The sequence below is a fragment of the Kogia breviceps genome, chromosome 4, assembly GCF_026419965.1.
Source record: "Kogia breviceps isolate mKogBre1 chromosome 4, mKogBre1 haplotype 1, whole genome shotgun sequence".
NCBI classification, from domain to species: Eukaryota; Metazoa; Chordata; class Mammalia; order Artiodactyla; family Physeteridae; genus Kogia; species Kogia breviceps.
In genome coordinates this window covers 43898733-44042911 of record NC_081313.1, presented here as the reverse complement: position 1 = coordinate 44042911, position 144179 = coordinate 43898733, and the positions used below count along the sequence as shown (strand labels likewise).

At 40.1% G+C, this 144179-nt stretch overlaps 1 protein-coding gene across 4 annotated transcripts; it reads right to left on the bottom strand.

Annotated features, from left to right (window-relative positions):
• Window positions 1-68193: 68193 nt before the first annotated feature.
• On the bottom strand, window positions 68194-140049 carry GPBP1 (GC-rich promoter binding protein 1). 4 transcript variants are annotated; one of them, XM_059061132.2, is made up of 13 exons: window positions 139685-140049; window positions 137495-138449; window positions 106980-107099; window positions 94812-94935; window positions 94452-94675; window positions 92629-92695; window positions 91507-91566; window positions 83342-83526; window positions 82586-82726; window positions 81090-81257; window positions 80426-80613; window positions 76386-76488; window positions 68194-69169 (listed from the first exon to the last, which is right to left on the bottom strand). In XM_059061132.2, the coding sequence occupies exons 3-13, from the start codon at window positions 107040-107042 to the stop codon at window positions 69011-69013; spliced, it is 1482 nt and encodes a 493-aa protein (XP_058917115.1). In that variant the 5' UTR covers window positions 107043-107099; window positions 137495-138449; window positions 139685-140049; the 3' UTR covers window positions 68194-69010. The 4 variants fall into 4 exon arrangements, with proteins under 4 accessions (XP_058917115.1, XP_066887097.1, XP_058917117.1 ...); XM_067030996.1 differs by having other exon boundaries at window positions 137495-137580; window positions 139685-140001; XM_059061134.2 differs by lacking the exon at window positions 91507-91566.
• Window positions 140050-144179: the final 4130 nt, after the last annotated feature.

Sequence of the window (144179 nt, the reverse complement as noted above, 5' to 3'; positions counted from 1 at the left end):
ATCCAAACTGCTGGACACCCAGAAGAGGTCAGGGAATTAGATCATTATTGTCAGATCTTTGCATTTATCTCCTGATATCCAGGGCTGAGGAACTGAACCAGAGTAATCCCAATTTCTCACTTTCAAGTGTTGTAAAGGATGACATCTCCCATGGAGATTAAAAGAAGTATCTAAACCTGTAACCATCAGAGTTCTGTGGGGAAGCAGATGGCACACTTGAAATAAGATACTCTAAGGAAGATTTACTTACAAAACTGTGGGTATGGGGCTTCCCTGGTGGCGCAGTGGTTGAGAGTCCGCCTGCCGATGCAGGGGACGCGGGTTCGTGCCCCGGTCCGGGAAGATCCCACATGCCGCGGAGCCTGTGCATCCGGGGCCTGCGCTTTGCAGCGGGGGAGGCCACAGCGGTGAGAGGCCTGCGTACTGCCAAAAAAAAAAAAAAAAAAAGCTGTGGGTATATGAGGAACCACAGGGACAATATAGTAACCTGAGGCTTATTAATAGCCATAGTGTTACCAACCAGGCCTAAAGAGAGGAGAAAAAGAAGTTACCAAAGAGAATGTGTAGAGGCCATGTCTTGGGAAGAGCTGTGACTCATGGATGGATACAGCGATCCTGGCAACCTAGCAGCAGGGAACCAGGGGAATGAATGCTGGACCTCATTCATCCCCCTCCTCTGATCTGCTGGGACTCCTCGTTGAACAGGCACAACTGGAAGCCAGAAGACAGGGAAACCCTTTGCGTGATCCACACAGATCAACTTTTCAGAGCAGAGCCAGGTGGGGGGAAGAAAAGGAGAGAATGGGGGAAGGGGAGAGAGGAGGTGGTAGGAACCAGGTGACAAAAGGAGGATGTCTGGCACAGCACCTGAACTATGTTTAGAATAAATGTACCTTAATAGTATCTCCATCCATTTCTGACTCTGTTTTTCATCTTCATGCATATGACTCATTAACAGACCTCTAGATTTTACTCATTGATTTTTCTTTTCAATTTTGAGGACAGAGATCTAAAGTCATCTTCACAAATACAATCCACACTCAAGCCATTTATCCATTAACACATAGCCACTGGAAAGACCATATCTGAAAAGGGTATTACCTTTTAAATACATACATACAAAGATCATGTTTATTTTTATTTTGGGGGAAAAGGTATGTTTAAGTGCCTTCAACTCTTCTTGAATAAAGTGCTGTGAATTCATAGCCTACATCTGAGGAGCTGCCTTGTTGGAAATTCCCTCCATTTTGCCCAGCAGGGCCATGAGACACTGTGGTCTTGGCCATTGGGAACTTGATGAAAAATAGTGACAATGCCATGGGTCACATGTTCCTACTTCATTAAACTTGTATTTGATTGCACCCTGACTTCTTCCTGGAATCACATTTTAAGTCCTACTCTCAGTTATTCCTCTAAGACATGGAAATAAAATGCCCAGCTACTTCAGCTAAGGAGAACTGTCCACCCAGGCAGCAATCTCCTCTCCATTCTACTCCAGGCTACTTAGGGAGATTTGGATCCCTCTAGAGGTTCCATACCTCAACAACCTTCAAAGTCAAAACCTTTACAGTATGTTGGACCAGGGGCTGGGAGGGGGAAAATTGAGGAACACATCCTCTGCCAGACTGGGGATGAATGCTATGCCTTTATTTTTTCTCTGTAAATTTGCCAGAGAGGTAGGACTGGGGTCAGTAAATGAACTGGAGATCCGGAAATGGCACTCTAGGAAATACTGTACTTCACTGAGTTAAGGACGTCAGCAATTTGTAGGACACACCATTATCTTATGAACCACTAAGAAAGACAAAGCACCACCAATCAGTGACACCAACTCCTTGCTTTGTTAAAATTTCTTTGATTTATTCTAAGGGATTTGGGGACGCCTCCTGCCCTTAGCTGCATCACTTGTCCTGTTTAGGCAATTCTTTTGCACACATCTCGGTAACACGCATAACACAGTTCCAGCTGCTATGGGATCTTTCTTTCTTACGCCCCATAAAACCCTTTAAAAATATGGAATTGTATCCATTCTGCCAAGATGAATATTTGCTTCAACAACATAAAAATTATGCCTCGCTGCTCTATTTCGTGCCTTTGTGTACACAATTACTTCATTCCAGAGCTGAATCATAAGGTAAACGTTCTGAAAACATTTTAAACAGCACTAAGTAGTACCAACAATGAACATAACTCACTTAAAATGAGGACTCTGGGACCAGCAATGACCACGTTCACACATCCACAGGAAACAACAACCACTACCTCACTGGTAGCAAGAGTAAAAACCACCACTTGCAAATCATCCTAATTTTGGAGATGCTGAAACATATGTGGGAGAGGTGGGGCACATCTTAGAATCACTGAAATATGATATATATTTAAATATAACTACATTTTATTGGCTAGTACTCTATGATAAGGGTACATTTTGTAAACATTTGATCTTAAAGGGTACATGGGTACGGTCCCAGCAGAAAATAGATGGCATAGGCAAAAAGGGGTGATTAAAGAGAATTTCATAAAGATACTATTTATCAAGGTGTGAGTAGGTTAAGGAAAACCAGCAAGCATCTCTGGCTAGCAGAACCAGGAGACTACTACAAACTTTGGGCCTACACATGTAAGAGGAAAGAGGGAACCCAGAACCCAGAGAAACCCACCGTGTAGAAGGGGGCCTTTCCAACAGGGGCTAAGGCCTTTGGTAGAGGAAGGCAGTTTCTTCTAGGCAGCAGGACAGGCAAGGAGAAGAGGGCATAACCATCCGGACTCCTCTGCCTGTCTGCCCTCCAACCTCCTGCCTTTGCCCATGCCACGCTGGTGGTGGGAATGTGGCCCATAGAGCCAGCTCCCCAGGACAGAGCAGAGTGGACCATGGAGTGGGGCGTGAAAGAGAATACCCAACACTGAGGGTCCTCCAGAAAGCCGAAAAGCTTTAGCTTAAAGTTAGTGATTTTGTGGTTGCCTCACGACACTTTTATGACCAAGGTAGACATTTCATAGCTCCTAGATGAAAATTATTACAAACAGGAAAGACCAGAATTTTGAACTTGATTGCCCAGTTGTCTGAGTGTCAGATCAGATCCAAATTTGTGTTCTGAAAAAAAATCTTAACTCTACCTCTGGCTATTCCATCTATATATGATTGAGATAGGTAGCTGGGCAGGTGGACAGACAGATACAGACAAACAGAGGCTAACATCACCTTGTCCCCCCAGGCAGCTCCAAGTGGCTTGGATGAAAACAGCCATGGTCAGAATGAGATGAGTTTAGTGGCTCCAAAAGCCAGCTTTTTAAAAAATTAGAGTACAGTATAGCTGATTTACAATGTTGTGCTAGCCTCTGGAGTACAGCAAAGTGATTCAGTTACATATTTTTTTTTTCAGATTCTTTTCCAGCATAGCTTATTACAAGATACTGAATCTAATTCCCTATGCTATACAGTGGGTCCTTGCTTGTTATCTATTTTATATATAGTCGTGTGTATCTGTTAATCCCAAACTCATAGTTTATCCCTACTCCCCCACTTTCCCCTTTAGTAACCATAAGTTTTTTTCTTTCTATGTCTGCGAGTCTGTTTCTGCTTTTAAATAAGTTCATTTGTATCATTTTTTTAGATTCCACATATAAGTGATATCATATGGTATTTGTCTTTCTCTGTCTGACTTACTTCACTTAGTATGATCACCTCTAGGTCCATCCATGGTGCTGCAAATGGCATTATTTCATTCTCTTTTATGGCTGAGTAATATTCCATTTATCATGTATACCACATCTTCTTTATCCGTTCATCTGTCCATGGACACTTAGGTTGCTTCCATGTCTTGGCTATTGCAAATGGTGCTGCTATGAACATTGGGGTGCATGTATCCAAAAGCCAGCTTTGCATGTACAGTAGTAATGATGACAATATGCTTCACCTTTCTATGTACTGGACACTGAGGTAAGTGCTTTATAATCAGATCTCATTTACTCCTCTCACGGCCCTCTGAAGTCAGTATTATCGGTATTCCCATTTGGCAGAGGTTAAAAAATAACTGACAGAAACTTCTTTTAAAAATAAACTGTATTATATCACTTCCCTTCCTAAAATGCCTTCTTCTGCACTTAGACTCCAAAATCCCCTACACGGCTGGGTGTGATGAGACCTCCACCTGGCACCCAGCTCCAGGCCAGACTCAGACATCCTGTTTCACACACTCCAACCACGCTGGGCCTCCTTCCTTCACCTCCTCTTGTGCTCCAAGCTCTCTCAGGCCTTTGTGATGCTGTTCTTGCTGCCCAGAATCAGAATGTCCTCCCACTGTTGTAGGGCAAGAGCCTTTTCACCTTTTCTCAGCTCAGCTGTCACCTCCTTACAGACCATCCCACTCTCACCTACACCCACCTAAAGAAGATTCATCCACCAATGTACCCCTTTCTCTCCCTCTCCTGGGCCGTTGTTTATTTTTGCCTCATAGCTTTACATGACGTGTGTGTGTGTGTGTGTGTGCGCACACACACCTCCCTCCAGGGCATGAGTCCCCTGGCTGCAGGAACCATATCTGACTCTCTCAGCCCCTGTGTTTCCTTTCCTTTTTAATCTTTATTATAATTGCTCTTCTTTTGTTTTCTCTTTACCTGTCCTTAGACTGTCTTCCCCACTAGAATCAAAGTGCCTGTGTTCAGCACTCTATCCTCAGCACCCAAAACTCTACTTGGCAAGAAATAGATAGTGGAATTTGTTTAAGGACTTGGGGTCCTGAACAGGCAGGACTTGCACCCAGATAGTCTTTTGTCCAGAGCCCTGCCTCTTCTCCCCCCTTCCCTCTCCCCAGCCAGGACTGCCTCTAAGACGATCCTCCCCTCCCTGTGAGGAGCAGATCGCAAATGTTGTGTGCAGTCCGCCCCTGTGGATGGAGAACAGAGCGGACATTCACACTTGTATCTCTGCTGTCCCCACCCAGGTTGGCTGAACTGACGGAAAAGGAGCATGCCGCTGGGCCACAAAAGGAAAACTCTGCACCTTATCTCCAGTCCCAGCCGTTCTAGGCCGTGTGGAAACTAGTTCTGGTTCTCCACGAGGCAGGAGAAGCCACTGCTGTTGGCATTCGGAAGACAGGGACAAAGACAGCATCACGACCCCGAGATGTCAGGCTCTGGACTTGGACCAGCTTTCCCCTCCTCCCCACATTATTCACCTCTCAGTTGAATCACAAAAAGAAACAGGGTGTACAAAGCCACAAACAGCATCATCTCCTTCTCCCAGGGGGGATATATCACCACTCCTTTTTTATAATCTCCTGAAACTTTTATTTCCTTCCTCTGGTGCTGCTTTCTGCTTCTCCCAGCTTAACTCCTCTGCTTTCTTTCTGCCAGAGAATTTATTCCACGTGAGCACGCGTGCACGTGTCTTTTAAAGCACAATGCTGGCTGCATTCCCAGCAAAGGAGGAAGCAGTCTTTGTGGCCCAACTAATTCAATAAGCTTCAATTATTCGTGGAATATTTATTAGGTGGGAAGGAAGCAATAGTTGCACCGTTTGTTATTAATCCACAATCTACCAGAGGAGTAAATTAACTTCCTGTCACCACAGAAGTCACCGTACCCTCAAATGCAGGAGTGGCTAATGACCAAAGACTGGAAAGTGTTTTACAAAGGGGCCATGAAACGCATCACTTATGCTGCGTGGTACAAACAGAAAATAGGATTGGGGGCCGGGGGAGATGCCAAGCAGAGAAGTAGCAGAGGGTATACAGTCCTCTGCTCTCCTTATCCCAAGAACTTCAACCAGACATATATTAAACCCGAGCCCCAGGGTCAACTGTTTTATATTCTTTTATGAGATACTCAGAGGTGCAGCCAGGAGAAAAGACACAGGAGAGGCTCAGGAAAATAAAATGTGTTACACTCACAGGCCCTAGAGAGAGAAGGCATGCTATGAGGACCACACAGAAAAACACCAGCACGGTCAGGAGGCAGAAGACAGGAGGGAGGGAGCACTTAGGCCATGGCTGTTATTGGGGTGTCCTTGGGAAAGGCAAGGCAAGGCAGGGGGAAACAGCTTAGGATCAGCTGTTTGAAAATTTTCTGCAGGTTTTGGGCTATAGGGGTGGGCCCTAGTTGCCTGGTACCTGGCGCTGGGATGATTAAGACAGAGGAATATTGCCTCCTGGGGTGTTCGGGCCAGAGAGAAGAGGTATGGCTCTGGATATCAAAGGCATACTCGCAGCTGAGCCCTTGCTATCTCTAAGAATTGGCAGTCTCTCCCCCACCAGAAAGGTTTTCTAAGATGTCAAAAATCATAATATACAGAAAATTTTTAAATATATTCACTACATCAGCCTTCCAATAGAGTAGAGCCCAGTACCATCAAGCTCCAAACATCTGCAAGGACACAGGGCAGGGAATATCTCTGCAGGCATAACCAGGATGCTCTCATGTCAAGGAAGTGGCCCTTTTAGAAATGGAAGCTGTGGAACTCAGGGACCAGAATCAGCCTGTTTCTCAATCCAGCTAACACGGACGGGCTGAGCCAGGTGAAAAAAAAAAAAAAAAAAAATGAGCCTCTAGGCCCATGGGACTTTTCTCTCCCTAGAAGCTAAATGGGTTCATTTCCCAGTAAACAGAGCCTGGAGATATTGAGTCCACTGTAGAAGAAACCAGGGAGGGTTGCTTCATTCATGAGCTCTCAAATCTCAGGAGAGCACAGCAGCCAAACAGTTTGGGATTCATGGTCTATGGGATTTGACAGGGGTGTTCTAAACTGTAAGCTTCATCAAGCACACAGATACAGTGAGCAGACTGGTAGTTGCCAGAGGCAGGGGGTGGGGGGAGGGCCACTTGGGTGGAGGGGGCCAAAAGGAGGTACAAACTTCCGGTAATAAAATAAATAGGTAATGGGGGTGTAAGGTACAGCATGGTGACTAGAGTTAACAATGGAGTAGTGCATGCTTGAAAGTTGCGAAGAGAGTGGATCTTAAAAGTTCTCATCACAAGAAAAAAGATTCTGTAACTATATATGGTGACAGATATTAACTAGACTGATTGTGGTGATCATGTCACAACATATACAAATATCAAAGCACTGTGTTGTACACCTGCAACTAATATAATATTGTGTCATTATATCTCAATAAAAAATAAATAAAATGTAGGTTTTATTCCTTTTCGGGTACGGTAGACCAACAGATCAGGAGATCATTGCCATTGAAAAGATAGCTTGGTATATACTCAGACACCAAAAGGACAGGCATGTCTGGCCCTGGGGGGGCCACACGGGAAGCACCAGGGTCAGTCAGGAGGTAGATGGAGGTGGGGAAATGTAGGCAAGAGCTTTTATTGCTGTTTCTACCAGAAGGAATGAGAGGCAGGGTAAGCAGGCTTCAGGCTGCCTAGTTAACGAGTTCAGTAGGTTGTGTGGTATAAGGGTTGTCCTCACTCAGGTACCTGGCCCTGAGGCAATTAGGGCAGGCAGACAGTGGCATGGGATATAAAAGCTCCATAACGGAGGTAGCTGGGGGTGCGGGCTCTGGATTGGCTGGTTCGCATGTGAAAGGCACCCTAGCAGGCTTGTCATTTACTATCTCTGGGAACTGGCCAACCCTGAGAGAGGCAGTCCCTCCAGTGTCAGCAAAGCCCCAGGTATCAAAGCATCACAAATACAGAAAATTAGTTTCAGGTGTACAGCAAAGTGATTCCGTTATACATACACGTTTCAACTATACTCCAATATAAAATAAAAAGGTACTTTGTGACCACCTAGAGGGGTGGGATAGGGAGGGTGGGAGGGAGAGTGACACAAGAGGGAAGAGATATGGGAACATATGTATATGTATAACTGATTCACTTTGTTGTAAAGGAGAAACTAACACACTATTGTAAAGCAGTTATACTCCAATAAAGATGTTAAAATAAATAAATAAATAAAATAAAATAAAAAGGTAAAACAATCAAATAAATAAAGTCAGATAATAAGAAAAAAATATAGAAAATTAAAAGATATAATGAGTCCCCAGGCTGATTGCAGCAACCTATTCCACGTGAATGGAGGACTGAGTCCAAGGACAGGGCTGCACTCTAGGGCTCTTGGAAAAGGTGACGGGGAAATCTACCTAGAACTTGAACTAAGCCTTTATAAGTAGAAATGATCAGGAGATAAAAGTGATAAAGAGATGCTGGGATAGGAAGGAGGCAATGGAGGGAGGAAGAACACCTCCCAGGCAGTGAAAATGGTATGAAGGTGAAGAAGCAAACAGACCCGCTAGTAGCCTGTGATCTCAAAAGCCATTCCTGGCTCGACTCTCCCAGACTACTAGGAAGTCGGCCCCCTGTTCTGGCAGCGACCCTTCCCTCTAATAAATTCTATCTTCTTTACATTCTGCCTTATGTCTGGAAATTCTTTTCCTACCCGCATTAGGACCACGACATTTGGTGGCCCGTACGGGGATCTCTTTCCCCACCTCGTCTCCTCATTCCTTGGGACCCTCTGTGAACAGGCAAGCTGCCGTGAGAGCAGCAGAGGACTCTGGCCAGGGCCACAGCCTGGTGTGTTCCGAAGTCTCCACGACTCACTTCACCCCAGCAACTGCCGCCCAGAACGGGTGAGGATCCTTCTGTCTTCCTTCTGACTGAGGACTGGGCCGATTGGTATCGTGTGGGCACAGGTCAGGTATTTATAAACATGATTAGGGCGCCTGCCGCTTGAAGACTCGCGTGAAAGGATAAGGGGGTCACGGAACGGACCAGGCTGTTAGAGCGTCTGCCCCGTCAAGACAACTTCCGTGCAACGCGAGGCACATCGTAGACGAAGCAGCACAAAGCCTCGGCCACCGCCTCCTCGGTAGGGATATAGAAGGCGGAATCCTCAGTCCTCTTTTCTGTCGCTTCTGCTTCTTTCTCCTCGTCTCGGACTGACTCCAAAGGACCTCGCCGCCTCTAGATGGCCCCCGAGAGCTCCTTCCCATCCCTGAGAATCTTCTAACTGCGAGTCAATTCCCAGCTGGCTTCCGGGGTGTTCCCTCTCTGGTCACTGGTGCCCTGGCCGCGCGTGTTCTCGCTGCTCTGGCCACCGCTCTGGCCACCTCTCTGGACGCAACTGCTGAGACGGTCGGCATTTTTGTGCCTCAGTCGCACGGAGACATCACTGAGGCCAAGAGGGACGCCTTTTTGCCCCTCAGTGATTCTCAGTACCCCCGTTCTACGGCACTGGGGCTAAGAAAGGGTTCAGGTACGTCTATCCCCTTAGACTCACCTCTTGGCTGTGTTCGCAGGAATTGGAAGGAATTTGACCTGGGCAATCTCAAAAAGAAGAGGCTCATTTTCTTTTGTAACACGGCTTGACCCCGATACAAACTGGGGGACCAAGAACAATGGCCTCTTAACGGGATACTAAATTACAACACAATCCTCCAACCTGATCTCTATTGTCGGAAACTAGAAAAGGATTCTGAGGTTCTGTACGTCCAGGCCTTCGTGGCTCTCAGTCGGAATCCAAACCTCGGGGACTCCTGCCGCAGGTGTCTCTCCACTGCTGCTTTAATGCCTCGTCCTCCCCCCGCCCCCGCTTCAGCTTCACTACCTCGTCCCTCCCCATCTGCCCCTCCACCAGGTATCTTGGATGATGCTTCTTGTCCCCGGTCTCCCCAGCCCTCTGCTCCCCAATCCCCACCTGCGTACCCAGAAGCAGACCTTCCTCCCCTCCCCACACTTGGTCACGACCAGCCCAACACTCTGCATCGGGTCCCAATGTGCTTCCCCTACGAGAGGCTGCTAACTAGGTACTATTAGGGTTCGTGGCCCCTTCCCCATGTCTGATCTCTCTCATATATTCAAGGGAAACTGGGCTCCTTCCGCCAGGACCCCTCCACGTTCATCAGGGAATTCCAGGCCCTAACTATAGCCTTTGACTCACCTAGGCAAGATATTCACGTGGTCCTAACTACCCCCTGCACTCACAAGGAAAAGGCCGGGATCTGGGCCTTGGCTCCGGCCCGGACAGATGAGGCACACGCCCGAAATCCTAATGAGAACCAAGCAGGGGCAGAGGCAGTCCCACAGGCAGACCCAAGATAGAGATACAGGCAGCAGGAGGGCTCACTGGGAGAAATTACATGATGACCTGTCTACTAGAAGGTATGAAAAAGGCAATCATCAAACCTGTCCATTATAATAAACTCAGAGAAGTCACACAGGAACCCTCTGAGAATCTGGCCCTTTTTCAGACCTGATTAGCAGAGGCTATGAGGAAATACCTAGACCCTGAGACCCCTGAAGGTCAGGCTATACTTTCGGTTCACTTTATAAGCCAGGCATCCTCAGACATAAGACAGAAATTACAGAAACTAGAGCAAGGGCCACAGACCCCATTTTCTGTCCTACTTGACACAGCCTTCAGGGTTCTTAACAATAGGGGGGAGGCTTCTAGGAACAGACGAGAACTAAGAGAGGAGGAAAAATTAAAACGACACGCTCAGTATATGGCTCTTGCCGTTACTCAGTCCCTCCCACAACAGGGACCCACGGGAGCCCCTCTCCCGCTTCAGAAACCACCGCTGACCTGCTACCAGTGAGGTCAGCAGGGGCACGCTCTCAGGAATGGCCGCACCCCACCGCCCGATCCTCCGTGCCCTTACTGTCACCAAAAAGGCGACGAAGAGGAATTTTCCCCCTGCCCTCAAGCGGGGAGGCCAACGCCACAACCACCCAACACTCGAGGTATTTCAGGTCCCGGCCCCTGGGCCAAAGTCAAGGCCAATTGCCCCTGGCGGTGGAGCAAGAACCAGATTGCATTCTAGATCTGGGGCTCCTGGATGCGGATGACTGAAGGTGCCCAGGGCTTAACCTACAGGCCCCTGTGTTCCCCAGAAGACGGGAGGAGCCCCGGGTAACCCTGCATGTGGCAGGGGCTACTATAACCTTTCTGACTGACACTGGGGCTGCTTATTCAGCCCTGACCTCCTTCTCTGGTCCCACTCGCCATTCCTCGCTCCTCCTAACCAGGATGGGAACAGGCTCCGCAGGACTCTCAAATTCTATTTTCACTGCCCGACAGCTCTCTCTTGAACTCACACAACAGATTGCCTACCTAGCAGCTCAAATTAACCTGCTACAAGAACAAATAAATTCTCTAGCGGGAGTGTTTTTACAAAATAGAAGAGCTCTGGACCTCCTCACAGCTAATCAAGGAGGGACTTGTGTAATGTTAAAGGAGGATTGCTGTTTTTTTGTCAACCAGTTGGGCAAGGTCCAGACCAACCTTCAGGCCATGTATTTTTAACCTCCTGGTTAAGTTTGTCTCTTCCAGAATACAACAAATAAAGCTCCAAATGGTGATGAGACAAGAATACCAGCCAGACAACACTCGTACAACCCTTGAACAAGCCGCCATCACTTTCCATGGGGCCCACACTCCTCCCTCCTTCCCAGGCAATGGGAACCCAGGGCCCCATGACGCCCCCGCTCAGCAGGAAGCAGCCAGAGAGAGTTCGCCGCCCACCCCGTCTCCTCACAAAAGGGGTTCCCGAATGCCTGGGAGGGAATTAAGCAGTTAGGTAGATATGAGCAGGGGATGTTCAATAGGGCCCAGGAACTGGCCCTATAAATAGAGGTGGGAATGTGGTGCTCCAAGGACAGTGGTGCTTCAAGGACAAAGGATTACCCTGCCTGAAACAGTTTCAGTGTTACACCCCCTAACGGACTCTTAATCACCCTCCCCACCGTGTTGCAATGCTTACATATTCCTGAGCCCACCTGGGCAACGCCCACCTGGGCAACAGGACCCGTCCCAAATAAGGGAAGGCATCTGCCCTGTCCCACTCCCACCCTATGGAAGGAAGGTATATGTGCCTTGACAAATCAGTAAATGAAATTTTCACCTCGGACCATCCTTTGTTTTCTGGCTATAAAAACCGATCAATAGCACACGTTCGTGCTTGACTCTCCCAGACTGCTAGGAAGTCGGCCTGCTGTTCTGGCAGCAACCCCTCCCTCTAATAAATTCTATCTTCTTTACATTAAAAAAAAAAAAAAGCCATTCCTTTTCTCTGACTCTTGTTTAAATTAAGTATTGAATATATGCAAAAGAATATTAAAACATATGTCTGGGGTCAATGGGAATAGCCCCACTACCTCACAGGGCAGTAGCAAGTATTACATGAAGCAATACTTAGTCAATGGCTAGCACAGTGCCTGCATATAGAAGGTGCCAGGAGAGGTCAGCTTCTTCCCATACCCCCTCCTTCCTCTCCTCTGATTCTCCCTAAGCCCTGCCTCCACATCTGCCTTTACCCAGCCAATCCTCTGGGTAATCGGCCAGCACCATTCTCAGTGATGCAAAATTCCCCTCTGTTATGTTTCCCCCAAAACTCCTATGTTGAAGCCTAACTCCCAGTGTGATGGCATTTGGGATGGGGCTTCTGGGGAGTATTTAGGTTTAGATGAGGTCATGAGAGTGGCATGTCCTCTTGTAAGATGAGGACAACACAAGATCTCCCTCTCTCTCAACCACGTAAGGACACAGCCATAAAGCAGAGGTAGAAGACAGCGGTCTGCAAGACTGGAAGAGAGCTCTCGCCAGAACCTGACCATGGCTGGCACCCTATCTCAGGCACTTGGCCTTCACAACCGTGAGAAATAAAAGTCTGTTGTTTAAGCCACCAGCATATGGTATTTTGTTGTGGCATCCCTAGCTGATAAAGACACCCTAAACCTCCTGGAAGAATAAAACTCTTAGTTCCAATACAGGAAAGGAAGATGAATGTGCCTTTGATGAAATACTCCTGGGCCATAAAGATTACTAAAATGTCTCTCCTTTAATGAATTAAATTAGACAATTTAAAACCAAAAATCCTAGAATGCCTGGATCTCATAGGCCTATGATCTGAGAGATTAAGACCTTCACTGGCACAGACTGCTGGGGAACCTGGTGCCAATGTTCCTCAAAACATAGCTCCTAGACCACCTTTATCAGAAATTACCCAGAGTGTCTGTTATAAAAATCAGATGTCTTGTGTTAAAAAAAATAAAATAAAATACCTAGGAATAAACTTAACCAAGGGGGTAAAAGGCTTATATACTGAGAACTATAAAATATTGATCAAGGAAATTGAAGATGATTCAGAGAAAGGGAAAGCTATCCCATGCTCTTGGATTGGAAGAATTAATATTGTTAAAATGACCATACTACTCAAAGCAATCTACAGATTCAAAGTGACCCCCTATCAGGGCTTCCCTGGTGGCGCAGTGGTTGAGAGTCCGCCTGCCGATGCAGGGGACGCGGGTTCGTGCCCCGGTCCGGGAAGATCCCACATGCCGCGCAGCGGCTGGGCCCGTGAGCCATGGCCAGTGAGCCTGCGCGTCCGGAGCCTGTGCTCCGCAACGGGAGAGGCCACAACAGTGAGAGGCCCGCATACCACCAAAAAAAAAAAGTGACCCCTATCAAATCACCCATGACATTTTTCACAGAGCTAGAACAAATGATCCTAAAATTTATATGGAACCACGAAAGACCCAAAGTTGCCAAAGCAATCCTGAGGAAAAAGAACAAAGCTTGTATAATATATTATATTATATATATCACTTATATGTGGAATCTAAAAAAAAAAAAAAAAATGCAAATCGACTTATTTCCAAAACAGAAACTGACTCACAGACAGGAAATCAATTTACAGTTAGCAAAGGGGAAAGGGGGGTGGTGGAGGGATAAATTGGGAGTATGGGATTAACAGACACACACTACTATATATTAAACAGATAACAAAGATTTACTGTATAGCACAAGGAACTATATTCAATATCTTATAATAACCTATAATGGAAAAGAATCTGAAAAAGAATATATATATATATATATATATATATATCTGAGGCACTTTGCTGTACACCTGAAACTAACACAATATTATAAATCGACTATACTTCAATTTTTTTAAAATCAGATATCTTCAGGTGGCTAAAAAGCACATGAAAAGATGCTCAGCATAATTATGAGAGAAATGCAAATCAAAACTATATCAATACAATGAGGTATCACCTCACACTGGTCAGAATGGCCATCATCAGAAAATCTACAAACAATAAATGCTGGAGAGGGTGTGGAGAAAAGGGAACCCTCTTGCACTGTTGGTGGGAATGTAAATTGATACAGCCACTACGGAGAACAGTATGGAGGTTCCTTAAAAAAATAAAAATAAAAATAAACCTAAAAATAGAGCTACCATATGATCCTGCAATCCCACTCCTGGGCATATATCTGGAGAAAACCATACTTCGAAAAGATGCATGCACCCCAATGTTCATTGCAGCACTATTTACAGTAGCCAGGACATGGAAGCAACCTAAATGTCCACCGACAAAGGAATGGATAAAGATGTGGTACATATATACAATGGAATAATAGCCATTAAAAAAACGAAATAATGCTATTTGCAGCAACGTGGATGGACCTAGAGATTGTCATACTAAGTAAAGTAAGTCAGACAGAGAAAGACAAATATCATATGATATTGCTTGTATATGGAATCTAAAAAAAGGGTATAAGTGAACTTATCTACAAACAGAAATAGAGTTACAGATGTAGAAAACAAACATGGTTACCAGGGGGTTATGGGAGGAGGGATAAATGGCGAGACTGAGATTTACATATACACACTACTATATATTAAAATAGATAACTAATAAGGACCTACTGTATAGCACAGGGAACTCTACTCAATACTCTGTAATGGCCTATGTGGGAAAAGAATCTAAAAAAGAGTGGATATATGAATACAACTGATTCACTTTGCTGTACAGCAGAAACTAACATAACATTGTAAATCAACTATACTCCATAAAAATTCTTTTAAAAATCAGATGTCTGCCACCTGTTACATAGAAAGCAGTAGTTGGGATCCTAGAAGTCTGTATTTTAACAGCTCCCCAGGGCAGTCTTATGAACAGTAGTATACGTGAACCCCTGACAGACACACTCTGACCACCACCAGCCCGTCTCTACCTGAATACCCTACTACAGACTGGGACGCAGAAGGCCATCGAAAATCTTCTCTAAATCCTTGCACTGAAAATGTGGTCCATGCTCCAGCAGCATCACACCACGTGGGAGCTTGTTAGAAATGCAGAATCTCAGGCCCCAGCCAGACCTATAGCCACAGAGTGCATTTGTCCATTAGAGTTCGGAAACCATGTTCTGCTCCAGTGAACCCAGGCTGACCCCAAGCCTTGTGAATGCCTTCAGGATCTGTCTAGGAATTCCTACTGTCAAGATTTCAAAATCAAATTAAGGTGCTCAGAAAAACACAGAGAAGAACCTAGCAGAGTGTAGAGTAGACAGTTAGAGAGGAAAATAATGTTTTCATGAGCTGGGTGACAAGCCTTACCATTAAAGATCCCACCTCTCCATTTTACCCCTATGGCAGAGACTACAAGTTGTCCCCTACTAACCATTCTCCTCTGCTTTCTTTTAACAACACCCCTGGTGTTTAGCTGGTATTTAACTGCCCGAGATAGAAACCACATTACTCAGCCACCCTAAAGCTGATGGCATGTGCACGGAAGTTCTGGTCAATGAGATGTAAGCAAAAGCATCTTTTGCAACTTCTGGGAAGTGTCCTTATAGGAATGGGGCATGCCATTCTTCATCCTTTCTTTGCTTCTGGCTAGAATGTAGACATGATGGCTGGAGCTCAAGCAGCCATCTTGGAGCATGAGGTAGAAGCTACATGATGAGAATCATGGTTCCTAACATCATGAACTGGATATCTACTTCTGGACTTCTTAAATTTCTATTTTGTTTGTGCCATCTTAATTGGGGTATTCTTTCACTCTCAGTTGAACCAATTCCTAACTGATTTGTACCCACTTTATACTATAATATGGTTCAGGCAACATGAGCTGAGTGACCCCTGTGTCCTCAGAAAGGCAGAGTCTCTTGACTATAAGAAAAAAAAAATCCCATTATTCAGGAGGATCTAGTACCATTCTGGGCTTGGCTGTGTCTCTTAGCAGGTAGCAAATGGAGTGGGGAAGGGGGAGTAGGGAGCAGAGCATCAGGGTTCTACCCCTTTCTTCTACAAGGTCTATGCTTAACCTTTCTGTTGCCATAGATATCTCCAGAAAGAACATTAACCCTCCTGAAGCTCTTACCAATATTTCTTTCTGTTGCAGCTGGTAATTCTAACCTATACTTCTCCTACTGCAATTCAGACAAGTCCCTCTTCACCTTTAATGGAAAAAGAAGTACAGGGACTGCCTGCTACAAACAACATTTCAATATAAATTCCTCTCTACATTCATTAGACAAACGCTTATTTGAGGGCATACTATGTGCAAGTCACTGTGGTAGGTTTGGGACAGAATAAAATCTTCCTGAAAGCTGTTTTTGGATAGTGTATTTGTCTCTGAAAGCCAAACTCCTCACTCCAGGAAATAGGCCAATTAATTATCTCAAAGCCAAGTTTGGGCCTTGACCTTAAAAAAATTATTCAGGGATTAGACCCTTCTGAAAATCAAGAAAAAAAATGCCTTCTTTTGATACATAATTACCTTCTTTATGCTTCCTCTCAAACTCTTAAATGACTTTTCATGACACTCATATAAATTGCCCTTCTTTCATTGATACAGGATAAGTTCTCCAAAGGGATCTAATCTTTCTCTCTCTCTCTCTCTCTCTCTCTCTCTCTCTCTCTCTCTCTCTCACACACACACACACACACACGCACACACACACACACACACACACTCACATACACACATCCTAAGGATACACGAAGAACTGAGTGCAAATCCTGGCACGTTGTAAGCATTCAATAAATTTTCCCCAAATGTGACTTCTTCAGTTTTATGCTTTACGTTCTATATTCTATCTCTTGCATCATACCATGTAATAAATATTTATATTTCTATAAATCATGACTATTTTTTTACTTCTGTGTTTCTAATATTACTGGAAATTACCAATTACACACACTGGTCTTCAGGAGATTCATCCAGAAGGCACCATAATTCAAAGTACAAAGAAATCACATATAATGTCCATATGTCATTGAAATGTGTTTCTGCGGTTACATTTGAATGTGGAAATGTCTCTTCTGAAACCGTTGTAAGAAATCTCTTCAACTAAGTCGAACCGTGAAGCCATGAAGATCTGCACCAGAAGCAACTGGAAGGCTGGCTGGCTTCCTCAGGGTTGTGGTTTGGGTTGAAAAGAAATCAGACAAACACCATGTTAATGAGGTGTAACACTGGGATGCTCGTGCCAACCAGGAGGCAACCTCCTTCCCAGACACAAGCCAATGGAACTGCCTTCTTCAGAGTTTGCCTCCCTAAGTCCCTGGCAGCTAACGAAATATTTTACTTCGAAAGGGCTTTTCCAGAGCAAAAGATGAAGCTGCTGTAGAGCATTCACATGATGATAGGAAAGAGCATTAACTACGTGGGACAGCCTGCATTCAGGGAAGGAGGCCAAAATCACCCCTACCCCCAGCCCAGGGCCAAGCCCAACTCTTCTTTTCTTGGAGTGGCTGAGCTGGGGTAGACCAACTTCTGTACTGTAAACTTGACCCACTCACCCTACTTTCCAGCCTGGGGCAGACAGGCACATAAGCCAGTAGTATAGGACGTCTCCATTTAAAGCCTGAAGGTAGAATTTCAGTGCAGGTCCCTGTATCTAAAAGGAAGCAACCGGGGTTCATTTCTAAAGGCTGCCCTTTGTATAAACAATTTAGCCACACTTAAGGGCATGTTCACTTGGAAGGAAATTTTCTTACTCGTTTCTTTTTTACAATTCTGAAGTTATACACATAAAAAGAAACAGGGCTTTTTCCATTCATCTGGTTTCATGTACTATTTTTTCTTATCCCTTTCTCTCAACATCCTGTTGGGCTTATGCTGCTAAGAAAGCCTCTCACATATTTGGGGTTTGGGGGGGAGCAGGACACGGGGAAGGGAGGATGTAGGAAAGCTCTTGATGAATTTGAACAGGAAATGTCTTTAACAAATGAAGTCTCTCTTCCCCTCCTAATTCTGAAATGCCTCTGGCTTGAAAATCCCCCATATGCTCCTTATTTATGTATACCACGCAAATTCTAAACAAAGAGTTCCATTCTTGGTCCCCCCTACATACCCTCGAGCTGTGAGGAAATTTGCCACCAGAGAGATATAGGGGGAGCTGGAGCAGAGCAAAACCAAGGGTCACTGCACAAAACATTCTGGGCAAAATCCAGATCTAAGGTTGTATGTACAAATGTGCAGCTGATTAACCCTGCAGTGATGAATGTGTTTTCTTCCAGAAAGCCCAAACCTTCAAGTAGGTGCCTAGATTCATTTTCTAGGGCTACTGTAACAAAGTACCACAGACTGCATGGCTTCAACAACCGAAATGTCTTGCTTCACAGTTCTGGAGGCTGGAAGTCCAAGATCAAGGTGTTGGCAGGGCTGCTTCCTCCTAAAGCTGGGAGGGAAGATCTGTTCTACGCCTCTTGCCTAGTTCCTGATGGTTTACTGTAATCTTTGGTATTTCTTGGCTTGTAGATGCATCACCCTGATCTCTGCTTTCATGTTCACATGATGAATACTCCCTGTGCGCATGTCTATCACCAAATTTCCCCTTTAGATAAGGACATCAAGTCATATTGAATTAGGACCCACCCTAATGACCTGATCTTAATGAATTACACCTGCAAAGACCTTCTTTCCAAGTAAGAGCACATTCACAGGTACTGGGGGTTAGGACTCCAACATAAGAATTGGAGGAGGGGACCGCAATTCAATCCTTAGTGTTGCCCAGTGTAAAGCACCTGACCACAAGGCTGAAAACGCTGCCCAGGGAGCAGCCAATGGGATGATTAGGTGTCAGCCTTTCAAAAAAAAAAACACTGTGTGGGCTTCCCTGGTGGCGCAGTGGTTGAGAGTCCGCCTGCCGATGCAGGGGACACGGGTTCATGCCCCGGTCCGGGAGGATCCCACATGCCGCGGAGCGGCTGGGCCCGTGAGCCATGGCCGCTGAGCCTGCGCGTCCGGAGCCTGTGCTCCGCAATGGGAGAGGCCACAACAGTGAGAGGCCCGCGTACCGCAAAAAAAAAAAAAAAAAAAAACCCACTTAATTGAAGAGTCTAATTCACTACCAATTTCTGGCCAGGGTTATATCATAAGGTTCTTACCTGTTGCCTTTCCTTAAAAAAAAAAAAAAAAAAAAAAAAAAAAAACACTGTGGCCTCCCTGGGCTGTGAAGAGCAGGTTTCTGAGCCGCGATCCTCCGGAAAAAGCTACGTGCTGAAAGGTTCTCTTGAAGAATAAGAAAGCGGACAACTCAAGACGAGCAGCTCTCCCCACGCACTCTGGCTCTCAGAGTGCCGGTCCCATCTCCCCGCAAGCAGGTGGGCAAAAACTAGGCTACATCTGAGAGAGCTGCAGGTCTGCTGGGTGCTAGGCTTCCCCTGTTCAGAACCAGCCTTTCTGGGCTTCCCTGGTGGCGCAGTGGTTAAGAATCCGCCTGACAACACAGGGGACACGGGTTCAAGCCCCGGTCCGGGAAGAACCCACATGCCGTGGAGCAACTAAGCCCATGCGCCCCAACTGTTGAGCCCGCTCTCTAGAGCCCACGAGCCACAACTACTGAGCCCACGTTGCCACAACTACTGAAGCCCGTGCACTTAGAGCCCGTGCTCCATAACAAGAGAAGCCACTGCAATGAGAAGCCTGCGCACCACAACGAAGAGTAGCCCCCGCTCGCCACAACCTGAGAAAGCCCACGCGCAGCAACAAAGACCCAACGCAGCCAAAATAAATAAATAAATAAATTCATTTAAAAAAAAAAAAAAAAAAAGAACCAGCCTTTCCCATTGTTTCTCAGAGATGCAAGGCAGGAGGGAAGGTAGAGATGGGGACTCATCACCAGCCTTTGTTGCCTGTCTGCATTGCACTCTGATACCTCCCTCCCAATCACTCCTTCCTGCTTCCTTCTCCTCCACTCCCTTCAACCCTGAATACCAAGAATGCTGACCATAGGAAATGCAAAGGACAGCAGTGAAGTGAGAAAGTAACAATGTTGCAGACAGCACCATGTTTGATGTCCCCGAGTTTTTTTTCCTTCTCTGTTTTGATTGAACTTCCTCAGGACTCAAAGGAGTAGGCAAGCTATTTGTGGAGAATCCTTTTCCAAGTCATTTGTTTGTTTCCTTCGAAGCATCTGTGCCTCCCTCTGTTACACAGTGCAAGAGGAGGGCTCTAGAGAAAGAAGGTGCAGGAGAGCCAGGGACAGGATGGAGAGGCCGGCCTCCTCTCCCGTAGCCATGCCCAGGCCGGCTGAGCCCAAGCAGTCCCTGACCCGCCTTCACACCTAAGGAGAAAGCACTAAAACGGAGACGGGAGCTCTGGGGCACCAACACAGCTGGTCAACTGGTGGGCTTAGCTGTAGGGTAATCAGGCCAAACCTCACTGTTTCATTGAGGGACCCCCAAATGCCAGTTTCCCCAGAGAGGATACCTCCCCTTCTCCTGGGGGATGTAAGCCTAGGATGGAGGGTTCCAAGGGTCCAGAGGAGGAAGAGGGTAAAGCCCTCGCTGTCCCGGAGGTTGTGACAGGAGAAGTGGGCATTAAAACACTCCACAGAGGCGGCAAATGCCCCTTCTCATGACTCCCCTTTCTCCACTGGATAGGTCAGTTGTCTGGTCTCTCCCATCACAGCTGACCACGAAGACAGCCACATGTCCTGCAACTTAGGCCAGCTCCTGATTCTGCCCCTCCTATAGATCTTGACCACACATTGACCCAGGCCCTGTCACCTCCTGCCTGAATTGCTGTAAATGCCTCTGTATCAAAGGTACTGCAGGTTTTGTCCTCTGACATCCCAGCTCCCTGCTCCACAAAACTTCCATTTCACCCAATTTTCAGTCAGTCCAACATCATACACACCCAGTGGATGGAAAGGCAGACAGTCAGTCTCACCTGATGAAGACCATCTGATACTTTTTCCCAGGACCTCTGGTAGCCTCAGCATGGGCAGGCCTGAGAGGGTAGAACCCTTTACCATCAATTAAAATCAGCCCTGAGGAAGCTGGGGGCTATTTAGTCAACACATATTAACTTTTAATATGTATTAAAAGGGAGTATATATGCTCCCTGTAATATGTTAGCTCCACATTCCAAAATCTGTTAAGTTACAGTCTAATCCATGCATTTAGAGCTTCCGATTTGTCAAACTGAAACTGAGCAGGACCCTGCGGGGAGCTTCCTAGAACAAACCCCCATGTCCCTCCCCTCTTGTTTGTAGAAAAGCTTTAGCCTCCTAGGCCTTCCCAGAGTTCCAAAGAGCAAATACGATCAGAGAAGTGAGAAAATGCAGAAACAAGGGAAAACCATCCAGCAATACAAAATAATAATAGTATAGCCATAAAACAAAGTCAGGGACCTTTAGTTCCTCATCAAGGGCTATAGATAGTATCCTGAGCCGTATCCTTGAGTTGTTTCACAGGTACTAAAACCCCCGACAGGTGGAAGAAGTTAACTGCATTGCTGACCACAAGCACGTAGACCCCAGACCAGCTGAAACCAGAAGGCTGATGACGTGGACTCCCAATTACCTCACCACCAATCAATTAGAAGAATGATCAGGCACCCTAAAACCCTCTCCCTCACACTGTCTTTAAAAACCTTTCCCTGAAAGCCATCAGGGAGTTCGGGTCTTTTGAGCATTACCACCTTTATGCCTTGCTTGGCCTTGCAGTAAACACTGCACCTTCCTTTACCATAACCCAGTGTCAGTAGATTGGCTTTACTGCACATAGGCCAGTGGACCCAAGTTTGGTTTGGTAACAAAACGTCATTTTATTTCTTTAGCAAATATGGTAAATAAATTTATTTAGCTAGCAAGTAACAGAGCCAGGATTCGAACCTGCTCCATCTAATAAATAGAGACCAGGGTCTTAACCACCGCATGGAGGACCAACTGTAACTTTTATGTCAAACGGAGCAAAAGGCAGGAGGAAATAATTGAAAAGGTGTAGCCGAAATGGGGCCCTGCGGACATGAACTCACTTGTGTTTCCCTGTGAAGCTTTTACTGCACTTCAACACAGCCTTTCTCTAGCTCAGTCAGGCTGGCCAGAGATTGCACAAAATGCGGCCCATTTTAGCACTGCAGTATAGCTACAACTATCAAAAGCAGTGCCTTTGCTCCTAAGTACCATAGCACTGGACCCCTGAGGGATGCTAGGCTACATTGTATATCCTCTCGCCACTGACAGCTCCTCCCTTGCTCTTCTCTAGAGGGGAATTCCTATGTGGCAAACAGAAAAAGCCTGGTACAATTTCTATTAAACGGTGTTTCTCCACCTAGAAGGAGAAAAATAATATCCAAATCGTCCATATTTCATTTTCAACTCAGTCAGTGACTCGTGGATTCCCCACCGTAGCAGAGCCCTCCAGAGGCCATTTCCATTCCCGCCGCCCTCAGAGAGGGAGAGCCTTTAGACTTGCTTCTTTCGCTCGTAAGTTGGCTCTTCCCTGTCAGGGAGGGAGTCTGTCATTGATAAGTTCATCCTTCGCTGGAAAAAGGCCCTGCAAAATGCTCCTCAGCATCTGGCAAATCCAGATTATAGCATCTGTCCGATGTGCCCACACATTTGTTGCTTCTCAACAATGGAAGAACCCCAGTGATTACGGCTGCTGACTAAAACTTAACAACCTAGTTTATTCCAGCAGGTTCCTGGTAAACAGCACTGCAGCTGAAAAGGCTTATCCTGTTTATGTTAGCGTGAAATAGCCTGGGTGAGGGCTCCCAGAGCAGGGCAGAGGCTGAGCTCCCTGAATGTCAGCTGTTTGAAGGCTTTGTGTTTAGACAAATGGTGTTTAGGTAAGAAAGCCGCTGTTGATGTGATCTTCTCTATCCACTTCGAGCATCTGACGTAGATGGACACTGTTCTGTTTCAGTACGTGTCAGACCTTCTCCAAGAGGAGAACCATCAGTGTGTGTAATGATTGAAAGCTCTCTGTTGACTAAACCTACATACACAGTTTGACCTTCCTGAGTTTCCGCCTCTGTGTCAGGCTTTCCCAACATGGGCACTATTAACCTTCGGACCGGATCATTCTCTGTTGTGGCAGCTGTCTGTGCATCATAGAACGTTTGGCAGCAACCCTGGCCTCTACCTGCCATATGCCAGCTGCACCCCTCTCCCGAGTCATGACATCCAAAAATGCCTACAGATGATGCCAAATGTGCCCTGGAGGAGGGCAGAATCACACCCAGCCTGAGTTCAGACCACCACTCAAAGTTAAAAAGAAAGTTTTTCCTTATGAAGGTCAGCAAGGGAAGAGACCATTTGGAGACCATTCAGGAATTCTCAGAGCATCCTCAGCCTGGTCCCCTCCTTCACCATCATCCATGCCCACGAGGAATTCTAACTGGTCCTGCTTATTGGAACTTGGAAACACAAATACTTAAAAGACTTTAAGAAATGTTACCAGAAAAATAGGAATCATCCCGCGAGTATTGAGTGCCCTCTATATGCCCAGCTAATGTGGTCTGCTCTCTAGAATCTTTAAAAAACGTCTGTCCCATCAGCAGCAAAAAGGAAGGAAATTCTGACACATGTCACAACATGGGTGACCCTTGAAAACACTATGCTAAGTGAAGTAAGCCAGACACAAAAGGACAAATACTGTATGCTTCCACTCATATGACTATCTAGTGTAGTCAAATTCAGAGACAGAAAATAGAATGGGAGCTACCAGGGGCTAAGGGCAAGGGAAGTGGGGAGTTGTTGTTTAATGGATACAGAGTTTCAGTTTCGCAAGATGGAAAGATTTCTGAAGATTGGTTGCACAATGATGTGAAGGCACTTAACTCTACTGAACTGTACATTTAGAAATGGTTAAAATGGAAAATCTTATGTGGTTTTTACCACAATAAATAAATAACAATAATAATGAAGTAAAATAGCAATAAATGGGGGTGGGGAGAAACATTTGTCACTAACTGTCCTTATCTTCTAAGAGGGCCAGAACAGATGCACCAGAATCCCGTAGATACTCAGGCGCGGCATCCTTCACACACTTCTAAGCCCCAGTCTGAATCCTGATAATCACATGAAGTCAGCCAACATCCTAACATACAGTTGATGAAAACTTCTATTCATCAATTGTAACTTGCTTCTCCAATAAATCTTTTTAAGAGTAGTCAAATGCAGAGACAGAAAATAGATATGTACATTTAAAATACATACATTTAAAACCATGTCCTTTCCCTCTTTGGGCCAAATTTCTGCAGGAAGTTCTAATGAAGCTTGTAACACCTGAAAGCCTGAGGGTTAAGGGAATGGGAATTGATACTTTTCCAAATTGCTAATCGGGCCGCAAAGAAGCTGTGATTGAAGAAAGTGTGGAGCTGTATTGAGAAACCCCCCTGCCCGTGGCAAGGCAGATTCCACACAGGAACAGAGCAGCAAGGGCACCTTGGGTTGAGAGGGATGGGGCCAGGGAAAGAGGGAGAGAGGTCACTGACTGGACTGGGCGCCACGAGAATCTGGCCCTTCCCAAAAGTTGCCCCAATGGCCAGGAAAGGGCTCCCAAATCTCAAAATTTGTGTGACCAATGGCCACCTGCAGCTTCTCATTCTCAGATAAGTAGAAACAAACATGGTAAACAACACAAGATTCAGATACTCTTTTGTGGTGTTCAAAACAACTGCCTACATTTTACACTAATTTCCTTTTGTAGGAACGTTCCATGGGAGCAGATGCTTTCATACAGCTATGATTTCATACTGCTTACAGGGCCTTGAATATTTCAAACCTGCCTTCCTTGCCAACTTGGGTTCTTTGACCAGTACCACTTTTATGAGGGTTATTTTGTTTGTTCCCTTTTAACTTACAGTGGTGTTTCTGAACTATGGTCCAAATAAACAAACAATAAATAAAATGTGTATAGATAAATAGGTAGATAGATAGACATAGAGATAGAGAAAGGCAATATTTTTCTTTTAGATATAGAAAAATTAGAAAATGCTAAATACATGTGTATATATAGCTTTATCTTAGTTGTCTAAGATGAAGAATTTTTTTGCATTTTAATGCTTCTGAAATCAGCCTGTACTTAGTAATTGACACATGGCACTTAATTTTTTTCCTGAAAAGCTATTATTAAATCAGTGGTGTGGCCACAGGAGTCTCAAAGCAATGAAATACTGTATCATGTAACCATATGAGAGGTCACATGACCTGACCTCCAGGCAGCTAGGATTCTAGGCACCAGGCATTCATGAAAATTGTGAGCCCACAGGGCACTTCTTGGTGATCCTGGGCAGGGCAAATCATATCTCTAAGGCAGGTTGTCCCACCAACACTTGTCTCTTAAATTATGGCTGGTCTGGAATATTGATTTGATCTTAAAATACCAACAGATGTTTTTCATTTTATTGGATACTGAACAAGTATACCTTACACACTCATTTGCCATGGTGCTTTTTCTGAAAGAAATATATTTTGCATAAAATGTAGAGATTTGTGGCTATCAAACTGTGTCTAAATCAAACATGTAAAAGTTTGGAATTCTCCAAAGTAAAAATGAAAATTTTCTGTCTTTGATTTGTAAGAAACTGAGAGATAGGTTGTCCAAGACAAAACAATTCATGAATTTTAAAGTAGTCTAGTTCATATTGACCTGAATATTATAAAACATACAAATGAAGTTCATCTTCCTTTTGCTACAACATTCCTAATGCAAATGGAATTTCCAAATTAGACTGTAATTTTTAAATATTTAAGAATGGACTCTATACTGCTTTTGATATGAGAATCTGACTCATCAATATCATTATAAAATTTAGCAGACGTGGAAAAATGGTCATAAACACTGCTCTTGTGCAGACTTAAAATTCCAATGCATTTGTTTACAAAGATAGAACAAACAATCCTAAAATATGTGTGGAACCACAAAAGTCCAAATACCCAAAGCAATCTTGGGAAAGAAAAACAAAGCAAGAGGCATCATGATTTCTGATTTCAAACTATATTACAAAGCTATAGTAATCAAAACAGTATGGTATTGGCACAAAAACAGACGCACAGATCAATGAAACAGGATAGAGAGAACAGAAATAAACCCATGCACATATGGTCAATAAATTTACAATAAAGAACCCAAGAATACACAATGGGGAAAGGACAGTCTCTTCAACAAATGGTGTTGAGAAAACTGGACAGCCACATGCAGATGGATAAAACTGGACCACTGCCTTACACCATATACAAAAATTAACTCAAAATGGATTAAAGACTTGCATGTAAGACCTAAAGCCAAAAACTCCTAGAAAAGAACATAGACATAAGCTCCTTGACATGAATGTTGGCAATGGTCTTTGGATTTGACAAAAGCAAAAATAAACAAGTGGTACGATATCAAACTAAAAAGCTTCTGCACAGCAAAGGAAACCATCAACAAAATGAACAGGCAACCTATTGAATGGGAGAAAATACTTGCAAATAATATATTTGATAAATATACAAAGAACTCATAAACTCAATAGCAAAAATTCAAGCAATCCAATTTAAAAAATGGACAAAAGATATGAATAGATATTTTTCTGAAGACGACATACAGATAGACAACAAGTACATGAAAATATGCTCAGTATCACTAATTATCAGGGAAATGCAAATCAAAACCACAATGAGATATCACCTCATACCTATTAGAATGGCTATCATTAAAAACACAAGAAATAACAAGTGTTGGCAAGAAAACGGAACCCTTGTGCACTGTTGGTGGGAATGTAAATTGGTGCAGCTACCATGGAAAACAGTATGGAGGTTTCTCAAAAAATTAAAAATATAACTAATATCATCCAGCAATTCCACCTCTGGGCATTTATCTGAAAACACTAATTCAAAAAGATCTATGCATCCCCATGTTCATAGCAGCATGATTCACAATAATCAAGACATGGAAATAACCTAAATGTCCATCGATGGATAAACAGATAAAGAAGATATTTTATATATATGTATGTATGTATATATATATATATATATATATGAATATTATTCCATCATAAAAAAGAATGAAATCCTGACATTTGTGACAACATGGATGGACCTTGAAGGCATTATGCTAAGTTAAATAAGTCAGGTAGAAAAAGACAAATATCATATGATCTCTAATATGTGGAACCTTAAAAAAAAATGGAGCTCATGGAAATAGAGAACAGATTGGTGGTTGCCTGAGGTGAGAAGTTGGGGGTGAACAAAATGGGTGAAGGATGTCAAAAGGTACAAGTTGCCAGTTATAAAATGAATAAATCATGAAGATGTAATATACAGCATGTTGACTATAGTTAATAATACTGTATTACACATTTGAAAGTAGCTAGGAGAGTGGATCTTGAAAATTCACATCACAAGAAAAAAAATTATAACTATGTATGGCAATGGATGTTAACTGGACTTTTGTGGTGATCATTTTGCAAATATACAAATATTGAATCATTACATTGTACACCTGAAATTAATATAATGTTATGTTGGGACTTCCCTGGTGGTCCAGTGGTAAAGAATCTGCCTTCCAATGCAGGGTTTTATCCCTGGTTGGGGACCTAAGATTCCACGTGCTGCAGGGCAACTAAGCCCACACACCACAACTACTGAGCTCGTGTGCCTCAACTAGAGAGTCTGCGTGCTGCAACTACAGAGCCCACATGCCCTGGAGCCCGCATGCCACAACTAGAGGGAAGCCTGAGCACTGCAACGAAAGATCCCACGTGCCACAACTAAGACCCAAGGCAGCTAAGCAAATAAATAAAATAAATAAATAAAATATTTTAAAATTCTTAAAATATATATAATGTCAATTATACTTCAAAAAAATACTTCTTTCAGTAAAAAGTGCAAAATAAAATTTTGCTTAATCTTAATATAGTTTATTTTTTATTCTTAAAATTTTCATTTATCTAATTTTGTCCCATTATAAAAATTTTTAACTAAAATTTGATTATTTCTTGCAGGAATTTATTCATATTGATTCCATATTTGCTGTCTACTATAATTCACATGCAAATTTTATTTAATAAGTTCTTTTGGTGCTTTTACAGTTCACTATAATTTGAAAAGTATCCTTTAGTCAAATGAGTTCAGAAACCCCACCCACCTCAATATGAACTGTACAGTCTCTTGTTGATAGAACAGGCAGCCTCAGTATTTACAGTTATTTGTTAACATCAGGCATTGTAAAGGGTCATCCTGGTGGCAAGATGTTGGGAGTACCCACATCTATCTGAGGACTTTCCTGTTGAAAGCAACTAGTAGCTATGTGACACCAGATACCAAGAATCCTAAAAATGGAAGGTAAGTTGAAACCCTAACAAAAACTTTTTTTAATGGAGGAGGAAGATCATATTATCATCTTGCTTTTCAATATTTCATGACAGGTCAGTGGTTTACAATAGGATATGAAGTGTTCTGAAGATGTTGGGTGGTAGGTTGGAGAGTACACTTGAGAAAAGTGTACTTTTGGAAAAGTGTTTGGAAAAGTGTTATAATTTGGAAAGGAGATTCTCTCGTATAAACTTTGGTCAAATTTGAATCATTTGACCTGGTCCTATTCCCAGAAGGCCAGTAGCTCTTGTGAACCCCATAGATCATCCTATGAGATTTTGAGCTGTACAAATCACCCTCGTCAGTATTTTTAGAGGGGTATACATGGGCATGTGTGTACATGATGCTCACATATAAGGGAAGTCGTTGTAGTAGAGTAGCATCAACTAATGATTTCTGACATCCACTTTATAAGGAAGGGGAGCCAGATGGGGAAACTGAAACTCCATGAGTCTAAGAAAGATGGTTACCGAACGGTGATCACCAAATCCCAGAAGGTCCACAGAGGCCATCTGGATAGGGTGAGGGGGATCAGAGGAAAGGATGAGGGGGCAGCATTCCTAGAAGGAAGCCACCCCCACTTCCACCAGATCAGCACCATGCCCCCATGCTTTACATACAGGCCTCCACCTAAAATTTCACTTTGAGGAAACGTTTCAGCTTCTAGAATTTGAAAACCACTAGACTAACTCTAGGTTCCTTTCCCACTTAAAGATCCTGAGATCCCATTAGAGCTGGTTCATTATTCATTTGATGATTGAGCTGGCTAATCCCCCCCAAATTGGGGTCCCAGATATAATCCAGGCACAGCACTAGGAAATAAAAGCCAATAAGACACAGCCTCTGTTCTCAAGAAATTTATGTTCCAACGGGATCCAACAACGTATAAACCAAAAAAAATTTCTGTCCAGTACTCTAGCAAAAGGACTTATAAGTTGAAGGAAGCAAAAGGAAGGAAGTCTTTCCCTGCGAGGAGGAAAAGGAGGAGATTCAGGAAAGGTCTTCAGGTGGGGCTAGGTTGTTATAAACAACAAGAAGGAATTCTAGCTAGCTCAAGCAGAAATGGGATGTAGTGCATCTTGGAGCTAGGAAGAGTTTGAGAGTAGCTCACCAGATGGAGATCAGAACTGCAGGAAGCGAGGCCTGGAGATGAGACCCAGAGCCTCAGAAACATGGCTTCCAGGGTTCACTCACTGAAAAGCAGGCCCTCTGTACTACAGAAAAAATATACAGTCATCCCTCTGTTACCCACAGGGGATTGGTTCCAGGACTCCCGCGGGTATCAAAATGCTCAGATGCTCAAGTCCCTGACAGTCAGCCCTCCCTCTGTCTCTGTGGATGCAGAACCTCAGATACAGAGGGTCTACTGTATATGGGTGCCTGCAGTCCCAGCTTAGCGGCCAGAGGGGAGAAAGCACCATCCCCCTCTGCTTAGTGCTTCTCTATCAATTACAAGGAAGGATCCTTCTTGCCTCTAAGTTATGTGCCACTGTGCTGGGGGATGCAGTACAATGACTGGCCATGTCAGGGTCATGAGTACCTTGCCCATCCCCCCACCCATGATCAAAGGGGTTAAAACCAAGACAAAGGGAGATGGGAAAGCCTCTGAGCAGAACAGTCAGCACTGCAGGAGGTTTAAAACAATCCAGGCAAAGGAATCCACCTGTGTGAAGGATGGCTGTCCCACCCTCCTACCAGCCCTCTTTCTATCACACCTATTATACCATCCAGGTCACCTAGAGCCATTTCTGTGAGTGACGCTTCCAAAGGAGGGAACCGCAGGCCCAGACATCATTAGCCATTAGTTTTCTAAGGCTACCATAACAAAGTACCACACACTGGGTGGCTTTATTATTTTTTTAAGGTTGTTTTTATTTTTATTTTTTATATTTTTATTTATTTATTTTTTGGCTGGGTTGGGCCTTCGTTGCTGTGTACGGGCTTTCTCTAGTGGTGAGCAGGGGCTACTCTTTGTTGCAGTGCGTGGGCCTCTCGTTGTGGTGGCTTCTCTTGTTGCAGAGCACGGGCTCTAGGAATGTGGGCTCAGTAGTTGTGGCTCGCGGGCCCTAGAGCGCAGACTCAGTAGTTGTGGCTCACGGGCTCTAGAGTGCAGGCTCAGTAGTTGTGGCGCACGGGCTTAGTTGCTCCGCGGCATGTGGGATCTTCCCGGACCAGGGCTGAACCCGTGTCCCCTGCATTGGCAGGTGGATTCTTAACCGCTGAGTCACCAGGGAAACCCTGGGTGACTTTAAACAACAGAAATTTGTGGTCTCACAGTTCTGGAGGCTAGAAGTCCAAGGTGTTAGAAGGGCCACACTCCCTCTGAAACCTCTGGGGGAATCCTAGCTTCTGGTGGTTTGCCAGCAATCTTTGGCACTCCTTGGCTTGTAGACACATCACTCCAACCCTCTGTCTTCACAGGGCATCCTCCCTGTGTGTCTGTGTCTTCACATGGCTGTTTTCTTGTAAGGACACCAGTCATATTGGATTAGGAGCCCAGCCTACTCCAGTATGACCTCATCTGAACTAATTCCACCTGCAAGGACCCTATAATCAGATATGGTCATATTCTGAGTTATTGGGGGTCAAGACTTCAACATATCTTTTGCAGTGGGACACAATTCAAACCATAACCCCCATCTACCTAACCAGACACCAGACTTTAGGGCAAAAACTCTGAAAGGAAAACCTTAAGCCTCTCCTATTTTGGGTGCACCCAAAAACATCTCTTGCCATAAGGTCAAAGACAGTAGACTCAGGTATAATCTAACCAGGGAAACAGAGTTCAGTCCTTACAAGAGTGAAAAATGTTAAAAATACATAATGCAAAAAGCTCATATTAACATGAAACTCCAAGTTAGAATTCATGGTCTGTGCCTGCAAAGTCCACAGATTTGACTGCCCCATAAAATCAGTATTCTGCGATTTTCCTCATTATATAAGACCATACAGTAATTTATGGAAATATAAAATTGGAAACTCAGTCCTTAAACCATATGTTTTAATAAGTAGCAGCTAATCAGCCATCGTGTTTGCATGTCTGCTATTTTGGGACTGTTTCATCCTCTCCCAGGGACTATAAATGTCCTTATTTGCAGCAAACTGCACCCAAAGTAGTAGCAAAATATAAGCCACAGCTCTGCAATTATGCTACTGTGAGAATGTGCTCTCAACAGGTGAGAAAGTGAACCCAGGCAAGGATTAGGAAAGAAACCTAGAAATGAAGTTAGCACCTGGGAGAGACTAGATAAAGAACTGCAGCCTCTGAGTAGACATCACTTAGCTCTAATGCAAAGAATTTAGCTTTGTCTAAATATTGAGCTACATGATGAGATCAGCTGTCTCCTAGCCTGGGACAACCCTTGTTACAACCTTGGCTGAAAGGTCAGCTTTACTTACTTCTTACTAAGAGAGAGAAAGCATGGGAAGGGTGAGGAAAGTGGAGGAGGGCAAGGTGCTTCTCCTTGTTTGTAAGAGATCTGAGTGAATCAACTGACCTTTTATTTTTCTGAAATGAGGAACAGTGAACTATCAAGTGACTTTTGCTGCCCTGAAAAATGATAAATGCTTATTAAGCAAAGAAGGTCTAGTCACTCAAAGTAGTATAATTTGGAAGCTTTCACCCTGTGCACTCACAGGGGTCATAGCACCCTAAATTCCACCAGTTAGTATTTGGGGGAAAGAGCTGCACCTTTTCCTGGGGTCCTGCTTTAAAATGCAAAAGTTCAGGACTTCCCTGGTGGTGCAGTGGTTAAGAATACACCTGCCAATGCAGGGGACATGGCTTCAAGCCCTGGTCTGGGAAGATCCCACATGCTGCAGAGCAACTAAGCCCGCGAGCCACAACTTTTGAGCCCTTGTGCCACAACTACTGAAACCCGCATGCCTAGAGCCCGTGCTCCACAACAAAGAGAAACCACCGCAATGAGAAGCCCACGTACCGCAATGAAGAGTAGCCCCTGCTCGCCACAACTAGAGAAAGCCCGCGCGCAGCAATGAAGACGCAACGCAGCCAAAAATAAATAAATGTATTTTTTTTTTAATGCAAAAGTTCAGGCTTCAAGACACAACTCAAGCACAATCTCCCTGAAGTAACTATTTGGAATTCCACTCCAAGCCCCCACCCCTCAACCCACTGCCTAAGTTGGGCTAAACAGCCGCTTCTTGTTCCCACAGCCACTGGTAAGAGAGGGTGACACACATCCTCTTTACACTTTTCCACTGTGACTTTTTACTGTCCCCTTTCACTGTCACAATTTGGATGAAGAAATACACAGTCAACTTACTCATTCTTGTTCCCTGCCTGCCCTGCCACAGTGCCCTGGCATCTCCCATTAGAATGAAAAGAAAGAGTGTGTTGCATTTCCTTCTTTACTGCCAGTGGCTAGAGATACCTGGCACTTTAAGAAATGCCAAAACACAACAACAACAACAACAACAACAACTCTGAATTTATTCAGTCTGTCAGTATTATATACACAGGCTCCATATGGGTCATAGCACTGAGCTAGTTGGGGAGACTAAGGAGGATAAGTTATAGTCTCCACCTTCAAGAGATGTATTGATATAATCTAGTTAAAGAATGAAGTAAGGCTTCCCTGGTGGCGCAGTGGTTAAGAATCCACCTGCCAACGCAAGGGACAAGGGTTCAAGCCGTGGTCCGGGAAGATCCCACATGCCACGGGACAACCAAGCCTGTGCACCACAAATACTGAGCCTGAGCTCTAGAGCCTTCGAGCCACAGATATTGATGCCCGCGTGCCTAGAGCCCGTGCTCTGCAACAAGAGAAGCCACCGCAATGAGAAGCCCGTGCACAGCAACGAAGACCCAATGCAACCATAAATAAATAAATAATTTTTTTTTAAAAAAAGAATGAAGTAAACTAGGGATTCTCAGCGGGTGGCCCCCAAACCAGCAGCATCTGATGGAACCTCTGAGATATGCAAATTCTCGGGCTCCAGCCCAGACCCACTAAACAAAAAATCTGGGGGGAGGAGGGCTGGGGTGTGTCATAACAGGCTCTCCTTGTTAGTACCTCTGATGGCTCAGAGGATAGTTGGGCAAAAGGTAGAATCTAGACCCTGCCAACAGGTGGCTCCACTGAACTGTCCAGTGCTTGGTGTTGGTATCTCTCCTGCAAGCTGCAATCTAGAAATAAGTGCAAACTGCAAATAAACCTGCTCGCATCTGCAGTGGAACTACAAGTCATTTGGGTGCCCACAGAGTCTCAAGTCCTGCAATTAAATCAACAGGATCCTGGGTTGCACCTCCAGGCACCTAGCAGAAGCAGAAGAAAACTGGAGAAAGATATCATTCTAGGCCTCAAATTGTTTTTACAAATAATGTTTTCAAATACAGTGTCCAGCAATACAATCAAATATAACCAGGCCTCAAGAATGCAGGACCAAGAGACAACTAATGAGAACATACCATACAGCTCAGGGAACTCTACTCAATGCTCTGCGGTGATCTAAATGGGAAGGAAATCCAAAAAAAGTGGAGATATATGTATATGTATAGCTGTTTCATTTTGCTGTACACTAGAAACTAACACAGCATTGTAAAGCAACTATACTCCAATAACAATTCATTTTTTTAAAGTCAGGACAGGGCTTCCCTGGTGGCGCAGTGGTTGAGAATCTGCCTGCCGATGCAGGGGACACGGGTTCGTGCCCCGGTCCGGGAGGATCCCACGTGCCGCGGAGTGGCTGGGCCCGTGAGCCATGGCCACTGAGCCTGCGCGTCCGGAGCCTGTGCTCCGCAACGGGAGAGGCCACAACAGTGAGAGGCCCGCGTACCGAAAAAAATAAAATAAATAAATAAAATAAAATAATTTAAAATTCAGGACAATATGAACAACCAGAACAAAATGACAACAGAAATGAACACACAGGTAGTCCAGATGATGAAATTGCCAGACACAGACTCTAAACTTACTATGATTAACGTGCTCAAAGAGAGAAACACATAACTAAACAGTTTCAGCAAGGTATTGGAAAAGAGAAAAAATGACATTGCATATTTAAAAAGGAAACAAGTTGAAATTCAGGAACTTAAAAATACAATAACCAAAATTAAAAACAATATACTGGTTTACCAGTACATTTACCAGTATATAATTACCAGTATATTTACCAGTATATATACCAGCAGATTAGAGAAAGCTGAATAAAGAATGAGTGGACTGGAAGATAGGTCAGAAGAGAACAGAATTAAACAAAAATAGTAAAAGGAATGGTATACAGAAAGGAGTGGAGAAAAGACAAAAACTCACAATGAGAAGATCAAGCCTATGTTTAGTTGGGGAGACCCAGAAAAAGGGGAGAGAGAAAGGGCCAGAAGCAATAGGCTGTCCTATTCTGTCAGGTGAAGTGAATCTCTCTCATGGGCTCTTGGAACTGACCCTATAATCAACCACTAAGTGACAGACACTGTGCCCCGGAAGGGGATGGGGTGGGATAGAGAGGAACCAATCGCATTTATCCATTTCAAATAAATACTTTTTCAACCAATACAATTTAAATATTTCAATTATTGAAATAATTCCCTCATGCTTAAATAACAAATTCAACACCAGTGGTTGGTTATCACATTATCCAAAAAGGAAACACTCTAGTTTGGAAGAAAAGTTCTGAAGGGGTTGATGTGAACGTGGGTTAGCAGCTGAATGAGTACATCTAAGGCTGTGCCTGAGGGACAAGACAGAAGAGGGGCCACCAGCGCAGTCTGACACCCAGGACTCAGGGCTGGACCCCAGTCAGGGTCTCTGCGTAGAAGCTGAAGATACTGCTTTCAGGAAAGGCACAGCAGGCTGCTCTGTACACGTGGATGGCGGATAGCTCAGAGTTGGCGATGCAGCAGGCCCCAGCTCATCAAGGAACACAACTTGGCATTTCCTCAGGCAGGACTTCAAAGAACGGGGCAGTCAGTCAGCAACTCGGAAACAGCAAACAAAGAGCTCAGGGTACAGCCCTCTGCAGCAGGGGCAGAGGCCATGGTGAAGCAAGTGCCCTCCTGCATTTGCAGGGGACACACAACCCTGGAAATTGTGAATTAGTACCATTCACGTGGCTCCTTTATAACTCGAGAGCAGGTGAGGCGGGCAATGCACAGGTGAGGTCCTTAGGAATCACCACGGAAAAAGATCCCCAAGAATTAGCTTGCTGTGGTTTATCTACTCTGGTGTATTTACTCTGTTAGGTGTACAGAGAGCCAAAGATGGATTCTTCATCTGATCAACTTTCCTTCCAAGGACTGAATAGAACATTTCAATACAGAAATACTGTACGGCCTTTATTTTGTGCTCACGTCAGAACACTTCCTGTGAAAAGGCAACTGGTAAACAAAACAGAAGCCAGTGGAGAAAAAGGACTCACAATGTAAACAGAAATTTCTCACCCAGATTTTTGGTTGTATTTTAGGGAAAATCTAATGCAAACATGAGGCCAAGTTCTAATGGAACACAGTAAGATGGTCATGTTAGAGTGTTCCGGTTATAGATTTCAGCTTCAGGCTGATGACTTGATAAGAATGACTCAGTTGTTTAAAACACCTCACTAATATGTTCCACCTTCAGAACATGTCAAAACCTCAAATGTCGGGCTTCCCTGGTGGTGCAGTGGTTGAGAGTCCGCCTGCCTATGCAGGGGACATGAGTTCGTGCCCCGGTCTGGGAAGATCCCACATGCCGCGGAGCGGCTGGGCCCGTGAGCCATGGCCGCTGAGCCTGCGCGTCCGGAGCCTGTGCTCCACAACGGGAGAGGCCACAACAGTGAGAGGCCCGCGTACCACACAGACACACACACACACACACACACAAAATGATTTGCTGAAAACTTCTGGGGAGGTTGGGGTTTTGGGGGGGCATGAGCCACCTGTCTCCTTGCATGGCCCTGAAATAAACCTTTAAAAAAAAAAAAAAAAAGAAACAAAACCTCAAATGTCACCAGAAATAAGATGATCTATGTTCATTAAAAGAAACAGTGTTCTTAGTCTAAGGGAAAATTTGGGATCACTAGGGAAAATGTACACGGATTAAATGAGTGCTTGCTGTTTTTCAGTTTTGACAAAACAGTTTATTTTAGATCTAAACATCCCCCTGCTGTACTGTGAGCCTAAAAATCGATGTATATTTTAACTGGAAAGAGAAACTAACCAGAAATAAAGAAGATAAACACATTGGCTCAGCAGATTCTCCGTTTCCAAGCAAAACTCCAGGCAAACTGTAAAAAAAAGGCAGAAAAAGCAAAGGCCTGAAATGTTGCGGTTCCAGTGCACCTAAATGAGTATGTGTGAGAAAAGGAATGTCTTGCTGTCTAGTAAGGACAACACGAGGCATGTGGTTCTGCCCTTATTCCCAGCTCGGCTCCCTTCCCAGGGACACTAACAGCCTCCAACATAAGGAGATGGTTGCCAGCTGGGACTGATCACACCGGGCTCATACTTTATTAGTAAGAGCGATGTTCCAGTCTGAGAACCCACTGCATCTTCACAGCAACTCCATGAGGTACCACCGTCTTACCTGAATTCTATCTACAGGTGAGGACACCAAAGCACAGAGTGGGCTCTCTGTCACGGTCACTCGGTGGTCAGCCCGGGGTGGCAGGCTGCCAGCCAAGTCCTCCAACAGTGCTTCCCAAAGCGTGGTCCACACACCTGTCCCAGGTAGAGGACTGTTTGTTATGGTTCCATTTCAGATAGCAACTGAACATAAGGCTTCTGAAAAGTTGATAGAAATGTGCCACAGAGTAATATTATTATTGTTAAAATCAAATCATTTTTTAAAGGGGGCTTGTACTGGGGGTTTTTAAAATAAATTTATTTATTTATTCTTTTATTTATTTTTGGCTGTGTTGGGTCCTCATTGCTGTGCACGGGCTTTCTCTAGTTGCGGCGAGCGGGGGCTACTCTTCGTTGAGGTGCGTGGGCTTCTCACTGTGGTGGCTTCTCCTGTTGCAGAGCACAGGCTCTAGGCTTGCAGGCTCAGTAGTTGTGGCACGCAGGCTTAGTTGCTCCTCAGCATGTGGGATCTTCCCGGACCAAGGCTCGAACCCGTGTCCCCTGCATTGGCAGGCGGATTCTTAACCACTGCGCCACAAGGGAAGCCCAGTACTGGGTTTTTAATATCACTTTTCACAAAGGTAAAAATTCCTTGTTACACAGGTATCAGTCTGTGATGGATTGGGAAAGATAAATATCATATGATATCATTTATATGTGGAACCTGAAAAAAGGCTACAGATGAACTTATCTACAAAACAGAAATAGAGTTACAGATGTAGAAAATGAACTTATGGTTACTGGGGGGTAAGGGGGAGAGATAAATTGGAAGATTGGGATTGACACATACACACTATATATAAAATACATAACTAATAAGAACCTACTGTATAGCACAGGGAACTCCACTCAATACTCTGTAATGCCCTATGTGGGAAAAGAATCTAAAAAAGAGTGGATGTATGTATATGTATAACAGATTCACTTTGCTGTGCAACTAAAACTGACACAACATTGTAAATCAATTTTACCCTGAAAAAAAATTTTTTTAAATAAAGATGAATATCTATTTGCTTTAAAAAAAAAAAAAAAAAAAAGCAGGTTCTTTACCACATAGAGTGTGAGGAAGACTGGTCCCAAAGCTCAGAGACCCTTCAAGTTCAGTGCTGATGAGCAGGACCCTGGCTTCCCTTCTGTCTCCAGCAGGGATCGCTGTTAGTGGCAGAGCTCATGTCCTGTGAAGGGGCCACCTGCCCGCTGAGAATGACCACAGAGAAGACATGGTAGCCAGAGATGTTGGGGGTGCATGGGTGCAAGGCTGGCCATCTCCTAAGTTCTCTTTGGTGATCCCAGAACTCTCCTGCTGCAGTAGGTATGTAATTTTAGGAAGAAATAATGTTTCAGTGTCCTGCAGAGATCCGTAAAAATGTTAGTGCTATAAGTGACCCTAAACAAGGTCGTCTAATGCCTCTCCTTTCCCTTGGGGAATGAAACTATGAGGGGACAGGGCAGCATGTTCCTCAGGAACAATAGCAGTCGCTGTGGCACCTGCAAGCCCATTTCCTTGGTTCCTCTGATTCCAAAATGCCTCTCCCAATAAATATGATGTTTGTGTCCCCTCCTCCTTGTAAAACAGGACACAAATGCACCAACCTCTCTCCTCAGTCTAGAAAGAAAGAAAGGAGCGTGGAAAAGGACCCTCAACATCTAAAGTAAGAAAGGATTAACTGGAAGCCCCAGATGGATAGATGAAAGCCCCTCTGCCCCACAGGAGAGGGATGGAGGACAGTGCAGGACACACTGGGGTCAGTGTCCCTCAGATTCACAGGTTGGTTTTCTTGGAAAGCCTATCCCAAATAAACCAAGATGGAGCTTTTGTATCTCCAAAGCCATAAAACCTAACATTTACAGAGAAAGTAAACAACTGAAATGGGGAAGGCTTCAGCTGAGGTACTTTGGACCACAGGGTACACATTTTGGAAGATGAGACACATGCGTGTGAAGGGAGCTTTGGAGAGGAGGCAGCTGAGGCCAAGCATATAACGACGTGGGTTGTTATTGTTCATGGAAAGTGAAAGAGAAATCCCAGAGAGGTCATTCACCATGGACAAACTAAAATCCAAACTAGTCTGTTGCTACCTTTAAGAGATGCAGCCTGGGGCTTCCCTGGTGGCGCAGTAGTTGAGAGTCCACCTGCCGACGCAGGGGACACGGGTTCGTGCTCCGGTCCGGGAAGATCCCACGTGCCGCGGAGCGGCTGGGCCTGTGAGCCATGGCCGTTGCGCCTGCGCGTCCGGAGCCTGTGCTCCGCAACGCGAGAGGCCGCGATAGTGAGAAGCCCGCGTACCGCAAAAAAAAAAAAGAAAGAAAGAAAGAAAAAGAGATGCAGCCTGAAAGGAAAAATCCCAACCCAACTGCTCAGTAGAATTCGCGATAGCAATAATGGCAATGTTAACATTAAGGTTTTATGGGGTTTTCTAATTTACAAAGTCACATTATCTCATTTGATCCTAATCTTCATCCCGAGCCATAACCAGGAGTGTTTTTATAATCCCCTTTGGAAAGTAATAATGAGCAAAGATGAAGAAACTCAAGACACCTTGCCAAGATCACACTGAAGAGTCAGTGGCAGAGTAGCTTCTGGCACTAGAACTTCAGATTCTCTCTCCAGAGCTCTTCATGCATCAGCTACTTGATTCAATGTCACTCATTTCTCGGTTCATGTGTCCTAGGGGGTTTCATTTTGTCAGCTACTTACCAGGTCAGTGAGACTTAGAAAGTAAAATAATGATATTAATATAACCTAACCAAGTGTCTATTACTATACGAATCGGAACAGTGGTTTGTGTGTGGGTGGGTGTGTTTGGCATAGTCAGTATAATCTTCCTAGCCGTTTTCTAACTGGATCTGAATTGCAAATGGACTCATAAAGACCTTTACGTCAACACATTTTTACTAAGTTTTTGATGAATAAACGAATGAGTGAATGAATGAATGAATGTCAGTTAGAAGGTATACTTGCTATGTTCTAGCCTGGATGTTCACATCCCGGGGAGCTGACCAGAATCACCTGTAATGGGTTGAGTTCCCCTTCTCCCTCACCCCCACCACCTAAATACACATGCCAGGGGCCCAGCCCCAAAGCCTATCATTCTGTGGGAGAGGACAAGGGCCTGGGGAATCTACATGCTTCAAGTCAGATTCAGAGGTATGATTCCGATCAAGAGCCACTATCTAAGCCAACGCCTTCATTTTACACGAGGAAATAGAGGTTACATGACCTGTCAACATCACACAGCTCATGGGGGTGCAACACCATAGCCCACCCCTCCAGTTTATGCTGGAACCACCATTAGAAGCACTTACGAGAAAACATCACATGGTACCAAGGCCTCTGTGAGTCGCAGATGAAGACCTCCACTCTCTTGCCAAAAACAACTACATCTGGCCACTTGAACAATCAGAATACAGCACACCCCTTTTTTTCCTCCAGTTTGGATGAACTATGGAAAGTTCTAGTTAAGAAGATATCTTGGGTAATAATTCCCAGACTTAGCAGAGGAAACAGACTTAGGTGATTCAGAACAAAGTATCTAGCCAAAGGCAATTTAGCCTTTGACTAAACAGCACAGTGCAGCGCCTCCTGCTTGCCCCTGTGAACACACAGTGGACCTGGTCTCCTGGAGTCCTGTCACCTGTGAGGAGGTCTTAGCAGACACTGTATTAACTGAGACACCCACGGGTAGAGAGCAGCTCCTCATCCCTCAAGATGCAGAAAATGTACTAGTCAAGCTGATTCTTTCCAGAAGAGGTGATGTGCCCTTGAGGATCAACTCTAGGAGTTTGGGGGAAAGGAACCAGGAGTTTCCTGAAAGGAAACAATTGAGTGTAGTGTGTGAATGTGCTTCATGGGAAGATATGCGGATATTGGGATGATGTGGTGGGAAATGTTGAAAAGATTGAAACTCTCAGTCAGATGAGAGCAGCTCTGACATCAGGGCTGTCCTTTATAGAAGACAGTTAACAAACACATCACATTTTTCAAGAAAACAATTTTTGTGGGTTTTTTTGGCCCTACTGAATTTGTGCAGCCCGTCCTCTGAACGGTGATTTGCTGCCCCCTAGTGTTCATTTTCTTTTATTAAAAGTTTCACAAATCATTAGTCTTTTTTTCCTTTCCCCCTCAATCTCTCCAAAGAAAATCATCCCTTGACTGTCAGTGCAATAGCCAAATTAAATGATGACAAAGTTAACTTAAAGACAAGAGCCTTCTTATCACACACATGACAGTTGCTCAGCACAGAAACATGCTGTCTGCCTCTCCTCCTCTAGCCACTCACCAACCTGAGCCATCACAGATGGGAAGGAATCCAAGGACCCACACGACAAAGCCAGAGCTACAAAGTCACCAGCATGTCACTCTGACTGGATCTCTTTAAGGAGAGTGTAATTCTCTCCCTGAGGGAAGGCATCAGCCACCCCAGTGGTTCCCAAACCAAGCTGGGCATCTCAGGAACAGTGTTTAAAATACCGAGTCCTGCAAGGAATTAATCTCCAAAATATACAAACAGCTCATGCAGCTCTAGGTCAAAAAAATCAACCCAATCAAACAGTGGACAGATCTAAATAGACATTTCTCCAAAGAAGACGTACAGATGGCCAAAAAGCACATGAAAAGATGCTCAACATCACTAATTATCAGAGAAATGCAAATCAAAACTGCAATGAGGTGTCACCTCACACTGGTCAGAATGGCCATCATCAAAAAATCTACAAACAATAAATGCTGGAGAGGGTGTGGAGAAAAGGGAACCCGCTTGCACTGTTGGTGGGAATGTAAATTGATACAGCCACTACGGAGAACAGTATGGAGGTTCCTTAAAAAACTAAAAATAGAGTTACCATATGATCCAGCAATACCGCTCCTGGGCATATGTCCAGAGAAAACACAATTCAAAAAGATACATTCACCCCAATGTTCACTGCAGCACTATTGACAATAGCCAAGGCATGGAAGAAGTCTAAATGTCCAACGACAGATGAATGGATAAAGAAGATGTGGTACATACATACAAAGGAACATTGCTCAGCCATAAAAAAGAACGAAATAATGCCATTTGCAGCGTCATGGATGGACCTAGAGATTATCATATTAAATGAAGTAAGTCAGACAGAGAAAGACAAATTATCATATGATATCACTCATATGTGGAATCTAATTTTTAAAAATGATACAAATGAACTTATTTACAAAACAGAAACAGACTTTACAGATAACGAAAACAAACTTATGGTTACCAAAGGGGAAATGTTGTGGGGGGGGGATAAATCAGGAGCTTGGGATTAACATACACACACTACTGTATATAAGATAGATAACCAACAAGAACCTACCGTATAGCACAGGGAACTCTACTCAATATTCTGTAATAACCTATATGAGAAAAGACTCTGAAAGAGAATGAATATATGTATATGTATAACTGAATCACTTTGCCGTATACCTGAAACTAACACAACATTGTATATCAATATACTCCAATAAAATTTTTAAAAATAAAAGGAAAATAAAATAAAATACCGAGTCCTGGGGCTTGGCCACAGATCTTCTGAGTAAGTAGGGCTGGGACAGCTGTATTTTTTAAAACTCCCAACTATCAATAACTCCACTACACTTTCTGGTTCGAGAAACACTGAACCGCTACATGAGCAAGAACTGATGTCTACAGAACAGGCCTAAGAGAGAGGATATAAAAATCTAAGTCAACTTTTGATGGCAGAGAAGGGTAAGGAGGCCTACTGGAGTTTGGGACTTTGTCTGGAGCCAAGAAGGGGCCACAGAGGGTAACACTTGGATTTGGGAGATGGCACCAGGTGAAAGGAATGCCCTTCTGGGAGGGGTGGAGGGCTCTGAAGAAAGATGACTCATGCTGTTTGTCTGCCCCAAGCTGGTCCAGGCCCCAAGGCGCACACCCCTCACAGTTTGCTGTTCTGTCTTCTCCTCCACAGCTTGGCATCATCAAGTCCTGTCAGTTCTTCCGCATCAATCTCTCTGAAATGTGACTCTGCTGTGTCTACAGTTGCCACTTTAATTCCGGTATCAAGGCAGGAGCTAAGGTCAAAAGAGGAGCTTATTCTAAAGCTTTTCCCTTACAAAGCCATTTACTTAAAGACATTCTGCTGGTTCTGAGTATTTCAAAAGATACTTTCTACAGAGTTACACTGGACTCCTCTTTCAATAAACCTTCACAAAGTGATGACATTAAGGACACCTGGTTTACTATGGCCAACCGAGCATCCATATTACTTCCTCAACCCTTCTGCAACTTTGCGAAACTAATAGGAAAGGCATATGAGAGGTATAAACCGGCAGGGGCAGTTACAGGGGAGGACATGACAGCCGATGTCCTCCTGGAGGGAAGAAAGTAAAGAAACACAAGAAAACTTCCAAGAACTGAAAAGATCACCTCACTGACCAGCAGAATTAAGTGAAAGAGATTCACACAAAGTAATATCTCAGAAAATTCCACGGGCCTAAAGAGAAATAAAGCTTCTGGAAAGAATTAAAGCAGGTTGCATCCCGAGGGTCATAAATCAGAATGCCATCAAACTTCTCAGTTACAACGAGAGAGACTGGAAGGCAGTGGAGAAATTCTGCAAGAAAAAGATGACCAACCTTGAAATACATATCCCACCAAAGTATATATCAAGAATTAAAACATGTTCAGACTTGTAAGGAACTCAAAAGAGTAACCACGCACGCTCTCGTGAGAAGTTCCCGGAAGATGTGCTCCAGCAAATGAGGGAATAAACCAAGAAAAGGAAAACGTGTGGTAGAAGAGAAACTGAGGCCTATTAACAATTTTTAGTGTTGATTTTTTTTTTTGGAGGGGATCTATACTTTTTAAATCTGTACTTTGTTACTGTATTATTAAAAAGATACATATTTTTCCCCAAGGCAAAAGAAATAAGAGTTGAAAATGATGGCCTCTGGGGAGTAGGATGGGAGAGAATGAAGGGGTAGAAAGGGTAGGGATATTTTATATCATTTTGTGTTTTTATATACAAAAAGGTTTTTATATTAATTTTTGGTATTATATTTTAAACAGTGTACATGTTATTCTACATGTAAATTTAAATTAATTTTTTAAAATGAAAACTATGGCATTGTTTCTTGAACACCAAGTTTAAACACTGTATATTCTGCACCTTTAGGCGGGCAAAGGTGATTCTGAGCCTCTCTTCCTGTAGCCAGGGTGTTTCTAAATCATGGAAAGCTCTTTGGGCCCCTCTGCTGGTAAGAGATACACTTGTAAAAGTATTAAAGTCTTAGCTAAGAACCTCAGGTAAGCTAACAAATTCATTAACTGAGTGGTTTAATTTCCATTAAAAAATCCCATTAAGCTTTCTGAGTATGTTCCACATTCACTGGTGATGTCATAGAAGGAAAAGTTTCATACTTTTCTGTGAATTTCAAAAATCTTATTTCCCCTCAGCCAATATTTTCACATACTCGAATAAAATCTTGTTTTTTGATATTCAGAGATGCTTTCCTCTTGTGCTAGAACAGTAAAGAGAACAGCAAAATGTAAACTTGTGAATTTTTCAACCTTGTCAGGTAAGTTCCAGATGCCAAGTAGACAGAAACAAGCTGTCTGAAGACTTGTTAGTCTTTGCTTTTTGAGGCAACTTTCTCCATCTCCTGCCTCAGGTGGTATGGCTCCCTGGAGAGAGCCCAGACAGGTGAAAATCCACCTAGTCTCACCCACATACCCGTAGGACATAGAGAGTTAAAGAATACGTTTACAGAATACCTTTACCTCTTTATTTCTGAGTACCTAAGTAATACATGCTTGCTTTAAAATTTAGACAATATTTTTTTCAATTGGCAAGATTCTTTTAAAGGAAATTCCAGATCTATTTTAAAACTTGTTTTTTTAATTTTATACCCTATGGATCCATCAATTTCACTATCTGGTGACTCTCCTATAGAAACAGGAACACATGTACAAGGCCACAAGAGTGGCCACTGTGACACTGTAATAGCTAAAAAATGAGAACAATCTAACTGCCCATCAGCAGGAGAATAGCTAAACAGATGGTTGATTATTTATGCTATGGCATCTTATTCAGCAATTTAGAAGAATAAGATAGTTTACATGTACTAACATGGATATATTTTTTTAAACACTGTGGAATTAAAAAGTGTATTGTAGCACACCGCGATGAAGAGTAGCCCCCACTCACCGCAACTAGAGAAAGCCCTCGCACAGAAACGAAGACCCAACACACTCAAAAATAAATAAATAAATAAATTTAAAAAGTGTATTGTAGAAAGATCCACACAGCATGGTATCATGTATTTTTAATACTATAAATTCTCTCCATGTACATATATAACCATGTAAATACACAGAAAATATCAAGAAGGCCACTTACGAAACACATAACAAGGGAATGGGAAGGGACGAGGGCCAGGATTCAAAAGGGGCAACTTACAAAATATGGGTTCATTAATTACTTGAGTAATTAAAAAGTAATGTAAAGATAATCATCTCTCCATCCTCATCCAATCCCACCTCCCCAGAAACCTGAAGAGTCCTTCCATAACTTTCTCTATTTTCATGAAACGATATCCAAATATACATGCACATACAATGTTTTCTTTTTTTAATTTTCTAAAATAGGATCAGACTATATATAATATTCGACAGTGTTCTTTTTTCACTTAGTAATATTTCAAAGACACCTTTTCATGTAATATATAGATATATTTCATTCTTTCTTAATAGTTTCATTATAATCCATAGTATGAATGCATCATAATTTATTCAAAATTCCCTTATTTAGGAACATTTCAGTTTTTTCTAGTGATTTCTTGCTACCATATTACCTGAGTATATGACATATACACATGTATCATTTAAATATAATATGGCAGCAAAAATACAGATGTATATATAGAAATATAAACTCATATGAAATAGAAAAAGAAAGAACCAGAACTATTTATCTCTGCACCCTGGCACTCACGCACCCACCAGCAATACACAAGGGTTCCCATTTCCCCCACACATGCTCACCAGTTTAGATGTTATCAATCTACTACCAAATACAAGATTTGGAAGAGCATCTAAGCAAGATCATCTACTACAACCTCCTTGCTTTACAAGTGCAGAAGCTAAGACCTAAAGACATTAAATTATTTACCCAAATCACACAGCACCTAAATAAATGAACTGGAAACTAGATCCCAAGTCACTTGCCTGGCATCCACACCCCCTTCACCTAGTAACAGCTCCCTGATCTGGCAGAGGGTGGTGCGCAGAATATTACCCACCCTGCCGCCACCAAAGATATTCATGTTCTAATACCGAAAACCGTGAATGTGTTACCTCACATGGCAAAGGGACTTTTCTGGTGTGATTAAGTTAAGGATTTTGAGATGGGGAGATGATCCTGGATTTATCTGGGCTGGAGTGATACGATTGCTGGCTTTAAAGATAGAAAAGGGCCATGAGCCAAGGAATGCATGTGGCCTCTAGAAGCTGGAAAAGGCAAGAAATGGATTCTCCCCTACAACCTCTGGAAGGAATGCAGCCCTGCTGATACCCTGATTTTAGCTCAGTGAAACCCATTTCATAATTCTGACCTCCAGAACTGTAAGATAATAAATGGTGTTGTTTTAAGCCACTTGGTTTAGGCTAATTTGTTACAGCAGCAGAAGTAACTAGTATGGGGAAAACACCAGCTTCCTACTCTGTAGTTTGGATGGGGAATACAGAAAAATCAGCCAAGGGTATATGCCCAGGCTTGGGTAGTCAGCATATGCCATGCCCCAGGCCTATGTGACTCATGGATCGGCAGGTCAACAATATTGGCCTATGAAAGTCAGACCCAAAATTTGTACTGGAATTGTTTGCTAAACAGAATTTCTATTTTTCACTGGACTTTACCTGAAAGCATAGAAGTTTGGCATTTCCCAGGGCTACCATGAGGGGAAAGCCAGCCTGAGAACAGAATAACACAGAGATGGACAGAGCTAAGAGATGCATATAAACAGCTCCCTCCTCAATGCTGTTTACACACTTGATCAATCTGAGTCTGAAGACAATTTCAGTCTGTTTTTCATCATTAGTAGCCTAAAACAAATTCTGCCTAATTCACCAAATTCCCAGTCATATGCTTTTGTCATTATGGTTCTTTCTGAAGATAATTTTAAGTTATTTTTTAAGGCAACTGAAATACTAGAAAACTATACAAAACCATAGAGCTAACTAAAAGCACAAGATTAATAATTACCTGATAAAGCATTAGCCAAGATCCCAGTCTAGTGGGTTCCTTTCCTTAAGTACAATAAGGAGCATCACGTTGCAGTTAAAAGCAGAATGAATTTAAGTTTGACATGGAAAAAAAAAAAGACCTTATGGCCTTCATAGGTTGTAAGATATAAACATATTCTAAGGGACTTCCCTGGTGGTGCAGTGGTTGAGAGTCCCGCCTGCCAATGCAGGGGACACAGGTTTGATCCCTGGTTCGGGAAGATCCCACATGCCACGGAGCAACTAAGCCCGTGCGCCACAACTACTGAGCCTGTGCTCTACAGCCCGTGAGCCACAACTACTGAAGCCCACACGCCTAGAGTCCATGCTCTGCAACAAGAGAAGCCCCCACTCGCCGCAACTAGAGAGAGCCCGTGTGCAGCAACAAAGACCTAATGCAGCCAAAAATAAAATAATAAATTAAATAAATATTTTTTAGAAGAGTATATTACTAATATTAAAAAATGTATATTCTAAAATTACAGTGTTTTCCAGAAATCTTTGGGAATATGCAAGCCACTTGGGGACAAATACCAGGAGGAACAGTAAGTACCTCTGGCCCTTTGCTCTGACCCTTGGAAAGCAAGTGCATGTTCTGTTGGTTGCAGATATAAGCCTAGTTGCCTAGAGCAGGGGTAGCCACTTGGTTTTGTAAATAACGTTTTACTGGAAAATATACACATTCGCTTGTTTACATATTGTCTATGGCTGCATCCCCACTACAAAAGTAGAGTTGAGTAGCTGCCCACAAAGCCAAAAACATTTACATTTCTCTGGACCTTCAGAGAAAACATTTGCCAAACTTTGAACTAGAGAGTTGCCTTATTCTGGGTCAGGCTGGGGAATAATGGCTCCATGAGAAGCATGGTTAAAGGTATGAAAGCAACCTAAGTGTCCATCAAAAGATGAATGAATAAAGAAGCTGTGGTATGTATATACAATGGAATACTACTCAGCCAGAAAAAAGAATGGAATTTTGCTCTTTGCAACAGCATGGATGGACATGGAGGGTATTATGCTAAGTAAAGTAAGTCAGAGAAAGACAAATACTGTCTGTTATTACTTATATGTGGAACCTAAATTATAAAACAAATTAATGAATATAACAAAATAGAAAAAAGAAGAAGGATTAAACCAGTCTACCAGGAGTGTTAGACTTCACATCAAACCAAACACTCCCTAATGCAGTAATGCCTGTTATGTGCAGGCACTGGGCTAGGTGCTGGGAGTATAAAGATGAAGAGCATCCAGGCCCTGACCTCTAGGAGCTTTCTGTTTCTGGGGAAACAGATACATAAACAAACAGAGCACAGCACATATGGGATTTGTGCATTTAAAAAAAGGTGCATTTAAGCAAAACAATAAGCAGAGAATGCTTGGCACAGTACCTAATACATAGTAAGCAATTAATAGATGTAGCTCTTAACTTTTAACAATTTTTATTATAATTCCCCAAATGCTTTGAGAGCCACCTAACCCTAGCGGAGGTCAGAGGTATTTCAAAAGATTAGGCACTGAAGCAATGGAGCAAGAAGGAACAGCATGACTCCAGGTATGCGGGATTAGGCTGTGAATGTGAAAAATATCTATTTTGTCAGAGTGCAGTGAGTAATTTCAAAGTCTTGGGCTTAGCAATTGCAGAAGGAAAGAATCTCTTAAAGCATCTGAGACTCAGTCGTGAAAGTTTCCTCGTGTTGCTAACATACAAAGAGCAAAAGGAAGAAGAGAAAGACAGGTTCAAGGAAGAGTTTATTTTAGGATAAAGAAGCACTAAAAGGCTTGTAGACACAGCAGAGGGAAAAGAAGTGGGGGAAAAGGAGACCAAAAGCCCAGGCCTTGGGAAGTAGGTGTCTTCCTTGGAGAAAGCAGAGAAGAAGGGTGTTGCTTCGAAAACTAGCCCTGTACCCTGAGGGTAAGGAGAGGCGGAAGGAAGAGGCAGGCCCCTCATTCCAGATGGGCAGGTGGCAGGTTTAATAAGCAGGGAACTTACATGTTAGGCTTGCCTTGAGCGCCACAAGATGGAGCAGACCTCCGCACAGGCCACCAGAACCTTAAAATGTATATAAAGGCTTTAATGGGGTTCAGTCACGTATACGAACCATCCAGATGGTCTCAGCCACCCGTTGTACTCTCAAGGCTGCGTCCTTGGGGCAGCTCCTAGTGCGGCGGAAGGAAATCGGATGCATATTCCAAGGACAGGGAGAAGGGAGGGGCCTCCAGCTGCCCCGGTCCAGCGCAAGGGTCAACCAGAAGTCACGTCCTCTTCTTGACCTCCTCCAACACTCCACCCCTCAGACAGACTCTTACAACGTTACACCCGCCCTCTTCCATAACAATCAATCCTTCAGCAGGGGGTCCATCAGCATGGAGGCAGCTCCTCAGGCAGCTGGGCCGGCAGTTCTCAGGCTACACTGAGGCAGATCCCACAGCAGCAATAGAGGCACATGCAAGAGATGACACAGATCAAGATAAAGATTTTCGGGCTTCCCTGGTGGCGCAGTGGTTGAGAGTCTGCCTGCCGATGCAGGGGACACGGGTTCGTGCCCTGGTCCGGGAAGATCCCACATGCCGCAGAGTGGCTAGGCCCGTGAGCCATGGCCGCTGGGCCTGAGCGTCCGGAGCCTGTGCTCCGCAACGGGAGAGGCCACAACAGTGAGAGGCCCGCGAACCGCAAAAAAAAAAAAAAAAAAAAAAAAAAAAGATAACGATTTTCAAATAAGTAATTTTTTCCACCAAGAGCTCCATGATCTGAACCACTGATCACTTAGTCCACAGGGCTGGGGGTCAGATCACCCAGGGCACTCACCTGTGTCCTCATGTGATTGAATAAAGATGATACATTAGCAGACTCATCAGGTATGAACACATAACATTTCATGTGGATAATGGCACAGGTGTCTCCTTGTGAGGCCGTCATAGTGTCCAAGGCCATTCTATTTTGAAGGACAGCTTTTCTCATTAGAGATATTTCAGTGTTCAGTAAAAACAGGCTTTGATAACTATAATTTAAGACTTGCTGCGAGAGTTTAGTAAGAGCTTCTGTGTGTGCTTTCATGTCCTCCAGGCCAATGGAGCAGCCAAATGATGGAACCAGTGGAAAACAGAACACCACCTGGTCTTAACGAGAGGGAGGCTGGTGGTGTTAGGGATCTATCTGATCTGGTTGTATGGTTCATACGTGCTGGCCGGAGGAAGAGGCAGTGTCTGACATGAGATATGCTGGGGGTGGGCAGAGTTAGGGTTCAAAGCAAAGCTTTCCCAACTCTAGTGTTAATTACCTTACCATTTCCCGTAATGTTCTTCAAGTGGTTAGCAATCATCTCTGGCCTTTGACACTTAACTCAAAACGTGGTCCTCTCTCTTCAGCCACTTGCCAGCATTTGACATCATCGTCCACCTCCCTCCCCAGCTCCAGTATACCCTTCTAGTCTTCTTGCCTTCCTGCCCTGCCTGTTCACTCGCTTCACGTCCCCTGCACCTGGCCTTCCTCTGCTGGGCTACACCTCTGCACATGCTCCTCTCCCAGCTCAGTCCTGTCGACACAGATCCTTGTTAATTTCTTGCTGATTTTAAACGAAATACTGACTTAAAGAAAATATATAACTTACATGTCATTATGACAAGAAAAATGACAACAACCTGGTTTATAAGTGTCACCATTTTAAAGATTAAGATAAGCCACTGGGACTTCCCTGGCGGTCCAGTGGTTAAGGCTCCACATTTCCACTGCAGAGGGCACAGGTTCAATCCCTGGTCAGGGAACTAAGATTCTGCATGCCAAGCAGTGCACCAAAGGAAAAAAAAATTAGCCACTGAACAAGAAAAATCGAAATGCCTAAAACCTAACAGTTCTCTGTGTGAAATGTGTGAAACACATTTGATAGAGGTTTTCTCCAATTAACAATTCTAAATATGTGTAAGTTATGAAAGTAAAAGAAACTCTTCTAAACTATCAATAATAAAAGATAAATTTCAGTTAATGACATTAGGGGGAAGAGTGGATTCTCTTTCTATTCCACTTTAAAAAATAAGAAAATGGTGTCATGTGAAAAAGACATCAGAGAAAATGCAGCCAAAAACTGTACTGGAAAAAAGTATTATAGAAGTATGTCTGTGAACTAATTTTATTTTTTAACGTTTTTATTGGAGTATAATTGCTTTACAATGGTGTGTTAGTTTCTGCTTTATAATGAAGTGAATCAGTTATACATATACATATATCCCCATATCTCTTCCCTCTTGCATCTCCCTCCCTCCCACCCTCCCTATCCCACCCTTCTAGCTGGTCACAAAGCACCAAACTGATCTCCCTGTGCTATGTGACTGCTTCCCACTAGCTACTTTACATTTGGTAGTGTATGTATGTCCATATATATACTACCACTCTCTCACTTTGTTCCAGCTTACCCTTCTCCATCCCCGTGTCCTCAAGTCCATTTTCTACTAGGTCTGCATCTTTATTCCCATCGTGCCCCTAGGTTCTTCATGACCTTTTTTTTTTTTTAGATTCCATATATATGTGTTAGCATATGGTATTTGTTTTTCTCTTTCTAACTTACTTCACTCTGTATGACAGACTCTAACTCCACCTCACTACAAATAACTCAATTTCATTCCTTTTTATGGCTGAGTAATATTCCATTGTATATATGTGCCACATCTTCTTTATTCATTCATCTGTCGATGGACACTTAGGTTGCTTCCATGTCCTGGCTATTGTAAATAGGGCTGCAATGAACATTGTGGTACATGACTCTTTTTGAATTATGGTTTTCTCAGGGTATATGCCCAGTAGTGGGATTGCTGGGTCATATGGTAGTTCTATTTTTAGTTTTTTAAGGAACCTCCATACTGTTCTCCATAGTGGCTGTATCAATTTACATTCCCACCAACAGTGCAAGAGTGTTCCCTTTTCTCCACACCCTCTCCAGCATTTATTGTTTGTAGATTTTTTGATGATGGCCATTCTGACTTGTGTGAGGTGATACCTCATTGTAGTTTTGTTGCATTTCTCTAATGATTAGTGATGTTGAGCATTCTTTCATGTGTTTTTTGGCAATCGGTATATCTTCTTTGGAGAAATGTCTATTTAGGTCTTCTGCCCATTTTTGGATTGGGTTGTTTGTTTTTTTGATATTGAGCTGCATGAACTGCCTGTAAGTTTTGGAGATTAATCCTTTGTCAGTTGCTTCATCTGCAAATATTTTCTCCCATTCTGAGGGTTGTCTTTTCGTCTTGTTTATGGTTTCCTTTGCTGTGCAAAAGCTTTTAAGTTTCATTAGGTCCCATTTGTTTATTTTTGCTTTTATTTCCATTTCTCAAGGAGGTGGGTCAAAAAGGATCTTGCTGTGATCTATGTCATAGAGTGTTCTGCCTATGTTTTCCTCTAAGAGTTCTATAGTGTCTGGCCTTACATTTAGGTCTTTAATCCATTTTGAGTTTATTTTTGTGTATGGTGTTAGGGAGTGTTCTAATTTCATTCTTTTACATGTAGCTGTCCAGTTTTCCCAGCACCACTTATTGAAGAGGCTGTCTCTTCTCCATTGTATATTCTTGCCTCCTTTGTCAAAGATGAGGTGACCATATGTGCATGGGTTTATCTCTGGGCTTTCTATCCTGTTCCATTGATCTATATTTCTGTTTTTGTGCCAGTACCATACTGTCTTGATTACTGTAGCTTTGTAGTATAGTCTGAAGTACAGGAGCCTGATTCCTCCAGCTCCGTTTTTCTTTCTCAAGATTGCTTTGGCTATTCGGGGTCTTTTGTGTTTCCATACAAATTGTGAAATTTTTTGTTCTAGTTCTATGAAAAATGCCAGTGGCAGTTTGATAGGGATTGCATTGAATCTATAGATTACTTTGGGTAGTATGGTCATTTTGTGAACTAATTTTTAAATGCTATTTTTCTGGATTTTGTGAGTTTGTAGCAATTGTCATCTTTGTAAAATTTATAATTTGTTGTGACTTGTTCTCATTTTAAATAAAGTCTCTCCTGTAATTTTTTATTTTTCTTAATGGAAGTCCCACAAATTGCATAAGTTTTAGATTCCACAAAACCTGAATCACCCCAACTAAGCTGGGATGGTATATTAGTTTTGTACAGGCAAATTACCACACACTTAGAGGCTTAAACAATACAAATTTATTACCTTACAATTGTGTAGATCAGAAGTCCGACATGGGTCTCACTGGGCGAAAATCAGTAGTGGGGTTGTATTCTTTCTGGAGGCTCTAGGGGAGAATCTGCTTCCTTGCCTTTTCCAGCTTCTGAATGCTGTCCACCGTTCTTGGCTTGTGAGCCCTTCCTCCATCTTCAAAGCCAGTAATGATGGTCAAGTCCTTCTCACATCCCATCACTCTGACCTTCAGTATTCACAGTGCCCTGACTTACTCTCCTGCCTCCCTCTTCCACTTTTAAGGACCTCTGTGACTCCATTGGGCCCACCTGGATAATCCAAGATAGTCTCGCTATTTTAAGGTCAGTTGATTAACAATTGTAATTTCATCCGCAGTCTTAATTCTCCGTTGCTATGTAAGGTAACAAATTCACAGGTTCCTGGTCTCAGGACGTGGGCATCTTTGGGAGTTATTCTTCTGCCTTCCACAGAGGGTGTAAGCCTGGACCACTGTGCACCGGGCTTCTCCACACCCATACCCACACCCAAAGGCTGAAGCTATCAACAGAAGGGAGAATAAGGGTAAACCTCAGGAGATAGGCAAGGTGTGTACTGAAGAGAGGGAGAAGGAGAGGAGACAGGGAGAGAAAGAGAGAGAGGGAACACTCACAAGCCCTAGTAACACCGAGCTCCTGACTCCACCCCCTGTTCTTCCTTGCCCTTCTGCTTGAGCAAGCTAGAGTTCAGTTTCTGTCACTTGCCACCAGCAGAATCCTGATTAATAGTTCAGTCATTTATTTATTGAGAGTCTACTATATGGCAAGCACTGCAAAACGCTTCACATGTACTTGGGCTTTGGTAATCCTCACAACCACCCTGCAAAATATTAGTTCTTTTGCATTTTAAAAATGAATAAGCTAAGGCTCTATGAGCTGAAGTTCCTTGCCCCAGGTCACACACCAAGGCTCAAACCTCAGTCTGTCCAAAGATTTAAACAGACTTTATAGATAGAATTTGGAGCTCCTCTTCTGTGGGTCTTTTCCTTCTGGAATTCCCCCCTAACTTTCTGTCCTGTGGTTATTCAGCCAGAAAAACTACAGGTTTTCTATTGGGGTTTTAGCTGTTCCTAATTAGGGCCTGACTGAAGACAGAAACCATGAAAACAGGAAACTCAGACAGTACCATTCATTTCTCCAGAGTCAAACCCCTCCAGATTTTGCTGGCTGGTCTCTCTCCAGTGCCCCTCTTCTGCCTTCCAAATCTGTATGACTAGACATTGCCATTTGAACATCTCAAATCCAGCATCCAAGGCTGAATTCTTATTCCCAAGGTACAATGTTCCTTCTGTATTTCTTATCTTAATGGCTGACACAATCATCTAAGCCAAACACAAGGCAGGTATCTTTGACTTCTTCACTCCCTTACCTACCAAATCCTATTGGCTCTCACTCCTTAACATTTCAATTTCATTCCCATCGAATTGCCTGGGCTCACTTCTTTTCCATTCTTTGCCAGTATTATTGTAACATCCCAAACTCACTCCCTATTCTTCAGTTTACTCCCTTCTTGTCTTTTCTTTACACTGTGGCCAAAGTGATCTTTCTGAAACATATGTATCTGCTTATATGACTCCTCTGCTTAAAACCCTTTAGCAGTTCATTGCCTTCAGGAAAACATGCCAGACATTTAGTTGGATTGTCAAGATCTCTGCCTGCCACTTTAGCCTTTAGATATTCCTCCATACACAGTCCTCCGATACTGTCCACACACTAACCCCTCTGTTGAAACACCCTTTCCTCCACCATCCAGCTAACACCTAATTATTCCTCAAAAAAGGATCAGAATTTTACCTCTGCAGAGAATTTTCTGACATGCCTTTATGAAGAGCTTCATGAAGGATGAGACTCCCTTTTCAATATCTGTGTTCCCAGAGCCTAGGACAATGGCTGATATGTATTTGATTCTCCATAAATATTTGTTGAACAAAAAATGAAACAAGGGCTTCCCTGGTGGCGCAGTGGTTGAGAATCCGCCTGCGGATGCAGGGGACACGGGTTCGTGCCCCGGTCCGGGAAGAACCCACATGCCGCGGAGCGGCTGGGCCCGTGAGCCATGGCCGCTGAGCCTGCGCGTCCGGAGCCTGTGCTCCGCAAAGGGAGAGGCCACAGCAGTGAGAAGCCCGCGTACCACCAAAAAAAAAAAAAAAAAAAAAGAAACAAAATGTTTAAATAATAAAAGGTAGTCATATTGTAAATATACTTTGTGGATGCACTTTTCCCTATCTAGATAAAGAATTTTAGTTCTTCCAACCTTTCAACACTTCGGTGAACTTCCACCAAAAAAAAAAAAATCTCCAGCTTCATCATACTGCATTCAACCTGAAGTGAACATCCCTAAAGCAAGTGTATTACTCTTGATTCCTTCCACTACACTGACCATCAGTGTGATTGAGTGACCTGAAAGTTTTTTTAATAATTTGGGTAGCAAAAGGAACTCAATACACCTAAGGCATGTCATCAGAATTGCCAAATTTCTTAATAATAAATGGGAAGAGCACCCACATTTTCCATTTACATAAGAGTTCCCTGTGAATGTGGTCACCCTCGCTCTTCTGGTTAGAAGTATGCTAGTGAGAAACTATTCAGTAATGAATATTATCATTTCAACCTGTATCAACATGAAATGGCACGTAGGAATAGAATACAGGCAAAGAATTTGTTTGACATTAGCAAGATAATTTGTAGTGGAAGAAAAGTCTTATTAATACAGAGAAGCAGCAACCCAAACACAAATTGGGCTCAAGATTAAAAAATAATGCATGCAGTATTTTTCCTAAGCTGCTTTGTAGTATTATGCCACTTGAGGGCACCAAAGGTTTTAAAATATTTTCACGTTTTCTGATGAAATAAAAAGTTCTCAAATTTTTTTAATGAACATTCATTGAATTTGCTGTTAATATATTTTATGGACAAGGAGCCGTAATAACGAGACAAAGATAAACAAAACATGATCACTAGCCTTGGTGAGCGAACTCAAGGTCTGGTGGAAGTGGCCTTAGCACTACAATGGAGAATGTAATTTTTTGAATTAATTATTGGCATTAGGTATAAGCATATCTAATCTATCCTTCACAGTGGTTCTCTAAGTAGGGTCCAGACTCCTGAGACTCATCTGAGTCCCTTTCGGGGTTTAGGGAGGTCAGAATTACTTTCATTATAATACTAAGATGTTTTTGCTTTTGTAATTTTCATTTTCTGGTGCATGTACAGTGGAGTTTTCCAGAAGCTAAGTGGCATGTGATAATGTTATTGTTCTGCTAACTAATGGAATGTGTGTTCGTATATTGTAATTTTTTTTTTTTTTTAGAAATCTCTAAGGTGTAGTTGGTTTAGGGTATGAATTCATGCATTTTCTGAGATTAACTAAGTTTGTTCTCTATTCTCCTACTGGGCTCTTGCTATCTTCGGTTATACTTGCTATGATCTCTGCAAACTCATTATCAAATAAATCATGGTTTTGAAGCCCACAAGTTTTTCTTGTACCTCTATGGAAACATTAAGTATACCTTGTATTTTTATATTCTTTAATATTGAATATAAAATTCAATTTTTTTTTTTTTTTTTTTTTTTTTTTTTTTTTTTTTTTTTTTTTTGCTGTATGCGGGCCTCTCACTGCTGTGGCCTCTCCCGTTGCGGAGCACAGGCTCCGGACGCACAGGCTCAGCGGCCATGGCTCACGGGCTTAGGTGCTCCGCGGCATGTGGGATCTTCCCGGACCAGGGCACGAACCCGTGACCCCTGCATCGGCAGGCGGATTCTCAACCACTGCGCCACCAGGGAAGCCCAAAAAATTCAATATTTTTAAATTCTTGAAACTTTTAGATTTTTTTACCTAAAATATTATTTCATAACAATATTTTTATATGAAAATTAACTAACTATATGTTATGTTTCTTATGTTTAAGAATAGATGGCTTAAAATAGGGAGATTGAAAGACTGGTTTTTTTCAGTGCACAGTTGTGCCAGGGAGGCTCAAGAGGGAGGGGATATGCGGATTTATGCATGCATAAGGTTGATTCACTTTGTTGTACAACAGAAATTAACACAGTATTGTGAAGCAATTATACTCCAATAAAGATCTATTCAAAAAAGAAAAGATGTTGAAAGACCTGAAAACGACACCCAAGTGTTTTCTATCTCATTGAAGGGAGGAATCTACTCCAAAGAAACTGGGCAGGGATTTCCCTGGTGGCACAGTGGTTAAGAATCCGCCTCCCAATGCAGGGGACACAGGTTCAAGACCTGGGCCGGGAAGATCCCACATGCTGCAGAGCAACTAAGCCCATGTGCCAGAACTACTGAGCCTGTGCTCTAGAGCCTGCGAGCCACAACTACTGAAGCCCGTGCGCCCTAGAGCCTGTGCTCTGCAACAAGAGAAGCCACCACAATGAGAAGCCCACGCACCACAATGAAAAGTAGCCCCCGTTCACTGCAACTAGAGAAAGCCCATGTGCAGCAACAAAGACCCAACGCGGCCAAAAATAAATAAATAAGAAAGTATGAGGCAAATAAATTATACAGAACATCTAAGGGAGAAGCAGTTGAAGTTATTTATGACCTTGTAATAAGTCACAATGAAAAATGACACTTTAAAAAGCATGAGTTAACAAATTTCATCTATGTAAGAGCATACAATCTAAGTCAAAAGGGCCATTTCAGTTATCTAGGTCAAGATTTTCCCAAATACAAAAAGTCCTTCATAATATCTATCAAAATTGGTTACCCAGCTCCTGCTTGACTACTGACACTGTTCACACCCTCTCAAGCAAACCACTTTGTAAGAACTCTAATCGCAAAATTTTTCATTCAGTGAGCTGAAATCTCCATCGTTCCTCCAATATTCTTCACTTGCCCCTTAAGGTAGCCTGACACAGTGGAAAGCACACTAAATTAGGACATTAGAAGACCCCATTCATAATTTCCACTGTACCCACATGCTAGCAGGGTGACTTCGGGCAAATTACTAACCTCCTAGGATTTCAGCTTGTAAAAATAAAAAGTACTAATCCTTTCAACTACACTCCAGTCACTGGTGCAAGGATCAGTGAAGAATATATTTCAAACTACGTGGTAAACATATAAATTTTTATTCATGTGACACATTTATTTAGAAAAATTCCTTGTTAGATTTCTCTCTACTATGCTGCACAATAACAAAAGCTAGTATTTCTGATTGTCGACTACATGCCAAGCTCTCAAAATGGGCTTTACATGTTTGGGGGTTTATTAGTCTTCCCCAAAATTTTATGAGACAGCTCCAAATAGTATCCCACTTTATACCTAGGGAAACTGAGGCACACACGTTAGGTAATTTAGCCAACATCACACAAAAACCACCTAATTAGGAGCTTCCCTGGTGGCGCAGTGGTTGAGAGTCCACCTGCCGATGCAGGGGACACGGGTTCATGCCCCGGTCCGGGAGGATCCCACATGCCGCGGGGCGGCTGGGCCCATGAGCCATGGCCTCTGAGCCTGCGTGTCCGGAGCCTGTGCTCCGCAACAGGAGAGGCCACAACAGTGAGAGGGCCGCATACTGGAAAAAAAAAAAAAAAAAAAAAAAAAAACCAACCACCTAACTAATCCCTCTTTTTCTAATAGTCCTGCAAATACTTAAAGCCAGCTTCAGCTTTCCTACTTGCCTTATCTTTGGGGGACCCTCGCACACACATTTACCTTTTGCTCAGAATAGCCTGGAGTCAAAGCAATTGATAGATGGACCTTCTGAGACCCAAGAATGCCTGTGCTAATTAGATTCAACAAGACGAATACCCACGAAGAGCCACCCAGCCTGCATTGAGAGATATGCTAGAAAAATCTAACCTCTCTTCATAATTATCACCAAGTCAAAAAGAACAGCTTGAAACTTTGCCAAAGTGAGCAACTGCAATTTCAGCAAAATTCCTGTCTACCAAATCAATAGCTAAAACTCAACGCAAACAACCAGTATTACTCTAGAAATTTTTCATTACATCTTATAAAACAAAGAAATGTGATTTTTATTTTTTATCAGACACACTGGAACTGGAGCATCCAAATGACTATTGTTCCAGATTAGTCACACTGGTCGGCTCTGTACTTCATAAGACTCAGGAGAGTGCTGGGCACATAGAAGCTGCTAAATGTGTGAATAATTTTGGTGATGCTGCCATTACTTAGGGGGCATTTTTGGAATTCTTTTGGTTATGTCCTCCAAAGTCAAGACATGTATTTATTTTGGGGCTTCCCTGGTGGTGCAGTGGTTAAGAATCTGCCTGCCAATGCAGGGGACACGGGTTCGAGCCCTGGTCCGGGGAGATCCCACGTGCCGTGGAGCAACTAAGCCCGTGCGCCTCAACTACTGAGCCTGTGCTCTAGAGCCCATGTGCCGCACCTACTGAAGCCTGCTAGCCTAGAGCCCGTGCTCCGCAACAAGAGAAGCCACCACAATGAGAAGCCCGCGCTCTGCAATGAAGAGTAGCCCCCGATCGCCGCAACTAGAGAAAACCCACAGGCAGCAACAAAGACCCAACGCAGCCAAAAATAAATAAATTTTAAAGAGATGTGTTTATTTTAAATAATCTTTGATAGTAGCACTTCTTGGCCTTAAGAGGACACTGCATACCAAGTTGTGAAACGCTTCCTTCCTCTCAAATGTGAAACAAACCACGGAAAAGTACATACAACATGAAGAATTTGAACATGCTTTAAATGTAAATTCAATGTATTTTTGGAAATACCTAAAGCACCTATTCAAAGAGATTTTTTTTAAAACAAATTTTCAGGTACTAAGAATGTACCTAGGTATCTATACAAAGAATCTAAGACTTACGTACCCTGGGCTTAGTTATGTATAGATATAAATACAGATATTTAGGTTAAAAGGTCATGTCTCTTGAGGAAGGGTCACGTCTTTATATGCTGAGCCTCCTCATTCACTAACACTACATTTCGTTTATGGTAACTGCCAAATAATTATTCAATTACTTGCTTTTTACTACGAGTTACTTTGGACAAGAGAAAAAAGGCTTATTCATTAAAAGAGAAAAATTACTTATTAGAATCTCATTTTTTGTGGGGTCATTACCTAATAAGGTATTACTGATGGACTGCCTTGGGGAACTTCTCTTGTGCAGGCCAGATCCTTGTTCAACCTAACCCCCAACATGCCAGTTATAGTTTCCTCTTCTATTGCTAACATGTACCCCTCAACCTAGATGACTCTTTACCTACTCACACCTGCAAAAGGCATTTGCAAGTTTTCCCTCCTACCTGTAAGAAATCATACATACGAACCTTGATGTTAAAGGATTTTTAAAGCTCCAGCTTATACTGAACCCCATAAGGTTTCCTGAACTCATAGTCTACACAGGCCTAAAATTTGTCTAAAATTCTCTTCTGCCTTCTGTGTGCCTTATTATTCGTTAAAACTGAGCTACAACATCCTCTGGAAAGCCTCCCCTGAACCCTCTTACCCTGCCCTTAAGTAACCCTACACACTGCACATACTTGAAAACTCATTTGCAATATGTTTATCCTACAGAGCTGTGATCAATTTCAGCACAGGGGTTATCTTTATTCTTTGTACTTTCAGCACAGGGCCTGGCCTAGCAGGCCCTCATTTTACTGACTTCGCTATTTGTTTTAACTTGGGAGGTTGCAGATGTAATATTTACTACTAAAGAAGTCACTGATCAAATGTAAATGTAAACTAACAGAGTTTGTACCTCCACAGTTTTTCCACTCTCCATTCTGGATCAGATCCCTTCTTATCTAGGTTGGATGACAGATCAGATTAACTGAACCTGGAGCCAGTTAGACTCTGTTTAGCCCTGCCTCTAGTGAGGTATGGTAAGGTTCTCAGTCCTTGCTGCAGCAACTTATTCATTCCTTATTCTTTTCTATGGATTTAGAGCCATAGATGTGGTACCTGTAGAATGGCTTAACTACATCGTTTTGCAGCTTCACTAGCTGAGGAAGTTTCCTACCTCTAGTTTCTGGGTTCAGATTCAATACACTGATTTTACTTTTTTCCCCCATCACAGACATGAGACCTTTCCCTCACTCCAACCTCAGGAGTAATTTTGGTACTGTCCTCTGTGCCAAATTGTTGGCCTGAATATGCACTACTGAGAGATTATCTGAGCTATTACCTGGGCAGTCTTACAAGCATCCATCCACCAGACTTCAAATGCAGGCACCAAAAATCTGATGGGAACCTGATGTCTTGTAATAGTAACTTCCAATACCAAACCTTGGACCCTGACTTGTTTCAAAGCTCTTGTCCCAATTTATTTCCTGTTGCTGGTACAGAGTTGCTTCTGATTCTTGACTCATGTCTAACAAAAAGGATAACATACTCTTCACCAAAAACTCCCCCACCGCTTCAGAGAAAAGCTCTCATTTCTACCAAAGGCTTTGCCGAAAGGCTCTTCCTTTAAAATAACTAATTCATATTACTGTTGACAAAATCAAGAATGAAAAAGACATTTTTTTATGTTTATAAACACACAAAGTACAGAATGCTGGCAGAGTAATGGAAGTCAAGAAAGAAATTACTGCACTTTTAGGGGATAAAAACGTTTGTCCTTCTAAAACTCTCCATGTTTTACTAAAGTTTTCCCATTTTCTCAGTAGAAGTCTCTATTTGTATTGCATTGATAAATCTGCATTTCTTTCAGTGTGATTCAGGATTCAATGTATTTTAACCTGGATAAATACTACAATCATCTTCACAGAAACAGGTAAAAAATTTTCTTATAAATATTTTGCAAGACTGAAAAACCATCCAGGTAATGGTGCAAAGATCAAATACCACAACCCAACTTTTACTTACGTTTCCAAAGGTCTGGTCCTTAAGAGTTAGAAGAGGGATCAGCAAACTACTGTCCCTAGATAGCTAGTTTTATGGAATCACAGAACACATCCAATCATTTACATATTGTCTATGGCTGCTTTCATGCTATAATGGCAATTTGACTAGCTGCAACAGATTATATGGCCTAAATATGTACCATATGCCCTTTATAGAAAGTCTGCCAACACCCAATTTTTAAAAATCTCCCAGACACCTTAATAGGTGGCATGAAGCCTCTATGCCTCTCTTTGGGCATAAAGATGGTCCCTATATGCCTTACTTCTCAGTACCCAAGTTTCATCCATTCTGCCAAATGACTCACTCTACAACTCACTTCACCAAAATAATAAATGCTAAACATTGTCAGGACATTAAGTTCAAATTTGAGGGGAAATACTAACTCCAAATAAAATACTTTTTCACCTCACCAAATTAACTTCTTATAAAGCAACTACTACTATTACAGTATCCAGTTAATTGCTAGTTTGCCCATCTCTCCAGTCTTTAAAGAAAACCACATTAAAGATGCATTAAGGCTGAATTTGACAACAAATTCCTTACTGAAAAGGCACTCTCATATCTAAAATGTCATTACAAGGGAACCCTCCTACACTGCTGGTGGGAATGTCAATCAGTACAACCACTATGGAGGACAGTATGGAGGTTCCTTAAAAAACTAGAGTTACCACATGATCCAGGAATCCCACTCCTGGGCATATATCCAAAGAAAACCATAATTCAAAAAGACATGTACCCCAATGTTCATTCCAGCACTATTTACAATAGACAGGACAAAGAAGCAAACTAAATGTCCATCGGCAAAGGAATGGATAAAGATGTGGTAGGGACTTCCCTGGTGGCACAGTGGATAAGAATCCGCCTGCCAATGCAGGGAACACGGGTTCGATACCTGGTGCGAGAAGATCCCACATGCCGCAGAGCATCTAAGCCCGTGTGCCACAACTACTGAGCCCGAGCACCACAACTAATGAAGCCCACAAGCCTAGAGCCTGTACTCCACAACAAGAGAAGGCACTGCATGAAGAAGCCCGCGCACTGCAATGAAGAGTAGCCCCTGCTCGCCGCAACTAGAGAAAGCCCTCATGCAGCAACAAAGACCCAGCACAGCCAAAAATAAATAATTAAATCTTAAAAAAAAAAATGTGGTATATATATACAATGGAATTATTACTCAGCCATAAAAAAGGAAGAAATAATGCCATCTGCAGCGACATGGATGGACCTAGAGATTGTCATACTGAGTTAAGTAAAAGACTAATATCATATGATACTGCTTATATGTAGAATATTAAAAAATAGTGCAAATGAACCTATGTGCAAAACAGAAAGAGAGTCACAAATGTAGAAAACATGGTTACCAAGGAGGAAGGGGGGTGTTGGGAGGGATAAACTGGGAGATTGGGATTGACATATACACACTATATATAAAATAGATAACTAATAAAAACCTAATGTATATGTATAGCACAGGAAACTCTACTCAATATAATAACCTATATGGGAATAGAATCTAAAGAACAGTAGATATACATATAACTGATTCACTTTGCTATACAGCAGAAATACATTGTTAATAATACTCCAATAAAAACTAATTTTAAAAAATAAAATGTCATTACAGCATCACAAACCTCTTAACACAAAAGTTGATACCTAAATATAATTTTCTCAAGTCATCAATGTCACCCAGACCTAACGAGCTTATTCCATGATCTAGTGTCCATTTAAGAAGGGTAAATAAATAAGTCATATTCCTCTCATCACGATCTCCAGCCCATTATCTGTTCATCTTTAGCATCCCAGAAAAAGGAAGAAACCTTGCGAGAAATGGAGTTAGCAAGTCAAACTCCAGCTTTGAATTGTTATTTCCACAAATCACATGAAATGATGTCATTGTTGGAGGCTAATCTATTTTTAAAAGTTTGAAAGCACTGAAGCCCATCTTTGTAATTAGTTCACAAGAATATGATTTACCACTAAAGTTTGATGATTACACTTCAGAAAACTGATTTTACTTTATCTTTAAGGTGAGGTTTACCAAATTATCAAGTTTAGTTCATAACTGAGCATGTCAAATAAATGAAGCAGAGATGAAACAGCTCAGTTTTAGTTCACTGTGAGAACTCAACCAGATGTTTCACACCATACACAACCATTTAGAACAGTTTCTGCCTGTTTAACCCAACATATTTTTTAAAAATATGTACTACATGCTACTGGGAGTTCCTGTTGAATAACATGGTGTTAACAGTAGTGATTAAACAGCTAAAATTTATGGAACACCTACTATGTACTCAGGATTTACACCAAGTGTTAGTGATTCTCTTCATCCTTACAGTAACTCTACGGAATAACCATCTCAAGAAGCTGACTATCTGGATTAAGATCACAGCTCACATAAAAGGCAAAACCAGAATTCAAATCCAGGTGTAACTACTTCCACCATACTGCATGTCAATACATCAGAATCAGGCTTCCCTACTGGCACAGTGGCTGAGAATCCACCTGCCAATGCAGGGGACACGGGTTCGAGCCCTGGTCCGGGAAGATCCCACATGCCACGGAGCAACTAAGCCCGTGCGCCACAACTACGGAGCCTGTGCCCTAGAGCCCATGAGCCACAACTACTGAGCCTGAGTGCTGCAACTACTGAAGCCCGCGCACCAAGAGCCGTGCTCCGCAACGAGAAGTCACAGCAACGAGAAGCCCATGCCACAACGAAGAGTAGCCCCCTCTCTCCACAACTAGAGAAAGCCCACGCGCAACAACGAAGACCCAACACGGCCAAAAATAAATAAAATAAATTTATAAAAGAAGATACATTACAATCACCATTGTTTTAAGCTCTCTAATGACATCAATGTGCAAACTTGGAAACTACTACAACATGGGGTCTTATGTATACCAAGAGTTAGGACATTGCTGCATTAAACATGCTACAGTAATGTCCTAACACCTAATGATCTGACACATGAATTTCAATCACTGTTTCAGATTAGGTTTCTACAAAACAAATATTACAAATGGATAAGGTAGAGTGAAACGTACAGGATAAGTTAAATGTCAGCAAATGATTAACTGCACAAGTTATGCCTCACAAGTATACAAGAGAACTTCAATTACAAAACCTTTTAAAGTAGGTGATGACTGAATTACACATATTCTCAAGCCCTTAACTACTACCTTTTCAGGTCCACGTGTTAGATAGCACCCAGAATTATATATTAAAATAATCCAAGCTCTCTTGGAAGCTCCATCATTTTTCTAAATTCTAGCATTCAGCCCTAAGGCGAGGAAATTAACATTAAATAACAAAGTAAGATCAAAACTTCTCTGCAGCACTTGAAGGTTTTAGGGATTTTACTATTGCTTGAAATGCCCTGCTCACTCATTCTTCAACAGCGAAGTAAGGATTATAACCTCCAGAAACACGATTGTGCAAAAGAAAAAGTCACAATATCCACCTCTCACAATTGGTGATACTCTTTTTAAAAGCCTAGCAATATATCCCTAAATTTATAAGCCAAAATAAAAATCTCACTTAGAAGTTTCACAAGTGCCTTTTCTAATCCAAGTATCTGAATTCTAATAAAAGCACATTTTAATAAAACATCTTTTACAAACTTTTTGAGTAAAAGATTATGGATCATCCCAGTAGAATCTGATGTCAGGTTAAGGTTAATTATTTTTTTTGGGGGGGTCACTAAGTTATTTAAGACATTATAATTATTTAAACTTATTCCTAAATAAGTTTAAAATGTTTATTTATATAATCATATTCTAACATTGCATATAAACACTAGCAAAAGGAACTAAAAATGTTTAGATACCAAGCGCTTCAACATACTGAACTGTAATTAAGGTAAACCTAATATTATCAAATCGATCTGATTATTTTTAGAATAACATTTCTATATTTCAATTTTAATAAATATATGGAAATAAAAGTTATTCTAACCCTTAATATAAAACAAGATATAATTTTGGAAATGCTATTTTAAACCTATTACCATAAGAATTTTGCTCATTAAAAAAAAAAAAGGCTGGGGGCTTCCCTGGTGGCGCAGTGGTTGGGAGTCCGCCTGCCGATGGAGGAGACACGGGTTCGTGCCCTGGTCCGGGAAGATCCCACATGCCGCGGAGCAGCTGAGCCCGTGAGCCATGGCCGCTGGGCCTGCGCGTCCGGAGCCTGTGCTCCACAACGGGAGAGGCCACAACAGTGAGAGGCCCGCATACCGCAAATAAAAAAAAAAAAAAAAGGTTGGGAAGACAGTAGTAAAAAGGAAGGATCACAAAGGAGGAAACACTAAAAAGCTTTTCAGCGTGACATATATTCACTACCTTAATTGCAGCAATGGTTTTACAAGTCAAAGGTTATCAAATTACATGCTTTAAATATGTAGTTTATGCCAATTTATACAATAAAGTGGTTGTAAAAAAGAATTTGCTGCAGAGAAACTGAGTTTGAAGCAATCAAAAGTAGTAAATTTTTTTTTTCAGGCCTCCATGTCCTGGGTTTGGCAATTTCACACTAGATGTACAATGTAACTAGTTTCTATACTACTTGTGGGCTCCCTTTCAAACAATACAATCCAAACTCTACCAGCTGCCCGTATTTCAACAGCAACTTAAAACTATGCTAAGCTTAAACCATTCTATCAAAATACATTTGTATGGCTCCACCCACGGAGTAGCCAAATTGGTTAAGGTTATAATGTGACACATAATCACACTGTTGTATCTTGCCACACTATAAACACATTCAATATGACAATGTGTGAATGCACAATAAACAAGTAATAAATGCTGATAAAGAGTTAAGGCAGGGCTTCCCTGGTGGCGCAGTGGTTGAGAGTCCCCCTGCCGATGCAGGGGACACGGATTCGTGCCCCGGTCCGGGAAGATCCCACATGCCGCGGAGCGGCTGGGTCCATGAGCCATGGCCGCTGAGCCTGCGCTCCGCAACGGGAGAGGTCACAACAGTGAGAAGCCCACGTACCGAGGAAAAAAAAAAGAGTTAAGGCCAAAAAAAAAAAAATTATCTTCATAGAAAGCAGAAAATGTCAGAAAATTTAAAATCCCAGAATCTTTTCTGAAAGCTATTTAGAATGTACATTAGATTTCAAATGTAAACCACATTTCTCAGATCCCTTCTAGCTTGTTAGCAAATACAATTTGCATCTGATAGATTTTATTAACCCATAAACGAAATAGTGACATCTCAGAGTCCCAAAAACATTCAATATACGATACTGACAGCGCTTTGTGAAAGCATACTTTCAGGTTCTCTTGTGGCTAAACGCTACATTTTACTTTAAGTGATTGGACTAACTTGTGGCATATATATACTAAAAGCTGATTTTAAATAATAACTTTGATATATTTAATACTTTGTTACCACTCTAAGCCACCCTCCATAAGTTTTGTGGGGTTGAAACTGTGTTTCGTTTAAATTTCCCCAACACCACCAGTCTCAGTGTGAACCAAAAAAATCTGGCTTCTGGTGGAAGCTGGGGAACTTGGGTAGGATTACTGAAATGGAAACTGCAAAAACACTGAAGCCTTCTGAGAAAACAACTTAAAAATCTTGAGGATTACCTCAATCAGACATAAAACCTAAAACATTTCTGCTCTAAGATTATGCTCTTTACAATCAGAATATATTTAAACATGGGAGTGGGATGGAGGAAGCTAAAGCAAATGTGGATAAACAAAATCAGAAAAATTAAAAATACAAAAAAAAAAGCAAAATTACTCTTCCAGTGAGCAGTAAACAGAAATGATTCTAAAATTAATGTGCAAATGAAAAATAAAGTGGTTAACTTGCATTTAATAAACTTGTTAAGCAGTTGATAATAAAAAAAGCTATTTTCCATAGCTTGTTTTCTCTAACCTCAGCAGGTAATCACCATCTTTAATAAAGTTTAACTTTGTTTTAATAAGTGAATAAACCACATTATGTTTACAGACCAATACCTTTAACACTACAGAGAACGACAATATTCTGAAAATCCAGTTTATTTTTCATGTTGTGGACAGATCCAGTCAGTGTGATCAGTTTTTCTGCATGTGTAATAATTTTATCAAAATAAGTTTTCCCACAAGACTCTTTTCCATCAACTCTGAAAATCCTGGTCTGACAACATACCCAAATAAAGCTCTTGAAAATCACCTCTTAAAATTTGGAAGAAAATGTGGCAAGTCTTTCCTGTAACATTTACTGAACTACAAATGGCTAAAGAGCAATTTATGTTTTAAAAGGTGACTAGTACAATAGTTGAGTTCAGGAAATTAATGTTTTAGTGCACTTTGCTCCAGTTTTAGCCAACATGCTACATTGTCCTTTTTTTTGCAGGGGGGAGGGGGGAGGAGCCGCACGAAGTGGACTTGAGGATTTCCACTGTACGAAAAAGATATGACTCTGCAAGCAAAACAGTGTAAGCTGCCTTTTTTCTTAAGACCTGGACATTTTAAGACAGAAGCTTTGCAAAACATTACACAATTTTTTTATTATTAAATGAGAAAATCTCATTTGTTACATCGTCACATTGCTAGTCAGAGAAATGCTGCAGTGATGAAGAAAGTCAATGTTGGATCAACCAAAGTCCTCATTTCTACAACATTCATTTAACAAAGAAATAATGTTCAACACAGCCCAACACAACATTCTTGGTTTTCTTCATATTGAAGCTCCCCAAAAAAATCATCTTCTAATGGGGTATTTTACTACATAAATTATAGTTCTTCATTTTTACAATTCACCCCAAACTGTATGAGAGATGTATCACACTAAAATTTCTAAAGCTGTTAGGAAATCCTTCACACATCGTCGTCATCTGATGTGTCACTGCTACTTGTCTCTGTGTCATCATTCTCAATAGTGGGTTTGAAAGTGCTGTTTTTCCACGGTCCAAACTTGAAGTCACAAATCAGGCCATTTTTCAAAATACCATTTTTCCTCAGACCGTTCTTCTGTAACTAAAATGTCAATAAAAATAAATTGAATAAATAAACTATCCTCCAAGAGTTACTACAAATTAAGAATGCTCTAATAATCAAATGTACCCATGAATGCAATAAAGGTAATAAAACTCCATAGATTATGATATCATTTTTGAAAAACTAGTTAGATATAGGTAATTGATCCAACCAATATAACAAAGTATTTCCTATGAATAAATCACTACCTTTGGGAGAACTGCATTTATCACTTACCAAACCACTATTAACATGTATATGTATATGGTGTACAGTACTAGTCTAGTGAAAAGATTTTGGATCCAGACAGGGTAGATGTGAATTCTAAGTCTGTAACTTGTTAAGGAATTAACCTTCCCAAATTTTCATTTCCTTAATGGAAACTAATAAATACCTTCAGGTGCTGCCTACAATATAATCAGCAACCATTAAGCTACAGCTGTTATTTTTATTATTCTAACCTAACTAGGCTATTAACATACCCCACAATCCGCTTTATTCATACTCTGCAGAATAACCAGAATACAAAGTACTCCAGTAAGTAAGGAGTATTCAAATAAGGTAAGTACAAGGTAACAAAATCAAACAGAGGCCTTAGTTTAACCACAGAGATTAAGATATTGAAAAAAATAAGTTATTTCTGAAAATCAGAACTGAAGGGTTAGTATGGTAAGTATGGTATAAGTAAGAAAAATGTCTGAGACTCTGGTAATTTTTATCAAAATGAGAAATATAAATTTCTGTAAGACCAAATCCAGTTATATAATAAGTTAATATTTAGAACTATCTATAGGTGTCATAGTCTACAGGGCTTTTTTAAGTCATAAGGATTAGGATAAGATCCAAACCCAAAGGGCAACCTACATCATAACTAATTTTGCTACAGACCTTGATAACTACAAATAACAAGTCTAGAGTCTTATTAGCTCTCAATTTTCCTTTTTCCCTCCCTATTTAGCTACCTCCCTTTACTCTGAACAAATGACCTCACCACCATCTTTACTAAGAAAAACAAAAGCCATGTTCTCAGTGTTCTCAGTCTCTGGCATTCTCAGCCACTGTGATGGTTACAAATACACCTCATCTCTCTTTTAAAGGTACACCTTTCTAACCCCTCAAAGTTCTATCCTTGCTTCACATGATTTATCACCCAGTGCCACCTAATCTTTCCACAGCTTAAAATCAACTGTGGACAATTATGATAAAAACCAAACCTGATCTTTATCTCTGATTTCTCTAAATACCTGCACCCTCCCCACCCTCCCCCCATCCCCCTGGGGGAAATACATACATATACACACACACACACACACTCTCTCTCTCTCTCTCATCTATTTTACATATACATGTATTTATGTAAAATGCATAGAATTACATATACATACATATGTGTATATATATATAAATATATATATATATAGTCTCCTAAAATCAGCTCCTCCTTCTCCATTCCTGTCTATAATAATGATATAATTATCAGTTCATAGGTTGAAATTTCAAAATCCTGCTGATTCTATTTCCGATCTCAGTCTTATCAAGACCCTGTTTTACTGTCATTACTCTACTTCAGGCCCTAATTTATCCCTTCCCTAATTATTACAATATATTCCCAACTAACCATCCTGATCCTACTCTTCCCAATTACACTTCCAATATAGACCTTACACTATACCTATACTTCCACATGTACAAATGGTTTCACATACCTAAAAACACCTCAAAAGGTTTCCTATAATAAAACACAATCTATACTCCTGACATGGCATACAAATTCCTTAATATGACCACAATGTGTTTTTTCAACCTTATATCAGTTATAGGCACAGGCTATGAAGTCAGCCAGACTTGGGCTCAAGTTCCAACTCTACTAATGATACACTGTACTACTGACCTAGAGAAAGTTACCCAACCACTATGAGCCTAATTAAGTTTTGTCATCTACACAGCAGGAATAATGGTATTACCTACTTCATACAAATACTACAAAAATGCACTTAGCACAATTACCTAGAGGGCATTAAGAGCTCACATGACGTTACTCACAATTAGGGAGGCCACGTTAATTTATAATTCAAACTAGGGCACTTTTGAGAATGAGTAAACATGTGCCATTAATAAATACAGTGGGATTAACATGCATAAACTGGGACTCTCCAAGGCAAACTAGGACTTAGACTCACCCTACTTATTACTGTTATCAAGATCTTTCATTAAAATTTTTCTACCCAGGCTTCCCTGGTGGGACAGTGGTTGAGAGTCCGCCTGCCGATGTAGGGGACATGGGTTCATGCCCCGGTCTGGGAGGATCCCACATGCCGTGGAGCGGCTGGGCCCATTAGCCGTGGCTGGGCCTGCGCGCCCGGAGCCTGTGCTCCCGGAGCCTGTGCTCGCAACGGGAGAGGCCACAGCAGTGAGAGGCCCACGTACTGCAAAAAATATATATAAAAAATCTTTCTACCCCATGCTCCAGCCACTCTGAACCCCAGCATACCCTTAACTCTTACTTTTGCCTTTCTTCACTCCCGACACACCAGGAATGTCATTCCCTCATCTTACCTGACAAAGGCCAATTCAAACCCAACTCAATTATGCTTTTCCAGATCACTGCAACTGGCGATGACCTCTAGATTAATTAACTAATGTAAATTCTACTTGGGCAAAAATTATTGTGTTTTCCCAGCACTCTAGAATAGGACCTCAAGAAACATTTGATGATTCTGCATGACACTCTCTCTCTTTCCTGTCCTCACCTTAAATATTTTGAAAACTGCTGCCACATTCTGCTCTATATGGGAATCTACCTATCTTCATTAAACTGCAGCACTATGAAGGAGCTCATCTCTATAAACTCTAAAATCTTGGGCATAGTGAACACTTGATAAATGTTTGCAGAATTTGAAGAGAAGGCATTTAAACTCAGATTCTCAACTGTTACCAGATACAATATGAATACTTTTATAAACAGCATCAGGCCCTAATGGTTTTTTAGGCATCTAAATGTCAAATGACATGTCATCATTAACATAAATATACCCATGTCTTTATCTTTAGTTTTTTAAAAAATAGACATTATACTTACAGGCCATTTCTCTCCAACCCACAGTATACACAAATTTTTTATATCAGTTAATTATTTTATTATCAATAGGGTTTTATCTACCTGTCCCAGTCATAACAGGGTTTTAAGCCAATTATCTTGGTCAGGCAATATTATGTTTTCCTTGACTACTACCTTATGGTAATGATACTAAGTGGTTTTTCTTGATGCCTTTCTTCAGATTCAAAACAAATCCTTCAAAGAGATACACAAAATGGCAAACCCACACAATGGACTACTACTCACCAAACATGGGTGAGTTTCAAAAGCATGAAAGCAACCAGATCCAGGACTATAACAATATATGGTTCAATTAGTAAAACACTGTGTAACTTGGGAGATTGGGATTGACATATACACACTACTACATATAAAACAGATAACCAATAATGACCTACTATATAGCAAAGGGAATTCTTCTCAATATTCTGTAATGACCTATATGGGAAAAGAATCTAAAAGAGTGGATATACGTGTATGTATATAGCTTATTCACTTGCTGTAGAGCAGAAACTAACATAACATTGTAAATCAACTATACTCCAATAAAAATTAATGTAAAAAAACAGGTATTCAGGAAAAAAAATTGTGGAAAGGCAAAACTATAAGGACAGAAAGCAAATAATCAGTGTCTACCAGGGGCTGGAGCTGGGAGCGAAAGAACTAAATGCAAAGAGGGACAATGAGGAACTTCTGGGGATCGTAGTCATACAGCTATATACATTTGTCAAAATTCACCCAACTGTACACCTAATGTGAATTTTCTGTTTGTAAATTGGACAATATAATAAACATAACAAAAAAATCCTTCAGAAGTATTACCCATAATCAGCTTGTGAAAAATAACATGGTTCACTAACTTCCAAATAAAAAATTTACATTAACTGGGAAGAAATATGAAAGTGGAAAAGAAGTAAAATTATCTCTGCTTACAGACAACATGATCTTATATGTAAAAAACCTAAAAATTCTATTTAAAAACCTGTGAGAACTAACACACACAGCAAAGTAGTTGCAGGACATAAAACCAATACATAAAAATCAGCTGCATTTCTGTAACAATGAACAATCCAAAAAGTAAATTAAGAAAACAATTCTATTTATAATAGCATTAAAAAGAAAAAATATTTATTCCTAAGTATAAGGAATGAACTTAACCAAGGAGGCAAAAGACTTCTACACTGACAACTACAGAACACTGCTGAAAGAAATTTTAAAAACTGTTAACAAACATCCCATACTCACGGATTAGAAGACTTAGCATGTTAAGATGCAAATATTACCACAAACAATCTACAGATTCAATGTAATCCCTATCATATCTCACAGGTATTTTTTGTGGAAACAGAAAAATCCATCCTAAAACTCTTATAAAAGCTCAAGGGATCCCAGAATAGCCAAAACAGTCTTTTGAGAAGAAGAGCAAAGTTGGAAGTTTCATACTTGCTGATTTTAAAACATATTACAGAACTTCCCTGATGGCACAGTGGTTAAGAATCCGCCTGCCAATGCAGGGGACACGGGTTCAAGCCCTGGTCTGGGAAGATCTCACATGCTGCAGAGCAACTAAGCCTGTGCACCACAACTACTGAGCCTGCGCTCTAGAGCCTGCAAGCCACAACTGCTGAACCCACGCACCACAACTACTGAAGCCAGTGCACCTAGAGCCTGTGCTCCACAGCAAAAGAAGCCACCGCAATGAGAAGCCAGCGCACTCCAACAAAGAGTAGCCTACCCTCTAGCCACAACTAGAGAAAGCCCACGCACAGCAACAAAGACCCAATGCAGGCAAAAATAAACAAATTTATTTTTTTTAAAAAAAGAAAAGAAAAAGGTCCTGGCTTTCCCAGGGTCCTGAATTTAGCTGAACTCAACACTAAACATAGCCTCCTCCATCCTTTAAAAAAAACAAAACAAAACAAAACAAAGCTACAGAGCTGCAGCAATCCAAACAATGTGGCACTGGCATAAAAACAGAACTGAAGGGACTTCCCTGGTGGCGCAGTGGTTGAGAATCCACCTGCCAATGCAGGGGACACGGGTTCGAACCCTGGTCAGGGAAGATCCCACATGCCATGGAGCAACTAAACCTGTGCACCACAACTACTGAGCCTGCACTCTAGAGCCAGTGAGCCACAACTACTGAGCCCATGTACTGCAACTACTGAAGCCCGCACGCCTTGAACCCGTGCTCCACAAGAGAAGCCATCACAATGAGAAGCCCATGCACCGCAACGAAGAATAGCCCTGTTCACGGCAACTAGAGAAAGCCCGTGTGCAGCAACGAAGACCCAACACAGCCAAAATTTAAAATAAATAAATAAATTTAGAGGGAAAAAACCCTCCACAAAAACAGAACTGAAGACCAATAAATAGCAAGCCCAGAAACAAACCCTTGCATATACAAATGATTTTTAACAAGGGTGCCAAGACCATTCAATACAGAAAGCACAGTCTTTTTCAACAAATGGTGTTGGGAGAAAAATACGAGAAATGAGAGGGACGAGAGCACCACTGGAAGGAATGTAAAATGGTGTGGCTACTACAGAAAAACAGTAGGTCAGCTTCTCAAAAAGTTAACAGATAACCATGTGATGTAGCAATTCTACTTCTGGGTAAATACCTGAAAATTAAAAACAGGGACTCTACAGGTATCGATAGAGTCTACAGCTATCTATAGACTATCTATCTATCTATAGATATAGATGCTGCTGTGAACATGGGTGTATAGGTATCTATCTATAGACAGATATAGATAGATACAGATACCTATACACCCATGTTCACAGCAGCATTATTTACAATAGCCAAAGGTGGAAGCAATCCAAGTGTCCATCAATGAATGAACGGATAAACAAAATGTGGTGCATACACATATAATGGATTATTGTGTCTTAAAAAAAGGATATTCTGATTGACCCATGCTTCAACATTGATGAATCTCAAAGACATTCTGCTAAGTGAAATAAGGCAGTCACAAAAGGACAAATACTGCATGATTCTACTTATATGAGGTACCCAGACAAATTCAGAGAGACAGAAAGTAGAGTGGTGGTTTCCCAAGGCTGGGGGAGCAGAGAATGAAGTTATGGTTTAATGGGTACAGAGTTTCAGTTTTACAAAATGAAAAGAGCTCTGGAGGTGAGTGGTGGTAATGGCTGCATAACAATGTCAATGTACCTAATGTCACAGAACTGTACACTTAAAAATGGTTGAAATTGTAAATTTTGTTATGCGTATTTTGCCACAAATTTTTTAATTACAACGATTAAGTCTATTTTATTATGAAGTAAACGTAACTAATTTCCTCAAAAATTTCATTCAAAACATTTAAGAAGTGTTTTCAAGATTATAATATAAATTATAATATCTCCATATAGAAAATCAATTCTGCATGACCAGAAGTATTTTAAAAAACTATAATGGATTTGAAAAAGAAAAATCTCAACTCCCTGACACTCTACTGTACATTTTCTAAGGAATACTCTTTCAAAACGGCAACTATGAAGACATTAAAAAAAAAAAAAAAAAAAAGATGTCCTAGAATATAAAATAGTCCTGTGCCAAGAAAAGGATAAAAAAATGAAGCTAAGCCTTCCTGGTGGCGCAGTTGTTGGGGGTCCGCCTGCCGATGCAGGGGACGCAGGTTCGTGCCCTGGTCCGGGAGGGTCCCGCATGCCGCGGAGCGGCTGGGCCCGTAAGCCATGGCCGCTGGGCCTGTGCATCCAGGGCCTGTGCTCCACGGCGGGAGACGCCACAGTGGTAAGAGGCCCACATACCGCAAAAAAAAAAAAAAAACTGAAGCTACATTTGGCAAAGCTACTGTTGTTTTCTACTTCTTATCCCCAAGTCATTTTTAAATACCTGAAAAGTGACAAATCAGACATATTCTTTACACTAATTCCTAAGCACTGCAGATCCATGGATTTAAAGAAGTCAACATTGCAGACCTATTTAAAACAAAGGCAAATCTGACCTAGAGTGTGATGTTTAACAAATTCCTAAATAAAACTGTAAAACTTTCTTTCTCCCCACCCCCCAAAAATGCTTAGCTACATGTTGTTCTGATTAAGGAAGGGCAATTTTTAAAGTGAACTTACATGATTCAGCTCTTCTTACCTGTTCACTAATAACCTGGAATTCTCTCATTTCATCCTCAGTTAAGGGAGCACATGTTTCATCATTTTCACTGTCTTCTTGCCAGCCCATCTCCTTTAACAATCTGGAAAGGGGGGAAAGAATAAATTTAATTTAGAACTTAACCCAAGATAATTCCTTTTACACTGTGGGCAAGAAAACATGATCCATTTTATTGGGTTAGACAAAAGGTTCGTTCGGTTTTTTTCTGTAAGATGGCTCTAGTAATGCTTAGTTGTCTTTAACTTACTTTGAAACAATTCTGTTAGACTGTATTGTAACAGCTGTCATATTCAGCATGCATTTTAAAAAAAGCTTTCAAAATTGGTGAATTTTTGTGTAGCCATTTTAACAGTGAAGATGGAACAAAGAACATGTTTGGCATATTATGCTGTATTATTTCAAGAAAGATAAAAACGCAAATGAAAAGCACAAAAAGGTTTGTGCAGTGTATGGAGAAGGTGCCTGTGACTGATGGAACGTGTCAAAAGAGGTTTGCGAAGTGTCGTGCTGGAGATTTCTCGCTGGACGATGCTCCATGGTGAGGTAGACCAGTTGAAGTCGACAGCGATCCAATCGAGACATTAATTGAGAACAATCAACGTTATACCATGCGGGAGACAGCCCACATACTCAAAATATCTAAATCAAGCGCTGGAAATCATTTGCACCACCGTAGTTATGTTACTCGCTTTGATGTTTGGGTTCCACATAAGTTAAGAAGGAAAAAAAACCCTCTTGACCATATTTCCTCATGCGATTCTCTACTTAATTAACATAACGAAAACATTCCGTTTTTAAAACAAATTGTGACGGGCGATGAAAAGTGGGTACTGTACAGCAATGTGTAATGGAAGAGATCAGACAAGCAAAATGAACCACCAACAACCACACCAAACGCCAGTCTTCACCCAAAGAAGGTGACATTGTGTATTTGGTGGGACTGGAAGGACGTCCTCTATTATGAGCTCCTTCCGAAAAACCAAACAATTAATTCCAACAAGTACTGCTCCCAATTAGCCCAACTGAAAGCGGCACTCGACAAAAAGCATCCAGAATTAGTCAACAGAAAATGCATAATCTTCCATCAGGATAACGTAAGACCACGTGTTTCTTTGCTGACCAGGCAAAAACTGTTACAGCTTGGCTGGGAAGTTCTGATTCATTAGCCATATTCACCAGACACTGCAGCTTCAGATTTCCATTTATTTTGGTCTTTACAAAATTCTCTTAAGGGAAAAAATTTCAACTCCCTGGAAGACTAAAAGGTACCTGGAACAGTTCTTTGCTCAAAAGAGTGAAAGTTTTGTGAAGACGGACTTCCCTGGTGGCGCAGTGGTTAAGAATCTGCCTGCCAACACAGGGGACCCGGGTTTGAACCCTGGTCCAGGGAGATCCCACATGCCGTGGAGCAACTAAGCCGGTGCGCCACAACTACTGAGCCTGTGTTCTACAGCCCGTGAGCCACAACTACAGAGCTCACATGCCGCAACTACTGAAGCCCATGAACCTAGAGCCTGTGCTCCGCAACAAGAGAAGCCACCGCAATGAGAAGCCCACGCACCGCAATGAAGAGTAGCCCCCACTCGCCACAACTAGAGAAAAGCCCGGGTGCAGCAACAAAGACCCAATGACACAAAAATTAATTTAAAAAAAAAAAAAGAACAGATAAACAAGGTCCTACTGTATAGCACAGGGAACTATATTCAGTATCCTGTAATAAACTGTAATGAAAAAGAATCTGCATCAGTTTGCTGTACACCAAAAACTAACACATTGTAAATCAACTATACTTCAGTTAAAAAAAAAAAAGATTAACAGGGAATCAACCACTTTCTCTAGTTGGGCAAACAAGAATACTGTAGCCTTGACTGCTGCATCTGACTTAGAGCCTTTAAAGCTTCTGTTTCTTATATGGCCACATATCTTGTACTAGTCTGATTATACTTTTTTAAAAAAAAAACAACTTTATTGGAGTATAATTACTCTACATTGTTGTGTTAGCTTCTGCTGTATAACAAAGTGGATCAGCTTTATGTATACATATATCCCCAAATCCCCTCCCTCTTGCGTCTCCCTCCCACCCTCCCTATCCCACCCCTCTAGGTGGTCACAAAGCACGGAGCTGGTCTCCCTGTGCTATGCGGTTGCTTCCCACTAGCTATCTATTTCACATTTGGTAGTGTATATATGTCAGTGCCACTCTCACTTCGTCCCAGCTTACCCTTCTCCCTCCCTGTGTCCTCAAATCCATCCTCTACGTCTTAGTCTTTATTCCTGTCCTGCCCCTATGTTCTTCAGAGCCATTTTTTTTTAAGATTCCATAATTACATCCCTTAAACATACTCCTTTTTACACCTAATTCATCTTTCAAATTGAACCTGTCACATATTGGCTACTTTGTAGCCTTTACACATTTTCAAACAATCTCATAAAATAACAGTGCTCAGAGAATGGAAATAAAAGGTAACACTATACCCATATTTTATAGATGAAGAACCAGGATCTCTTAAGTAAAAACAATTTGCCTACTTGAGAGCAAAGAAAGGAGCAGAATTATGGTCTTTTGCCTCCTAAGTTAGTATACATTGCACCAAACTCTGCTGCCTCTGGACTAAAATGTCACAGTCACCATCACTGTTAATTACCATTTCTCACATTTAATCATTTAATGCTTTGTCTTCACTGTAACCTAGATGGCCTCCCTGTGGAATGGCACTTCCATTCTCAATGCCACCCAGTCCAGAGTCTACAGATCTAGACTGGTAAAAACAATCTCACACCTTTCACTAGATTCTTACTTTTTAAAAACTGAATCATAACTAAATAATAATGCAGATGGAACAAATTATTTCAAATGTTATGAAAAACAAGTATTCCTAACTGTCCATTCTCTCCTCTTTCCACTTCCCTCCAAGGGCTGTAACTGTTAACTGTTTCTAGAATAGCTTTCAAAACAAATATTCTGTATTTCCCTATTCCCCACAATTAGGAATATACCACAACAGTGATCTGCACTTTGCCTTTTCATTAGCATTTCTTCCCATTCTCTTTCAAATTATTACCAAATCACCCTGATACCATTTTCACAATTACTACCCTCCACTAAATATTTTCAATGGCTTCCCACTTCCTAAAGAACAAACTCCTTAACCTTAACACCATGACCACAAATTCAAATTCCTTACATAAGAAAAAGCACAGGACTAGAAGTTGAAGACCTGGGTCACAAATCCTACTCTCCACAAACCAGGTATAAGACACAGGCTAATTTGTTCACTTCCCTGAGCTATTTCTTCATCTGAAGCATTGAAAGAGCTTGAATAGACCTCTAAGGCCTCTGCCTTTTCAATTTATCTCTAATTCCATTAAGGACTCCACACTCCTGTCAAGATATTCTATTCACTAACCCTAAAACAAACTAGGTATGTATTCAACTCTAAACATCCTTTCATGCCCCTTTTTATTCCAAAATGACTACCCAGTACCCTTGCCCGTATTGTCTCACTCTTTAAGATTTAATTTGGGTTCCAATTAAAACTCTGACTGGTACTCAAGCCATAATGCTATCTACCCCCAAACTCCCTTGAGTTTCTCTGGCACTCATTTCTATTAATTCATTTAGTGCTTAGACAAGGTAACGACTACCCCACCCCTCTGATGTTGAAGCTATCCTCAACACCTTGACGACATACTGAAACTTGATAATAATAGTAATATATGTGCCTATTTCATATTTTGTATTTTTTAACAAAAAAACTGTCATCCTTGAGAACTGTATCACTGATGCCTAAGCTGTTAAATCAAGCAATATGAGTACTTAAACATGTATGTAACTTAAGAATCAGAAAGTTTACAGGGAGTTCCCTGGTGGCCTAATGGTTAGGATTCAGGCTTTCACTACCGTGGCCCAGGTTCAATCCCTGGTTTGGGAACTGCGATCAATGAAGCTGTTAAAAAATAAATCAATTTTCTATAATAAAAGCAAAATTCTGGGTAGAGACAAAAGTAAAAATACTAACCTGTGTTCTGCTTCAAGTGAACTAGAAAGAACATCAGTTTGTGGGAAGGTTGAAGACCGAATGATCTGCTGGGAAATTACCGAGGCATTGCCATTCTCTTGTGGAATTTCATTTTCATCAAAGTTTCGGTTTATATCCCTTTCTTGGTGAGTACTATTGCTGTTATGCAAATTAAATGAGTCGTCATCCTAATTTTTGAAGAGTTTAAAAAAAATGAGTTAGAGAATAGAATTGTTTAAAAAAACTTTAATAGATCCTGGTTAGATTTTCATTGATAAAACAACCGTAATGCTTATATAATCATTTAAGAAACAGTTTCATAAGATGTAAAACTAAGTTGTTTAGGGTACTAACAGCTTTCTGACTCATGTATTCACAACTATTCAATAAAGACAAAACTAAAAGGATAAATAAAGTTAGGCAAGATGGAGAAAACCAAAAACACAAACATGAACAGGAATTTTTTTAAATTTCATTTTTGCACAGGAACCACAGAGTAAGAAAAATCTATTTTAGAAATGAATTCATTATTTATGCAAATAGCTACCTAGCCTTGCTTTCAGAAATATGAAAATATTCAAAGATCCTAAATAAAGAATATTGGCCCACCTATTCCAATGACATGCTAATGTCAAACCAAGAATTACACTGCAAGTTCAATTACCTTTTCTGAGCCCGCATGGCTTTCATCTTCATGTTCCTCTTCTACTCTGTCCCTTTTCAATGCTTTCAAAAATTCACTCTTCTTATCAGTGCGCATACGTGTCAGTTTGGTTAGACGAGGCTGCTGATTAAGTTTGTCAACAGGTGAAGAGGAATTTGAGCGATTACACTAAGAAAAAAATTTAAAATGTTGATAAATGTAGACAGAGAACTAATATCAATATAAAGTTCACAACTACCATGACTTTCTATTTCACCTTCTTCCCAATACAAAATTGATTTTAAATTATATTTTAAACTCTGTTTTACACTATGACTGCCATTTTTATCTATCCCACTGAATGAGTAAACAAAAATTTTATCCCAGAAACAAGGTCTGATAATACCAAGAACTATGATTCTAAATTAGGACTTTAAATACTATTTTATAAATTGAATCCTGAAATTGCTTAAACATTTCTATAATTCAAAAAAAAAGCAGTTTTTAAAATTGTGTTCCACAGAGTTCTAAGGTTCAGTAACAGCTTCCCATATAAACTATTATAATTCTTTACACACAGGTACACATTGAGTTTAGCAGATAGGGTTTTATGAGGGAAAATTTTTGTGGAAGAGCAGGAGGGGACAGTAACAGAACATGTACTGGAGTCCTTTTTGTTTTGGATATTTTGACAGTGGAGTACAAAAGAAAAGAGAATGTTAGAATTCTGTGTCACAGGTATTTTAAGCCATGGGAATAAACCAAAATGCTTAATTGTCGTCAATAACGTCTGCAGACTATAATGAATTTAAGCCACAACAGACCAGCTGAGTGAGAATGCTGGTCCTTTCATCACAGCTCTAAAATTCTATGATTGAGAACTAGTATATGAGGGGTTATAATGTTCCACTATAGTACCCAGACCAATCTCAGTTATAACAATACAGTCACAAGTGCCTTTTGACCCTGAACTGGTCAGAGAAGTCCCTGATCTAGAAGTTTCAGAAAGCTGGCCAAATGAGAAAGAAATACATAAGCTACTTCAAGGTCAGTAAAATAATAATATGCACCTTTCCTTCTTCTTCCTCCTCTCTGCTCTCTCCTACTGTCCATCATCCCCAAAAGAAGATTATATAATAAAAATCCTTACTTTTAGTCAAGGTTCAATCAGACAGCATAGAGTAACTCTTTGGCAAAAGTCAAAATACCCGTTTTCATAATTCTTCTCTTAAAAATTACTCTTTCTGGTTGATAAGTATATGGGTGTTTCACTGTATGATTTTCTCTACATTTTAGGATATTTGGAAATTTTGTTAGAAATTTAAAAATTATCCCTACTTAAACTGCAAAAAAAGTTAGCAAATGGAGGGAAGTATCTGAATCAAGTTTTCTGAAAGAACTAAAATATCTCATTTTAATGCATTCATTTAATGCACCTATGCCTTTTGTTCACTGTTAATTAAATTACCATGATTAAGATACATTTCGCTCCTCAGGAGTAATTTTAAATGCCGTACCTCTTTCACTGAAGTTGTTGATGGACTAAAATTCTTGGCAGTTGATTTAAAAGTATTAAAGTTTCCGACACCATATGTAGACTCATGAGGGAAAGAAGTCCCAACTTTATTTTCTTTAGTTTGGCTTTTCCACTGTGTAGGCTAAAGAAAAACACACAAACAATGTGTATCTAAAACAGAGTATATAGAAGAGAGAGAAAACAAACTGAACACATAAAGATGACTAAATGTGGCTCATAAAAACAATTATTTTTGTATTATACCTTAATCATTTCTACATGGTTCTCTTCCATCTTTTTTTACAAATAAAATCAAAACCTGGTATTCAGATAAAACATCTAACTACATTGCTGTTTTTTCAAAGTTTTATAAACCTTAAGTTAGGTTTCTTTTGCCTAATACCAAGAAAAACACAAGTGACTGAGTTTCAAAAACCTAAAACTGAACACAAAGGACAGAGCATTTTATACATTATTAAGCAAATATATCAAAGATACATCTTGCAAAACAAGTATTTACAGATTTCATTTACTACTGACTACTAAAATAAGAAAACATATATGGACAAACACACAAGCCACTAACAGGACAATTAAAATCAATGACACACAGTGGGCCAACAATGCTTTCCACTTAGAAATCAGCAGCCCACCAATACTCCAACACTTCAACGTGAAATTTTTAACATTTTTTTCTGTCAAAGTAATTCAATTGATATCAACTTAAAACTTGCATGTTTAACAACTTAGAACTTACTTTTGTAGGTGGAGCAGCAGGTTTAGGGACTAAGCCTTTATAAACACTTGGACCAGTCCCATTCTTAACTGGCTGTGACTGAAGATTTCCTACTACTGGGAATCCGGATAGCTGTAAGTCTTTTGTATTACCTTTCTTAATGACCAGCATCCTTTGAGTTCTAGATTTAGGATTCGGGGGATATTCTGCATAAACAAAGCACGAGCAATAGTTACACAGTTTAAATTTTAGCATAAAATTAAACCACCAAAAGAATCGTATATTCCAAACTTGATTATATTTAAAAATAACAGCTGCTTCCTGAGTAAAATAATTAAGCTAAGTATGAACTATATTCCTGCTTGAGAAATAAAGCTAAAACAATCAAACAAATCATAGCAAGAATTGAGCAATGTCAAATAACAAAGATGAATTCAGCTAGATAGTTTCCTAGAATTGTTAACTATGACCCAGCCAAAATTAACTAACTCTAGCACACTTTTCATTAATTTTTTTAAATTACAAATTTCATCCTAATGGCTCTTAAGACTTGAAATATAAAATATATTATATTTTCCTCTTCTCCATTTTGAAAAGAGAATTTTCCTAATTCCTTCACTCTTTTTATCTCACTCATAAAGCTGTTACTAATTAGAAAGAAACTACAGTCCCTCTATTTCTAAATTCCTACTTAAGTTATGACTAATGAAGAGGGGAACTGTTTTCATAATACCAATTCATTCAAATATTTACTGGCCATCCAAACTACACTGAAGGCATTGTGCAAGTCGTAGGGGATCCAACTCAGTCCTGGCTTCTGAAGATAGTACTAGAAATAATAGTTGCTAACTGAAAGCTTTTCTCAGTACACCCACAGTTGCTAAAATATGAAAAATTACTCCTAGAGTTTAATCAATGTGTAATCAAACAGATGTTACAGTGAGCATATTCACAATTATGGCAGTGACGTATGTCTTTCTTCCCTTAGAAAAACTGTGAAAGCATCAGTTTCACAGTTGGAGAGTTTAGAAGAAAAGAATTAACTCAAAGAAAGAAATCGCAGAAAAACTAAATTAGCTTAAGATACGACTGAGATGGTGAGTAGCACAGATGTATATGATGATGCCCTGCATCAAACAAACCAAACTTCCTACTGGATTATCTCAAAAACTAAACTAAACAAGGACTCCTAGGGACATGGAGGGATTCTCGAAGTCCATCTGAAACTTCGAATTCTTCAAACTATAGACCTGATATGGTATATCATTTACTGTAATGCTAAAGGATTAAAGAACAAGGACCTGGCAATTCCTTGGCAGTCCAGTGGTTAGGACTCAGCACTTTCACTGCCAAGGCCCAGGTTCAATTCTTGGTCAGGGAACTAAGATACCGCAAGCCGTGTGGTGCGGCCAAAACAAACAAACAAACACAACAAGAACCTAAAGCAAAGTGAGAAAAGATTCATCTTTCTGAAAGTTAAACACTGAAAGTTTATCTAATAGGGCAAACACTCCAACTGCTCACATGCCTACAAAGGCCCAAGATATTAAGGCTAAGAAAGATATTTTCAGGCACATAAGGACACAAATTACATCACCAATATATAATTTTTCTTAAAACTAACACAATGAAGTCAAACCGAAAATGAAGAATAATGATCTCAAACAGAGGCCAATGAAGAATGCTAGAAACAGTGCTAAACAATTTGTTACAATTACTTCTGGTAAACAGATGGTTACAGCATAACTAAAATTCTTGAAATTAGCAATTCTTTAAAATATAAGAGAAAATCTTAACAGTATGGTACTCAAAATCTAAATTAAATGAAGCTCAGGAATCTGAAGAATGATTGACTGATGCTGGGAAATGCAAGTTAGTAAGAGTTTGCAAGGTCTGATCTCAGAGGAATTCAAGTGTTAAAAGCAGGGGGTGTTTCCATCAGTAGAGCACAATTAAGTAAGTTCAAACATGACTGATGAAGACTTCTATTCCAATATTACGAACTAAGCACACAAGTTTATCTTCTTTCTCTTCTAGATCCTTATGTTAAAATTACTGTAAAGGAGGAAAACAAATACAACAGTAAAGAAGAGGAGAAGGGGACTTCCCTGGTGGCACAGTGGTTAAGAAGCCAACTGCCTATGCAGGGGACACGGGTTCAATCCCTGTTCCGGGAAGATCCCACATGCCTCGGAGCAACTAAGCCCATGCGCCGCGACTACTGAAGCCCACACGCCTAGAGCCCGTGCTCTGCAACGAGAAGCCACCACAATGAGAAGCCCATGCACCGCAACAAAGAGTAGCCCCCCCGCTCGCGCAACTAGAGAAAGCAGCAACGAAGACCCAACGCAACCAAAAATAAATAAATAAATTTATTTTTAAAAATAGAACAGGAGAAGGTTCATCAGCAATGGATGACCTCAACACATATTTCTAGAGAGTGAAGTAAAGGAAAAAACTTCAGCTTCGAGTGTGTGCACAAAGGAACCCAACAGCTGAGGAGGGGGCTAATCTGCCATGTAGAATCCTAGATTGTAGAACTGGGACTTGGAAGTGCCATATAAGGCAGAAAACAGAAATGAAATCTCAGACAAAAATCAATCACCAAGAAAAGATCTTTACTAAAGTAAATCCTAAACAATGTATTGATACTTTAGGCAGAAGTAAAATGATCCCACATTGAAGGCTGAAGGTACAAGAAGAAAAAGAATATTTTTATACGTAAATCATCATTGATCAAAACTAGAAAACAGAAGAGAACAGATAAGCAAGCAGGCATTGTTTAAGCCTCAAAATAATTCCTAACTACCTTTCTACCTTTAGGAAAGTTCACCTTTCGTAAAACAGGATTTCTAGACATCTAAGAGCAAGAAATATTCTAACAGTTTCCTCAAAGAGGTCTTCAGTGCAAAGAATGAGAGAACATCCTATAAAGAAGAAGGGTGAAGCCGAAGAAATTAGTCATAGAAGAGAGGTAGTAAAGTAAAAGATGATAAAGGTACCTAAAAGATGATAGGGATTGGGAGGAAAGAGAAGCAGACATAGTGCTGATGTACTTACGAAGTATTCACAGTCAAATAGTACAGAGGTTAAGACCATGTGTTTTTGTGCCAGATTTATAGAATTGTAATACTTGCTCTAACCTCACTAGTTAATCTCTCATCTGTAAAATGAAAAACAGTTCCTGTCTCAGAGTTGCAGTGAAATGTTTTCTTTAAACCAAATACTAGAAAAAATGTCCAAAAGTCATATACAATCTCCACTATAATAGGTTTCCAATTGTATTTCAAATTAAAGGTGTCCTTTTTCAAGAATTTTAAACGTAAAATTTAAACCTAAAATCCACAAGTATGGAAGATGAGAAAAATTATAAAAGAAATCAACACCTTTAACAATGACTAACCTATATCCTATATAACTATGCTGAACATACTACATAAACCTGCCTGTTTAAAAACAAGAAAAGTGTTTAGTCTAATAGGCCAGAATGGTGGCCACCAGCAGTGGTGTTCACGTGGTAGAGTGTTCCCAAGTGTGTGTGCCACCAGTGTCTATGTCCCCAGGGTGAGCTGCAGCCTCTCCAGAGACTCTCCAAGACCAGCAGCTGCTGGTTATTGAACTGCTGGTTATCATGAGACTGACTGACCAAAATCGAGGACGTGGACTTCAGAGACCCTGCTTTTGATCAGGAGACACCCTATCTGGGAGCCTGAATTAATAAGAATGTGTTAAATATCAATACAAGAACAAACAAGCCAAAAAGAACGAATGGGGGCAGGGGGAGTATTGGAGGGAGGGGGAGGGGGAGGAGGGAAGAAGGAGGAGAGGGAGGGAAAGTTAGTTCTTGATGGTAATAATCATATATAAGTAATGGAAAAGGTGATGGCAGCACCAGTAACTTAAATTTGCCTCATTTATATTACTTATAAACTGGCTCATCTATTCATAGATTATCTCTACAAATTCTCCTCACACAAACCTTCTGAGTTAAAGTGTTGAATCTGTTGGATTCAAACAGTATCCAATGACGACTCCTACACTTTCTCCATTTACTTTATCAACTGGTAAACTACATGAAAAAGACCCAAATTGTTCATTGTTTTAAAGAGAAAATTTTTGTATTGATGAAAGACTTTAACACTTATAAACAAGAATTAGAAAGTAAGTGACTTTGGTGACTTCCTTCTATAAGTCATATGTGCTTATTATCAAGCTCATATAAACAGTTACTCTTATTCAAATTGCCTTCAAAATACCTAAAGGCAAATGTTTTGCATTTTCATATCATTATTTCCCTCTATCCTCACAGACAACTGTGATCTGATAATAACTGACTTTAAATATCCTTTTATTATCTTGTTATTTCACGCTCTCCCAGTATCTTTGAATGTTATAATTAGTTTTGTTCCTTTAAATCCAAAGCCAATGGTGGAGGGGAAAGGCTCAAGCCTTTGAAGAAAGATTAGAATTAAAATACTTCCATGTATAATATTGATACAAAGTAAGCTGGCCAGACGTTAAGTCAGAGCTGACATCTCAATTCCTCACCTTCTTTTCTGTCTTTAACTATACTCTCCATATAGTTGCCTTAGACATACATATATACATTCTGATTCAATCAGTTTTTACTTTTATTTTTCAATCTATCACTTAGGACACTCTTTTTTTGCCTTTTATTAAATCTACCAGAATCTCCCTCACTTATTGGACTTCAACATAATTAGCTAACATGTATTACACACCTGTGATATGACCAAGGATATGTATGACACAGCAGACAATTTAATATTAACAGTGCTTTTCCATTAGTGTTAGCATAGTGATCTTCCTCATTTCACAGACAAGAAAATTCACTCAGAGATTAAGTAATCTTCCCAAAGTTTAAATAATTAATAAGTAAAAGACCTAACATTAGGGCCCAGACCTATCTGATTCCAAAACCAATGCACTTAACAACTATATTATACTACTGGAGAAAATGGAAATTAAAATATTGCTAAATCAGATACTTCAAAATGTATACTATCTCCAACTAAAATACTAATAACAAGCCTGTACTGAATTGTCAAAATTAAGAGGCTTGTAAGTGTTCACTACTAAGTCAGGGGTCCGCCCTTGCCCTCACCATCACAGTGATGCCAGTTAATAATTTAATTTGCTCATCTTGACATAAGAGGCAACTCTAATGTGTGAATAAAAGCATATAGCCAAGGGAAGGATAAACAGTATTTTAGTTAAGTTTTCACACTAATTTGAAGAGGAAACTTAACCACATAAGACACAATAACATATAAATATCAAAAGCAAACAATCAGTACCACAGTAATTAAATCCAGTTGAACACTAATTTTAAAACAGAAAAATATTTTTAAGATTTTTATACAGATTGATGATGTTTGAATTTTGTTAGTTTTGAATTTTTTAATGTACAAATCTTGTTTTATAGTAGTATGAGAGTTTTAATCAAATGAGTTTCACTAACATAATTTATGTCAAAGCAGGAGTATGCTATTCTTTACCTTAACAAGGTCCCCATGTTACTCATATGAAAAAAGAGTAGGCTTAAGTAAATATATTTCTAAAACAAATACAACTTAAATGATGAATGCTACGTGTAACTCTGACCAAATAAAATTTACTTGTGTCAAGCTGTCTAATCAAACTATTAATTTTTCCTTCTTAACCTTGAACATGTGTTGCATTACCTTTTTCTTCTTGTTGTAATGTTAACAAATGTTTTCATATAAGAAAGACATTGAAGGAAAGTGTAGTCATATCAATATATAAATAATCTACCAATAGAATGCTTTTATACAAAGAAATTTGATAAAGATTATTCCCTTCTCTTAATCCTTTTACAAAGTCACTTTAAAAACTTCACTTGTTGGGCTTCTCTGGTGGTGCAGTGGTTGAGAGTCCGTCCGCCTGCCGATGCAGGGGACACAGGTTTGTGCCCCGGTCCGGGAAGATCCCACATGCCGCAGAGTGGCTGGGCCCATGAGCCATGGCTGCTGAGCCTGTGCGTCCGGAGCCTGTGCTCCACAACGGGAGAGGCCACAACAGTGAGAGGCCCGCAAAAAAAAAAAAAAAAACCACTTCACTTGTTTTCATGACCTAAACGCATTTAGTGCAATCATGTCACTCAACCTGTATGCTAGTGGTTAATACCATTAGAATTCTCTAGAAAACAACCCACCTTTAAGAACTGGTCACCAGGGACTTCCCTGGTACTACAGTGGTTAAGAAACCACCTGCTAACGCAGGGGACATGAGTTCGATCCCTGGTCAGGGAAGATCCCACATGCCACGGAGCAATTAAGCCCATGCACAACTACTGAGCCTATGCTTTAGACCCCACGAGGCACAGCTACTGAGCCCGTGCACCACAACTATTGGAGCCAGTGCGCCTAGAGCCCGTACATGAGAAGCCAGTGCAATGAGAAGCCCACGCCCCACAATGAAGAATAGCTCCCACTTGATGCAACTAGAGAAAACTAGTGTCCAGCAACGAAGACACAACACAGCGCCCCCCCCCAAAAGAGCTGGTCACCAATTTGCTTTGATTTAGAAGGCTAAAAAAATGAATACAGTTCTTGGGCTTCCCTGGTGGCGCAGTGGTTGAGAATCCGCCTGCCGATGCAGGAGACACGAGTTCGTGCCCTGGTCCAGGAAGATCCCACATGCCGCGGAGCAACTAAGCCCGTGAGCCATGGCCGCTGGGCCTGCGCGTCCGGAGCCTGTGCTCCGCAACGGGAGAGGCCACAACAGTGAGAGGCCCGCATACCGCAAAAAAAAAAAAAAAAAAAAAAAAAAAAGAATACAGTTCTTAAAGATGAGCCTTGATGCTCTGAAGTACTGTACCAAATATGAGGAAAAACTCAGGAATAAATTCATCAAATTCTCAAGGAATAAACACAAATATATATGCTGACCTGAAACAAGACTATGCTTAAGTTAATTACTAGTGACTGAAGTTTTTCACTATTTAGTATCTTAAGCCAAAATGTTAGGCTCTGCTAGTGATATGTTCCTGACATATTACGCCAACACAAATAGACAGCAGGACTTCTAAAAACACACAAATCAATTTGATAGTCACTAATGTCTCAAATTGCATACAAACACATCATTTTCTCTCTTTCTCACTACCCAAATCAGTCACCCACGTAACTTATTTTAAAATTGTTACAGGCACACTGAAGTGCCTTAAATTTCTGTTTAGTTTTAAATTATTAGGTATATGAGATAAATTAATGAGTAAATATTAATCTTACGCATCAAGCAGCAGTGATCCTTGTTAAGATCAAAACACTACAGAAATTAGATATAAACTGTAGGGTGTTTCCAATAAAGCTAATTAAGAAAATTAAACTTATATTTATAGTTTAAATAGCTTGACTACTTTCACTCAAAGTATTTTTTATTTAGGATATTATGTTTAGACTCTTGCAATTTTTGATCTACAAAAGGACAGTTTCAGGGACAAACTGGTGGTGTTTGTTTTTTAATATATATTACATTTCCGTTATTAAATTTTGACTTACCTGGAAGAAAGTAGCACTAGAAAAGTTCTACTGAAGTCCTTCCTAAAATTCTCTCATGTCTTCCTCAGGAACATAGCTATTTTAAATGTTACAATGGGGAAAACAATATTTGGGAACCCAGGGGATAAAGTAAGAAAGGAATAGTGAAGTGTGATACAATGAAAGTTTCATTGTATTCCTATGGGAAGTACTGGGAATTTAACAATTAATCAAGCCACAATTAACCATTTTTCTTTTTTCTAATGCAGACACACTTTTTAGTTTACCTAAGACACAGTAAAGAGTACATCTTCCTTTTAAACATCTTTTCAACTAGTGCCCCAAATCCTTAGACCAACCCTGAAACAGGAGAACCAAAATCTTTATATTAATACATTTTATTCTCAATATTTTCAAAGATGTATTTGCCTTTAAATCATTTCTAAAATTATTATATTAACCAAGGATCAGTACCAATAGTATCTATAGGTAGTTTTATATGACAAATGCTCACTAACATTCTTGATTTTTTATTTACTTTCATTTTAATCAAATCCAAATTATTCCTAATTTCTTAGAGATTTTCTTTAACACCTTCCAGGTGGTTCTATATTCTTATGCAATCAGCTGTTCCCAGAAAAACTGAATAATAAGGAAACATACCTAAGAGAGGAGCTTGGGAGATATTTTTGGTTGGGTATGTGTGTGTCTGGGCGTGTAGGCCTGGGGAGAGTGGCAGAAATACTAATTTGCAATACAGAAAAAACAATGCCATTCACATGGTTCTAACAAAAGTGTCTGACCACCCCCACCCCCACCCACAAGAAGCCCTTAAATTGGGAGATCAAAAGAAACAAAATAATTCCCCCAGCGTATCACCCCATAAATACAATAAAGAACAGCACAGGAAGTGGCAAAGTTTAAAATAATGCCTTTACTATTAGGACTAGTATGCTGTCATAAGCCACAATCCTTTTGTTTTGGTAAGTTGTTGATTTTCAATAGAAAACACAAATGAACATGTGTACAAGTTCCAAAGTGGACATCACCTCTGAATTTGGTATCAAATAATTAAATTTATTTTTCAGATATCAAATCTTCATATTTTAGTTTTTTCCATTATTTTAAACTTCACTTAAATCTCTAAAAAGCTAACTAAGTTGTACTATATGAGTGCAGTTTAATCCTCTGTAAGATGCTATCAAATTAAACTCTCAGCAGTTTTAAAGAAAAGGGAGTTATTACCAGAAAAATTAAGATCTGACAATCAAAAAAGCAAATAATTTCAAACAGACTAGTTCGGTAGGCAAAATTTATACAATTATTTTTTAATACTGTCTATGTATAACCATTTTCATAAGTAAAAAAATTAATTTTTTATATCACACTATGATTGATTAAAAGTACTTATCTTTCCAGTTAAGTTTTCAGCTTTGAAAAACTACAAATTAAGTTAAACTAAATTTTTTGTTTCGTTAGATTATCAGGCTGCTCTCAAAATGACTTTAAATTCATTACATTAACTTACGATCATTTTTTTCAAAATGCATATTTGAGTGTACTTAAAGGTCCTAACGTGTAAATCAACTATCCAAATCAAGATCTCCTCCTATCTGCAATATCTTGGTTTTTAAAAGGTAAGTGCTACTTTTTGTAGCTTAGCACATCAAAAATAGGTATTTAAAAGAGAAAGTTTAATTCTAGCCTATTTATTTTAAACAACACAAATGTGAAACCTAAAAATAACATTTTATATCCCTCAAAGATAGACCAAGAATTACTTACCCCATACACCTGCAGCTAAAGATTTATTCTGATTTGGTTCTCTCTCATACTCAGGATTTAAAGAAGGCTGAAAAAAAGTTGGAATAAAAAGAAAACAATACATGTTTAAACTGCTCACATTTAAGGAAAAAATCCTTTTAAAAGTAATCTCAGGGACTCCCCTGGTGGTCCAATGGCTAAGACTCCATGCTCCCAATGCAGGGGCCCAGGGTTCTATCCCTGGTCAGGGAACTAGATCCCACATGCTGCAACTAAAGATCCCGTGTGCCACAACTAAAGATCCCATGTGCAGCAGCTAAAACATGGCACAGCCAAATAAATAAATATTTTAAAAATTTAAAAGGGGGGGGGGCCTTTCCTGGTGGCGCAGTGGTTGAGAATCTGCCTGCCAATGCAGGGGACACAGGTTCGAGCCCTGGTCTAGGAAGATCCCACATGCCACAGAGCAACTAGGCCCGTGAGTCACAACTACTGAGCCTGCGCGTCTGGAGCCTGTGCTCCACAATGAGAAAGGCCACGATAGCGAGAGGACCACACACCACAATGAAGAGTGACCCCCCACTTGCCGCAACTAGAGGAAACCCTCGCACAGAAACAAAGACCCAACACAGCCAAAAATAAATAAATAAATTTAAAATTACTCAGTCAATTTAATTAATAAATAAATAAAGATAATCTCAAAGCTATACAGAAAAATCTGACATAATAACTCTTAACTACTAAACACTAATTATTCATAAATCTTACTTTCTGCTTATTCTGCTAACAATTAAAATGGTTACTATCTAAACTCACTCCAAGTTGAAGAAAACAAAGGAAGGGTCTTTAAATATTCTCCTCATCCCCAACTACGTGAGGAAAAAGTATGAATTTTTTAAAAAAGCAAATGTCTTTGCATCAATATGAGAAATCTTTCTTAGCATAAGGTCAAGAGCAGGGAAGAGGAAAATCAGACAATTCCTCAACTCTTCTGTTAGGTTTGCATCACTGAATGTTTAGTTAAACATGCTCATTTTCAGAGCAAAGTACAAATTTATATTTCAAAAAGTGATGCTCTGGGCTTCCCTCGTGGCGCAGTGGTTGAGAATCCGCCTGCCAATGCAGGGGACACGGGTTTGTGCCCCAGTCCAGGAAGATCCCACATGCCGCGGAGTGGCTGGGCCCGTGAGCCATGGCCACTGAGCCAGCGCATCCGGAGCCTGTGCTCCGCAACAGGAGAGGCCACAACAGTGAGAGGCCCGTGTACCACCAAAAATATATGTGTATATATATATATAAAAGAAAACTGAGGTAAGCACTGAATGTGTACTCTAAAGCTAATGTTATTAGATGTTTACTCTCTAGAAAAGGGAAATTGTTTAAATTGCTATGAAGAATAAAATGACATAAATTTATCCAAAGTTTTAAAAAACTACATGGTGAGACACAGGAATATAAGTAGGAGGGAAGGAGGAAGAAGACTGGGGAAGGGGAGAGTTATGTACAAAAAAACTCACAAAATATAAGGATTAAAAATAATTGAGGGACTTCCCTAGCAATCCAGTGATTGGGACTCGGAGCTCCCAATGCAGGAGGCCTGGGTTCGATCCCTGGTCAGGGAACTACAGCCTGCATGCCGCAACTAAAGATCCCACGTGCTGCAAGTCAGACCCGGTGCAGCCAAATAAATAAATAAATATTTTAAAAATAAATAAATAAATAATTGAACCTGTCAAGTGTGATCTCTGTAGAAAATGAGATGTACTGATAAAATCTGAGAGGGACCTGATGCTTACATAGCACTTACAGAAACCTCATTTGTATTAAAATTATAAGAAACTTACAAAATCCTCAGCCTCAAACTGTTTGCGTTCTCTCTTGTCTTCTTTCCTCCCCGTTTCACTGTCAGGTATGCTGTTTTCATGTAGGCCCTGGCTTTTTCCAGAATGGAAAATACTGCTACGAGAACGGGAACTTCCACCATGGTATCCCCCTCGATGATTTATGTTTTCAGTACCATTTCTTCCATGTGTACGCCATCCATTTTTTTCTTTCCTTCCAAAGTTACCTTTATTTAATAATGGTAAAGTATTATAAATTCAAAGAAGATGGTTATGCTTAAAAATTTCATCACAATCAAAACATTCTTATAAGAATGTGAAGAAAATTATTCTTAAACTCTACTGTTCCTTAGCAAATTTTACCTCCATTAGGACGTCCAATTCCAGAATCAAAGCCATCTGAAGAGTTGTGTCGTCGACGATTCACATCATAACGATTTTCTGTCCATGAAAAGTTTTCAGAATGCTTTTCAAAATTCAGTGACGACTGAAACAGATTATAAGCATACAGGTAAAAATACATACAAAACTTGACTACAACTTGAAAAACTAGTAATACTCTGGCTTAATTTATTTCCAAGAATTTTAAATGGTTAAGAAGAACATTTTATAGTTATTTTCAATGTGTTTGGTAACTGGTAACTTATGAGTTCCATTGTTCATCTATTTTTTTCTACCTAACAGAAAGAAGAGCACCATTCTGAGCTCAACAACTATATTTATCCAAAAACTCTAAAGGTAAAAGACCGCTGTAAGGAAATCAAAGCAAATATAGTACCCTTCTTTTATAATAAAATGTAATATTGTGTATCACACACTATTTGATTTAAATAGCTCAAGATTTTCTTCAACATCAGAAAATTACGGCAAATGAAGCTAGTTCTATTTTAAGTTCTGTAGATTTATTTCCAAACTCTTCTCCAAAGCAAATGTTTTAAAAAAAATTTATCAAAGGAAGTGTGTAAAAATGATTCTAAAGAATGAGAAATGTATAAGAACATAAAAACTCACAATAATTCATGAAGGTTGCTGTTTTTCCCCAATATTAATCCATTAATCTGATAAAAAAATCACAATCAGAACTCCAGAACTTCTTTGTTTTAATGCCCTGACCATTCCTCTGGGTTGTACTAATATTACAATTCTCTCCAGGACAAAGAGTAGAGGTTCCTCAGTTATAATATAAACCCACTACACACACCCATTTCATGCAACTGGGCCCCTCCACATGGCTGCTGTGGGACTTAACTGGTGCAAGTTCCCCTACTGCCCCTGGCTTCATCCTCATGCTGCTTCTGTGCATGAAAGGTAAAGCCTTTGATTATCTGTCTTCTGCCAGCATCCATGAAACAACAGTAACAGGCTAGCTTGCTAAGCTTTTAAGTAGGGTAAAAACCCAAGCCCTTCACAGATCCTAACAGTTTTGGTGATGAGGATGTCACGCTCTCAGAGTTAAAACCTTCTGGAAAAAGAAAAACAAGGGTATGGTCTCTTGGGCCAGACTGAGGCATAGGAGAAGACTCTCCAGGATCTGGCAGCAATTGCTCTCGTCCAAGTGATAGGTGGAAGTAGGAGTCCCTCACTGTTTAGCGACCAAGTGGCAAGGGGCAGGACTGAAACAAGGTGTCCATATAGTGCTCTGATTGTTGCAAATCTCCTCTGAGTAGAAGGAAGGGATGTATTGTCATGAGATGGGGTCCCACCTGAAAGGCAATATGGCTGTGGTTGCCGAAGTCAAGTGGTCTCCAAAGTGGAACAGCAATGAACATAGAGAGTTTTGGAAAGACTGAAAACATTAGAAGTAAGTTTGTTAAGGCTGAACTGCTGCTACTACTGGAAACAAAGAAAAGGCAGAGTGGAAGTATTCTGTGCTCTTCGTACTCCCTGATCCCTTCCTTCCCCACATCAAACTCAGCTGCTTTAACAAGAAAGTGAACTGTGCGAGAACTTAAGGAAAGAAAAAGACAACTCTTTCAGTTCTGTTGCACACACGTACCCAAGACATCATCCTAACCACTCCCATGGAGGGGAGACAGTACTGAGCACAAGAGTGGCTGAAAGTTTTCAGTATGGGGCAAAGCCATGGCAGTATGGTACATGGGGGCATGAAAGGCCCCAGCCTGAGTGTTTGCTGGGGCCAGAAGGTACACAAGAGAGAAGGCAACACCAATCCTGGCTTCAGAAGCCAGAACAGCAAAAGCCTCCAAGCCACCCATGCAATCCCCAAAGGGGCAGTCTTTCTCTCCACCCTGTACTTTCCCACATTCCAAGCTAAAGAAATCATGTAATCTCCCGAAAGCTTAGATTATAACTCTGATATGCATGTACTAAACTCCTTAGTCTGTGACCCCATAGTGGGAAAAGGCACCCCAGTGCCCCAACATGGCCGATAGTTTGGAAAAAACTCAGCAGTAAGAGAGAGAAATTAAAAGCAATCTTGCAGGTGGGGCTATTAGGCCAACTCAATGTACTGTTGTGTTTTACAGTTAGTGCTAATGTTACATGCTTGTACTGAAAATGCTCAAGATTCTCCCATTCAGGAAATGTCACAGGTTGACAGATGATTCCCATCCCTTTCCAGGTGGTCTAATAAAAAGCACAGCTCCCAGAAGGAAAGAAAAGAAAATCAGATTATGTGGCTGAAGACTTGACGACTCTGGAGTATTCAGAGAGGCTATTTCCCAGTACGGCAGTGCCATCTGCCTGACACACGCACCAAGTACACTCCTTTTAAAAATGCAGTGTGGGGAGTTCCCTGGTGGCCTAGTGGTTAGGATTCTGGGCTTTTACTGCCATGGCCCAGGTTCAATGTTTAATCCCTGGTCGGAGAACTAAAATGCCAAAAGCTGCACAGTCAAAAGAAAAAAAAGAAGAAAAAGCGGCTCTTGCCCTAATGCTGAGCTCTTACTGAAAACAAACAACTCAAACTAAGTACTCACCAATAAAGTGGTACACCAATAAAGAGCCCAAGAGGGCGCTTGACCAAATGGAAATCATGTGTTCAACAGCATAGCTGGCCTAGCCCTAGAAGTGGCAACTATGCTTTGGAGTAAATGTTATTCCCCCGCCTATCACCTGTAACAAGCCACTATTTCAGTAAGGCTCTCAAATCAGAAAAGTTCCCTTAAACGCCTGAGCCTGGCTCACTGAAGCTTCAACTAAGTTAAAAGATAATGGTGCACACAGCAGCCATCCAACCCCAACAACTCTGGAAAACCAAATGGGTACGTGCTACTCAGCTAAACAGAACAAAATAAAAGCTACGACCCTCACCTTAGATAATATTCTTAAGGACAAGACATTTTATATTTTTCTAACTCTTGGTCTGTTGCCGATGGCCTAGTCATCTTGTCTGTCACCTGAAAAACTATAAACTAGCAGATTAAAAACATCTCTTTGGGGTCACACACTGTGGGAAACTGCAGCTGTTGCTGAGGCAATCTGAGTCACTCATGTTGATTCAGTAGGCTTGCTGTCTGATGAGAGTGAATGGCACTGAGACGACTGAAATTACAATGCTGATCAAGTCTTTGGCATACCACCTAGATCCATCATCACACCAGACACGGAACACACCCACTATCACAGACTGGCTACAAAATAAAGGACTTCCTCTTGCTGATGCAGAAGCCACCACTGCATGCCAACTTGTGACTCCTGCCAAAAGTTGGTCCATTTGTCTCACTGTGAAGAAGACCATATCACACAAGAACTACATCAAACCTTTGACTACTTCACGGAGTCTCACTACCACTGAAACTTTTTCAAGCTACACTGTTACTGCTGCAATCTGATGGGCTAACTCTGGTCACACTACTGTGACTCTTGAAATTAATTCATGTAATGTTTTTGGCATATTCCAGACCACTAACAGTCCACACTAACAGTACATCTTTTGTCAAAAAGGTCATCCCTGCAATGAGCCAATATTCAAAGTACTCAATGAACATTCCATATTCCCTATCTACAAGTACTGACAAGCATTTTAACACATCCCTCATCTCTTCTCACATCTTAGTAAGACAGTCTAGTCAATGAATGCAGCATAGCCAAAAAAGGATCATCATCTCCTCTTAGCCACTTCCTGAGTAATAATCAGGATGAAATAAGTGGAGAGTTATGAGATTATACAGACCTACATTAAAAACTCAAGATTCTGCCCTGATTATCCTGACATGATGTTTCTTTCTTTCCCCTAAGAACAACTGCAGGCCAGGCCACCCCTCAGGCTGATGGCCAACCAAAAAGGAATTCAAACAATCTGGTTTGGCCACCTGGATTCTCTTGTTGAACTGGCATGGTCCTACACATATACACAATGACCATTTGCTTGTGTACACTTCTCACCAAGTCCCCACTACAGTGTCCAATGTGGACCAAGGTGAGGGTGAGACACCTTTACAATGGGTCTCTGAAAACCATTTTAAAATGCCCCTCTCCCAGTCACGTCCAGTTCCTCTAGATAAAAAAATCTGGGTGCAAGAAGGCTGTCCATTTTGTTTTGTTTTAAGTGAAGCTGGAGCTATGGGAACGGGACATACTGATATCATGGCTGCAGAGGGAGAGCAAAATCCCTAGCACTTGGAAAAGAAACATCTTTGACCCCAGAAGGCGCAGGTAGGAAGGAGAACAATTAAGGCTCTCCCTGTCCCCTAGAACCAGCACTACTGCCTGAATCCAACAGCAGCTGGGGATAAGATTCTGACCCACTGGTCGATTTGTCATCCCCATCCATATGCTTTGAAATCAAAAAAATTCATGTGGCCATGGACAGTCCTTAACTATTCTGCTATACCTGATGTCAACATCAGCTCCTGAACATTAATGTGTAAAAAACGCCCTTGAATTTAATCCATGTTATGAATTTGGTGTTCCAGACGGCTAACAGTTCAATTAACAGTACCTCTTTTGGGACTTCCCTGGTGGCGCAGTGGTTAAGAATCCACCTGCCAATGCAGGGGACACAGGTTCGAGCCCTGGTCTGGGAAGATCCCACATGCCGTGGAGCAACTAAGCCCATGTGCCACAACTACTGAGCTTGCACTCTAGAGCCCGTGAGCCACAACTACTGAGTCCGTGTGTCATAACTACTGAAGCTTGAGCACCTAGAGCCCTTGCTCTGCAACAAGAAGCCACCACAATGAGCTCAGCACCAAAATGAAAAGTAGCCCCCGCTCGCCTCAACTAGAGAAAGCCCGCGCACAGCAACGAAGACCCAACGCAGCCAAAATGAAATAAATAATTAATTAATTAAAAAGGGGAAAAAAAACCTACCTCTTTTGTCAAAAAGATAACCTTGCCATGGACCAATATTCAAAGTACTCAATGGACATTCCATATTCCCTACCTGTACAACCTGTTTCATTCTGACTAATAAAAATTCATATGATTCTCTTAACACCTAAGTGGTCTTAGGTTATGCCATGTATGGCAACTGAGGTTGCAACTAATGACGACACTGTCCATGTTTCTTAACCAAACCAGTGTAATAGTAATCCAAATCAAGTTTAACAACAAATTGGAGTGATCTGTGTCCCTTTGGACAAACTGGAGTGATCTGTGTCCCTTTGGGTGCTATGTTTGTAAAAGGGGCGGGGTGGGGGGGCGGAATAAGCCACAGAATGTCTTCTATTGAAGATAAGTGTTGCTTTTTGGCCCATCTTATTGACCCTATAACTGTTGGTAATAACACCAAACCTCAAGTCAGTTTCCCTTGAGTGGATTTGAGGGGTGGAGGGCGCACACTGCGCAGCATGCTGGATCTTAGCTCCCTGACTGGGGATGGAACCTTGCACCCCCTGCAGTGGAAGCGTGGAGTCTTACCTTAACCACTGGACTGCCAGGGAAGTCCCTCCCTTGAATGGATTTTAATGGATATAACAGAGTGGTCTTAGACCATATACTGGTTGGCTGAAATAAATCATTTACTGGTCCCACCCACTAAGTTATTCACAATTGGCTAAATCCTGGTCTCATTCACTGTGCTGCTTGGGACACTGGTAGTAGCCTTCATTAAATGCTGTGTAAAACAAATTAAATGGATTTGGTTCTAGCCTCTGTTTGTCAGATTAATCAGAGTAGCTGAGTGAGTGGTAAAACCATGTGAAAATTCAAGTTTGGCCAAAAACATGTATGGCTGATGGGTGGACTATTGGGACAGGCAACCCATCATGGGCCCTGAGCATCCCTGAATGTTCTTATTGTATGCCAAGAATGCAAGGCCTTGACAGCTCTTTGTATGGCTCATTTCTCAGGGTTATGTTCACAGAGAACATTGAAAAACAGGTAACGTCCTACTCTGAGACAAAGAGCAGGCTTCTTATAAATGCAGTAGATTTCCCTCTCAGTGCAAGAACAGCATCCACCTGGGCCCCCTCCATGTCAACTCCCAGAGGTTTTAAGGGACATGAAGAACCAGTGCCACAATCATGCTGTGCTGCTTGTTGTACTAAGAGTAATAAAGCTCTCTGGGACTTCCCTGGTGGTGCAGTGGTTAAGAATATGCCTACCAATGCAGGGGACACGGGTTCGAGCCCTGGTCCAGGAAGACCCCGCATGCCGCGGAGCAACTAAGCCTGTGCACCACAACTACTGAGCCTGTACTCTAGAGTCCGCGAGCCACAACTACTGAGCCCATGTGCCACAACTACTGAAGTTGTGGCACTATACACACCTAGAGCCCATACTCTGCAACAAGAGAAGCCACCAGAACAAGAAGCCCGCACACCGCAACGAAGAGTAGGCCCCACTTGCCACAACTACAGAAAGCCCACGCGCAACAACGAAGACCCAATGCAACCAAAAATAAATAAATAAAAATAAACAAATAAAAAATAAAGCTCTTTGTCTCTGACCCGGAAGTCTCACATCTTTTGCCAGCATCCATGAAACAGTAACAGGCTACCTTGTTATAGTTACCTTGAAAGTAGGATAAAATTTCTGACCCTTCACAGACTCTGACATATAGCCAGCACAATAAAATATGAATAAGAAACACATGTAAGAAGACTGAAAATGCAGAGAGAAAACATATTTGTGAATGAACGTTTTTCCACATTAAAAAATCCAAAAGACATTAGAGTAAAAACTACTGAAGGTTGCTAGAAACAATACTAACACAAGAGACAATATATCTGCAACAAAGACTTAATATGAAAGCTTTTTAAAACAGCATTTAAGATAGCAACAAGAACTATAAAGTACTTGAACATATATCTAGTGAAATACATGGAAGACAAAAAAAGAACTATGTGACTTTACTTAAAACATTAAAGATCACACACACACACACACACACACTTCCAAAACCAATCCCCCCCAAAGGCAACCCAAAAGAAATAACAAAGGATGTGAACAAGCAATTCAAAGAAATATAAGTCAATGTCCAAGAAACAGTGAAAATACATTTCACAACAAAGATTGGCAAAAATGTTAACTGATAATCTGACAAAGTTTTGGCAAGAGTACCAAGTAAAGACAATAGTTATGCATAGCATATATAAATCAGCATACCACATGGAAGAGGAATTTAGCAATATAGAACTAAATTCCGGCAATTTTTCTTTTAACTGTAGGTGAGAGCCTTGCTATTCAAAGTGTGGTCCACAGACAAGCAGAATCAACAGCATTTTGAAGACTGTTAGGACTAGGACCCCATTAGAGACCTACTGAAATTAGAATCTGCATTTTAACAAAATTCCCAGGTTACTTTCATAGCCATTAATGTTTGAGAAGCAGAGGCCAAAAGAATTCTTATCCAGGACTTCCCTGGTGGCACAGTGGTTAAGAATCCACCTGCCAATGTAGGGGACACGGGTTCAAGCCCTGGTCCAGGAAGATCCCACATGCTGCGGAGCAACTAAGCCCGTGCACCGCAACTACTGAGCCTGTCAGTCACAATACTGAAGCCCACACGCCTAGAGCCCATGCTCCGCAACAACAGAAGCCACCGGAGAAGCCCGTGCACTACAACAGAGTAGCTCCCACTCGACGCAACTAGGGAAAGCCTGTGCACAGCAACTAAGAGCCAATGCAACAAACAAACAAACAAACAAAAGAATTCTCATCCATGTATACAAGGAGACAGTACATGAATAGTCAATACAGTTCTCTCTAGAGTAACCTAAAGATATAAATAATCTCAAATTAATGAGACAAATGAAATGTGATACAGAGGCACAAAACAGAATACTGTACAGAGTTTTAAGATAATTACAGCATATCTGCAGATATCAACAGGGGAAAAACTCTCAAAGATATAATGAATATAAAAACAAGGTGCAGACATAAATGATAATCGTTTATATAAATGTTTTTAAACATACAGAACAATACTATTTATTGATATTCACATACTTAGTAATAATATAACATGCACCGAGAATACCTCTGGGGAAAAAATGAAGACAGAAAAAGAACCGTGATGAAGTATATAGCAGACTTCAACTGTTTATTTCTAGAAGAGATACAGAACTAACGTGACAAAATATTAAGATGTGACTCTTGGATGGTTAAGTGTTCGTTTAATTATTCTTTATGCTTCTTTGTATGTTTAAATATTTTATTAGAACCATCCACATGGAGGAAAATATCTGCAGAATATATAGCAAACAAACCCCTCAATATGAAAAGAGCTATTACAAATAAATCACTAAGAAATAAATAAATAAATAAATTACATGAATAAGCAAGTTCTTAGAAACAGTTCCTAACACAAAAATATGCTCAACCATAATAATGCAAATCAAAACAATGAAGTGCCATTTTTCATCCAATTTCACAAAGATGAAAACAATGGGAAAACATCCAGTGTTGCCAAAATTGAAAAAACTGGTCCCCCCTTATAAAATTTTTATAGGATTTTAAGTTGGTACAACCTTTTTGGAGAGCAATTAGGCACTATCTACCAAAATGTAGAAATCTTCCAATTCGCTGATCCTGCTGCTAGGAATTTCCCCTACAAATATATAATCAAGAGATGCCCAGGCATTCCTGTGGCTTAATCCATTAATATGTACCCAATTAATTTCTGTAAATTCACCCAACAGAAGATTACAGTTGACAGTTGAACAATGCACCGACCCTCTGTGCAGTCAAAAATCCATGTATAACTTTACAGTCGGCCCTCTGTATCCACAGATCACACAGTACTACAGTACATATTTATTGGAAAATAATCCACATACATGAACAGAAATAAGTCAAACCCATATTGTTCAAGGGTCAACTGTACATAGCCACTGAAGAGTTAGATACCCATGTACTAAGTATAGAAATATACTGGAGATGCTATCCTTAAAGGGGGGGGGGCAATTTCATTTGTTTATCCAAACCAGGATAAAAATATATTCTGGTGTATGCATAAAAACGTCCTGGTATTTCACTTCTAAAAATTGGTCTACTTAATAATCAAGAAAAGAAAGTTATTAAGCTGATTAATCTTTAAAGTCAGGCACACATGGGCTCCTATCCTAATTCTAGCACTTTGGGTCAGGTTACTTATCTCACTCAACCTCAGTTTCCTCATCTGTAAGTGGGGGAAAGAAAACAGTACTTTACCTCTTATGATTTTTGTTAGCCTTCTTATAAAGTGTTTTACACAGTGATTGGTATGCAGTAATGACTCAAGAAACACTAGTTATTACATTTTAAATCTTTTTCTGAATTCTCTTTCAAAATATAGCACAATTTTCTGATTCCCAGAATACTTAAATCAAAAGCTAACAGAAACTACATAGTAAACAAAAGTTCCAGTGAACTCAACTACAAGTCTGACTACATTTTCTCATCCTCTCTTAGCCTAAAGCACACATTTTCAAGGCAAACCGACACTGCTTACATTATTGAAGGAAAGTTAATTACAATGTTACTTTTCAAACTGCAGGTCAGGGCCCATTATAAAGGACATGAAATTAGTAGCAATTTGCATTTTTATTGGGATAAAAAAGAAGACCAAAAGAGAAAGAACACAGGTAAATGACTTTTGTCTTAGTTATATCAATGTGCACATAAAAACATAATGTAAAATTTCTTACTGGGTCCCAATCAACAGTTCAAAAGCCAATGCCCCATTTCACAGACATGAACAACCACATGCAGTTTAAAATTTCACCACATGATGGTGCTAAACTTCTGCATACCTCAGAAAACTGCTCAGGTGCAGTGCTGGAAAACACTGCTACCCTTAACTCAAGTGCTCCTATCATCCCTTCAAATAACAAAAAGACTTAACACTGAATTGAGGGGGAGTGGTGGTGGGATGAATTGGGCAATTGGGATTGACATATACACTACTATGTATAAAATAGATAACTAATAACCTGCTGTATAAAAAAAATAAAATTCAGAAAAAAATCCTGGTAAGTTGAAATAGAGAACCCAACAGTAATTTAAGTCTATCTTATTTATTCAGGATAAGATTAAAAGGGCTCTGGCAGACAAGAAGAGATTATAACTGAGAATCTATGAATAGTGATTGTGAGCGATACAAACAGTATAAGAAGTCATTACTAAATGTGTATACTTGTTTGTGTTCGTCAAAACCACTCTGGGTAAGGTCTAAGGAGATAGTTTCAAATACTGCTAGTTAAGAGTTCAAACTGATATTGCTTTCTGTAGGCAATTTAAAATAAATTAGAATAATTGATAATTTAGAACAGGCAATCCGAAGTCTCAAAAACATCATCTTCATTCATGATCTATATATCCAGATCAAAAGTCTAGTTCTAGAAAACAGTAAGAATTCAAGAGTCTGGTTCTAGGGCTTCTCTGGTGGCACAATGGTTAAGAATCCGCCTGCCAACGCAGGGGACATGGGTTCGAGCCCTGGTTGGGGAAGATCCCACATGCCACGGAGCAACTAAGCCCATGCACCACAACTACTGAGCCTGCACTCTAGAACCCCTGAGCCACAACTACTGAGCCCGTGTGCCACAACCACTGAGCCCGTGCGCCTGGAGCCCATGCTCTGAAACAAGAGAAGCCACCACAATGAGAAGGCCACGCACCACAATGAAGAGTAGCCCCCGCTTACCACAACTAGAGAAAGCCCGTGTGCAGCAACTAAGACCAAACGCAGCCTTAAATAAATAAATTAAATAAATAAATAAAACAGGCTAAGTACATAAATAGACATTTAAAAAAATGAAAACAAGTCTTATACTCATTTCAAAGAAAATGAACTAAAGAGAAAAAGGAGGGAGGAGCAAGAAACTCATATGTATCCAGGCTCTGAAGTAGGCCTGGAAAGAAATGAACCCAGGAAAGGCATAACTGAGAGCAGCCTGGGGGGTGGGGGGTGGACACAAACAACAGCAGCAACAGCGAAGCATATTCCAGAGACCTAAACACAAGAGAAAAGGGGGCAGAGTCAGTAACTAAGAAGTGATCTCAGTTGCTTCTCAGTAATAGTCTACATTTCCTAACAACTATGATCCATTTTATGTCTATGAAATGAAATGGTTATTTTACGAAATTCCAAAATGAGGCCTATGGAAATATTACAGAATAGAAAATGCATCCTAGATTCTAGTCTAGGCTCACACTAATTACATGAAAACAGGCCAATTAACCTTCCAGAGAACCATCTGTATAAAATAAAGTCAGTTCACATGATCATTAAGAGCCATCTTCAAACTTTAAAATTCTCCTGTCTAGGAGAATCTTCTCTCTCCAATGCAGCTTTTTCAATGTATTATGCTCTGACAAGTCCTTACTGGGGAACAACCTTCCAAATTGTACAAATGTTCCTATAAGAGCTGTTTTAGTAAACTCTTTTATAAGAACTGCCTGTACCCCCAAAAGGTTCTAGATGAATGCCTTAGCATGGCAGAGCTTGATTAACAGGCAAGCAGATGATCAAGACCCCCTCTTGATTCCTTTGCACTATGGAAAAAAAGTAGAAGACAGCTATTGAGCCAGACAGACTGATTCTAATCAATTTCAAGGTCCCTCTTAGCATGTCTTGTAACTGGATGACAATTTCAATGTCAAGCAAGTCTTATACAAACTATGTTCTGTTTTGGTTATGTAAAATGAACATTTTTAAATTAGTGAGTCACCTGATACGTAACAACACTGCAAAGTTCTCAGAACGCCTAAAATTTGAGTAATATGCCATTCACAGTCTCATTTATTTGAAAAAGAAGTCTTCCGGTTATAAGACTTCAAAAACTTCTGATTTTTTAAAAAACATTATCTATAGGAAAGTAAGTAAAGCAAGTTATCAGAAGAATAGTATAGGAAAAGGTAAGATGAAAAGTAATGTGCAATGTACTTACCTGGTTTGAATTTTTCAATGCAGAGCTTTCAAAAGACAACTTTTGAAGTAAATGGTTTAGTATGTTGATGGTATATTGAAAATTGACTTTTTAAATAATAAAAACCAACAGATTAAATATAAAATAACTTAGAAAATAATATAAAAAGTATTTTACAACAAAAACATTAAGCTTAATTACATCTGTGTAGAACGTGAACTTAACAGAGGCAGACAGAAAGACAAGAAGAAAAGAGAGATGCAAGAAAAAATACCTTTGTTGACGATGGTGGGGTAGGAAAATTAAGCCAGGCTGGAGCAAAGTCATGCTGCGCCATTTAGGTCCAGTCTCTCCAACTCAGCGAAACAAGGCTTCAACACCTCATGGCAAGTCCCTGTCGTATAAAAATAGAAGGTATTAGATCTATACAGCTCCTGGCCAAAATTATCTTCTTATACCTCCTTTAAATTACAATGATCTGACTACTACAAGATTTCAATTATAATGAAATTCTAGAAAAGGCAAAAATATAGTGACAGAAACTAGATCAGCAGAGTGCAGGTGAAGGGCCTGGAGAGGACAGAAATGACTACAAAAGGAAGGAAGAAATTTTCAAGGGTAACTGAGTATTTATCCTAATTGTGGTGATGATTATACAAACTATACACTTGTTAATAAAACTCATCAAATTGCGCACTTAAAACTGGATAATTTGGGGCTTCCCTGGTGGCGCAGTGGTTGAGAAACTGCCTGACAATGCAGGGGACACAGGTTCGAGCCCTGGTCTGGGAAGATCCCACATGCTGCGGAGCAACTAGGCCCATGAGCCACAACTACTGAGCCTGTGCTCCACAACAAGAGAGGCCACGACAGTGAGAGGCCCAAGCACCACGATGAAGAGTGGCCCCTGCTTGCCACAACTAGAGAAAGCCCATGCACAGAAACGAAGACCCAACACAGCCCCCAAAAATAAATAAATATTTTTTTAAAAAAACTGGACAATTTTATTATAAATGATCTCAATGATGCTTGTTTTTTTAATTACAATAGTCATCACAAATAGATGAGTTATCAAGTGTCTCCTGATGTGACACAATAGGATGCATGCAGCACTATCTATGTACACAGCACAAGTTATTCTTGCTGTCAACCCTTACAGAATCTGAAATCTGATTTAACTAACAATTTGCAGGAAATTCAACATAGAGAAACAAATTAAAGGACAAATGAAGGAAGTAATCCACCAAATGCAGATCACACAATACTCGAGTCAAATGATCTGATTTCTTCAACAAATAAATGGCTTTCATAGGCACAGCAGTCAAATACATGTGGCCCTTACATAAATCCTTACTCAACCAAGTTTAAAAAGTGAAAATTATGAAACAGTCAAAAATCTGAACATGAGCCAAATATTAAATGACTTTAAGAAATTACTAATCACTTTAGATGTGATGACTGTTAGTGCAATGCTGGTACAGTGGACCCTTAAAGAACAAGGTTTAGAACTGTGAGGGTCCACCTATACATGGATTTTTTTTTTTCCCCCACTAAATACATACTATAGCACTTCACAACCTGAGGTTGGTTGGATCCAAGGATGTGGAGCATCGGGTGTGGAGGGCCAACTGTAAAGATTTTCTGACTTTTCAAGTCAGACTTTTCAACTGCATGGATGGACAGCACCCCAACCCCCACCCTGCTCAAGGGTCATCTGTAATAAAAGGACATATACAGAAGTCTTCGCAATTAATCAATCATCTGGAATTTGCTTAAAAAAAAAAAAAAAAAAAAAGGGAACGCTGAATAAGGTGTCACTGAAACAAGGTTGTCCATATATTTATAAATGTTAGCAGGTGTATAGTCTCTCTACTTACACATACGTTTGAAAATTTCCATAATTAAAAGGTTTTTTAAAATTACAATCATCACAATGGGTATCCACTGCTCTTGCATTCTAAACTTAACTTTTTGGAAGCCTCTCTCAATTTCATCAATAAAAATTTCGAGTTGCCAGCCCAATCTAAACACAGTAAACTCACAGTTTTTTGAAATGAGGGAGAAGCCAACTGGGCAACTGTACTCATTTCAATATAGAGCTTACATATTAGTCAATGAAGAAATCAAATTTCCTGAACACTAATGTCTAAGTTTACTAATAAATGTTTCATATTTACAACTACATAATAATCTCAAAAGTGAAACTTTAAAAAGCAAAATGATCAATAACCATTGTTAGTCTTCCTTTTTCAAAATTCTTTCAAATATAAATAAGTGCCATGGCAGAATTTGTCATACCAATTTCCTAAAATACTTTAAAAATTGTCAAGATACTACAGAAATATTCTACTTCTATCCCAAACTGTACTGGTTCATTACAAGAAAGGTTAAGGAAAAAAGCCCAAAAAACAAACAAACAAAAAACCCGATACAATTTACCAATACCAATAGAACACTTATGAAACAAATGCAATATTTGAAGACTGTACCTAAATCAAAATGAACTACACAAAAATTTGGACATTCTGAGCTCTAATTCTACCACCACCATACATTATATTTTAAAGTCTTCTGAAATAAAAATGAAAACTCAAGTGTTTTAGGATGTATAAAATATTTTATTATCTATTTTGACATGAAGCTAAATACTGCTTTGAGGTGTCTATGATAGGATGTTACTTTTTCAACAACTTTTTAGAAACTTTTTGACATAAACTCTTAAAATTATAGGTCCAATAACTCAATGAGAATGCAAAATTATTTTTATAGCTTGTTCCAAATAAAAATTCACAAAAACTCCAAAGGACCTAAATAAAATAACCAATAATTTAATAAAGCTTTTTCATTTTATACAGGCTCTCATCCCAAATGATGGTTAAATGAGAAGTTACATTCTAAAACTTATCCCTAGGAGGCAAACCACTACTACTGTCTCTGTTTCTGCAATGTCTTTATGAATTCTAATTTAAATCGAGTTCTTAAAGAATAAAGCATGGATAGCTAATGGCATAGGTTTTCCTGTTCTGAAAAAAGGTAAAGAGCAATACTAGCTAATATTAGGACATTTACACAAGTGTGTGAAAGGATCAGGATATGCTACCCCCAAAATATGCCACTTTGACATAAGAAAAATTTTGAGCTGAAGGCATGTGAGTTCCTGAAATCCCTTACCTACCTCAAAGCAGAGCCTCCCAAAAGAATTTATTAATCCCGTCCCCTGGAACAACTCTAATCTTCTCCTTCTGGGAGACAAAAAAAAAAAAAAAAAAAATCCAGCACCACCACACCCAGACATTGCCACAAACTCCTAAGGACCCAGTTATCGATCTATCTTTTCTCAAAAGTCATTTGCTTATTCTATTAAGTACCCTTTTTCCCTGTGAAGTTAGGTATAGCGATCCCAAATTCTACTCATCTCTTTGAGTTACTCATCTCTAAGTACTGCCACGTGTGAGAACACGCTAATAAACTTGTTTGTTTTCTCTTAATCTGTCTTTCCTCAGTCTAATTTACAGGGCCCCAGCCAGAGAACCTAGGAAGGTAAAAAAGAAATTTTACCCCCTACACATATAAAAGCAAATTAAAGTTTAAAAGCTCCACCCTATCCATTTTCTTTTTCTTTCTTTGAATTTTATTTATTTTTTATACAGCAGGTTCTTATTAGTTACCTATTTTATACACATTAGTGTATACATGTCAATCCCAATCTCCCAATTCATCCCACCATCACCATCCCCACCCTCTTTCCCCCTCCATTTTCTTTTAACTGTGCTTTATGCCATCTGATTTCATTCCATCTTCCTTTCCCTGTATGTTATAGGCTGAACTGTGTCCATTCCTCAGTCCCCCCTGCCCAAAATTTCATCATGTTGAAACCTAACATACCTCTGAATGTAAAAAGAAAGAAGGAAAGAGAGAGAAAGAGAGAGGGAGGGAGGGAGGGAGGGAAAAATGCTGCCAGTATGAAAATCCTAATTTCTCATCTCACCCAATTTACAACTTGTTCACCACTGACAATAAAAATCCACCAGGGGAAAACTGGTTCTGAAATAACCCAAATCTAAACTCTATACGTTCTAAGTGTACATACCTGACTTCAAAAAAAAGACCACCAACTATTTAGAAGTCCCAAATATAGTTCTTTGAATTGAAAACTAATATACTTTGGCAAGAAATACACAAATAGATGGGATGTTCCTATTTCTGGTAATGTTTTACTTCTGAATCCACAAAATTTGTGCCAAAGAATGAGCATCAAACTTACATCTTTATAACGGTTTATATTTCGGATAAATAAGCTTTAAAAGTCATGAAGCCTATCAAAAACACCCCAAATCAAGCAATGGCTAAAGCATTCTAACTAGAGGCAGAATACAGATTATTGTTAAAAAAAGAACATGGGGGGACTTCCCTGGTAGTCCAGTGGTTAAGAATCTGCCTTCCAATGCAGGGGACTCGGGTTTGATCCCTGGTCGTGGAACTAAGATCCCACATGCTGCAGGGGAACTAAGATCCCACATGCTGCAGGGCAACTAAGCCCGCACACTACAACTACTGAGCCTGTACCAGAACTAGAGAGCCCGCATGCTGCAACAAAATATCCCACATGCTGCAACTAAGACCTGACGCAGCCAAAAATAAATAAATAAATAAAATATTTTTTAAAAAAAGAAAAATAGAACATGGGCTTCAAAGTCCAACAGGCCTGGATTCAAATCAGCTCAACCAGTTACTAGCCTGAGTCTCAGTATCCTCTCTTCATTAAAATTAAGATAACTACTTACTTACCTTATAAAATTCATCCTGAAAACTGTTAAAGTCATTAAGAAAAAAGAAAAAAAACTAGTACCCTTCACCACCATAATGGTTTTATAACAACCCTTGAATAAGGTTAAGTTTTTCCAACATTAAACAGCTAACATTCCTTCATTAGGAAGGCGAGAACCAGAAGACCACTATTTAGTCATCTTTAGTTCTCTTAATAGTAAACCTGTGGAATACTCCTTTAGTAAGCTTAGTTTAATACATTAACAGATTTCCTTTAAAAAGTAGTCTTCTTCCCAATTCAGGCCTAAAGCCATTATACAGGGCAAAGCAAAGGAGCCAAGGGTCTAAAAATAAGTGTTAGAGCCAGAGTAGGGATGAGAGGGTATCAACACATGGAACTGGCCCAGCACAGGATGTCAGCATCAAAGCAGAGCAACAAAGGACATCCATGAAGGAGAGACAACCAGGGATGGGGCAGTGAGCCCAAAAAGAGTGAGGAAGGCATCCATGCAGTAGAAAGGAAGCAGCTAGAATTAGGAGTTTTAAGACTAAGCAGAGAGAGAAGGGTATCCACATGGAAGTGGCAGCTGGGGCTACAATAAAAAATTGGTTATATACAAGGAAAACTTTTGATCAAATAAATATATTTAGAATGATGAAAACTAATAAGTTTCATACTGTTAAAGACGGTAACTAATAATGGAAAAGATGAAAACTAGAATGAATGACATGTTGTTGTATGATTAACACAAGTCACATATTAATAAAATACTAATATTCATATATATCATAAAGATAAATATTTCTGGGTGTGTGCGTGTGTGTATGTATACATATCCCTCCTCTACCCCAGCTCTGCGCACTGAACGGGCCAGGCCTGAGCATAGTGACACTCCAATAGCAACAAGCATACTTAACATCCAGGTCTTGTCTTCTAAAAACCATTTTCCAATGAAAGAAACCAGGGCTTTTTTGAGAAATGAACAGCTGATTCCAGGGCTAGGAAAAGATGACAAAGTAAGTCTGGAATATTTTGTTGTGGCAAAAACCAAGGAAGTGTCCAAATAATGACTGGGAAATATCAAAAGGACACAGAAACCGGCTTGTGTGAGCTCCCATTGGTCAAATCAGGGACAATTTGAGCATTAAAAATGAGAAAATATATGGGAAGGACATCAACACAAATGGTGAGATACAGAACTCCAAGAGCCTACCCCTCCACACAAACACCAAAAAAATCAAGCAAAATCTGTCAGAACCAACTTTATCATAACGCTGAAAAAGTCAAAGGTTTACAACAATTAGGGTAGCACTGAATCAAGAAAATGGAAACTTTAAAATGATAGTAAAGCTTTATGACATTTTCACTCGCCCTTGACCCACATCTTCTCCCGGGCACAATGGAGGTTTTGAAGACCCAGTGTAGGGCTCTGGTCTCTGTTTCCAGAGTGAGCAGAGTAGACCTGATTCTCACAGAATTGTTTGTCTGTGTAAACCTGTCTGGGGGCTACGTGAGGACCGAGGAGAGGCACTTGCCTTTGTTTTGCCTAACAGAGAAGGGAAATGTGTCAAGCAGAGAGCAATCCTCCAAAACACTGTAAGGCAAATGCACAGCCCCCTGCCAAGGACAGAGGTTTACAATTCAGTGAACAGTAGCACACCCAAAGCCTGGGAGAAAAGGCTGAGAGGGAACTGGGTGGCGGGTGGGGGAGAGTTATGGCATTTCAACAAACTCCCTCATGCCCTATAAAGGAAATTAGAAAACCACACCAACGCTCAGGGCAAGATGCATGCTCAGAAAAAAAAAACCTGAGAAGGTCCTAAGCTTTCACCCCTGGCTGATCATCAGGTTCAGCAAAACCAGTACATAAAGGCTAAGACAGTTATAAACACTGTGTAAAGAAATGCCCTACCACAGATCCAATAAGAAAAAAGTGGGCGAGTTTTTATTTTTTTCCTTTCCCTTTATTTTTATTCCCTTTTGGCTCCAGGCATACATCTGCAACAAAACACTAGCTGACAAGGTAAAGATGGCTCTTGTTTGAAGAGCTCGGAGAACAGCAGTATCCATGGACAGCTGAAATAAAACTGCTATTGTACTGCACTGAAACTACTTTTTGTAACCACTGAACCTTTAGTAAAGTCTTACTAAAGGCTGCAACCTGTCTCAGATGTGCTGTGAGCACCAAGATGGTTTCTGGCTTGGCCCATGTGTAAAGGATTTGCAACCTTTAGACAAGATAATATACTGACCCTGATAACTTTTATATTCTGTTCATCATGGATTTTTTTGCATTAATTTAAATTTCATTAAAATGTTATTTATCTCAAACAACAACAACAAAACACTAGGTGATCACAATCTAAGGGACAGAGAATTCAGAAACTAACCAACACAAAGAATACAGACTTTCAGAAATAGTTTAGAAAAGTCACTAAATGAACACAAAACCACAACCCCCAAGGATGGGGAGAGAAAACATTTAATTCCTAGAGTCTCCAAATTACAATATTCAAAATGTTCTATTTTCTAACAAAAATTACAACGCGCGCAAAGAAACAATAAAGTATGGCCCACTGTGGGGGGGGGGCGCAACATGGAAGGGAGGTTGTGATATTAGCAGACACAGTCCCTGATGATGAACAGACATCTATTGTCTTAAATACAAAGAGCTAAAGGAAACCAGGAGAACAATGTCTCAACAAACAGAATGTCAATAAAGAGACAGGAATTACAGCAAAGAACCAAACAAATTCTGGAGCCAAAAAGTACAATAACTGAAATGAAAATTTCACTAGACAGTTTCAACAGCAGATTTGAGCGGCAGAAAGAACTTGAAGAGGTCAATTAAAATTATCAGTCTAAGGAGCTGGAAGAAAAAAAAGAAAACTGAACAGAAAAGACCTGTGGGACACCATCAAGCATACCAACATACAGATAATGAAAGTTTCAGAAGCAGAGAAAAGGAGCGGGGTAGAAAGAGTCTCTGAAGAAATAATGCCTAAACACTTATCAAATTAACTAAAGAAACAATATATCCAAGAAGCTAACCAAACTCCAAGAAAGATAAACACAAAAAGATTCATACCAAGACACATAACCAAACTGTCAAAAGCAGAGAATCTGCAAAGCAGGGAGCCAAACGCAACTGGTGGCATAAAAGGGATCCTCAATCAATAATAGGCCACATTGTAATGAACAAAGACCTACTATAGGGCTTCCCTAGTGGTGCAGTGGTTGAGAGTCCGCCTGCCGATGCAGGGGACAGGGGTTCGTGCCCCGGTCCGGGAAGATCCTACTTGCCGCGGAGCGGCTAGGCCCGTGAGCCATGGCCGCTGAGCCTGCGCGTCCGGAGCCTGTGCTCCACAACGGGAGAGGCCACAACAGTGAGAGGCCCGCGTACCGCAAAAAAAAAAAAAAAAAAAAAAAAAAAAAAGACCTACTATATATAGAACAGGGAACTATACTCAATATTTTATAATAACCTATCAGGGAAAGAATCTGAAAAGGGATATTTATATGTATACTGAATCACTATGCTGTATACCTGAAACTAACATGACACTGTATATCAACTGTACTTCAATTTTTTTTAATTTTTAAATAATAATATGCCACATTAACAAAATGAAGGAAAAATACCATATGATCATCTCAGCTGCTGCAGACAAGCACTGGACAGAATCTAACACCCTTTCATGATAAAAACACTCAACCTGATAAAGAACATCTATGAAAAAACCACAGCTAACAACATACTCAACACAACTTGTGTAGGTATTCAATGGAAAAAGACACATTCTGTTAGGATTAACCATGAAAACATGCTAAGAAAAAGAAGCCAGGCACATCCAGAAGCCAGATCACAAGTTGCAAAATCCCAGTTTTTATGAAATATCCAGGATAGACAAATCCATAGAGACAAGAAGCAGAGACAACCAGGGACTATGGGAGGGAGGAACGAATGGGTACTGGTTGCTAAATGGATACAGATTTTTCTTTTGGGGTGATGAAAATGTTCTGGAACTTGGTAAAGCTGGTGGTTTCACATCATTGTGAATGTACTAAATGTCAGTGAATTATAGTTTTAAAATGGTCAATTTCATGTAATGTGACTTTTGCCTCAGTAAAAATAAAAGTGCTGTAACCCCTTGAATAAAGCATATGAATCCAGAGAGATGAAAATTTTAGGAGGAAGAGGTTATACAATTTCTAAGAACCTCAAAAAAAGAACAGTTACTAGTTTTGCAGTGATATGGCCTGGCAAATAGCCTAGGAAATCCTTAATCAACAGATCAAAGTGAATCATCAGTAACAGAACGAACTGAAATTGCATGCCAATGAGCAAAACAGCACCACTTCACTTTTATAATATCCTAACCAAAGATAAAGAAGCACAGCCTGTCTAAACAGGAGAAAAGCTAACTTTAGAGACATTACATGTACTAAAAGAACTGGCCCATAATCTTCAAGAATCAGGTTATGCAAGTCAAGAAAAATCATTTTTTAAAAATGACGCTATGACATGTTTATTCTATAATTTTATGAGTCATGTTTTTAACTTTTGAAAAGTATACTTTGACATTTTATTCCATTCAGTTTTGTTTGCTTCACTACTGCAATACCATTAATAAAGTTTTATTAATATTTAGTAAGCACTAGGTAATTTCCAGACTTCCCTAATAAAAAATAAGAGGCCCCTCCCCTATGGAGTCTGATTCAACAGGTCTTAAGCAAGGCCTAGAATCCTGTTCTTAAACAAGCACTTAAAGTAATGATAATCAGGAAAAAATGGTAAATACTGTAATAAATATTTACAAGAAAAAAAATCCTTGCCTATGGAACATGACCCCTAAAGGAAGCAAAATAATCTATTACTTTACTATTTTTTGCAGTTTTGGTCATGACACAGTGTCCAATATCTTCTGTTATCAAACTCAAAACTACAGATTAGACTCTCTCAAATATAAAACAGCATTAGCAAATTTCACAAGAAATCTAGACTATTAGAAATTTCCATCCTTTAAGAAGTTTCATATTATTAATGCTTGCTTTAACCTGGAATTTTGTTAGACCCCCATCCCCCTCAGCTTACCTCATTAAGTTGTTCAGAACCTTTCTATGCTTTACTTACATGAAAAAAAATCATTAAAAAAACAGAAGAGGAATGTTATGAGAACTGTTATTATCTGTTAAATTGCTACATATGAAAATTGCTACTTTCACCCCTACAAAAAAGAATTTGAGAAAAACACATTACTGGAAACAGCATGCTTTCAATTCTCAAGTTTTTAGGTTTAATACACAAAATGTAACTGAAGTACTCCAAAACTTACAATGAGCTGACTTAATTTTCATAAAAAAGGTACCACTACAAAAAATTAAGCCTTACTCTATAAACAAATTTTTACTCATTGAGCTTCTCTTTCCCTCACAAAACTAAACAGTTTAAGTCATCTCTGAATGAGATTTTTTTTAAAGGTTGGTAAAGGTAAACTTTAATTCAGAATTATACTGCAAACAATATGGACTAAACAGCATAAAATTTAATTCAAATCAACTCATTTACTAAACAGCCAATGTAAGCAAAAACAAGTACTAAACACTGAATATACAAGGTCAGTTTTCCTTCTAACAGCTAACAAGCTAACAACTGGAAAACAAGGTTGCTGCCTCAAACCCTTTATCAGAAAAGGTATAAGCAAATTATTAATCTGAAGTATTTAACCATTAGAAAAGTGCCAACATTATCAGGGTTCAAATAGAGTAAACGTATACACTTAAAAATATATATATGTTGGAATCAGCTTAGATACGTTCTCTGAAAAGTGGGCAGAATCAGAAGAGATAAATAATTTACCGCTAAGCTACACAGCCAGTAATATGAACTCAGATTCTTCTGCCTCAAAAGCCATGTTCTTTGTTCACTACCAGTATATTTCTCAAACTTTCCCACAGAAATTACTTAAACTAATAACAAATTCATTCTCCTGCCCCACCAAAATGTATTTTCAGAAAGTAATCAAAGTAACTCATCCTCAAGTCCTACTTTTTACAAACTTATGAAATTTCTGCACTATACTATAATATATCCATGTATGTATTCATATAAAAAATTTTAAGTTATTTACCATCAAGTAAAACAACCTTGCACCAAGAGATGACTGGTTTACCTTTTACCCTATGTGTTTCTTAAACCATGTGTTTGAGAAAACAGTGTTATAACAATGTAAAATCCCAGCGATGACTTAGTTCAGCTGGAATATCAACATGAACAAAAAAAGAACGTAAGTATATATGACTATGGTTAAAAAATATATATCTTGGATACAACAAACAATGTCTCATATACTGTAGAACTGGATTTTTTTAAAAACCAGGATATTATATACTACAATCAAGAAACTTCTAAATTACCGTCCCTTAAGACTCAAAGGTAGTCTTTCTTATTTAATATGTTCAAACTTACTTTATTTAGCCCAAGACACAAAACCATAATGCTTAACGTTTTATTTCAATTAAGCAGAAAACAAAATTACCCTCTCCGGCACTGATGCAGGAAGGAAATGGAATGTATCACTGTTTCTCCCCACCTGCCCCCACACCTTGGCCAGTAACATAATTCTAAAAAATAAAAACTGAAGCAGTCAGTCACTCTGTGTGAAGAATTTAGAGTAAGCATGGAACATCTCTGAACAGGTCTCTTAAAACTACTGGGGGCTTCCTTTCTAAATGGTACTAAACCATTCTGCTACAAATGTATCTGAACTAATGAATCTAGTCACTATACTCTCAACACATCAAGCCAGTAATGAACAGGTCAACCAAACACCACTTAATATGCCAGGTATATCTAAAACCTAGTAGAGAAAATACTCTGGGGACAGTAAGCAGCGTGCTTTGAACAGCACACAGAAAAAAGAAATCTGAACTACATTCAGCAGGCAAGGGAAGTACTCAGAAGTTTTAAAGTTGCAATTACATGTCTGGAAATGTGCTTTCAGAAAATAAATCTGGTAGCTTGTTGTAAAATAAAGGGAGGATTCAGTAAAACACCTGGAGAGGAAAAGGTATTAAAATCTAGAACTTTAGTTCCCATTACCACCCATTCATAAAAAATGTTTTCAAAAGTTTCGTTAATTTTTTTAAAGGACTATTCATGAGTTCAATTCCAATGGAAAAGAGCTTCCCTCAACTTTCTAAAAACTACAACATAAAAGCCAAACTCAAAGCTCTCTTATAAAAAATGGAAGTAAAGAGAGCAAGAGTAAGGGAGTAGTACAGGCAATTCAATAAAGTTGGAACACTCCCTCATACCATACACAAAAATAAACTCAAAATGGCTTAAAGACTTAAATGCAAGACATAACACCATAAAACTCCTAGAAGAGAACATAGGCAAAACATCCTGACATAAATTGTACCAATATTTTCTTAGATCGGTCTCCCAAGGCAATAGAAATAAAAGCAAAAATAAACAAATAGGACCTAATCAAACTTATAAGCTTCTGCACAGCAAAGGAAACCATAAAGACGACCTACAGTCTGGGAGAAAATATTTGCAAACTATGTGACCAAGAAGAGCTTAATTTCCAAAATATACAAACAGCTCACACAACTCCAGAACAAAAAAACACAAACAACCCAAACAAAAAATGGGCAGGGGCTTTCCTGGTGGCGCAGTGGTTGAGAGTCCGCCTGCCGATGCAGGGGACATGGGTTCGTGCCCCGGTCTGGGAAGATCCCACATGCCACAGAGCGGCTAGGCCCGTGAGCCATGGCTGCTGAGCCTGCGCGTCCAGAGCCTGTGCTCCGCAACAGGAGAGGCCACAACAGTGAGAGGACCACGTACCACAAAAAAAAAAAGAGAGAGAGAGAGAGAGAACATTCCTGTAAATGAAGGAAAAAAATCAGAATGCATCAAATTTCTTAAAGATCTCCTGCTATAACACAACAAAATAGCAATCAAAGTGCTGAGGGAAAAAGTATTTTGAATCATGAAAGCTATACCCAAAATATCAAGTGTGAGGCAGATAAATACATTCTCAAACAGTTCCTAAAGCCAGGAGGAAAGAGAAAGACCAGTGGGACTTCCCTGGCAGCCCAGCCATTAAGACTCCACGCTTCCACTGCAGGGATTGTAGGTTCAACCCCTGGTCAGGGAGCTAAGATCCCACATGCTGCATGGTGCAGCCAAAAGAAAAAAGAAAGAAAGAAAAAGACCAGTGACCAACATTTTTTAGTCAGTCCATTAAAAAATTAACTATTAAACAGGAAAAGATGCCCTGCTATTCTCATAACAAGAGAAGTACAAATTAAAATACTGGAACTACTCACCTACCAAACTTGCAAAAATCTTTGTTAGGGTGGGTCCAGAAAAGCTTGTAGTCTAGAGTTAATTTTTGCCCCACTAATTGGAGCTAATCCTTTTGAAGACTTTGCCTATACTCCATTTACTGCCTGTGCTCCATCTATTAGGTGGTCTTTCCACTGAGGCTGATGGAAACAAAGACTTTTCCTGGTCCTATGTAAATCTCTGGAATTGTTTCACCTACTCCTTTCTGGTGGTTCTATCCCGTGGCTTCAGTCACTTCCAAACGAGCGTGTGCAGGTCAGTCCTAAGTCAAAGCCTTGAGTGGACCCTTTTGAGTTATCTCTCCTGCCAAGTTTCCTATTATAATACTTTGCGCCCCACAAATTCTACCTACTTTGACCTTTTCAAATTTTCAATTGTCTCCTTAACTTTTAGTAAGACCACCAGACTATGTTTGAATTCACCCTCCCTGTGCTGTAACCTATTAATTTTCTTCAAGCAATGAGCTGGGGCATTTATAACATTGACCACCTCCTGTCAACTAATATCTAAAAGCCTGTTTCATACATTTTGCCTGGCTTTTTACATTTCTCAGATGAGTGGGTAAATCTGGTTATCCGGTTGCCCGTTAGTCCATCACAGCCAGAAGTAAAAGTCTGCATGCCAATTCAATTTTTTAAAAAATTTTTACCAGAAACGTGTCTATTTTATTTTATTTTTAATATTTATTTATTTATTTGGCTGCGCCGGGTCTTCGTTGCGGCATGCAGGATCTAGTTCCCTGACCAGGGATCAAACCAGGCCCCCTGCATTAGGAGCACGGAGTCTTAACCACTGGACCACCAGGAAGCCCCTGCCAACTCAATTTTAACACTACAGGACTTTCACTAAATTGAATGTTTTACTTGTATAACTTTTCTCAGGGAATTTTTCTTGAAAGGACTCAACTAATTCCAATTTAACTGTTTCCCAAATCAAAGTCCAACAACAAAATCTAGCACTCAACAAAATGAAATTCATAATTTTCAACATTCAATCTAAAATTATCAGTCATGCAAAAAAGGGGGGGGGCTGCAGGAAAATGCTACCAATAACAAGAAAAAAATCTATCTTTATAGAAAATATCCAGAAATGATAGATATGATGGAATTAGCAGACAAGGACATTAAACCAACTATATGTTTAAGGAAAGGGAAAATAGGAACACAAAGGAAAAAAAGATATAGAAGATACTTCTAAAGATTTAAAAAGAGTAATATCTGAAATGAAAAACATTGAATAGGATTAACAGCAAATTAGACAATGCAGAAGAAAATGATCAGTAAGTACTGCTGCGGTAGCATTCAAACTAAAAAGCATTAAAGGAGACAGACACTTTATAACTGAAATGTACGTTTAGCAAGATAATTCTAATATTTATGCACCCAATAACAATGAAACACTTTTATAAACCAGAAAATACAGGTGATACAAGAAAAATATAGAAGATGTGAACACACCTTGCTCAGTCTAATAAAAATCTAATGGATAAAAAATTAGTAAGAGTATAGAATATTTAAACCATACTCATTTAGGTGTTCACAGATTTTACACATCAAATACTAAACCCACAAATACAGAAAGTATATCTTCTTCAAGCACCCATCTTAGGCCACCAAAAAATCTTTAATAAATTTCAAACATACCTACAAACAACATTATCTGACCACAATTCAATGAAACTAAAAATAACAATCAAAACAACAAAAAGACTCTTCTACACCTAATTTTAAAACAAAGTGAAAAGAAGCAAATTCACAAAACCAATAGTTAACAAACTGGAAAAGTTGAAGAACTACAAATAAATCCCAAAACTGTTCTGGGTGGGAGGGCGAGGACATCAATAGAGAAGCTACTAGAATATAAAATCAAAAATGACAAAAAATCATAAGAAATCATCTGAACGACTATGTAAAGTTGAAAATATAGAAATGGACAATTTTTAGAAAAATACAATTTACTAAAAATATCCCCAGTAAAGAGAAAACCTGAACAAATTACCATGAAAGCGTTCCATTACAAAAAAAAAAAAAAAGTCCAAAAGTGTCCTTGAGAACCAAGATTCTAAGCACTGAAGGAAGGAAATACACATAGTAAGACAGAAGGCAATAAATAAAAACCCTGTGGTCCTAAAATTGAATTGGAAGTATCAGTATGAACTTGTGCAGTACTGTAAGATAAGTATACGTTAAGACTGGCTTAGAATTTAAATTCTACTTTAAATATCAAGCATTCAAAATTTAATTCAATGCGATAATGCAACTATCACTTTTAAAACTCTTCCATCCATGGATGAATGGATAAAGAAGCTGTGGTACACATTAAAAAAAAAAAAAAAAAAAAACAAGGAAACCCTGCCATTTGCTACAACACGGGTAGACTTTGAAAGCATTATGCTAAGTAAAATAAGTCAAAGAAAGACAAATACTGTATGATCTTACTTATATGTAGAATCAAAAAAGAAAACCAAAACTCACAGAAAGAGATCAGATTTGTGGTTACAGAGGTGGACTCAGGAGGCCAATGGATAAGGATGGCCAAAAGGTACAAATTTCCAGTTACAAGATAAGTACTAAGGGTGGAATGTACAGCATGAGATAATGGATGGTAACTAAACTTACTATGGTAATCATTTCATGATATATGTTAAGTCAAAACATTATGTTGTACACAAACTTACAGAATCATATATGTCAATTATATCTCAATAAAACTGAAAAAAGATTCAAGGCATAAAAAAATTTTTAGGGCTTCCCTAGTGGCGCAGTGGTTGAGAATCAGCCTACGGATGCAGGGAACACAGCTTTGTACCCCAGGTCCGGGAAGATCCCACATGCCACCAAGAGGCTGGGCTGCGAGCCATGGCCGCTGAGCCTGTGCGTCTGCAATGGGAGAGGCCACAACAGTGAGAGGCCGGCGTACCACCAAAAAAAAAAAAATTTAAAGAAAAACCTTAACCATTTCACTACAAGTTACATATCAAAACATTCAGCATATATATATATATATATATATATACATGCTATTCCTTTAAACACAATTAAGCTTCCCATTAAAAAATATTTGACATATTTGTTTTCTGAATAACACAATTTGTCAACAAAAATGACATTTATGGAGCAGATACTCCAAAACACCACTTTAAACAACTTTCTCCACCAAGAACACATACTAGTATGGAATGAATGAAGAAGTGAATGAAGAACAGGAGGGAGGGAGGGAGGAGGGAGATCAGCTCATTCTTCCCAGGTATCAGGAATGGCAATTACACGTAAAAAAACAGAGGCACGATACTGGTAATGACTATCCTCAAACTACCAAAACGTGAAATCCACCAGACTAAATTACAATGAATGTGGCATCAATTTAATTCCATAATTGGTTACTTTGTGCTGAAACTCCACATAAGTAGATTTATTAGCAAAGAACAGTAAAAATCTTTAAAGGAAGCAGGTAGAGATAGAAAATTACTGACAAAAGTAAACATTACAGAAAAGGGAGACTACTTAAGAGCATCTACATGTAGATACCATGTTAACACTTTACATCTCAATCTTCTTAATAAGTATTTTAATCCCCATTTTACAAATTAAAACAAACAAACAAACAAAAAATCTTGTACCCATGGTGTCACAGCTAGTTCCAAACTAGCTGTTTGGAGTTACAAACACAAAAATCTTACTCAGTCTTTTCATCTAAATTATGGCACAGAACTCATTTTTTGAAATACAACTGTCCTATTTAAAGAATAATGGGCTTGATAATTTGCATTTCAAATCAATTTTCTAGAATTAGGAAACCATAAATTTAAGAATATAGTTTCCTTAATTCCAGATTAAATAGTTCTTTAACTCCTTTTTATCTAACGTAACTCTACTTTAAAAGCCACAATTTCACCATAACATTAATATGTGAATTGAAAGAAACATCGTTGGTAGACAACATATACCCAACACATACAGAAATTTAGTATGTGAGAAAAATTGGGACAACCCTACCTCAAAGCTTACTCAAAATAATCATCAAATGGATCAAACACTTTAAGGAGAAAAAAGCAGTCATTATATAAAAAGTAGAGGAAATTTTTATTATCTCAGAATGGGGAAGAAAGGCCTTTCTAAGTATGACACACAAAAACAGAAGTAATAAAAATATATTTACATATGAACTCAAAAAGTATTCTATATGATAAAATTCACAACCAAGATCAAAGAAAACATCATACTGCGGGGGAGGGGGGGAATACTTGTCACATAAAGCACACATAGAGGGGCTTTTCCCTTCCTACATAAAATGTTGCTACAAATCAACAGAAAGAGAACTCAACAGAAAAATGAGGAAAGAATATAAGGAGTTCACAGAAAAAGAACTTATATACAAAATTTTCATTCTTGGGAGTTCCCTGGTGGTCTAGTGGTATTAATATGGAATAAACTTCCAAGATAGTTCCTTAGTTAAAAAAAAAAGGTTACAGAGAAAAGTGTACATCATGCTACTACTTGTGTAAGAAAGAAAAATATAATGTGCTTATACATACATAAGGTCTCCCTAGAAAAAATCCGTAAAAAACAGTTTCTTCAGACAAGAACTACTGCTGGACAAAAGGACAAGAGAGGGTGACTTCTCCATAAAAACCTTTGTACTATTTGTAATTGGCATGAGGTGCATGTATCCAAAATAATTTTAAATCCTCTTTAGTCTGACTCAGCTTTACCACTTCTTGAATCCTCAAACTCTTTAACACAATCCACCTTTTTCTGAAGGCAAGTTAGGCTGAAGAGCAGCAAACAAGTTTCAACAAATGAATTTATAAAGCCTAATCCTATGAATAAGTTCACCAAGGGCTAAGAGATACAGGACCCTTGGTATGAAATGAAAAGATTTGGGGAATTCCCTGGCGGTCCAGTGGTTAGGACCCTGCATGTCCACTGCAGGAGGCATGGGTTCAATCCCTGGTTTCAGGGAACTAAAATCCCACATGCCTCGTGGTGTGGCTAAAAACAAATAAATTTTTAGAAAATGAAAAAGACTTGGAAATTCAGATACTTGAATTTAAGGACATAAATGGTTATGAAGACAAAAATATACACTGAATATATGTATTCTCTCACACACGAGCATACACAATCTGCGAGGCAATTTGTTTTAGGGCTTTACAAGTACTATCTCATTTAGTCCTCACTACATCCCCACGAGGTTGATACTGTCTTTTTCTACAAAACAAGAAAAACAGGTTCCCAGGGTCACAGTACAGTCAGTGGCAGCTCAAATTCTTAACCACTCTACACACCCTACACATGCTGTAAACAACCCAGGATACATTAGGTAGAGACCATGTGTTATATAAAATATTAGCTTTAAGTTCAACAATCACCTAGGTCAGTCTCTAAATTCTGACTTTAAGTTTTAATCTTACCTGTCAGGCACTGTCTTCAGCTATAGCTTTATATCAAACCATACAAAATACAGACCTCAATCTGCTAGACAAAAAGTCTCTTACGTGGCAAAAAAAAACCAAGAAAAAAAGACGAGTAATTTGAACTACCACAGCAGTCACAACTTGCTTTCCACTAACCTAGCCAACTTTGTCTCCAAATAAGACTCTTGTCCTCTCATCGAATTCAGTCCTTGGAAGGCCCTTATTTTAAGGACTAAGGTGACAACATTTTTACTCACTTTTCCCCATTTCCACAATGTGCGTATAAAAGGTACTCATTTTAAATGAAGAAAGACCAGAGACTACAAATCTAAAACTATCAGTTGAGTTAAAAAAAACTTGAGGCAACTAAGCTTGCACAGGAAAAGCCCTTAAGACATCTTGATTATCAGTTAGTTTTCAACCTAGCTCGCCTGCATGAAGCAATGATTTCATTATTCACCTAATGATACTTGCTGCAGTAGCCTCAAGTTTAGCATCCTGCTACAGCTTTAGTAAATAAGGACCCCTGCAAGGGATCTGTAAGATCCAAAGTTAGACCAAACTGAGAAAGTTTGTAATAATACCAAAAATAATTAAAGCTCTACGGACATAAATCTGCATTAGTATCTTTGAGGAGACAATGTAAAAGGATTCTGTTTCCTCAAATAAAGACATTAGTTAATATAAATGATTATGGCCTTCCTGATTTCCCAAAATGAGGAGCCTGAATTAGCCACCCACATTATTTCAAAGTCACTCCTTGAAATCTAAAGTGTGTTTTATCTTTTTAAACCTGAGAGGGCAATTTCACTGGATTTCAATCCCTCTGACGGAACACTTCAAAACTGAGGAAATTTTTTGAAAGGCCAGAGTCATAATAAAGATGTCTTTATCAGGCAGTCCCCTCAAAAACACAACAGCAAATCCAAAGCCAGCCTTGAATCTAGCAAACAGACTAGAAGCTCATGTTAACAATTTAAGTCTAGGCAGATAAAACTGCTTCTAAATGATAAGACAGCAAAGAAACTTGGCTGTAAATAATCTCCTAACAAATTTTACCTAGTCCCCAAACAGTTAAACAGCAGTTCTATAATAAAAATAACAATTACATATACTCAATTTTGGGGGGAAAAGTTAAGTTACATTATCTAAGATGTTAACAATTCTTTTGCTGTTAACAATTCTCTTGCTCTGCAAGTAACTGCACTGAGCATATAACAATAAACAAATGAGACAGCTACCTGCCCTTGGAAGTTTATGCAATAAACATGGGTGAGAGCAAATAACATAACTAAGAGACTGATCTGAATGAAATAAACAGGATAATATAGAGTAACAAGAAAAATCAAAGGATACAGGAAAGGGGTTGACCACTTTACATAGAATGGTTACAGAAAGCCACTCAGAATGTAACATGAGTCAAAACTGAGCTAACAAGGAAAAAAAAAAGAGGCAGAACATAAAGGCCCAAAGACAGGAAGGAAAAAGCTTGGTGTAGTTAAGGAAGAGAAAGAAGGCCAAAGGTCAATGGTCTAGGAAGACAGTAAACAGTGTTGCAGAGAAAGGAAGCTACAAACAATGAAGACGCTGGTAGGCTACAGAGTCTGCATGTTATTCTTAGGGTCCAATGGAAAGACACTCTGCTCTGCGAATCATGAACTACAGGAGTGTAAGAATGGCATAATAACAAAGTTACAAGGCTATACAGCAAGTAGTTCAAATAAGAGACAATGGTGGCTTGTATAAGCCTAGTGACAGCGGAACAGAAATGAACATATTTGGGAAAGCAAACAGATTTGCTAATTGATTAGATGGGAGGAAAAGAAGGAATCAAAAGTGAGCCCTGGTTATTTAGCTTGAATAGGTGGATACTGTACCCATTTATTGAGCTAGGGAAGAATGGAGAAAGCATGGGGCTGTGAAACACTCAAAAAAGTTCAGTTTTGGATATGTTAAATCTGTAAACTAAATGGAGAAATCAAGGTTAGTTAAACTACAATAGTAGAATATGGGGAAGATCTTTTGCATAAAGATGCCATTTAAAACTATGGTACCATATTGCAGGTTAAACAATTACCTCAGAAGAGTGTAATGCATTATGCTTCAACAATTTTAAACTGGTCATAAATGCAACCTAAATATACCTGGTTTCTGCTCAGTTCTGTCCCTTCAACTTACATTCATCTATTTTCCCTTATCCACAATCTTCCTCCTGGTTGCTCATATGATCCTCAAACACTACTATCTATCTGACCCAGCCATAACAATACTACTACTACTGTTTGTTATCATCTTACAATTTCAAAGCATTCAGCATTCATTATTTCACTTGATTCTAAGGATAACTTTGTGAAACAGGAAAAGAACCAGTTTTACTACAGCAAGCCATAAAAGTCTTACAAAGGCTGGCCTGGCCAACAACAAATAGCTATTATTTACTAGATGGGATGAAATCAGCATTCAAATTTAAGGACTGTTTACTCTGTGTTCACAGAACTTCAGAGCAGACAAACAACATGAGTTCAAGAACCTTACATTTTTGCCTTGTTTGTTACTAAACAAAAACCAGTGAAAGTACAGGCACATAGTAGACACTCAAATATCTACTAGGCAATGAACATCTCTAGCATAGACTAGTACTCAAGAAATAAAAATCCCAGATCCACTGTTGAGTCCATGTTTTACAGTAAATAAAGTGGTATGTTTGTATCCCACTTTCTCATTTCCAATATAGAAATGCTGTCATTTACTTTCCAAGTATGCTCAAGTATAAATCAGATAATATCTAACATTTCAAGCCACTCAAAAGAAGATTGCTCTATGAATTCAGGATGGTATTATTTTGCAACCAGTCTTATTTCACATATCCATAAAAACAATTTCCCCTTTTAATCTGAATTTCCTATAAAAGATTTTAGAAAAGATGTCCAACAGGCTTTACAATAGAGCAGGGAAAAAAAAGGTCAAAAACTACCATTTGTATTTATCGACTACTATTTTGTGGAACTGACATAACACATACATATCAAGGAAGAGGCCACAAACAGTTCCACATGCATAAGGTCAACTGATATTCAACAGAGGTATTCCAATGTGATTCAACGGGAAACGAAGTCTTTTCAACAAAATGAACTGGGAGAGTAGAACATCTAAACTTAAAAAAAATAATAATAAAGACATGAACCTAAACCCTTTCAGAGGCCAAAATATCATTCAAAATGGATCACAGACATAAAAATATAAGCTAAACTACAAAACTTTTAGAAGAAAGCTAAAAAGCAGGAGAAAATCCTGTGACTTGGGGTTAGGCAGAGATTTCTTATGACAGAAAAGCACAAATCAGGGACTACCCTGGTGGTCCAGTGGGTAAAACTCTGCGCTCACAATGCAGGGGGCCCAGATTTGATTCCCTGGTCGGGGAACTAGATCCCACATGCATGCCGCAACTAAGAAGCCACGTGCCGCAAATAAAGATCCCACATGCCACAAAGAAGATCTCACATGCTGCAACTAAGACCCGGCACAACATGCATACATGCATGCATGAATAAATAAATAAATAAAAATTTTTAAAGCACAAATCATGAAGAAAAAAGTAACCAATTTTACTACAAATTTTGAACTGCCTGATCTTCAAAACACACTTAAGAAAATGAAGACAAACTATAGATGGGAGAAATTTGCAAAACGTGTATTTAAAAACTTGTAGCCAAAATATATAAAGAATTCTTACTATTTAACAAAACAAGCCAATTTTTTTTAATGGACCAAAGACTTTAATAGACACTTCACCAAAGCACATAAAAAGATGCTCATCATGTCACTACACCATATGATAGCTTTAATGTTGGCTAACTACCCACTCAACTACCCTGGCAGTAAATACTATAAAAATAAAGGAAATGTACTCCAATCAATCACTGTATTATTAATCAACTTGAGGTACTTTTCTTCCTTAAAGGACAAGAGTACTTAAGAACAATAGATCATCTGCTTCTTTTAAGAAGGGCAAATAACCTGTACTCGGTGTTTTGGAAATTGGGGGGCAGGGAGGTGGGTGTCTGATCACATCTGTGCTATTACATATTGAAATACATTATTATAAATGTCTTTTTTTTATAGCTGTATATCATTGTGATCTTATTATATGCATAGGACACTTTATTTCAGGATAGTATACACACTTTAAAAAAGGTTAGGGATCTGACTGGATTCTGTACCACTGCTTTAGAGCTGTGCTTTCCAATACAGCAGCTAGTAGCCATATATTGCAATTTAAATTTAAACTAATATTAAATAAATCTTAAAATTCAGATCCACATCTGCACTAGACACATTTCAAAACTCCGTAATGACATACAGCTAGTGACTATTATACTGAACAGTATAGACAAAAAAATGCTTCCATCTTTTCACAAAGTTCTACTGGACAGCACTGCTCTTACAATACAACCTACTACTTAGAACACTAAGGAAGTTGACTGTAACAGAAAAATGAAAAACAGAATTCAAATGATGGTTCTGTCACTTACTAAGAAGCCTGGGTAAACTTTAATTTCAGACTGAGTTTCTTAAACCATTGAATGGAAACAGCATTTCTTCTACATGATAATTGGGAAAAGCACTTTCTAAATTAAAATATTACATAACATCATTTATGAAGTGATCCTAAAGGAAAATATTCCTGAAAAAGAATTCATTTGAACATTTTATTATAAACAAGTCACAACTGTATCACATTAAGGAAAATAAAATTTAGTTGCTGGATAAGAATAAAATATCTTCTAAGTTCCTGAAACAAAATAGTATTTGACTTTCTTTATATTGTCACCCTACAACTCTAACTATGAGCCATAATGGGTGGGAGTCTAGGTTCTGGATACGGAATGTATGGATTAAAAAATACCACTCACTCGCTGTGTAACCTTCGCAAGCAATTTAAAATCTGTGACTTCATTTTCTCATCTATAAAATTAGGACAACAGAACCTTCCCACACACTGTGTCTATGAAGATTGAATTAGTTAATACAGTTAAAAAGCTTAGAACACTGCCTGGAACATGGTAAGCATTAATATTAGTTATTAAAATCCACTCATTATGGTAAATGTTGATATCAAGAATAAAGAACTATAACTCAACAACAAAAACAATCTGGTTTAAAAATCGGCAGAGAGAAAAAAAAAAAATCGGCAGAAGACTTGAATAAATATTTCTCCAAAGATATACAAATGGCCAATAAGCACATCAGACATCACTAATCATTAGTGAAATACAAATCAAAACCATAATGATACCACTTCACACCCATTAGAACACAAAACACGGAAAACAACAAATGTTGGGAAAAAATAGGGAGAAATTGGGACCCCTGTGAACTGCTGATAGGAGTAAGAAACGGTGCAGCCACTATGGAAAACAATATGGTGGTTCCTCAAACTATTAAAAATAGAATTACCATATGATCCAACAATTCCACTTCTAGGAATCTATCCAGCCAAAAGGTAAAGGTAACCCATGTGTCCATCAATGGATGAATGGATAAGCAAAATGCGGTACACACACATACAATGGATTATTGTGTCTTAAAAAAAAGGATATTCTAATTGACCCATGCTACAACACGGATGAACCTCAAAGACGTTCTGCTAAGTGAAATAAGCTAGTCACGAAAAGACAAATACTTCATGATTCCACTTATATGAGGTACCTAGTCAAATTCATAAAGACAAAAAGTAGAGTGGTGGTTTCCAAGGGCTGTGGGGAGCAGGGAATGAAAAGTTATGGTTTAATGGGTACAGAGTTTCACTTTTACAAAATGAAAAGAGCTCTGGAGCTGAGTGGTAGTAATGGCTGCATAACAATGTCAATGTACCTAATGCCACAGAACTGTACACTGAAAAACGGTTGAATTGGTAAATTTTATTGTTGTATTTATGCATAATATGTCATGCATATTCTGCCACACATTTTAACATCTTTATTGGAGTATAATTGCTTTACAATGGTGTTAGTTTCTGCTTTACAACAAAGTGAATCAGTTATACATATACATATGTTCCCACATCTCTTCCCTCTTGCATCTCCCTCCCTCCCACCCTCCCTATCCCACTCCTCTAGGTGGTCACAAAGCACTGAGCTGATCTCCCTGTGCCATGCGGCTGCTTCCCACTAGCTATCCACCCTACTTTTGGTAGTGTATATATATGTCCATGCCACTCTCTCACTTTGTCACAACTTACCCTTCCCCCTCCCCATAGCCTCAAGGCCATACTCTAGTAGGTCTGTGTTTTAATTAGGACAATGAAGTCTATTTTATTATGAAGTAAATGTAACTAATTTCCTCAAAGATTTCACTCAAAACATTTAAGAAGCATTTTGAAGAGTACAATATCAATATGTATGAGGTACCTAGAATAGTCAAACTCATAGAAAGTCAAATGGTGATTGCCAGGGGCTGGGGAGAAAGGGAAATGGGGAGTTAATGTTTAACAGGTACACAGTTTCAACTTGAGAAGATAAAAATGGTTCTGGAGATGGATGGTGATGATAATTGCACAATAATGGAAATGTACTCAAGGTCACTGAACTGCACACTCAAAAATGGCTAAAATGGTAAACTTTATGTTTATTTTACCATAATAAAAAAGTTCCCTCATTACACAGACTGGGAGATTAGTGCAAGGGGTGGAAAACCTTACTTAACATATCTCACACAGTGGTTAAAAAGGTAGAAAGACTTAAATCTTCTAAAGTGATACAAATTTAGAATACACTTTCTTCTCTAATCTTATAACAACTCAAACCTCCTATTTGTGGGATGAAGACTTTTAGCTAGTTATACTGACACAACTACTGGTTATAAAGAACTACCCCATTTTAGTTTTTAACTATGTCTACAAATTCTTTTGACAAAAGGTGGAGCCTAACTCACCCCTTGATTGTGGGTTAGACTTAACGACTTGCTTCTCATGAAGAAAGTATGGCTAAGTGACTTCTGAGAATACGTCATAAAAGGCATCACGCTTCTACCTACCTCTCTTCTCAGATCACTTCCTCTGGGAGATGCAGCTGCCATGTAAAGAAACTCAAACACCTACAGGTCTGCATATGGTAAGGCATATGGTAAGGAAACTGAGTTCTCCAGACAACAACCAGTATCAACCTGCCAGCCCAATTGGAAGGAGATCCTCCAGCCCCAATCAAGCCTTCAAATGAGTGCAACCCTTGAGATTTTCACGAAAAGACATGGAGGGAGCCGGAACCACTCAAGCTAAACTGCTACCAAACTTCTGACCCACAGAAAATCCATGTGCGATACTATTTTTCTTTAAACTCACTCGTTAAAAGAATACACAGTTAAAAAAAAAAAAAAAAAAAAAAAACACAGTTGACCCTTAAACAACACAGGTTAGAACTGTGCAAGTGAACTTACGTGTGGATTTTTATCAACAGTAAATACTACACTATCCACAACTGGTTGAATTCGTGGATGCAGAACTGCAAATACTGAGAAACATCAGAAATGGAAGGTCAACTATAAGTTATGTGTGAATTTTCCACTTCAAGGGTAGGTGTCCATAATCCCCACATCATTCAAAAGTCAACTGTGTATTTATGTTCACTGAAAAGCTAACTTGTTTTTACTAGTATACATATGCAAAGACAAAAATGACACTTTTTCAGTTGAAGAATGTTTTTTAACATATCTGCAAGTTGAGTTTCAACAGAAAAAAACCTATGTGACTAGAATTTTTTAAATTCTTATTCTTGCTTAAAAAAATTGTTTTAGGGCTTCCCTGGTGGCACAGTGGTTGAGAGTCCGCCTGCCGATGCAGGGGACACAGGTTCGTGCCCCGGTCTGGGAAGATCCCACATGCGGGGAGCGGCTAGGCCTGTGAGCCACGGCCGCTGAGCCTGCGCGTCCAGAGCCTGTGCTCCGCAATGGGAGAGGCCACAACAGTGAGAGGCCCACGTACCGCAAAAATTGTTTTAAGTATGGAAAAAACTTTAAAATATAGTTTTAAAAATATATAACCTGAAAACTGGATTAAAGGGTAGAAAATGAAGATCAAAAACACTGCACTCCTCAAGCTGTGAACAAAAAGATGACTAAAGAACAAGAAACTGAGTAGCATATATTGTATAAAATGATACAGAAACCAGCAACTACTTGAAAAGATACAGAGCAAAAGCCTATAACTATTCTGGTAGGTGGGGCAGCTAACAAAAAGGGAAAAAACTGGGCTTCCCTGGTGGCGCAGTGGTTGACAGTCCGCCTACCAATGCAGGGGACACGGGTTCGTGCCCCAGTCCAGGAAGATCCCACATGCGGGGAGCGGCTAGGCCCGTGAGCCATGGCCACTGAGCCTGCGCGTCCGGAGCCTGAGCTCCACAATGGGAGAGGCCACAACAGTGAGAGGCCCGCGTACCGCAAAAAAAAAAAAAAAAAAAAAAAAAAAAGGGAAAAAGCAAGCAGGTAAAACTGAAAAAAACAGACCCGACCACAAAGGGTCTTCAACAATTTTAACATTTTGTTTTTCACAATGCTACTGTTGAAAGAAATGAACCAGCTCTCCAAGAAAATACATGGAAGCACCAACAAAATTATCAATTTTGGAGACTTCTCAAACCACATAGCCAAAAAGAATTCATGTTAGGAGCCCCTCACACGTACATCATTAAAAGCAGGGAGGGCAGGGAATACATCTCTTTTCCAACCTACTCTTCCCTAAATATTCCAAATACATGACCTTAAAGGCTGCTAAAGCAACAATAAAAGAACTATAGGGCTTCCCTGGTGGCGGAGTGGTTGAGGTCCCCGCCTGCCGATGCAGGTGACACGGGTTCGTGCCCCGGTCCGGGAAGACTCCACATGCCGCAGAGCAGCTGGGCCCGTGAGCCATGGCCGCTGAGCCTGTGCGTCCGGAGCCTGTGCTCCGCAACGGGAGAGGCCACAACAGTGAGAGGCCCGCGTACCGCAAAAAAAAAAAAAAAAAAAAAAAAAAAAAAAATTAAGCAAAAACAGTGGTTGACTCAAACATAATCCGGCCTGGATTTAGGTTCTATCCTCACTTGTAATTTTACTTTCAGACTAGAGGTTCCCATCCTTATTCCCTTCTCTTGCTAACTTTAAATTTTATTTTCTTCTCTCTTATGTTCACTCCATAACCTGAAACATTTTTATTTTTAGCTAACCAAAGTTATCACTACTAACAAATAGCAAAACTAGCAGTAGTTTATCTTCTTTCAGCTTGTCTCCAAGCTCAACTAGTAATCAATATTAACCAAAGAGAAGCAGTAAATAAGAAGAAAAACAAAAACATCAGTGATTACGCTCAAACAGAAGGAGTTAATAAAGTAAAATCCACATGAAGGCAATATTAAATATGACTAGTGATTAAGCGTTTGGGACTCTGGAGTCAGACTTGGAAATTTGGTCAAGACTCCAACCTAACCTTGGTCATAACCAGGTAACTCTCTCCCAGTCTCAGTCTCCCTAAAATCTTAAATTTCTCACCTGTACCATTGTAACAATAGTAGTAACAATAGTACCTTCCGCTAAGATATACTATGTACACAGCAAAATACATCACACAATCATCATCTATAAACGTTAGTCGTTATAATTGTTATTTTAGACCTATATATGTTCAGGCACAGGAGGGGAAAAAAAGGGGAAAAAAAATGGGAGATGGGGAGACAGAGGTACTTAAGAAGCAATCCTGCAATTGTTCCAGTTACTACTGGTACTGTATATTTCAATGCAAAGAAAATAATTAAATACTTATCAAAAACTCAAGTTGAGTGAATCTGTCCCTGAACAACTGCTGTTTGCAAATTTCACAAGTATCAGACTATCCAAGGATTAAAGTTAATTGAACCTGGTCGGGCTTCCCTGGTCGCACAGTGGTTAAGAATCTGCCTGCCAATGCAGGGGACACAGGTTCCATTCCTGGTCCGGGAAGATCCCAACATGCCGTGGAGTAGCTAAGCCCGTGTGCCACAACTACTGAGCCTGAGCTCTGGAGCCTGCAAGCCACAACTACTGAAGCCTGTGCACCTAGAGCCCATGCTCCACAAGAGGAGCCACAACGAGAAGCCCGCACACCGCAACGAGGAGTAGCCCCCGCTCACCGCAACTAGAGAAAGCCTGTGCACAGCAACGAAGACCCAACATAGCCATAAATAAATAAATAGATAAATAAATAAATTTATATTAAAAAAAAAAACCTGGTCACTGAATAATCGTTATCCTGATACTAACGCTTGGAGTAACAACATCAATAGGAGAAATTTAAAGAAAAATAATCACAAATAGTAAATGTTATGTGGTTCTTTTCTATAAATAAAGGCCATTCACATCCAGTTCAACTTCTCAATCACGTTTAAAATGCATATTCGGCTGGGCCCGTGAGCCATGGCCGCTGAGCCTGTGCGTCCAGAGCCTGTGCTCCCCAACGGGAGAGGCTACAGGGAGAAGCCCGCGTACTGCAAAAAAAATAAATAAATAAAAAGAAAATGCATGTTCTTAGGGTTTCCCTGGTGGCGCAGTGGTTAAGAGTCCACCTGCCAATGCAGGGGACACGGGTTCGAGCCCTGGTCCAGGAAGATCCCACATGCCGCGGAGCAGCTAAGCCCGTGCACCACAACTGCTGAGCCTGCGCTCTGGAGCCCGCGAGCCACAACTGCTGGGCCCACGTGCCACAACTACTGAAGCCCACGTGCCTACTGCCCGTGCTCCGCAACAAGAGAAGCCCCACAGTGAGAAGCCCGCCCACCGCAACGAAGAGTAGCCCCCACCCCGCTGCAACTAGAGAAAGCCCGCGTGGAGCAACAAAGTACACCCAAAAATAAATTATTAAATAAATTTTTTTTTTAAATGCATGTTCTTAGACAAATAACTTGAAAATCCACTAAGTTAAGGAATATGTAAAATACAGGCTCTCCGAAGCATAAAAAATAAGGCGGGGAAGAGGGGTTGTTCTCATCATAATTTTACATAAATCAAGGTGGAAACTCAATTAGAAAGAAGTGCTACACACAGCTCTGACCCAAAAAACACAAATATCCTATTCTATTCTAATACAGAGATTTACTGAACTCTAATCTCAGTTTTACATAAGAAAATAAATACCATATATGTATACCTAAATACCTACAATCTTTCAGACTTGCCTACCTCTTCTGCTCTAAGTGAGCTAACAAGATACAACAGTAATAACAACAAAAATAGTTCTGGGTTCAAAATAAATGAGCAACTGACAAGTTATTAGGCCATCTTGGCAAAGTGTTCAAAAATTACATTTTTTTAAATCTCAGAAAAATAATTAAATGAAATAAACTCTAATTTTAGCTACATTGATCTGTTAATATAAATTGCTTTAAAAATAAACTTTAGCTTTTTTAAAACAAACACTTCTACTCAATGCCTATAATTCACTAAAAAACTAAATGCAGTAACAAATTGTAACACCACTCAATCCTCAAATATACAAATATTATTAAAAGATGATACTCTTATTTGTCAAAAGATTTCTACTACAGCAATTAACATTCACAACTTTTTAAACAAGCTTTGTTTATAAACTTAAGGCAGCATAACCTTCCAAAGGAGAAAACATACTTTTTTTTTAAAGTTATTTGAAAGGTTCTTAGTGCACCTTGCTCACTTCCTCTCAGTTTCTATTCCTAGTAATAAACTGACTTTTTGGAACTCAGATCTTAAGGAATAATTTGAAATACAAAACCACTTCAAAAACTGTTTCAAGAAATTTCTATAATGGATTAAAAAGTCAGGAACTGTTTCCCCTTAAAACAATTTACTTCATGAAATACCAGATTAAAAGTCAAGCCCTATAATTTGTTTTAAACAACTACCTAACTCTAAATTAGCACACTAAACTGCATTTAGAACACAATTTACACTCATATTTAGAAAAGTAAACTGGCTATTTGTTTTTTTTCCTACCTTTCTTCCATAAAGCCATAATGACCATATGGATTTTGTCTTTTACTTTAGAAGCACAAAAACTTCAAATCTGGACTGTTCCATCTGAAATATTCTTAACTTTTAATTCTTTCTGCATTACAATTTACTTAATAGTTGTTTTCAGAATGCTCAGGAAACTGAAGCCAAGCAATCTTACTGCAAGAAACTGAAAGGCTTCCAAGAACAACACAGGGATAAAGTTAACTCTCATTACAGTTTACAAACGGACATTTGATTTGCTCACCATACGGTACTTACAAATTCCAACAGGACTGCACAGGAAGGTGTTGGGTTTTTCTCTGCAATCTTTATGTTTTCCAGTTTGTTTTTTTATTTTGTATCCTCTGAAATAAAATCCAAGTTCTTTGAAGATACTTAACCTATGGCTACTTGACATAGAGTTACTTCAGTCAGCTACCCATACTTCTGTTTTAAAGTTTTCATATGGCTATCTCCAGAATTAGCCAATGTTCCTTGGATTTAAGATTTTTAAATCTTCTTTATTATTCCATGTACTTGTCACTGTTGTACTTATCCACTCCAGATGAAATATCCAATTTACGAGCCAAAAAGCAAAAACAAAAAGAAAATTTCACATCTGAAGAGCATTCCTAAACATCAGCATAAACATAGACACACAGCTATCTCAATACTACCATGCTGCTGGGAAACTGCAACATCTTAAATTTCCATGTAAATAAAAGATAAAAGCAAAAAAACTGTATTCGTTCAATGTCTTCATTTAGAATAGCTGTCCCATTGTGACATGAAAAGGGCTGAGGTCAAAAATTCCTAAAACTTTAAATAAAGGTAAAAATAAACTGCCATGAAACTTCAGCAATATTTAAACAGTAATTTGAAACTGCAGAGAAATTACTCAGTACACAAATCAAACATATCTTACAGTTCTGGCTGAAGAACACCAACAACAGGGGAGGGATGGGGGGGGCAAAAATACCACCAGCTGAAATACTTTAACCAGTTATATAATCCGTTTGAACCAAAATACTGAAGAAATGCCTGTGTCTCTTTAAAGCTTGTAGAATTGTTCACTACTATGAATTCACTTCAGAGATGATTCTTGCCAATTTTAATAAACTTCTGGGGCAAAATTATCCAGAAACACTGTAATTCCAAAATGGCCACTTGAAATATCCGGGGCCTTTTACACAAAACCTAGAAGATGATCTTCATATCTGAGTAATTCAATCACCTGTAAAAGTTATAAAAACAATTTAAATTACACAGTGAGCTTTAATTTTGAGCTAAAAATTAATCCCCATCCTAAACAGTCAACCTCTGGAGAGAATTGCACTTCTATACCAAGCAAGCACCCCAAAAAAGTCAACAGTATGAAAAGGACTTCAGGATATGTAGAAAAAAGGGAAAAACGATGGGAGATGGTATTATGGAGGGCAAACGCTGATTTCAACTGGGAAGGGGGTGCGGATATAAGCTAACAGGATTATATAAACAAACCTCCTTATATTTTGAGTAAATATGACAAACTACGAAACGAGCAAACAATCTTACAAAAGACCTTCTGTATTTTCTATTCAATCTATCAAAGGAAAACGAATAGACAGGTGTGCTGCCACCGAGCATTACTAAATGCAACTTAAGAGAATGAGGGATATAAAGAGAAAGACGCTCCCTCCAAATCAGAATGTCCAAAAGAGGAGGCATGTTTTCCCCGCTCAGAGTAGGAAGGTTAGTGCCTGAGAAGTGGAGCGAGAACATTCCTTAAATTCGCCCGAAGGTGAGACTTACCCGGCTTCTAAGGGCAGCAAGGAGATGGGAGTGTTCCCAATTTCCTTGAATTAAGGAAACAGGTTTCTTTCTCACAACACTGAGGGGGTGGAAAAACCTAGCCCTTCTCTTAAACCGCGTTCAGAGTGCTTCTCTCCCCCAAACAGACCAGTCCCTTCAGACCCCACGGGACTCAGAGGGACTAGGCAGCGCTCGCCTCAGTCCACAGCTCGGGCCACGGACCTCTAGAGGCGGGCTGACCGGGCGCGCTGAGAAACCACCGAAGGCCACAACTCGGCCTCGACTCCCTCGGCCCTCAAAGAGCGGCAGCGGTGCGGAAGGAGGCGGGCGCGTGTGAGAGGCCGAAGGGGGGAAGACCAAGTACGAACGGCGCCGGACCCGTTTCCAGCCTCCGCCGAACAACCCCCACACACACACCAGCCGCCCAGGCTAAGCCACCCACCCCCCTCCCCACGACTGCCACCTCCGCTCCACCCGGGCCAACACCTAGACGGGCCTCCCCGCGCTGTCCTTCCCTCTCTCTCCTTGCTCTCCCGCCACCTCCCCCCGCCGCCGCCCGCAAACAGCCTCACACCTCGCGCCGCCAACGCCGCTCCCGACCCCTCAAATCTTAACGCCGACACGGGCACCCCCCTCCCCTCCCCAGACCCCGGCGCCGAGCCCAAAGGACGCTGTTACCTTCTACGACACCAGAGGTGCCCCTGGCCTGGGGGTGCCGCTGCGCTCGATCCCGGGAGGAGGTTTTCGGTACTTTGAATAATCCCCTTTTGCCGCTTTTCCCTCCCCCACAACCAGTCTCAGTCCCAAAATGGCGCCGACCCGATCCGCAATGTTCTGGGCCAAGTCTCGCGAGATCGTAGAAGGTGGCGAGGCGGGGAAGGAACTAGAGGAGCTGAGACGGGAGGGGAAAGGCGGGGCGAGGAGAAGGAGGAGGGAGATAGGGTGTGGAGGAATCGGTGCGAACGAACCTACTGGGCGGGGCAGCAGGAGGAGCGCCTCCACCAAAGAACCTTCTGGCCCAAGCAACCGCTCACGCCCCGGCCAAATAGGCTCCGCCCCCTACGTCGGGAGACTGGGGGAGGGGAGGAGGGCGTGGTTATGCCTAGGGGCGGGGCTTCGAGGAGGTCCCGGAGCCAGGGGCGCGCAGGGGGCGGTGGCTCCGCGCGGTGACGTCAGGAGCAGCTGGAGTTGGGGATTACCCCCTGCTGCTGACGTGAGGATGGTGAACAATCGGGAAGGTTCGGTGGAAGGGGGAATTCCCCGCTGCTCCCTGAGGAGCCCCTCCTCCCGCCCTTCCCCCAGTCCGGGGCCTGCCCGGAGCCTGTGATGTTGGGGCTGCTGGGGATGGCTAGAGGGGAACGGTGCTTCGGGAGGCGGCCGCGCGGACTCGAGTGGCGCGCGCCGCGGCGTCTTCCACTGCTTGATGTTCGGAGGTGCCGCGGCGCGCGCCATGCGCTGAGTACCCCCCTGGGGCCTGGGCGGCTGCGAGATCACATGCTTGCCTGTACACGGCCCCTTGGCGGGCGGAGCGCCGGCAGGGTTGGCGCAGGGCTAATCGGACGCCCTGAAGCAGTGGATCCACCACTACCGTGTGCAAATATTAGAGGGTGTCGGACATAAATAATATACGTATGGGAGGCTGGTGACTGAAGAGCAAGACTCGCTCTTTGGAAACGAAGCCCAGATTCTCAAGGGATAAAAATGGCTACTGGATATAATCGTACTAATTATCGTTTCTCTCTTTATTAAATCTACAGCAGGGGAGAATTATTTCAAGTGTCTCGGTCCCACACAGCTCAGACGATTTTTTGTAGAATTCTGTAGGCCTCACCATTTTCTAGTTGCGATACCTTTTCGCAACTAGAAGGCTCACTTTGAAAGCTGTGAAATTAGCCTTCCAAGAGGAAGGAAAGTAACAATGTTTGTTTACGGATTATGTGGGGGGAAGGTGTCTTAACGAAGGAAAATCCAGAGAATAAAAAGTACTTGGCTCTTCGCCCTCCTCCAAGCCACAAAGACTTCATACACGGAAACTTTATGGTTATTTTATATGCATTATGGGGTTTGTAGTTTAATGGACTGCTTCTAAAAGCTCCCTGAAAGAATATTTGAATGTAAACTCACCAGAAATTACACCTCCCAATCTTTTAGTCTTCGTAGGGGAGGTGGACACTTGGCAATTAATAATGCCTCGCTGAGTGCAAAGAAATTAACACTTGCTAGATTCCTTGTCTGTGCCAAACACTTAATCCTTATTCCAGTCTCTGAAGTGGGTGTTACTTTGCGCATTTTGTAGATGAGGAAACTGGTTCAGGTTACACGACATGGAAGGTGGGTGCCACAACTTGCCTGTACCAGACTTATCGCAAGTCCGTTTGGGTCTTAATTCACCTTCTTTCCACCACACCACATTGCTTCTGTAGAAGTAACTTATGTATTGGGACAAGACCTGCTTCTTCTGTTTCTAAGCGTGATGTCAATTCAATAAACAAAGGAGAAGTATTGATAATTTAAAAACACTAATTGTGCCTTTCCTATGGCGAAAGACATTGTAAAGTTGAAAACCAAATAATGAAGTAGAGAAACAGTTGTAACATGGATGACAAAAAAGTTAATATTTAATTATAGACACTTGGCTGCTATCCTTAAGTTTAATTTACATAATAAATATATCAAGAGCTCTTAGAAATTAAGGAACAGATAACCATACTGACTCTTAAAAAGTCAAAGGACATGAGCAAGCTAATCAAGTACGTGTCAGTAATTATATGGAAAGATGCTCTACCTCACTAAAATCAGAAAAAAACGAAAATAAAACTAATAGTGACGTACTACTTTCTCCTAGCAGATCGGCAAAGATTTCAGAGTAAAACCTAGATGAAGGTATAAGGAATAGGCATTTGCATTAACCCGTATCAGCTGCTCTTCTACATCTTAGAATTTTTATTTGTAAAAAAATAGGAAAGGTGTCCAATAATTTATAAAGATACTCATTGATAAGTGGCTTAAAAGTACAAAAACAAAAAACGGAAACAACCCAAAGCATATAAATACAATGAGTAAATAATGGTACATCTGTAGATGGAACATGAAGCCATTAAAAATGAGGATATACTTCTTTGTAAAAAAAAAAGGTCACATGAAAAGATGTTCACAGCATACCATTAAGAAAAATAAGAGGTAGATTACAGGACTGTCCATTTTTTTGTCTTCTAAAAAAAGTATATATCAAAGGATAAAGTCTGACTGAATAGATACCAAAATGTTACCAATGCTTATTTCCAGGTAGCAGAATAATAGAGGATCTTTATTCTTCATGCCTGTTAAGGGCCTATGTTACTTTTCTAATCATTAGGAAAAAGCTAACTAAAAAATTAAATACAAGAACTTGTCTCCAACCAGTAACATGTTCTCCATTATTTTATTCATTTAGTGAAATCTAAACAAAGGATTTATCACATAATAGAGTATTTTAATTGATTAGTGAACATACATTATAGTAGTTTGAAAGAACACATTTTTAACCAAGCCCTATATAAGAAATACTGAATAAGTTTGGTAATTCTTTCAATGATTTTATAAATATTAGTCACAAAGAGATTAAGTAGCTTGCTCCAAAATAATGTTAGCCCAAGTATATATGATGTGTAAATGAAGGTATTCATTTCCAACTTATTTGTAATAGTGAAAACCAGAGAACCTAAATGTCTACCAACCGAGTACTGGTTAAAAAACTAAGGTACATCCATATAGTAGAATACTATACAGCTATTAAGAATAAGGTAGGCCAACATATGCAAAGATGTTCAATATGTTAAGAGATAAAAGTATGTGGCAGGGCTTCCCTGGTGGCGCAGTGGTTGAGAGTCCGCCTGCCGATGCAGGGGACACGGGTTCGTGCCCCGGTCTGGGAGGATCCCACGTGCCGCGGAGAGGCTGGGCCCGTGAGCCATGGCCGCTGAGCTTGTGCATCCGGAGCCTGTGCTCCGCAACGGGAGAGGCCACAACAGTGAGGCCCGCATACCACAAAAAAGTAAAAACAGAATATATAGCATCAGAATCTTATTTTTTCAAAGTAGGTATATTTATATAGAAGTAACTAAAGAATAACTTTAATATCATCAAATCAGGATTTTTTTGTTTTCTTCACTGCTGTACTATTTGAATATACTATTTTATAATAACTTAATGGTTAAAACTTTATTGCCCCCAAATCTGCAGCAATTGGGGAGCAAAATAAAATATTTCTGTAGGAAACCATGTAACTATATCCAGTGTTCCTTTTCTGTGTTCCCATTGTACAACCCTGTGCTTACCTCTATGATTATCTACCCATTTTTACCTCTACCTTGATCCTGGAAAGTGTCCAGGAGCTTCCTTATCATCCCCCACACCTATAATACTAGATTATAGTTGCTCATTTTCTTACTTGTCTCTGCCATGGAACTCAAAAGCAACAACTATGTCTTATTCATACTTATTCATAGCAACTAGTATAGTTTCAGCCACCGCAAAAATATTTGTTAAATGCATGCCTTCCCCACCTTTAGTCTTTGTTTTAGCTACACACTACTCGCAGTTCTCAGAATTTCCCTTGTTCTTGAACATTCTGTGCAGATATTATTCCCTTTTACTAGATTACCATTCTCCTCTCCACTCTCTACTTTGCAAATTCTTACTGCTTATCCCTAGAGACCCTGTTCAAATGGCACTGAGGTAAATAACAATCAGATAAAGGTTGGAATGTCCTTCTCTGGACTCTCACATGGGTTTACACTCACTTTTATCACTTTGTGTCCCCCCCTTTCTAGACGGTGAGACTGTGGTCAGGGACAGTGTTCTACTCATCCTCTGCCCCTAAATCAATGCTCAGCCCATAGAACAAATATGACTGGCTGGGTGGTTGAATGAAAGGTACAGAACCCACTCAGCTCCGTTCCTATGCATCAGCACAGACTGACCAGTCTCTGAGGTCACTGCCGAGGTACAGAGGTCCTCTCATATTCTCCGTTTGCTGCCGATTGTGGTCCTACTATTGCACTCTGGTGGTTCACAGACAATCCGAGTTGAGGCTCAAGTATCTCACTTGAAGAAACTCAGAGACTCACACAAATTTTCTCCTTGCTATCATCAAAAATATTTGCATGCTTCTCTTTTTTCTTGGCAGGTTTCA

Coding starts and splice junctions, on each gene's coding strand:
- GPBP1 (XM_059061132.2), bottom strand. CDS start 107,042: ATGGCGCAGCATGACTTTGCTCCAGCCTGGCTTAATTTTCCTACCCCA. Junction 91,567..92,628: donor TTTAGCTGCAGGTGTATGGG/GTAAGTAATTCT, acceptor CACTCTCCCCAG/GCCTACACGCCCAGACACAC. Junction 83,527..91,506: donor CTCCCAAGCTCCTCTCTTAG/GTATGTTTCCTT, acceptor TTGTTTATGCAG/AATATCCCCCGAATCCTAAA.